Source organism: Diorhabda carinulata, chromosome 10 (genome assembly GCF_026250575.1).
Source record: "Diorhabda carinulata isolate Delta chromosome 10, icDioCari1.1, whole genome shotgun sequence".
NCBI classification, from domain to species: Eukaryota; Metazoa; Arthropoda; class Insecta; order Coleoptera; family Chrysomelidae; genus Diorhabda; species Diorhabda carinulata.
The window spans coordinates 1,323,179-1,445,074 of record NC_079469.1 but is presented as its reverse complement, the minus strand read 5'-3'; the positions used below and the strand labels follow the sequence as shown (position 1 = coordinate 1,445,074).

Genomic DNA, 121,896 nt, shown 5'->3' with positions numbered 1-121,896 from the left:
ACTGAAATTATTTAACAAAATTTAGCAATATTGAAAGTTAGCTGGTATATGGGATATTAAAGTTCAGTTATTTTCTTAGTCATCATTGGAGTTTTTTTATTTTTTGTAATTGTGTTTAATGAAAATGTTTTTTTCTATGATGATAATAAATGAACTTATTGAAATTTCTCTTGTTTTATTTTACCTAACCTAACCTAAAGGTAAAAATGCGCTACAGTCTCTTGCGCCGAGCACGATTGCGAAGAATTTTTTACTTGTTTTAAACTGTATGATGGTAAATGAAATTATTTAAGAAAAATAATGTTTAGAAGGTGCACGATCTGAAGACTAGGGCAGTTATTTGTATTATGCTTTTTGAATACCAAAGTTTGTTTAGCTGCTTTCACATCCTTAACTTTTGCCGGTATATTTTTAAAAATTTTGCATTTGAAGTTCTCCAAATAAAAAAAGCCCAAAAGATTGAGATATGGAAATTTCTGTGGTAATTTCCATTTACGTATCTATTTAACCGAGTAACGAAATACTCACGAATGGGTTTTGCAAAATGGAAAGGCACAACTTTATTTTGAAATCAAAAGTATTTACTCTGGACACAAATTAGTAAATTGCGACGCCATCTGTGTAAAGAAGCTCATACTGAGCTTATTTTAATATTTATTTCTGCTATTCCGTATGTCACCCCTATTTTTTTTTCTCAATTATTTACAAAACTGAAAGGAAGATGGCGTCTGTTATTTTCACACTAATTTATTTTTTCATTAAAATCAAAGTTGTGTTAAAATGAAGAAACATACCTTTATCAAATAATGTGTCAACCATCACGCAAATATAAATAGAAACATCTAAAAATTGAATTACATACTTTTCGAACAGTGGACGATGGTCGAATGCCCACATTGCCATCTGTTATTGAATAGTTGAATTTCGTCAATTTTGAGTTTAATTTCAGTAGAAAACATTGTTTGTTAAGTGCTTAGTTCTCTTTAAATCCAATCGAAAATTTTATTGATATACAGGGTGTGTCAATTTTGCTAAAGACTGAGTATTAAGGAGTTATTTTAATACGTATTAAAAACTTTTATTAGATGTTTTTGAGATCATACTTTGAAATTATCTCGAACGAACGAAATATAATGTTTTTAAAAATAAGATTTTCAAGTCTTTTGAGAGGTGTGTACAAATTTATATAAGAATCATAAGTAAATAAAATAGCCCTCTGTAACTTATTGTACGTTAAAGAAAAAGAATTTACCTAACTCACTTTTTAATAAGATGCAATATCCTCGTAGTCGATTAAATTGTAATTATTTGTTACTTTATACACAAAGTGAGCCCAAAATCAAAATTCTCATTATATTTCTTGTTTCAAATGTATCACACTGTAATTTATCTACATGTAAATTTTTTTTAGTATTCCCTATACGTTAAGTTTATAAGTATGTAAATTTGTAATTTTGTAAGTTTGGTTTGTAAAAGATCTACACAACAATTTGTATAGTTCAAGATAATTTCAAAATATGATCTTTAAAGACATCTTCTATTCTTTGGTACACTCTGTGTAACTCTTTTAAGATCTATATTATGCTAAATGACAAAAAAATAACTAGATATAAAAATACATTTAATTCATTTAATATCATGAGATATCAGAATCCTTTAAGAATGGTTCAATCATTATTCAAAGATCGTCTATTTGGTTTTCTTGATTTTTTGGAAACGTCCTGTAGTTAAACCACTCAATAATTCAATAATAAAAGTATTCTTATTATGATCATGTAATGCTATTTTTCAATAGACCTTAGTAATAGTCTTGTACATTTTTTTAAAAATTACAAATTCCAGAGTTTGCAAAAGTTATTTTTATTATACCAGTGGGTGCTATTGGTGTTGGTATTTAGTTAAAAGTATCCATTATTTAAGATGGACTTCCTTTTTCTTATTTGAGGAATTGCAGCTTTATTATACTTTTATTGTTGCTGAAATGTAAAATTATCTATTTTCAAGGAACATCACATTCAATGGAAACTTTTATGATCCTTTTACATTCATCTTTATTTAAGAACGATGACCGCCCTATACTTTGATACTTTTAGGATCGTTGGGAAATTTAAAATTAATAGTATTAACATTACATTGTCTTTTTCTATTTTCTAATATTATCGATAAACATTCAAATATAGCACAAGATGATAAAACATTTTTGCTTTGTCATATTTATATTTGAAAATACCCAAAATCAAGCACTTGATGCAGTTTTTCACATCATTTTTATTTCTTTTTATTCTACAAAAAATTTTTATAGTGTAGGTAGTGTTTAGTATTCAATATTTATAATGGTTTATAATGGAGTCTGGTGTGTTTATTTTAGAAATATTTCTGTTATATTATATCCTTGGGTTCATATTGGCTATATTTGAAAAACAACATGTGGGGTGCAATTGTAAAACCCTTTTTTTCTGCTTGTGAAATAGTTTGTTTACTTTATATCAATGATTGATTGCTGATATTTTCGAAAAAAGATTGTGCAGACTCTTCTTAGATACCTTTGGTTATTTACTTTACATTTTGAACTTATTTTTGGTATTCATGAGATAACATTCAACAGAATCCTTTCTGAATGTTTATTTAATTTGGAGGTAAGGACCACCCTAAACTATGAGAAATTTTTTCATTTTTATAACAAAGAGATTCTGAGTTTGAGTAACGGTTTTCGTGAAAATCCAATTTTCTCGACTTTTCTCCTCTTAATTATTTTTATTTTGGAGAAACTGATAGCTTTTCTGGGATCCTCATATCAAAATACCCCCCGTGCAAAATTTGAGCGAAATCGGAGACAAAAGATTTTTTTTGTCATTTTTATAACAAATTGAAAATTTGAAGAAATGGCATACTTCGAAAGTATAGAAAGAAACACGTGGTATCACTTAATTTCTCATGGAGATTCCGAAAATCACATCAGATTTTGAGTTTGAGAAATGGTTTTCGTGAAAATTCAATTTTCGGGTTTGATTTCTACTGATAGTGTTTTTTTAGCGCCTGTCCTATCTGCAACCAGTTATACGACTCGCTTTTAATTCTCAATTCCCAATCACCACGTTTCACATTTTGCATTTGGAGATCTAATTGTACGGCATCTGCATCTTTGAAATTGACATGGCCAAATTCTTTTCCTAAACCGGTACGAGAGTCTCTGACAATTCTAATAGATTTTATCAAACCACAAGGTTCAAATAAGTTCCATAACTGGTCTTCTTCAGCTCCTTAGAACTCAAAGGAATAATAAATATAATTAATACTTATTGAATGTTCAAAAATATGTATGACATTAAGAAAACTTATTCAAAATTCAAATTTCCAATAAATATTGCCTTGCACTCATCATTTTTTGTAGTAGAACCACACCAAGGAACACACAAATGGTGTTCTTTGAAAACATTACCATTTTGTTGAACTGCATTTTCAGCATCTTCTTGTTTACAAATCTATAAAAATGACGATAAAAAATGCCAATACTAATGAGAAAATATTAAAGCAATCAATAATAAAATTTAATATGAATAACCATTAGTTACCTATGTGATTTGGAAATTAAATATCACCTTAAAAAAAGATAGATACATACTCTTTATATCAGGATGAAATTCTTTTTTGATGGCAGCCACTTTTTTGGGTATTTTTGGATCAGCAACGGGTATACCTCTAAACCTTTATGTTTCAATTGGTCCATATTTATATTTTTAAAACAATTAAAATCTATAGAAACACTTCACTATCAACTATACTATTTACAACACTGTTTGTTAATAATTTATCTTTCTTTGCCTTCTTTATTTTCAGACTACGTTCTAAACTATCTTTTCCATTTACTTGTTCTTCTTCACTGATAACCGATCCATTTAAATGGCTGCTAGCTGATAATTTTGTTTTCTTTACCTTATTTTTTTTGGATTTGGTTCTGTAGTATCCTTATCCTTATTTAATTGTTCTCTTTCACCGTCTACTGTGCTGTCATCCATCATTTGATACTTCATTTTTTATTTTTCATTTTATTAGAAATTATTGATGAAATATTATCTACATTCTCTCCTTGTTGATTATCACTCATACCATTTTTTTCTTTGCGTTTTTTAATCTTCTTTTGTTTTCAAAATAGATTCCGAGCTACTCTCTTCATTATCGTGTTCATTTATATTATGTTAACTAGTTGATAAGCATATTTTTCTTCAGATTAGTGTCTCCACCCTCGTTTACTTGTTGTTTGATATCCAACTTTTTACCCTTACCTTGTTTCTTTTCGTTTAGTTTGACTGAAATTCTCTTGACTTCAATTTTATCACCAGTTATTGAAGCAGCTATACTTCCTACAGTATAATCCATCACAAAATAATTATTTTGAGTTTACATGAGAGAAAATATAAACAGAGAGAGGTTAAGTTTTTGAACTATGAAATTCTTCTTTTTTCTTCAATATTACTTCTTCTTCTTCTTTGTGGTGATGGGCTCAATTAGGGCAAGCCAAAGGTAGTTTTTGTGTAAGTGTCTTTAATCGAAGACAAATTAGGAGTAATAACCCCACATGGAAGAAAGACAGGGCGAGCCTTCCGGCTCGCCCATTATGGAAAATAAACCAATAACTACAAACAATCAAATTAGAAGAAAACCATTAAATCTCTTTTATAATATCCAATGATTCTGACCCGTTCAAGGTACTGATTAAACACAAAGACAAAAACATAGGCAATCTTCACCCAGTGGAACTGGACAGATTCCTGCATAAACAAGAAATTGAAGGAATTCAACAGATTGAAAAAAAAGGAAGAACAGGGTTGCAATAACTTTCAGAACTCCAACTTATGCAAATGGCTTCCATAGCAACGAAGAAATCAAAAAGCAAGGATATGGAATGTTCATACCAGCCTCTTTATTGACATGTAAAGGAGTAGTGAAAGGAATCGGTGCTAATCTATTTGAAGAAGAAATTGTAAGAAGAGCAAATGAAGAATCAGACAATATATATAAAGCTGTATAAGCTCGAAGAATAAATCGTAGAGTAGTGGACAAGGTATCCTAGTCAATAACATATGTACCAACAGGTTCCTATATTTTTACATTCCATTGAAAAAATTTCCCTTGATATGTTAATTTATATTCAAATAAGTTAGAAGTAAGAACATACATAAGACCAGTTGTACTATGTTTAAAATGCTACAGTTTCAATCACACGTCAAAACAATGCAAAGGAAAAGCTAGATGCTACAAATGTGGAAATGAGAGCCATGAAGCAGAACGGTGTGAAATTAAAAATAAATCTTGTTTGTATTGTAGGAAAGAACACAACAGGATGTTCTTAATGATAGCTCAGGACAAGAGTTATCCTTCCAGGACAAAATAAAAGCGTAACTGACCTCACATTTTGCACAAAAGAGCTGGGACTTAGCTGTTCTTGGACAACATTATCCACAGACAGGATAAATAGTGATCATTTTCCGATAATAATAGAATTTACAAACAATAATTATTTACCTGAGGTGAACAACTACCTTACACCTATAAAGCAATTATTTAACTTAACAGGAACTTAACTCGTTAACAGGAAATATAATAAACCAGACAACTGATGAAAATTATGGAAATATAATTAAAATCATCAAAGAAGCCTCCTCGGCAGTTTGTGTACCAAAGAAGAAAGGAAAGAGCTACAAAAAGATGCAGTCTACTATATGGTGGGATGAAGAATGCACCAAGCTGGTTAAAGAAAGAAAATCAGCTATACAAAAATATTTAGATAATAGTACAAAAAAATTATATAAACATGAATTTACAGGTGGCCCGAGTAAAAAAAGCCCTTAAATCCAAAAAAAAAGAATAGCATTATTCCATTTTGTAACACTATCAACAGAGAAAATGACATAAAATATATTTGGAATACTGTTAGGAAATTTAATAATAAAAAACAATCCATCACATCAAATAAATTTTGTTAAGGACAACCTCGACAACTTTGTCAACCACATAACAGACCCGGAAATACCTAATGAACATCAATATTATCATATTGATAACGAAGATAAAAAGTTAACTTTAGAAGAACTAAATGTGGTAATCAATAGAAAAACTAAGGATACTGCTCCAGGTGTATAAGGCATTATTTATTCTCAAATAAAGAAATTAGCAATTTCATGTAAAATCAGTCTTTTAAATATACTCAATCACATCTATCAAAATAGCAATATCTCGGATGATTGGAAAACGCAAATAATTTGTACTATAGTAAAACTATACTATAGTATAAACTATAGTATAGTAGTATAGTATTTGAAAATCTAATTAAAAATAGTCTAGAATATAAATTGGAAAATGAATCACTAATTAATCAAAATCAAAGTGGATTTAGGAAGGGAAGAAGTATCTACGACAATTTGATTATGTTAGAAACTAAAATAATTCTATCCTTTAAGAAAAACAAAAAATTGCTAGCTGGGTTTCTTGATATTAAATCAGTCTATGATAATGTGAGAATACATATCTTATTAGATACATTGGAAAAGCTGAAAATTTCACAAAAAACTATTGATATAATAAGCAAGCTCTATTCTAGTAGAATTATCCAAATTAAAGATACTTATAGTGGAAGACTATCAAGACCAGGGGAAGTATTAAAGGATTACCTCAGGGGTCGGCTTTAAGTCCATTAATTTACATAAACATCTACACAAATGATATGTTTGATTTGAAGACAGAGGGAGTAAAATTATTGGCATTTGCTGATGACTTAGTCTTAATAGCAGAATGTACCAACATCCATCAAACAATCAGTAATATGAATGAATATTTATATAACATAGGAAGATAGCTAGAACAGCATTTTCTACAGCTCTCGGTTCACAAATCAAAGGCTGTCTTATTTCAAAAAAAGGAAATCACCGATAGAAATTAATGGAGAGGTTATCGAATTTGTTACATCATTCAAATACTTAGGAGTTATATTAGATGAAAAAATGAAATTTATAAAACACATAGTCAAAATTGACGCGAAAGCACAAAAAGGGGTAGACGTCATGAGATCAATCTCTACAGCTTGGTGGGGAGCAGATCCTAAAACGCTACTTATGATTTACAAAGCTATATTAAGATCGCACCTAGATTTTGTTTCCATTTTATTTAATAATAATGTCTCACAACAAAACGTAAACAAACTTAGCAAAATTCAGTTTAAAGCTTTGAGAGTGGTGATGGGTGCCATTTCCTCAACTCCAACAAGTTCACTTCTAGCAGAGTCTAGTGAACTCCCTCTCAATTGGTGACGGGTGTGGCTGGCACAAAAATATATAATCAAACAACTATCCATTAAAAAAAACTTAACAACTTACTAATACCAAGATCAAAAGTTTGTTTCCAAATGTACCAATTTTCCAATAAAGAAAGGTCTCGATAGAGCATTATCATAAAACAATCATATTAAAAAACCCAATTAATCCCATGTTTTTCACATTCTTACGAATCCCAATTAATGGATGTCAAAACACACAATCTTAATCTCTCAAAATTTTCTTATAATAACCAAATATTTCTAGCAAACATCCTACACGAAAAATGGCCTGACTACCAGACAATATATACATATGGCTCTAAAAATGAAGAGAACAAAACTGGGTTTGGTCTGTACATGATAAACAAAGACAAATCAACTACATTCAAAGCATTAGCTGGAGTATCGAACTACGCCAGTATATGCACGGCTGAAACCCTAGCAATTGCTGTAGCGATCAAAAGAAGTATTGAACGAAAAATACCTAAGGTTTTAATTCTAACGGACTCGAGTAGTGCAATTCAAAAAATAAAAAGATTTGGACTAGATAGCAATACAGACTACTCACAGTTAATGACAAGACAACATCTATGGGAAGCCAAACAAATGGAAATAGAAATTAAATTGGCTTGGATACCTAGCCACAGATACTAGATACACGGGAATGAGGAGGCGGATAAAATTAGGAAGCAGAGCCTCAATGAAGATTATATCAATTCTAACGAAACTGATTATAAAGATTTATTACCTGTCATAAAAAAGAAATAAGGGACCTGCGAAATGAGGGATGGATAGAAACATGCATAATAAAAGGAAAACATCTGTATAAACTGATGGGCAAAATAAATCAAAAACTGTGGTTTTGTCAAGTGAATTTGGATATGGCCAGAATCACTATGATGGGTAGAATGAGAATGGGTCATTGTGGCACTATATAGCATCTTTATAGAATTGGAGTGGTCGACTCGCCTCCGTGCATGTGCGGGGAAGTAGGGAGCTTGAAACATAAGTTATTAGAATGCAGCAGCATTAGAAGTGACATTAGAAATAGATTTTATTTTAATATGCTTAATTGTTTGTTTAGTGGCAGCTCTGTTTTAAGCTTGAAATGCATGCTTATAATTCAACTGCTGAAAAAAATAATATTCTCAACTCAGATAGTTAAATCAAATTGCATGAACCATAACTTAGCCTGGGTGGATAGTCTAAGGATTGAGCCCATCAACACAAAGAAGAAGAAGACGTAATATTGAAGAAAAAAGAAGATTTTCGGAATCTTCATGAGAAAATGCATGATACCACGTGTTTTTTCGATACTTACGAAGTATGCCATTTTTTTAAATTTCCAAAGGTTAAAAATTAAATAAGACCCTACGAATTCTTATTAAAAACAAAATAATGATCTAATCCGATCTTGGGAAGAGCAACTTTTTATTTCGCCATCAGACGCAAAAAATTGAAAATTCACAAGGCTTACCCCCTAAAATATATGGTTTACCAAAACTCTACAAACCTGACATTCCCCTTCGACCGATTGTTTCAAGTATTCAAACTCCTCTCACCTCATTATCTAAATATTTTGAAAAAAATTTTATATCAAAACAAATACTATATCAAAAACACATGGGATTTCAAAGAAAAATTAAAAATATATAATTTCTTAACGAATATGTATTTATTTCGTTAGATATGGTTTCTTTATATACAAATATTCCTATTACCATTGTGAAAAATATATTAATGAAAAAATGGGACAAAATTAAAGAATATACAGAAATACCTCAAAATGAATTTATAAAAGCTATAGAACTCACACTGACAACAACATATTTCAAATATGAAAATGCAATATACAAACAAATTGATGGTTGTGCTATGGGAGCTTCCATTTCAAGTGTTATGGCACTATTGGTAATGGAAGATCTTGAGGAAACGGTTCTAAGCAAACTTGATATAAATTCCATTCTTTTTCCGATATGTAGATGATTGTATTAGTGCAGTACCAAAGAATCAAATTGAAAACGTAAGTAAAAAATTCAATTCTTATCATGAAAAACTTCAATTCACAATCGAGGTTGAACAAAATAATAGAATCAATTTTCTTGATGTCACATTATATAAAATTAACAATAACATAAGAACAAAAAAGATCAGTGATAATAAGCTTGGCTGATAGATCCATCCAACTGTAAGATCCTGAATTTAGATGCTTAGCTATTCAAAAAGCAAAAACTTCATTGAAAGAAAATAATTAACCGGAAAAAATGATGAATAACATATTCAAGAAATCAATTTAAAAACAAAACTGAAACGAAACATCAAAATATAAAACATTTTTCGTTACCATATGTACAAGGACATTGCCAACAACTATCAAATTATTCTAATAAATATGATATCAGTATAAGTCATAAAAGACATAATACATTATCCAAATATTTCACTAAATTAAAATCTAAAACACCAAAAAACAAAAGAAGTAATATTATATATCAAGTGCCTTGTACTAATTGTGATGCTGTCTAGAGCAGACATCTCAGTATTCAGAAAATAGACTAAAAGGTCATCAATATGATAAAAAAATACTGCGTTAATGAACTATGGAATATCAAAAAAACAAATATTCAATTATAAAGATTCAAAAATTCTTGAAACAGAATCTAATACACGAAAAAGAGAATTTTTAGAAATGGTTGACATTCATAAGAACGAAAAATCTATAAATGATAAAAAAGATCTAAATAATTTAAGTAAAATTTATAGCTCTATTTTGTAAATTCTAATAAATTTAATTGATTACCGCTATATATTTGAGATGGGGAAACCAAAGAAAAAATTAATTTTTCTTATTGGAACAAAGTTCTAAGTTGATTTTATCCTTATTTTGATATTTATGATGAAGGTAATCTATAGATCAATATAAATATTATACATATTATATATATATACATATATATATATATATATATATATATATATATATATATATATATATAATTTCAAAATTATTGGACGGGTATATATTTTATTTCTCCTTTTCAAAAATAGTTGAGATCTACAAGAAGTTTCTACTATTGGTATCCATAATTCCTCTTTTTGATTTTGATGGAAACACGTGAAATATCCATGCCAGCACGTAAATAATTCTATACTGGGTTAAATCCAAGATTATTGCAATATTTTGAGCTGCAACTCTAAAACTATTGGAATTGTACATGAAATTTGTCTTAAAGTATCCATACGGGGATAAAATTTTATGGTATAATCTACTATAAGATCTCTCAAGGAAATTTTGATGAAATTTATTGTAATGTGTATCGGTACTATATTGCGATGAAATTTAAAATTTGTCGCACATGTTCTTATTTTGAAGTCCAATTTTTTTTGGCACCTATTTTCTATTAGATTGCATACATTATACGAAATACTAACACCAATAAATATGTCAAACAAATTGTTAAAACATACACACTTAGCTTATTGACGTCTGTATTCAATAAAATTTCAGCAAAATTTCAAATAAAAAGTGAATTTCACCACTTTGAAGAAAAAAAAAATAGCAATGTACAGAATAAAAGCAAATGATAAAATGCGTTGAAGACTATTCGATGGCTAAAAATGTCAAAATTAAAAAAAAGAGAGGCTGTTGGGAGGAATCAAATCAAATTCTTTTCATTAGAACTCAATAAATGTTAGTTCTCGCTCTTTCCAACATAATAAACAACTAAACAACTACAAATTCACGTATGGTAGCATGCGTCTTTACTATTAATAGAAAATAATGAAATGTAGGTATAAAATTTGTGATTACTGTTATTGAGATTAAGAGTTTTACTTACAAATTGATAATATTAATTAAGATACCGCCATCGGGTCTTTTAAAGTCAACGGTGCTCACAGATTCATCAAATGGTGAAACATCAATCAACACAGAACCAGGTGTGGTGAATTTCGAAAAATATCCAATCGCATAGTACATTGGTTACTTGTAAAACTCTCCGAATGTCGCATTAACTATGATAGGTGCATCTACGAAATTGTTTTGAATGTGCGATCCACCTTGTTCGTTCAATGCCAAATTTCTTTCGATCCCACATAGAACCCAATGTCTGAGAACCTATCAAATCACAGAAAATATATCAGTGATACGTATGTGGAGGATAATCAGACATATTGTTTTAAGAGAGTAGGAAAAAAAGAGACGTCAACAAACCTCCAGTATAGCAACGGCGTATTCTTCTCCTCATCTCCATGATCCCAATAGAGCTGCCGGTTCCCATGGCAATACCCCTAAGAATTAATAGGAATATACATTACTACTAGTGGATAACACTGATAAATAAAATTCGGCTTCATAGCTGTGAAAAAACAATGTCATGTAACAAATAATTAATTTATTTCAATTATTTATAACTACGGTCATTATTTTAGCGAATGATATCAAGTTACAAATTATCGGAAAATAAAAAAATGCAAATCAACAATTAAGCACAAGACGCAAAATGAAGCCAGCACAATCAAAAACTATTTCAATAAAATTTCATTAGGTTGGATGATGAACAAATTTTATATACGAAGTGGATAAAATAGAGAAAGAGAGAAAGAACGTCATCAACAAGGTAAATAACCTACTAGGTCAAATTATGAAAATAAATGAACGACTGCTACAGAATTTGCATTTCTTGAAAAAATACTCTCTAAGGAGAGTAATTCCCAGAATTATTTGTATAATTGTTCAAAGATACAGTGTGAAACCGCTCTAAAAATAGAAATATGTGTAAAATAAATACTTCGTTGATACAACGATAATAAAATCAAGGGCTAAGCTACAACTCCCTGACGCTTTTTAATCCGTTGAGATAAGGCTGCGTCTAATAAAGACGAGGATATTTCAGGTAAACGAAAAAGTAGTTCGAGTACATGATGCTCGTGACGGATTCATTATAGAAAATAACTTTATAAATATAAAATTTGTGGAAACCGTAATTTGTAAATTCCATATAACATCAAATGCACACTTCCAATTGATTAAAATTCTACCCCCATTATTGCCACCATCTTTTGTCAAAATAAAATAATGAATGCGTTCCCCGTTCTTCATTCTACCAACAGATAACGTAGTGTGGGTTAGGTTTATAATTAAAATTCCGAGCTGTATAATCTTCCGTCACGTTTTGTCTAATTTTCTTGACAACCACTATTACGAGTTGGCACATGGTAACAGAAGTTAACATTTTATGACTAGTATTAAAATCACGAGTATATGCACGCCCAAATTAAGTTGTCTTAACCCTAACAAACTTGGACACTATTTCCTCGTGGTTAAAAACTTGGAAAATTGAAGTGAATCAAAATAAATCTGTTCATATTACCTACACCCAACGAAGAGGGATCTGTTCAACTGTAGTGTTAAGCGGGCATCTTCTGCAGCAAAATACCTTGGAATTCATCTGGACAGACGAATAATCTGGAAAACACTCATACTAATCAAGGAAATCACCTGGGCCAAAAACTAAGTAAACTGTATAATTACAAATCGAAGACCCCAACTTATAATCAGAAACAAGCTGCTACTACACAAAATCGCACTTAAAATCACCATAGCTATGGTATTCAACTATGTGGCACTAATTCAACTCAACTGTAACAATTCTAACGAAATTTCAGTTAAAAGTACCCAGCATAGCGTTACTACTTGTGACCCAAATGAAGTCAATTAAAGAAGAAATATTTCACTTTTCCCTAAAGTATGCGCACCCCAACACAATCGCTCTATTGAACCTCTATTGAGATCTCCTACTCAGGGAAGGCTGAGAAAGCATGTTCCGTGTGATCTGCCTGACAGATCTTAGTGTCGTAGTGTACGTGTTGTGTATTTATCCGTCAACAAAACGGAAAGAAACTTGTTACTAAGTAATATCACTATATGTTAATTTATATATTGTTATTATGACGGTTGCTACTTAAGTTTTGAAATAGACAAATAAAAACAAATATTTATAATTAGATATGGCTTTATTGTTTTTCAAAATATTCTCCATTAAGATCAGTACATTTTTACATGCGTTTTAACCAATTGTCGAAGCATTTTTATTTTTTCTTGACGAGGTCTCCAAAACATGTGATTTGAACGTATCAACCGCATATTTAGGTGTAGAAAAACGTTGGAACACTTGTGGCAAACAAAAGCTGGTTTTCAGAATTTACTATTCTGCGTTGCTCTAATAGAACGATGGCGGCATGTCAAGTTATTCCGAAGAAACCATTTGCAAATTGGTTGGCAGTGCAAAAGGACCTATTAAATACCCACATATTACACCACACCAAATGTTAACCTTAAACTCGTGCTGAAAATGTGTTTCCCTCATAGCATGTGGATTTTCAGAATCCCACAAATGATTATTTCTATAATTAAATATTCCTCGTCTGGTAAATGTTGCCTCACCAGTAAAAAGAATTGTATCCAGAAAATCTGGGTTAACATTTTGTTTATCTTGAAAAAAAATTAGCAAATTGTAGACGCTTAGGTAAATCTTTAATAAATAATTAATAAATTCTGAACAGGAGAGTATTGATAATTTTTCCCTCTTCAGTATTCTAAAAATAGATGATTGGCTTATACCTGTTTGCAGACTTAATCGGCGAGTACTGATATATGGATTCTCCGTAACACAAATTAAAATTTCATCTTCTTAATCGGTAGTGATTTTTTTTGTAGCACCGTGCTCATTTTTTGAGCGTAAAGAGCCCGTTTCACCTAAACGGTTGTAAGGATTTCGGTACAGTTTGTAATTGGGTTGACTTCGATTTGGGTATAATTGTGAATATCTTCGAGCCGCAGCTGGACCACTATAATTTAACTGAGCAAACACACATTTCATATCGCGCATCTCATTATTAGAAAAATCGTTATGCCTAGGCATTATTTGATAAATAACTATTACACTTGTTAATTATTAAATTGTTTATAAAAGGGTATACTAATGTATTACTTATTCTTATTATTATCCAATTTTTGCTTTTACACAAACTGTTTAAAAGTGACACAAGCCTACTTAAAAAAAAAAAACGAAAAATTAAACACGGCTTAATTCACGATTGTGATTTTGATATTAATAGATCTTTACGAAAGCGGATCATAAAGTGTATAGTAAATGGTGGGCATTTTGAGCATTTGCTTTGAAGTTTTTTATTTTTGTTTACAAATTTTTTATTGTTACATATTTAAGGAATAATAAAATTTATTTATGAGAAAATTAAAATTTATTGAACTTTTTAGAAGCAAATAACTCATTAACCGATTGAGTTACACGAATCAAAGGATAGTAACTTTTTTTTGTAGAATTTAACGCTTTATAATATTTTTTTATTATTTTAGTTGTATGTTTAGTCCAAAAAAGTTTACTTTAATTTAATTAACACAAACAAGTGTAACTAGCGCCCTTTAACATTACTAATAATGTTAAATTAGAGTGCAAATTAAGATTCCTCATGCCAAAAAACGTAAAATTGCCAATTTTCAAAGAGAAGTTGCGAAAACATAAAAAATTATTGCGAAAATCAAAATTTAAATTTAAACTTTGAACACCCCGTATCTCGGAAACTAGCAATATTTGCATAAGGCATGTTGAGCAGAAACATCATATTTTGAGGTCTGGAATCTAGGTACAGTTCAGAGATTGGACATTCTTAATGAATCACCTTGTATATAACATTATGTGATACTCACCTGATCTGTAAAGTATGGTAAACATATGTTTTTGATCGTCGAGTGTTAGAATTTTTATATTCGAGTAATTTGAATTCCTTATCGCTGGTCCAAAATTGTTTGCTATCCATATAGACTGGAAAAACAATTAGTTTTATTAAAAAATGAAATAAAGGTCTACGTGTGGAGTTTTAAAATTGATAAACTCATAGATTGAAGAAAATAACTAAAATTGAGTTTTTATATAAAAATATGTATTTAAAATATTAATACATGGCATTAACATACGAAAATAATTTCGGACTGTCTTAACATTTAGTTTAAGGCCACTTTTTTCGAGAATTATTGGTTACGAATAACACCTTCGAGTTGACCTACAAGGCGTTTACCTTCAGTCTCTGAAGACGATAAATTTGTTATCGAAACGTGTGTTCAGATAGTGTAAACAGTGTGTTCAATATGAATAACAACAACGGTTCCAGAAATCCCAATTTAGATATACTAGTGGAAAAGGAGCTGAAACTATTGAAAATGTCGAAGAATTCAAAAGGTACTAATCAAATGAATGATTAGATGACATAAAAAGAGCTAGAAGATCATGGTGAAGGAAAATGATCGAGGAAAATAGCATAACAAGGGGCAAAAAACTATTAAAGCAAAATACATATGAAGAGGGGGTAGGCAAAGAAGATCCAAAAAGCAGACAAGAAGATACAGATGGTATAGAATAGATAATGAAAATTGTAATTTCTTTAATTTCTTATTTCTTAGACCTCTAAATGTTCTTGATTTTAGATTTCTTCTCTTTTAAAATTAGTTTTTTTCTGATAATTTTTACAAGAAAGACAAATTTTGATGCTTCGACTTTTCTTCAAGTCTTTATCAAAATATGATATTGTCACTGACAATTTGCTTATTTATATTCATCTATAGATTACCTTCATTATGAATACCAAAATAAAAATAAAATCAACTTAGAACTTTATTCTAATAAGAAAAATGAATTTTTCCTTTATCCCTACATCTCAAATATATAGCAGTAATCAATCAAATTATTTGTAGTTTCATTAGAATTTACAAAATAGAAATATACATTTTACTTAAATTATTTAGATCTTTTTTATCATTTATAGCTTTTTCGTTCTTATGAATGTGAACCATTTCTAAAAATTCCCTTTTTCGTGTATTAGATTCCGTTGAATTTTTGAATCTTTATAATTGAATTTATGCTTTTCTGATATTTCATGGTTCCTTAAGTTCTATTTCTTTATTTGTAATAAGATATATACATATAACAGTAAGGTATCATAACAAGAATAGTACAATAAATATAAGAACAAACATACAAATAAAAATAATAGTGATATAATAGAAAAGACAGAATTCAGTTAGTAGTACTCGGGATATAAAAAATATTAATTTGAAACTATTGTCTACTCTAGTAAATGGCTACTGTGGAAGTTTCAACCACATTGGACCATTGGTTTTTGGTTTCATCGCGTGTGGAAGCCGCCATTTGCACAGATGTCAGAAAAATGAAAAAAGAGCAGTGACGGTCGATAAATTGATTCTTGTTAATGAAAGGAAAATAGCGGAGTAAAATCAAAGAGGTTTTGGAAACTGAGTAAGGTTACCCTTGATAACAACGAGTTTCAATCTGATCGCACATTGGTTTTCCATTAAACATGTCTAGGTGCTCCAAAAACGTTTATCACGAACGATAAAGTAATAAAAATTTAGTATCTCGTATTGGTATACCGTCGTATTGAAGGTACGAGTGGTTTTGATAGTATATAAGTAAAGGAATCTCTGTTATTTTGTGACAGTCGACGAAAGAGTGGTTCCATTGGAACACACCAGAGAACATTTAACAGTCGAAATAGAGGATCTCACATGGCAAACGTGCTCCAAAGAAAGCAAAGATTGTTCTTCCAGAAAATTGATGTTTTGAGATTCACAAGGTGTGATCGATATCGACTGACTCCCTAGATAAGAGCCAAACGGTCACAGAGCTGTACTATGCCGAAATATCGAGCCGCCGATTCTACGACGAGTAGGAGAAAACTGACTCACTACTTCGTCCTTGTCACAGCCAAATTGATCGAGTTTGGCGACGAACTGCTACGTTATGTATACCAATAGAATGAGGAGCTCCTAGATACAACAGAACCCAAGAATACATATTTTTGAGACAGAATAAAGAAGTTGGAACATCAATTGATCAAGTGTATCGAAGTGAAAAAACTATATTTAAAAATAAATCCATAATTTATCACTTCGGATTTTAGATGGATCCAATATGTATAATCGTATTTGCGATAGTAACATATTTTGAGGTATTTTGAAAAATCAGAAAACATTTCAAAATTGCAATAAATCATATCAAAATAGCTTAGAAATTAGCAAAACCAATGGATCTTTAACGCCTCTGAATACGCCGGAACAAACAATTGGCTGCCAAAGATATTTATAATAATAGGAGACTCGCCAATTCTCGTAAGGTTTCTAAAGAAACATGATCCATTGTGAATGATCTAAGAAATAAGCTTTCTTCATCGATCACAATCTCCACTTCATCTAATAACCTCAATAATTACTACATAAATGTATAAAATTCAGAGCTTCGCAGTACAATTAATAACATCAAAATAAATACTCATCTGGAAGTAATCGACTTATATTAAAAACTAACGTTTCGTTTTAAAATGGTACTTTTCACAATTGCCTTAAGACGGCTATAATTATGCCTCTGCATAAGGGAAGCGATAAAAATCAAGCATCGAATTATTGCCCAATTGCACTCTTTCCCACGTTACCTAAGATAATAGAAAGATTGGTCAAAAAGAGGCTTTTATCATTTCTGTTTAATTATAAAATACTTACTACCCATCAATTTAGGTTTTTAAGTAATAAATGCACAAATGATGCTATATTCTCCCTCCTTAATAATGTGTACTCTATCCTAACAGCCATCACTCCACTGCAAAAACTTTTTCTGATTTTTCCAAAACTTTTGATTGTGTTAAGCATAATGTTTTAATCAACAAATTGCAGTACAACGGTTTCAGGGGAACACCTCTCGCATGGTTCAAGTCATACCTTACCAACAGAAGTCAGCTTGTAAGGGTTGATACAACGATGTCATCTTGAAAGCCAATAGAATGTGGAGTGCCCCAAGGCTCAGTACTAGGTCCTATTTTGTCTTTTTATAAACGACATCGCCTATCTAGACATCAGTGGTAAAATCTCACGGCAACTCATAGGACAATCACCCTAATCACCTTTAAATCACGGTGCGATTCTAAAACCAAAGTTTTATCATATAAAAATACATTGCAGCCTTTTTTGTTAAACAACACCACTATTGACGTCATTGAATCTGTAAAATTCTTAGGGCTCGTTGGGGACAATTCCTTGATATGGGAGTTACATATTGCCCCCTTATCTAAAAAATTAAGTTCTTCCTGTTTCGCGCTTTCCAAAGAACTGAATTTATTCAGAAAAGACATATTATATGTATATTAATAGAGACGAATGCGGAGATAAAATGGTTTTGACTCTGTGGAAAGAGGCATTGGAAAAGTGTTTGGGATAATTGTGTTAAACACACCGAAAAAACAATTGAAGATTGGTTTACTAGAAAAATATATTTGGTGAATATAGATATTGAACCAGTAATAATAAATACTGGTGAAGATAGTTCAGATTTTGAATCGGTTTCACTCTAAAACAGGACTTTCTGCTGCAATTTCATAGTTTTAATCAAATATTCTGCTATAGACGTTACACGAGTGTGAATATACTATCGTTCCTGATATAAACCAGTTATAAAGTGTAATTTGAATTTAGTTAAGAGGTCACCCAGTTGATAGACTAAATATTATGTTACCTTTGTGTACTACATAAATATGTACCTACTTATATGAAATCCTAGCTACCCTGCAAAAAATCAGCTCTCTAGTATGGGTTGTATCAACTTTGGATTTTGAAATTTATGCACCCCGTATATTAATATTTTTATTAAAAGAGTTTTACCAAATTGTTGATGTTAACCATATAAATGAAATACTATAGGCCTGTGCACTGGAATAGGAGAAGTTCAGGACGATTTTCAACGCCATCTTTGTTGCCGGTTTACATCTAAAAGCTTACTTTTTGGTGTTTTATTTTTAAATGTTTGTCAATTTGGATTCTAATTCTGAAAAGTTGCAATCATGCATCGAGAAACAACCAAGATTATTGAATGAACAAGTTCTATTCTTGTAAACGTGTATAAAATCTTTGCAAAGGTGTTTGATATTGTTTGTTTATTAGCTATTTGTATTTTTGTGCATTTAAAAGTTATTATTTGTTGCGAATTGTGCTGTCGTGTTTACTTACTCAATATGAGTAAACGAATAAAGGCCTGCTGTGTACCAGGATGCATGAATAAGCAAGCAATAAGGTGAGAGTAATATTTACTATTTTCAACATAAAAATATTTAAATTGAAATCAAGTTCATATCTATACGAGAATAACTCTTTTCTTCCTAACTTCATTAATTTGTATTTAGGAAATCATTTTGTTGAATGGTTAAATATGTTGAATGATTTTATCCTTATTTTACTTTTTTATAGACATTCCATTCCTAGGAATGAAGACGTTTGCAGAATTTGGTTGCAAAGAATAAATAACCCCAAGTTAATGCTTGCAGATACAGTATTATCATCACATAGAATATGTGATATTCATTTTGAACCAATTTGTAGAAACCCCAATGGCAGGTTTAAAAAACTTTCACTGCCAACTCTACATTTACCTGGTAAGTACTTATATTTACTGTGACAATAAACCTCATGAATCCTAGTGAAAAGTTATGCAGAGGAAAAGAATTGGTATTTCCTCCAATAGTCAATGTCCCAATTTATAAACCATTCAATAGAAGCTCAAAATATACAGGATTAGATCTTGTCACTCCTTATGTGACAGGTTTAGTAGCTAAGAAATTATGTAAAAGTCTCAAATGCCACTTGTGTAAAAATATAATATTGTCAAACGATTTAATTAAGGCAAATTCATTAATATATTCTAGGGAACATAAAAAAGATATTTTATGTGCACCTTCAGCAAAATTCTGTGATATTTTTAAAAGTTTTTCTGATAAAATCCCCAAAAGCTTGCCCAAGTTAAGCAATTCGTTACGCATAAAGAAACAAATATTTTGTTTGGAGGATTTGACAGACACTTCCTCAATATTTTGTTCAGATCATAAGGATTATGTAGATATGTTTTCAAATATCAGTTTTAACATATGCATATTTCATTACATAGGTATTATTAATAAAATTTTGAAAGGCAAAGATCAACAATATAAAGACTATGATGTTGTGATGAATGTGGCATATGTTAAATATAGGGAAAGCTGCATGTAAGACAACGGTAATCATTAATTAACCATGGTTATAAAATCAGTTTTTTATATACCATTGTATGTACCATGTATAAACAGAAACATTTTTTAAAAACGCCAACATCTCACCGTTGACAGTCCTAAGCCTGCTAAAGTGTAAAGGAAAATTTTTTATTTGTAGATATAATTCTAAAATGTCAAAAACAAAATAAAAATTATAATAATCATCCTGTGTTTCAATATTCCATCTACCTATATCTTATATAAACCATTTAATTGTGAAATTTAGATGGTCGGACCTGGTTCTCACATAAATTGTATATGAAACCAAAATATTTTACAAAATACTTCATTTAAACAGCATTTTAATTTCAGGTATTTATATTTTCTTGTGAACAACAATATTTGAATTTGAAATGTTAGCAAATTTTTCATATTTTCCATAATACTTTTGTTTCATTCACAATTTGATGCGACAACTAGCTTCGAGCATTCAAAATTACTCGAGTTATTTTTAAATTTCCCGCGAAATTAACATGGATATGAACCTTAGATCAAATCTTTGATTATAGAAAGCGTTTTTCTTGGTACGAAGCCAGTTCGAGAGATGTCGCTAGGATCAAACTTTGTCATCAAATTTTTATACAGAGTGGCAGATCTATCGAGTATATAATCTTAGAACTTATACGAACAAATCCTCGTACAGGTGCGTCTGTCTTAACAGTTGTGGAGATGTTGATGCTCTGTAGCCCACTACGCTTAGAGTTCAGTGATGTCATTTGTTCACTGAATTTTACTCAACCTATTATATTATACAAATCTTGACAGTAGACATCGTCCCTCGTGCCACTGTTTGTTATTAGTGCTCAGTGCTAGTTCTAATTGTGTGGTAGAAATAAGTTATGGCATTTTGGTGATTTTACATGATAATTATATTTTTACATATGTTCTGCATTCTAATAGAGTAACCCTATTGTATTTTAAAACCACTGTCTGAAAAGCCGGAATTACTCACTATAGAGAACTTCTACCTGAAACTTCTTTTAAGGCAGGTATACATTTTTTCTAACTAATTGTTAATACTTTGCTCACAATTAATACAGTTGAAGCTTTAAGTTTCAAGTATAATTTGTTTGTTGTTCTATAAAATAGAATTGTTTCAAACTTTTTGGTGCATCCCTATATCATAGTGCTCATTATCTTGATATGGTTGAATTAACATTAGATTTACATATACACAAATGACGACAACGTAACAATGTTTATACAAAGAAACAACACAAAAATTACAGAACATAACCTTATATAGAGGATTACCAAACCTTGATAATTGATGAAAGTTGGCTTCTGGATTACTGTTTTTCATCCTTTACCTAATTGAACTATAGTGAAAATTTAACTGTATTTTGTTTCCTTTGGTGTCGTTTGGGCAAATTGAATATTCAATTACTAATAGCATTTCATCAATTTTTAACCCCGTCCGTAGGCTAAGGTTCTTGTATATATTCATTTATTTTTAAATATTAACCTATTGGTGTAGGAATGTTTTGGCAAAGCTCAGCTCATACCAAAAATGTTTATTAAATTTACTTAAAATATTATTTACCAAAGCTGGACCTGGAAAAGGTAGCGATGGAATTAAATTAAATACTAATGAAGGTTCGTTGCCAGTAGTAATCCCCCAAAAATATATGCCATTTTCCTTATATGAATCCAAAAATTTTAAGTGATAATTTGTCCACGGTTGATACATTTCTTCTCTCAAATATCCGTAAGGTTCAATGAATTTCATCCATTTCGGACTGGTCCAAGCTGATCCTATTAACTTCAAGTTATTATTGGATAGTTCCAAGGATTTTTTGATCAATGGAATCTACAAAATTTATTGAATGAGCAGAATAGGAATTATTTGATTATACCTCATTTATCACTTAGAAATTTTTTCATCTTTGAACATGAATCAACAAGAAAGACGAGTGTGTGCTGGTAGCTTACAGTTTTATAACTGAAAACCGATTTATATCTAATGCTGATTCTGTTAATTCAGCTAAGTGAAAGAGCTATAGATAGACAAAAATTTGAATGGAACATACGATGCCGAGTCGTCAAGACTTTTTGTATAAATTAACCAAACCAAAATTATACAACTCAGTCTGACTTAGTCTTAATTCATATTGTTAATCGTTAATTGAGTATAATTTCTTGTAAAAGTTGTATTTAATAAAAGTGTTTATGAAAAAGTGAGTTTTCATTAGACGATTCATATTTTAGAACTCGCGTTCGGTCTATCAGTCCGATATTGATCAGCCTACGCGCTTATACCTTCTCAACTTCTGATTATCAAAATGAAACTTAATCTGGGAAGGAATAGAAAACCAAGAGCACACACAGAAAAAATAAACATCGAATCCATGTGGGACACAACCATAAAAGAACTATATAAAAACCGTTTAAAAGGGAAAATCGATAAAAACCCGATAGAAGAGAATGATGATATTAACAACACTTGGAAGAGATTAAAAGAAAATATCATAGAAGCAGCAAGTGAATCGCTTGGAACTCGGACTATAAGACCACAAAAACAAGGAACGAACAAAACATTATGGTTCTCCAGCAAGGTCAAAGAACAGTGCAAAAAGAAAAAAAAAGCGTACTGAAACTACATGTCGTCACAAACGGCAGAAGCATATAAAGAATACAAGAGAATCCGTAACGATACAAAAACACTAGTGAGACAAATGAAAGACAACTACTGGGAAACCTTCTCCAAAAGAATGGAAAGCGACTTCTATGGGTTACAAAAACAAATCTGGCGATTAATAAGAAATCAGAGAACAGAAGCAAATGAACTCATCAGAACCAGACACGTAGAAAGAGATACTTAAGTAAAATATTTAGAAGAACTATATAAGGAAGAAGAGACCGAAACCGAGCCAAATACACCAGAGATAGTAATAAGTGATGAGACTAATATAAAAAAGGAAGATATAGAAACAGCACTCCAAAAACTAAAAAACAGAAAGAGCCCAGGTCCGGATAACATCGCCAACGAATTACTTAAATATGGAGGAGAGAAGCTAAACCAACAACTAACAACCCTAATAAAAAAATATTTGCCCTACACAGAATACCAGATGAGTGGAGAAATAGCATACGATTCCACTATTTAAAAAGGGAGATAAAAAAATGCCCGAGAACTATAGAGGAATAAATCTACTATGCACAACGCTGAAATTAACCACAAAGATAATAACAAATAAAATAAATGAATGTATCTCACTAGCAGATGAACAACAGGGTTTCAGATCGGGAAGATCCTGCACGGACGCAATATTTGTCATAAGACAAATAACGGAAAAATCGATCGAATATAATCGAACGGCCTTCATGTGGTTCATTGACTTGCAGAAGGCCTTCGATCGAATACAATTAAAAGACATAATACACCTTCTCTATGATAGACAGATACCATATAATGTCATTAAAATAATCGAAAATATATACTCAAAAAATACGATCCAAGCAAAAATAAATGATGACCTAACTGAACAGATACCTGCAAATAGGGGCATTAGGCAAGGGGACTCTCTCAGTCCGCTCCTATTTAACATAGTGATGGATGAAATCATAAAACAAGTACGCAAACTAAGAGGATACAAAATGGGAAATAAAGAAGTCAAAATCCTGTGCTATGCAGACGATGCGGTACTGTTGGCGGAGAACGAGGACGATCTGCAAAGGCTACTGTACCAATTTAACAAAACAGCAAAAAAGTTCAATATGATAATATCAGCGGCAAAGACAAAATCAATGGTTACCTCCAAGACACCGATCAGATGTAAGCTTGTGGTGGATAACAAAATAATAAACCAGGAAATGAAATTTAAATATTTGGGAATCGAAATATCTGGACACGGGGACGTGGAGACGGAAGTAAGAAACCAAGCTACAAGAGCCTCAAGAGCAGCAGCATACCTAAATGACACATTCGAACTGAAGCAAAAGCCCGCATATACAAGACCGCAATCAGACCTATATTATCGTATGGAGCAGAGACCCGACCTGAGACCTCTAAAACGAAACGGATATTGGAGACTACAGAAATGAAAATAGTTCGAAGAATAGCAGGAAGAACACTAATGGATAGAGAAAGGAGTGAAAACATAAGACGAACATACGGGATAGATAACATCAATGACTGGGTACTGGATAGAAAGATAAAATGGAATGAGCACATTGACCGCATGACGGAAGAACGAATTGTGAAAATATCAAGGGACAAATCACCAGCAGGACAAAGAAGCCTTGGAAGACCTAGGAAAAGATGGAGTCAACCTCCCAGGTGACTGAGCAGAGGCAATGACGTAAAGAAAAACAGGTGCCTATACACAGCAGGAAGAAGAAGAACTTCTGATTATGCATTTCTGTCTTTATTATTCATTTGAAATGAACGTGTTTTTGTGAAAAATTAATTACGGTCTCTGGAACCGGTGTGAGTATTCTCAGAACTTTGAATATGATCATATGAACAACAATTGAGAAAAATATATGTGAGTGATATTCCTACACTAATTATATAGTATTTAAGATAATGACAAGTATTAGATGATAAAATGCGAAAAAGAAGAAGATGGCCAGGAAACTAGAGGCAAGATATAGATACGGAACAAGACAAGGAGCTTAGATGCTTCACTGAAATAACATTGAAACTCAAGCACTTTTTGTTTTATTATATTATATGTGAAGACTTTAAAGTCATTGCAATTCTCTGTGGATTCCAGAGTGACTTCTCCGAACACAAGCTACAAAATGTCACCATATTTAGAAGAATTATCCAGCAAACGTTACGTATCAACCAGAAAGCAATATTGTCAAAAATCCGCCTTTGGTTCAATCCGACAAAGCTGTATTACCACTCTTACACATTAAATTGGAAGTATTCTTTATATTTAAAACAAATAAAGGGAAGGATGGAGGTATTTAGAGAGTTTTCCACTTAACTACAAACATGGAAATATTTTGTTGCAATTGTGAGAGGCTTTCGAGGTAATAAAAAATTAGGAAAATATGAGCTCCCACTACATGATTGTTAGATGTTTCTCCCGATAAGTGAATAATAAGTAAGGAGAAAGGTTCCATCAAAATGTGTGAACCAAAATACCAAAACGTTACTGGACAGAGCACCCCAAGGAAACCAATAAACTAATAAATTGATTATTATTGATATTATCCTGTCAATGTTCCTTTGAACGTTCATCATTTGACTAAAGACGAATAAATAAATAAGAGTACCTTGTGCAACATGATTTTTAGGATATGTATTTTGTATTAAATACATTAAATAATATAAGCAATTCACTTCGTATTCTAGACATATTGATATCTAGATATAGATATCAATACTTACTTCGATACACTGTTTCTCTAAAAATTGTTTATATAAAATAGGTATTTCCCCACTTATTCCAATAATAACCTTTAATTTCAGTTAATGATTACTCAGAGACCTTAAAAAACATTCAATAACAAACCTGAACCAGTTTTCCAAAGAAAACAAACTTAACCTCCCCACAAACACTCATATCAAAAATAGAAACACATGCAGCATCACAAGTACTTTTGCACTTTTCATTCAAGCTAAATACAACATTCGAATGACATACGTACAATACTTTGGTAATGAAATTTTATTTTTAAAAATTTATTTGATACCAAAATTACAATTATTGAATGGTTACAAGCGAATTAACTATAAACATTACCAAGTTGTTTACAATAATTCATATTTATAATAAAATAAATGCTGATGAAGTGTTTACGATATTTAATACAATTGCGTTTTATAAAAATGTCCTTCTAGAATTTTCTTCATGTAATTCCTCCTCCATCCCTAAGAATGAAAAATGACGGAGGTATTTTTCAGGTCTTGTTGTCTTCTTTCTTCTAATTCGATGGTTTCTGTCTTCTTTTATTAAAATTTTTGTTTTCTTACAAATTTACTTTTTTATTTACGAATTAACCATAATGTTATTAAAATTACACAAATTATTATTATTATAGTAAATAGTCCAATCGATACATGGCTTTGCGGATTATAAATTTCATGAATTGGTTTTATATTTCTAGCAATTTTATTTATTTCGTATAATTTGTCAAAATCTCTATTGGCTAAATTTAGAGATTTATAAATTTGATTATTTAAAAATTTGAAGTTTAATTTTCGTAATATTATCAATTTTCCTTTTTTGATTTGTATATTAGTTGAGAAAATTTCACTTTCTATTTGAATACTGCAGTTCTTTTAAATTTTTACAATTGATGGATAACTTATTTTAAAATAACGGTCCGAAACACATTTAGAAATCACTTCAGTTTCTTAATTTGGAATTACTAAAAGTTCGTTATTTGTTACTTGTTCCAATATAGTTTCTTGAAGATTAATTTCACTAACAACACAATTTTCACCAGAGTGTCCATTTAACAGTTCAATAGTACAATTGTCTTTTAACTCAAATGTTTCTTTACAATAATATTTTTCTTCTAATGCTGGACATTCTTCTTTAATAAAATTGACTTCTTTTTGATTTTTGGCCAAGTAAGGTTGAGGAGGGATAAATATCGTATGATTTTGGATTACAGGATATAAATGGAAAAATTCATAGGTTTTAGGTTTAAGGATTGGAACATGGGCAGCAAAAATTATTTTAGATTTAGAAAAGGTTACTTGCGAACCAAGAAAGAGATAATACGTTAAAATATTGTTAAATTTTGGGATTTGTTCTTCATTATAAATAGTACTTAAGTATTTCATCATTTGTAAAATTTCTTGACTAAATATTACTGAACTATGAATCGTATTTAATTTAGAAAATGTTATTGGGTTTTCAATATTGTCAATCAATGTAATCAAACTTTGACAATCCAGATTAATCTGTGAAATTGTACTGTGAAATGTTATAAAATTATTCAAAGTTATGATTTTATTTTCTATCGAAATGTGAAATTTCTCTAAATTATCAGAAAGTTTTTGTTGATTAGTCCATAGAGTCATAATCGATTTATTATAATGATCAATTAATTTTTTATGTATCGATATTTGTAAATTTACTTCATGAATTATTTGTTTTTGATTTTGTTGTAAAACATTTATAGCATTATCGTATCTTTCTTCGTCATCTGAATCTAGGGTTCCAAAAAGCCAGTAGCGTTCGCTTGAGATAAATTATTTTTTAAACTATAATAATATTGTTTCAAATTATTAATTTGTTTATGAATAAATTCTAAATCTATATAATATATAAAAGTGTGTTTAGTATATATAAGATTACTAGTTCCTAAATTAATGGGTAATAACAAGTTATTTACTTCCGTAATTTCTATGTCTTCTGTCTTAGTCGTCTTAGTAGTAATATTAATACTGTTGTCAGCTTCATTATTCTGTAACAATTTTTTCTGTTTTAATTTTTGGTTTTCTAATTATGTTTTTATGATAAGTTCCTTTATTTGTTTCTAATAATATACCAGAGTCTTTTACGATTTCTGCCTTTTTAAATTTAGGTAATTTTTTATCTCGGAATTTTGTTTTTATATAGGCTATGTCTTGATTTTCATAAGAAGATGGATAATTTCTATTTTCATTTCTCTTATTTATCATTTTTTCTTTAATATTAGCATTCCTGTCTTTAATTTTTTCATATAGTAATTTTGATGTTTCTTTGTGATTTTGTATATAATTGGATATTATTAAATGATCGTCTAAATCAAATGGATCGGGGTTATTTATATGACCTTTAATAATTTCAAATGGTGTAAATTGCGTTACAGAGTGAATTGAATTATTATATGCCAATATTGAATGTTTTATTAATTGATTAGGTGTTAAATCTTTGTTATTTTCTTTTATACATCTGAAATGTTCAATAAGACTAGAGTGAAAACGTTCTACAGGTGAATTGGAGTTACTATTCTTTGATGTTGTATAATGTAATTCAATTTTATGTAGTTTGCAAAAATCTTGTAGGTCGTTGTTGTTGAACTCCGAACCACAATCAGCTGTAATTTTATAAGGTAAACCGTGATGAGTAACATAATTTAATATATTATTAACAACTGAGGTTCCATTCACACTTGACATTGAATACGCTTGACCGTAACGAGAGATAGATAGATACATTTTCTCGTTATTGTTGAATATGAAAGATTTACTATCTTAATAAAATTGATATATTAAATCAAATTTTATTGAAGGGTTTATATTATATTTATTCATTTAACACAATTCACAATTATTAATAAAGTTTTCTACGTCTTCTGAACTCATAGGTTTGTTTTGATTAATTTACTTATATCTATTTCTTGCCAATTATATTTTTGCCGATTATATTTTTCTTTTTCATTTTTGATTTCTGTACTTCATATTGACTAGTTTCTAAAAGTATCTTAATTATTCTATGTAATTCACTTATTCTAATTTTTATTCATTCTAAATCTTATCTATTCCTATGACATAATAATAAAGAAAGAAAGGTCTTAGTATAAAAATCCATTTTATAATTTCTTGAATTGCGTACCATTTTAATGAATGATAATATCTACGTTTCAAAAATAGTTCTTCAATTAAACTTTCATTTAGTATAGCATTTAATATTCTATTGAAATATTTTGAACTTATTTCATTATTATTTCTATCAAATTCTTTATTAATTGTTTCATAATTAATCTCAACTTCGTCATTTTCATTATTTATTTCTCTTTTATCAATGATATTACTTTGATTTTGTTCATCCAACATATTTGTATTTAATTCAGGTTTTATAACATAATATTCTTTTTCTAATATATCATTTTCTTCCATTGTCTCATCATTATTTATTCCATTTATTTCTCTATTTAATTCTATTACATTTTCTTTTACTTCAACTTCAATATCATTTTCATTCATTTTTATTTTATCTAATCTTGTATAGTTTAATTCCACCTTATCAAATAATTCTACTTCTAATTCTAATTTTGTATCATTATTCGTTTCTCCTACCATTATAATATTTTCTTCTGAATTCTTTCCTGTTACATTCAATTTATCTTTTTCTTCTTCATCAAATAATTTACTGAGATCTAGTTCTACTTGTTCATTTATTTCTTTACAATCATTTAATTCCGATTCTTTCATTTTTATGAATTTTTGAATTTTTGGTGATGAGTTATTAGATGTAAAATTTATTTCAATTATTTTTTCATTGGGGTCTGATTCGTTAGATTCTATGAAATTTTCAAAGTATGCTAATGGATCATTAGGAGTAAAATTTATTTCTTCTATTTTTGATTCTTTTTTTCCGAGGCTCTTTTCGAAAATTTACGATTCGATCATTATTTTCGTCTGACTCAAATAAATTCTGGAAATCAATTATTTCTTCTTCTTCTTCGTTATCGTTATTGTTACAATTATTATTATATAACTCTTCTGATGTAAAATTTGGTCGTTCATTTCTCGATTGGAAATATCTAGTATTATTTGCATTATTATTATTATTATAATTGTTATTAATGTTTACACGTCTCCTAGGTTTATCGGAAAAATTTCTCGATGTCGTAGACATCGGTTCTGGTCTTGGTAAACGGTTTACAGGTATTTGCTTTTGCCGGAAAACATTTTTCCTGGTGCCAAAAACTTGTGCATTTGTCGGATAGTTTTGCCTTCTTTGTGGCATGGGATTTACATTTATAGGTTGACTAGGAAAGTTGTAATTATTATTATTACTATTATATCTTTCATTATTATAATTATTGTTGTTATTATATCTTTGATTATTGTTAAAATGGTTTCTGTTATAATTATTATTATATTGTTGATAGTAGGGATTGTTATTATTATATTGATTATTTCTATTTTTCATTCAATTAGTTTTAAAATTATTATTATTATTATTATTGCTATTGTTGTATCTAACTCTAGGCTCATAAAATTGGCCGTAAAGTTTTTCAAAATTCTCAAATTCGTCGACATAAGCCATAGCGTCTTCTAATGAGCTAGGCTTTTTCAAGTACATATTATTGCGTATGGTACCTGAACATCCTGCTATAAAGTTGTTCAAGGCTGTTTTTTCGCAATGATTGATTTGACATCTCTTGTCAATTTCCCTTAAATTTAAATTGTTACTAATTCTTTGTATCGTTTGACTTTTTAGTAATTGTAATCTATTTCCAAATGCTATTAGACTCTCATTTTTATATGGTCGTGCTCTTATTAGTTCCTGCAGTATACTTCTAGAATTTTCTTCATGTAACTTACTATTTGTTTTTGTAGACCAAATTAATCACGCAGAAGCCTAGAGCTTTTGTAATATATAAAAAAATGCATGAAATTTTATTGGAAAGGTGACAAAAAATCTTCAACATTCTTTAGTCGTTCATCAACTTCCAAATTTTTGAAACAATAAGAATAGTTAAGTGATACATGATTGGAATATCTTATATATTTAAGTAATTTATTTGTTGGATATGAGTAATAATACAAAAAAATAAAAATTTCACCTATCAGACTCCTATTTTCAATGGGTATTCGTACATTTGCGAATATAATGAGATCAGGAAAGTAATTTTGTTTCTGTGCATGTCGAAATTTGATTTGTCAACTCATTTTAACGATATGGTGCCTTTTTACTTCAAACTAATTGAATATTAGAATATTTTGTTTCTAGAGGATTAGCTTATTTAACAAATGAATTGAAAATATGTTTAATGATGAATTCAAATTGAACTGCTATGTTGTCTAGATAATTACTAATTACTAATACAAATTTTTCACATTTTGATGAAAGTCTTGAAAGTTGTGTTTCTGGGCAGGTCAATTTTTCGTTAGAGTAACGTGTGAAGAAATTTTTAACAGCTTCAAACAATTTGTTTTAACCTTGAAGTCCAAATCTTCTTGTGATAATTTGAACTGAGTCAATTCTATATCTTCGCAAGATGAGTTGGCATAAGTATACAACCGTGTTGAAAAATCTGAACCTCCTATCGGAACTCTAGCCATGGTGTATTCAATACCGTCATGACCTTGAAACATATCAACTAATTATAATCTGGCCGGTCGGTAGTGAGAGCAATAAAAACGCGTGATCGGCTCATGGGATGCTAGTGGTACCTTTTATAACGATTCGTATTGGCTGAAGCAATGTCTAAGAAAGTCAAGTTCACACAGCTGCACTTTACATTAATTTATTATTATTATATTCTAAAAATTTTATATTAATAATTATTTTAAGCTTTTGTTTTATTATGTTATTTATTTACTTTGATAAAAATTAAAAATTAAACTACATTTCTAACATGCGCTTTTACAGTAAGAATTATGTGACTGTATAATAGCGCATGTTAAACATGTACTTTAATTTTTATTATTCTTTAATATGTGGTATTATAGTTATGTTATACATTGACTATCCTCTATTTTAAAATAAATTTTATTGTTAAAAGTGGCTGTGATATTCATGGAACTAAATTTAAACTGTCTATTTACGTTATTTAATCTAAACGCGTCATTGCTTTAATACTTTTAGAATTTTGACAAAATGCATCTGAGGATACAAAGCATAATAAATATTTATTATTTATAGAAAACTGGAGCGATTTTCCTCATTGCAACTAAGTTATTGTTTTTATTGTAGTTGCAATCTTTTGGTTAGTGTGGGTAAAAAAATATTCCAAGACTATAATGTTTACATATTGGATAAAAGTGGCACTGTTTTTAAATTCCACCAATAAAACGCTAAGACGACAAGAGTCACAATGACAATGTAATGTGATAAATGTAAAATAATAATTATATATATTTATAGATACTTTTAAAAAAATCAAGGCAACATGTGAAATATGTAGGTATAACATTTAGTAGTTAACTAAGTGAACGAAGATTTTAATGTATGAATGCTATGCAATTGATAAATAAAAGTATTATTTATATGATATGATATTAAAATAAAGTATTTAAAATTCAAATAAAAATGTTAGTTTGAAAAAAGCATTTAAAATTCAATTCAAATTTGCCACTAAATACCTTTTAGTGTTGTGTATGGTGTGATTCAGGCTTACAATTTCTCTCTCACGCACTATGCACGTGATTACTCTCTGTAATGAGCGGTCATACTATAGAGGTAATTAATTTGTTTTGTTTGTTTTTCTTTTAATGCTGATTAATTGTATGAAATATTGAACTTCAATAACTTTTCATGGATATGTATTATCTATTCTCATTTTGTCTGTGAACCTTAACACTAACTCCAATATGTTAGGAAAGACTTGAGGTTCGACGACAGTAAAAACCATTTGCATGAAATCTTACGCAATAAGTTTTCGATGGCCTAACCTAAAGCTACTGATAAATCAACATATGAATAAAATAAACTTTTAACGGAGTTTTTCATCATAATTTGAATTAGTACACTCATAAGACTTCCAAAAATCTTAGATTCTTATAATTATTATATAAACTTTTTGAATATTCGAAGGTTGCTATTCAAGTTCTGAGATAGATAAATGAAAAAAAAATTTTTATAATTGGATGACTTCATTGTTTCTCAAAATATTTTCCATTAAGATCAATACACTTTTGCATGCGTTTGAACCAATTGTAGAAGCATTTTTTCTATTACGATTGAGATACCTCCAAAACTTGTGATTTGAACACATCACCGCTTCCTCATGTGTAGAAAATGTCAAAACTTATTTTTGATGTGCGGAAATAAGAAGAAATCATTAGTTGTCAAATAAGAAATGTAAGGCGGATGACTCATCAATTCAATGTTTTGGCTGTTAAAAACGTTTTTGTTTGAACCAATAGGTGATTGATTCTTTTTTCTGCAATTGATTTATCTGATTTTTTCGAACACTTCTAACAAAAAAATGCCGATGTACCTTTCAAAATTGATTACGTTATTCTAATGGAATTGTTGTTTAGTTTCGGGTGTATATGCATAGATACATGATTTGTCGTCTGTTTTTTGAAGCATTGCGATTTAATTTTTTTAGCATTTTCTGCACCAATCGACGAGAGCTATTTTTAAGCGAATGTCAAATGACGGGACATCCAACGCTAACAAATATTTTTTACAGTCAAATGTTCATGCAATATTGAAGGCATGCGAGTAATGCCCAAGTATACGTCAATCTCACATGACTATCTTGCAATATCCAATATCGATGTTTCAAACCGATTTGGAACGACCTTCACGAAATTCATTCTGTGGCGAATTTTGACCTCGATTGAATTTGAAAAACCAGCGAAACACAGTGGCTCGAGATGCTTCATCACCACAAGTGATTTCATTGGTTTAATTCACGTTAAAAGTTACAGATAATCGTCGCTCGAAAATGTTCGCGATTTAATTCCATTTTTGACCAAGACGAATGTTTCAAGTATATGTAAAGAGATCAAATAGCTCTCGTATGACAACACCATTAAAAAATGTCAACCTTTATGATGGCAATGTCAGATTTCACGTATTGACATCATTGGTGCTATATTACAAAACTTGAGTAACAACCCTCGTACATTTCATACACAGAATATTAAGAAAAGTTACTTTATTAACAATGGCGTAAATTTGCTAAATACATGAAAAATTATTTGCCATGAAATTTCCATTATTTTATTGTATAGATTACATTATTTTTATAAATTTTTCAATTATTGTTATATATTCTGGATTTTAAGAGGTCATGTAGACGCCAATTCTAATAACACGTGAAAATTGACCATTACTTTAGGGAGTCAAGACTTTTTCTTAAGAAAATTTTTTTGGTGATTGATTTACTATTTTCCTGTTATAAACAGAAATCTGAGGCTTTATTTTTTTTGTAGTTTTTTGTTTATAACAATTTCACTTTTAACGCGAACAAATAATGACATCACTTTCTTAGAATTATATACTAAGTCGAATCATTTTTCAAAATTGGCTATATAATAAATCTTCTATCCCCAGTTAGAACATCCTTATTTTTTGTTTGTACCTGTGTTGGGATCTGCAAAATCTAAATAAAAGAATAGAGACAACTCCGTCTCAGGTACAGGTAAGAGCAATGAACCTTTTACAGATTGTCTTTTCTAGAAGAAAAGAATACCCAATTTCAATATTTTCCATACTATTCTTGACAATGACCTAGAGAATATGTATGTCAAAGGTACAGAAAATTCTCTCTAAAGTAATGTTGCAACAAGATTAAGAGAAATCTATAGCGTTATTTATATCTAATAAGATCCAATAGTGCTCGATAATCGATCTCTCTCTAACCCGTAAGCTTTTCATATTTTTATCTTACTTTCACTAGCACGGAGACATTTTTCGTTCTGGTATTGCGAAATAATTATTGTTTATATATTTGATATCTTTCGCTCCTTATGAAATGACAAAAATTTTTTTATAAATATTTATAGCGTTCTGTCACCAATTAGGAGAGATGTAAATGTTATGAAAAAAATTCCATGAAGTCAAAATAATATCAAAAGTAACTTTCATGAAAATTTTAAGTGTTAATTCATGCCCTCCTTAAAATGTTAGGGTAATCTACCCTGGCCACAGAGGGCCGCCTTTTCATTTTCAGTAGAAATAGAAGATTTATTGTGGAAAGTTTCATGACTTCTGATATGACAACCTAAAATTGGATACTGATTCTTCCTCTACAAGTTGGTAATAGCCAGTGGCATTAAATGAGCTAAAAAGTTCTCGCCTTTTGTTAAAATGGGTGCACAGACACATCTCTGGTTCAAATTTTGATAATTTCTAAGATCGTACTTATGTAAAATTTGAGAATTTATAATGAATTTATATTAACTTACTCTAATAAGTTTTGTTGAACTTCATCTTTCAAACTTCTTATATTTACCCCTGTTGCATTAGCTTCGCTTTTACTGAATCGTAGTCCTGCTAAATTCGAAGTATAATGACGCAATTTGGAGGGTCCGTTTTTTCTACGGGGCCGATAAAATCGCAGTTTTCGCCACACACACCCACCGTATCTCCATTTCCGAAGTCCCTGCTTTGAAATTCTTCGGCTGAAATCGTCAAACAAACATGAATTGAAAGTTATTTTTGTTTAAAAAATAACCATAAATTATTCATGGAGTATATTGAGAGTCCATATCGAGAGAAACAATTCTATTACTTCTTAAAAGTATGTTGAATCTATAAAATAATTTTCAATTACCTGCAAGTAACAGAATTTTATTCCCACAAATAGTTCTCATTCATATCAGGGGCTTTTCCAATGTTGTTGTAAATAGTAGAACTAAAACTAGAATTCCGATTGTATATTATACATCAATCATTAAGGTACATAATCATTTTTTACACACAGTGAGTGTAACCTACATTATTCCACAGATACGTTGATGTGAAAATATTATAAATGGAATAATGCGATACTAATTTATCATTAGAAGTTAAACAAATTTAATACGCGATTTAAATTTATCAAAACAAGATTCGTTAAATAGAAAACCCAATGAAAACAGCATTATTAGCACTTACAGTCACAATTAGAGCAGATTGAACAAGAGTGTATGCAACTTTACAACTTTTTAGTGCAAATAATATCGCGAAAATAATTTTAGACGTTGGTACAAATCTTTAGATTGGTGTTATTTTATTTATAGCTACAAACGAAATTTAAAACGCATTTTATTTACATATTCTCATTCAAAAAAATCATATAAGAGTATAAAAATTAGTTCTAGGAAAAAAATTAATTACTCGGAGCATCAATGATCGGTTTGTGTAGATTTGACGATGACCAACTCATTACTTGATAAAGAGTGAATTTTCAAAATACCCGTGCGAGAAATACTAGAGTAGAGCAACCTCATTGAGCACAATATGTACGCAATTCCTCAACTGTCCATAAATTCAACGTAACTAAGGGGCCTTAAAGTAGAGAAGAAATTATAAGTCTATCATTACGTACCAAGCTAGGTATGATAAAACAATTTGTCATAGCATTAGACAAGCAGAGAAATTGTTTTAGATATATTTGTAAAGAAATAGTTTTGTGTTTCTAATCCAAAATACGTTGGGTAACTACAAATGCTGTTGGTGAGACTGAGTCAAGAGCTTTTTATAAAGGTGACTGGGTAGGGTATAGCAGGCGTTTTCTATATATTCGATTAAGATTCGGGTATATATTTTATAATTATGAAATATGAGGAACTACTGTGTCTAAGTAATAAATGAGCGGCTTGCTGCGAAATTTGAGGCGTTTTTCCCAAAGCATCAAGCGGAAACTACGTGGTTGACCTGGTACGCTTTGGGTGTTGGTATGGTTCAAAACTATGCCTTGAGATTTTTGGATATCGACCGAACCCTTTATCATCTGCAACAATTTGAGAATTGCCTGAGAGCAAAGGTCAGGGACGGAACCAATGAGTATGGTATCGCTAGCATATAATTGGATCGTCTCCAGACAGTTCCTTCATTTTAAAAACACATGCCAATTGTTATCATGCATAATTAGGTTGAAAAACTATATTATAAAAAATAATACTTTATTCATGATTCGATTTCAAGTGCAGCATTTTAATGAATTTTAACTAGCTTCTTAAATAAAAAATATGACCCTCTATGACTGCAGATCTTGTAAAACTCTTTGGCATTTTTGAAAATATGAATACACAATTTGTTAATTTGGGGAAAGTTTTTTTTGTTATTGATATTAAACACATAAATGAGTTAAATTAAAAATAAGTTATTTCATAAATTGAATATCTCAACTTTGAAATGTGTCAATCAACAACAATTGTTGTTCAAAAATAAACTTTATTTGAAATGCACTAAATATCAATCTTGGTATAATTGTTCTTAAAAAAGTAAATTCTGAACATATAGGTACAGGAATGCGAAGGAAAATTGGTCATATAGGAAGTATCACCTTCCAATAATTCGATGAAAAAGTGCAAGTTTAACTTTATCACAATGTACGTTAGAATCCATGAAAATGCCAATAGTTTGATTGTAAGAAATTTTTCCATTGCCTGCATTTTCTTGATTGATATTAGGTACTTTAAAATTGGTAACAACATATTCTCATTAACCGCCAAGCATGGGTCAATAAAGATCTTCAGTGAGCTCCAAATGCATTTCTCAGGTATAAAGGTAGTTCGAAGCTGAATACACCAATAACTGAAAGGAAGGCCAAAGAATGAGATGGTGTCTCACTGGAAAAACACTCCAGGCCTAATACTCTACAAATGATTCTTAACCATATCAGCTAATAAGTTTGAGTACTTGTGGTCGGTCTTCTAACAGGTAGAGGATAGCAGATTTTGCGAACAATCTATGGGAACAGCAGGGCATTTACTCTTGCAAATTCTATTCTTTTATCGTAGTTTCTAGGTCTTTATTCATTCTTCTTCAAAACTTGTAACCCTATAATAACTAAAGAGCACCTATTCTGCAAATGTCCTGCCCATTTCATCAAAAGACTAAGGTACCTCGACGCAGTAGAGCTAACATCTTAGGAAGTGGTACACAAAGACCTCAGACAAAAAGTCTCCTTTGGTAGTTTACGTATTTTTTGAGAAGAACAATGAGATGTACAGTCTTGAACAAAATATCTTCTAGATATCGATGCAACTGAAGAGCCGAAACAGCTCCCCAAACAATCTAAAATCCCTAACACCATCTTCTGAAGAATTATAAATTCTTGCATATATTTTCAGTTAAATTTTGAAGTTTGATTCAAAATTTCTATTCCACATCAAAATTAAGCATTTCAAAAAGTAGATTAAAGAATTTCATCTATACAAACTAATAGAGTAAGTTTGATAAAGTGGGATAAAAACAAGGATTCAAGGGAGCTGTTGGAGGTTGCATTTACATGAATCATTCAATTTCCTTAGTAAGTTTTAAGAAATAATTGGCTACTTACATCTTTTCTAAAGCACAGTAAATCCTTTCTGTTATTGATAAACTAGCTTTTTCACCAACTTCATAGGTAGAAAGTGCGATGAAAGGTGAATGAATTTTATAGCAGCATTACTTATCCTTAAGTTTTTTTCATGGTCACGAAATTTTGAAATTTATTTATAGTGATAATGTAGTATCTTGGAAGATAGTTTACAAATGCATAAGAAAACAGCAATATTTTTAATAATAGTCAACGAAAATCTATTTCTTGGTACACCTCGTATAAGAACATTTTCGATTTGCAAGGCAAATAAATCTGGGACATATTTAATTACATTATAATATAAAAAATAATGATTACGATCTAACAAGGATACCTCGACCTTTTTCTAATTGGTATTTGTCGTTATAATAAAATTGCTACCACTTAAAGTTACTATAGTAAATATTCATAATTGATCAGAGGATATTTACATGTATTTACTTTTAAAAAAATATATTTCTGATTATGCGTATTTTTGTATTATCGGTGATTAACTCGCAAATTAGTAGACGGATTTCCTTACGGTTTGAACCAATAGAAAGATTGAATCAAAAGGAAGATTATACTGCACACGATTTAAATTATTCGAAAGATTGAACTAAAAGGAAGATTTTGATATATCATATGTTGAGGTTGTGTGAGATATTCAGAGATTCAACACGTATACAAAATCGAAGATATATCGGTAAATAAGAAAGAAACTAATGGACGGATGCTCACAAGATTTAAACCAATTAAAAGATTGAATCAGGAGTAAGATTTTCATATATCATGTGTTGAGGTTAGGTGGGATATCTCGAGATTCAACACATATTCAATATGAAATATATATGCTACTTCCGCCATTGTGTATATCGGTGATTAACTCGCAAACTAGTGGACGGATTTAAACCAATCGAAAGATTGAATTAGAAGGAAGATTTTGATTCATCATATATTGAGGTTAGGTGGAATATTTCAAGATTCAATATATATTTACCATCAAATATAAATGCTGTTTCTCCCATTTTTTATATCGTTGATCAACTCGAAAACTAGTAGACAGATTTTCACACGATTTGAAGCAATCGAAAGATCGATTCTAGAGGTAAATTTGGTTTTTTATATGTTGAGGTTAGGTAGAATATTTCGAGATACAACACGTATATGAAATAAAAGATATATTGATGATTAACTCGAAAACTAGTAGAAGGATTTTCACACTATTTGAACCAATCGAAAGATTGAATTAAAAAAAAAAAGATTTTGATTTATCATATGTTGAGGTTAGGTGGAATATTTCGAAATTCAACACGTATATAGAATCAAAGGAATATTGATGATTAACTCGAAAACTAGTGGACGGATTATCACACGACTTGAACCAATCGAAAGATTGAATCAAATGGAAGATTTTACCTTATCATATGTTGATGTTAGGTGGAAGATTTCTTGATTCAACTCGTATATAAAATCATATATCGATGATTTATTCGAGAACTAATTTCCACACGGTTTGGTTCAATCGGAAGATCATATCGGAAGGAGGATTTTGATATATATGTTGAGGTTAGGTGGAATATTTCGAGATTCACCACGTATATGAAATCAAAGACTTATTGATGATTAACTCGAAAACTAATAGAAGGATTTCCACACGATTTGGAACAATCCAAAGATTGAGTCAAAAGGAAGATTTTGATTCTTCATACGTTAAGGTTAGGTGGAATATTTCGAGATTCACCCCGTTTATAAAATTGAAGATATATTGATGATTAACTCGGAAACTAGTGGACGGATTTTCACGCGATTTGAACCAATCCAAAGATTAAGTCAATAGGAAGATTTTGATTCTTCATATGATGAGGTTAGGTGGAATATTTCGAGATTCAACACATATTTAATATAAAAGATATATGCTACTTCTGTCATTTTGTATATCGGTGATTAACTCCCAATTTTGTAGACGGATTCCCACACGTCTTAGACCAATCGAAAGATTGAATCAAAAGGAAGATTTTGATATATCACATGTTGAGTTTATATGTTACTTCTGCCAATTTGTATATCGGTGATTAACTCGCAAACTAGTAGACGGATTTCCACACGGTTTGAACCAATCGCAATATTGAATCAAAAGGAAGATTTTGATACATCATATGTTGAGTTTAGATGGAATATTTCGTGATTCAACACAAATTTAATATTAAAGATATTTGCCACTTCTGCTATTTTGTATATCTGTGATTAACTCGCCAACTATTATACGGATTTCCACACGGTTTTAACCAATCGAAATATTGAATCAAAAGGAAGATTTTGATATAGCATATGTTGAGTTCAGGTGAAATAATCCGTGATTCAACACAAATACAATATGAAAGATATATGCTACTGAAATCAAAGACTTATTGATGATTAACTCGCCAACTAGTATATGGATTTCCACACGGTTGTGGTGGTGTGTGGTGATTATGATATATAATATGTTGAGTTTACGTGAAATATTTTGATAAGTACTGTAACTGCTAAAGTTACGTAGAGACTTCATCGAGTAAACATCTGTGACAGTGTAGTGAAAGCGGACCCTGATAAAAGTTTCTATTTCAGGATGTGTCATTCAGGTATATCCTTTATTTTATATGTTTCGAGATTTTTCTTCGCATGAAGAGAGTTTGTTAACAAAGCAAATTTAATTGTACGGAGAATTCCGTTATTCAAAGTGGCCGTACTCTTATTACGTCTCAATATTTAACTGGTTAATTACAGGTAATTTTAGGTAAATAAAAAAAAGAGAAAGATCAAGATCAAGAGTTACAGGCATGGAGCCTGAAAACTCCAAAAGTAGGGAAAAACACTACGGTAGAGGGACGTCGAAGGATAGAATAACGAAGCTTCTTGAAGCCACAATAAGAAGACTTAAAGAAGATAACCAAAAAAAGGATGAGGAAAACAAGCTCCTGAGGAGAACAGTTGAAACACAAACAGCTAGAATAAAGAACATGATGGAAACAATATACGTCAAAGTAACAACACTCATCGAACAAATCGAATAAACATGGAAGAAACTAATAGCGAAGACTGTCAAATGGAAGACGAGAAATTCACGCAAGTGAAAAATAGAAGGAAACGAAAAAAAACGGAAAGTAAAACCACAGACGAAAACAAAAATGACAGTAATGAAAGTGAAAATGAAATACAAGAAGAATTAAAAAAATAAAGAGAAGCGAGGAAAAACAGAAAAAACCAGAGAGGAGGCCACCTCCAATCATAGTGAAATGTCTGATGTGGACCGTTATCAGGAAACAACTGATACAAAGAAATATCAACGCCAAGTGCAAAATGGGCACTTATATAGGAAATATTACCACGCATACAGTGGAAGATTTCAATAAAATGAAGATGCTCCTGAGCGAGCACAAGGAAACGAGTGGTATACTTACGCACTCAAAGAAGATAAAGAACGAAAGCTAGTGATAAAAGGACTAGCAGTAAACACCCCCGCATCGGAAGTAGAAATCGAGCTAAGCGAAAACCGACTGAAGCCCAAAAAAGTATGGCAACTCACCAGCTATACACAGAAAAAAGACAATACAAGAAAATTGCTACCTATATACATGGTAGTTATCGAGCCTGCAGAAGAGCAGTCCAACAAGAAATTGAAATATCTCTGTCACACGAAGATAAGTGTGGTAGAACAGAAGAAACACGACGGACCTGTACAATGCTACAGGTGCCAAGGTTTCCATCAAGGACAGAGCTCGTGCAAAATGGACGTGCACAGTGTAAGATGCGCAGGAGCGCACAGGGCTGCGGACTGCACCTTGAGCAAAACAGAATAGTCTAAATGCAGGAACTGCGAAGATGACCACCCAGGCAACTACAAGGGGTGTCCCAAAAATCCAAAAAAAGAGGAATTAAAATAACCAACACAGAAAACAACGACCCAAGGAGTCAGCTACGCCCAAACGGTCAAGAAAACGCCAGCTCCAGCGGCACAAGGAACGCCCGAGCTACTGAGTATGATGCAGACACTCATAGCGACACTAATAGCACAACAATCAAAATAAAATGTCAAACAACCTTCCTAGTCAAATAAAGATCGGCTCGTGGAACACAGGAGGACTACGAACAAACCAAAACACTATGGGAGTGATCTTGGAGAAAGAAGATTATGATGTCTTCGCACTACAAGAAACGAGATTGCCAGGTAACACACACAGATTCACCTGGCCAGGCTACAACGTCTATAGAGACGATATAACGGACGCTCTGGAGGTACAGCGATCTTAGTGAAAAAAGAGCTGTACCAACACCGAATAAACTCACAGGACGGACTACTTAGCATGGAGGCGACAATAGTAGTCATTAAAACAGCATAGGGCGATATTAGAATAATATCAGCATACGTACGGCCTGATACCACTATACACGAGGAAGACGTGTTAGCAGTACTCCCAGATGGAAAAAAGGCATTATCATAGGAGATCTGAATGCCAAGTCCCCTGCGTGGTACATCACAAGAAGAAACAGACAAGGAAGAAACTTGGAGAAGATTATAGAAGATCACCCATCCTATAAAGTGATAGGACCAGTAAGATCGACACACTACCCACCAAACGGAGGAAGGCCTGAGATTATAGACATCGCTGTGTTGAGAGACATGACGATGCCTGTAGATATCGGGACCATAGACGGCGGCGACGCTTACTCACCAATCGCCGTCACCATTGGTAGCGGCAACAGACAAACAGGAAGAACCCTAAGAAAAACCAACTGGGACAAATTCAGAAGGCTAACAGGACAGATTTTAGGACCAATCACGGAAATAAGAAACAAGGAGATGCTAGAAGAACAGGTATGTTTCTTTGAAGAAGCACTATCAGAAGCGATAGAACGAAGTACTACAATGACCGTAGCAGACAAATACGGCAGATTCAAAAATATAAGTGACGATCTGAGAAATCTGATTAGGGAAAAAAATAGCTAGAAGAGCCCAAAGGACACAAAACCCAGAAGATAAAAAGAAAGTCAGGGAAATAAAACAGGAAATTCAAGAAAAATTACAGGAACACAGGAGCGACGAATGGAAGAGAAGGATAAACGAATTAGACCCGCAAAAACCCGGATTATGGAACATATCTAAAGTCCTAAGAGAAGAAAGAAAACCAATGCCGCCAATATACGGAAGCAACGGGATGGCGTATACAGATAAAGAGAAGGCAGAAGAGCTGAAAAACACAATGGAACTCCAGTTTACACTGAACGAACATCCCGACGAAGACATGGATTCCTCAGACATGATAAAAGAAAACATCAACGAATACCTAGAAGACTAGGAGGACCAAGAAACCATAGGATTCGCAAAACCGATGGAAGTAAAGGTATTACTCAGGTTCGCATCAGCAAGAAAGGCTCCGGGAATAGACGAAATCTCGAACAGAGCGCTGAAAAATATGCCGAAAGAAGGTATGGCATACCTATCGAACATAATAAGTGGCATGCTAAAGGCAAAACACTTCCCATCGAGATGGAAACAAGCAGACATTATCATGCTGAGAAAATCCGGTAGAGATCCCACTTTCGCCCAAAACTATAGACCGATAATTTTGCTACCTGCCGTGAGTAAAATAGCAGAGAGAGTGATACTGAGGATTCTGAACGAACATACAAGGACCTTAAACACAATACCAGAGGAACAATTCGGCTTCAGGAAAAACCACAGCACCGAACAACAAATCTTGAGACTAGTAGAATATACTAATCAAGGTTTCAACCAGAAAGAATCCATAGGGGTAATCTTCCTAGACGTAAGCAAAGCCTTCGACCGAGTATGTCATGAGGGCTTGCTTTACAAGATGAAAGAGGCAGGATACACAAAACAAAATTAATCGGTAGAAAAAGCAAGTTAAAGACGGAAACAAAACTCAGATTTATAAGGAGTATAATAATACCGATTATAACGTACGCCTCGGTTGCTTGGGGACACACGTGCAAAACAAACAGGAAGAAACTACAGGCTCAACAAAACATAACGCTAAGACAAGCATTAAATGTTCACTGGACAACAAGTATCGAAGAAATATACGGCGAAACGGAAACTGAAAAAGTATTGGACTTTATGGACCAAAGGGCAGTAAAGATATTCGAGGAGCTGGCAACGCATCCCAACGAAGAATTGAGGAAACTAATAAGCTACACCAAAGAAGACTATAAGAAACACAAGAGACCCGGAAGACAATTGGATAAATAGGTAAAGTAGGTTAAGTAGGTTAGTATATATAAAAAAAACCCAAATACAACACAAAAACATACAAAATAAAGAAAAATAAATTCTATCCACGATCCTAGGTTTTCAGGTTTTCAGAGTCAACCCACAAGAGGACACCCCCCGACACGGTAACTCCGCATTTCATAAGCAAGTGTAGAGTTATACATCGGGGACAGCTATAGAGAAGGCGAGAGACCACTCAGATTGGAACTTTTCTTGCCGAATAAGGTTGGAAGAGGTTGTTTACCCGAGGCAGCGAAACACACACACACACACACACACATTAAGACGTCCAGAACAAGAAGCCAAGAGTGTATAGCCAACAGGCTAATCTCTTAACAAAAAGATAGACATCCCAGAATCTCCCATAGAACTCAGGGGAGAGGAAGGAGTCTACGCGCGAAACTGCAAAGCGAAAGAGGATGAGGACCTGTCAAAATGACAGGGGGTGGTGGAATGTCCTTCTTCGCACCCACTCGTGGATTTATCCGGGGGTGGATGCTTAGAGGAACGGGCTTTCTCACACTTGTACTTATATAGATGTAGTTGAAGAATAACTTACTTTATCTATTGGTACCTATGTAATATATTTGCTAATTCTGAACTCTACTCTCCGACCGAAAAAAGTGTTTATAACACAGTTAATACTGTCTGGTTTTTATTTTGTAGATAAAAGGACAGATTCATTATCGAATTGGATCATTACTACCTTTCGAAGATACACAGAATAAATTTTTACAAATATATTTCATGGGCAACATGGAAGAACAACTTGATCGACGCCTAGAGATCAATGCAGGAATGAAGCGAGCAATTCTTCAAAACTTGCAGTGTCTGCTTCATGAACATCATGCGTTGGTCAGGTTGTTTAAGAGTGCTTTAGAGCGCATGCCAAGTGATGACTATAAAGTTGTCATCAAAGCAGATAAACGACCATCTGGAACACACGAAAGGACATTTAATGCTCCAACAGTAGACGAAGTTGCCATCCTGATTGTTGGTTAACAATTGGAAAAACGCGATATTGTGCTTACACGTCGCGATAATGGTCAACTGCAACAAATATCTGAAACTCATCGATCATATGACACATTGCAATACCCGCTGATGTTTTGGCAAGGAGAAGATGGATATTATTTTAATATTAAAATGAAAAATCCATTGAATGGTGAGTATCAGTATCATAATTTATTTCATTTATTTGTGAAAGACACTGATTTAAAATAATGCTTATTAAAAAAATGGTTAATGTCTGTATTGTTTGCCTTTAAAATTTGCCTTTGAAATGGTTAATTATCAAATTTTTAATTTCAGGTGAAGAAACTACAAAGAAAGTTAGCTCAATTACGCATATCGTTTGATGATTCGTCAAAATGCTGACAACTATTTGCTGCGGTTTCGTCGATTGTTTCAGCAGTATTGCGTTGACATGTATGTAAAAATAGAAATGGAACGTTTAACATTCATTAGGTTGAACCAAGCCAAACTGCGTTCTGAGGAGTACAACCAATTACGTGATGCAGTTAGTACTGAAGGACATGCAGCTAATATTGGTCGATTAACTATTCTGCCGGCGACATAAATTGGTAGTCCACGTCATATGCATGAATATGCACAAGATGCAATGACATATGTTTGTCATTACGGTCGGCCCGATCTCTTTATTACTTTTACCTCTAATCCAAAATGGATAGAAATTACTCAATTGCTGCTTCCCGGACAAACATCAAGTCATAGACACGACATCACAGCACGTATATTCAGGCAAAAAATTCGGTCCCTGGTGAACTTTATTGTTAAACAACGCGTCTTTGGAGATACTCGATGCTGGATGTATTCAATCGAATGGCAAAAGCGAGGCCTGCCGCACGCACACATTCTTATTTGGTTAGTGGAAAGAATTCAGCCTGACCAAATAGATGATATCATATGTGCCGAGATTCCTGATTATGAAGTCGATCCAGACCTACATGATGTTGTTACTACTAATATGATTCATGGACCGTGTGGTGCCATCAATCCCCAATCACCTTGCATGATCGATGGAAAGTGCTCTAAACGATATCCACGGAAATTAACGGCGGAGACTGTCATGGTTGTGCGTGGGCCAACGTCATTTGAGTCACTACGATCTGTTAATGGTGTAATATTCCCAACATATCGTGCTGCATGTGAAGAATTGAAGTTATTAGAAAACGATAGTCATTGGGATACGACAATAGCTGAAGCCATTATCTCTGCATCTCCAAGTCAGATACGCACATTATTCGCTATCATAATTTCGACATGTTTTTCATCAAACCCATGTAACCTGTGGCACAAATACAAGGATAATATGTCAGAAGATATTTTACATCAAATTCGTGTCAGTTCCAGAAATCACGATATTGAGATGAATGAGGAGATACATAATCGTGCTTTACTCTTGATCGAAGATATGTGTTACCTCATGTGCGGTAATTTATTAATCAGGTTAGGAATGCCAGCACCATATCGTGAAATGAATGACGCATTTAATCGAGAATTGGAACGGGAACGTGAATATGATCACCAGGAATTAGATTTAGTAGTTCAAACGAATGTACCCCTGTTGAATTACCAACAAAAGGAAGTTTATGATACTTTAATGAAGGCAATCGATGATGAAAATGGTGGTTTATTATTCCTAGATGCCCCTGGTGGAACTGGCAAGACATTCCTCATGTCATTAGTTTTAGCAACTGTTCGGGCGAGATCTAACATAGCGGTTGCAGTTACTTCTTCTGGAATAGCAGCCACATTGTTAGAAGGATGCCGTACGGCTCATTCAGCATTCAAATTACCGTTAAATCTTCAAACTAGTGAAGAACCAACGTGTAATATTGCAAAACACTCAGCAATGGGCAAAGTTTTAGCGGTATCGAAAATCATCAACTGGGACGAATGCACAATGGCGCATAAACGTGCATTAGAAGCACTTAACCGAACATTAAAAGATTTACGCAATGACTCGAGATGTTTTGGAGGAGCAATGATTTTACTGTCTGGCGATTTCCGCCAAATACTGCCAGTAGTTCCAAGATCTACGGCTGCCGACTAGCATATATCTATTATATTAAATACTAGCTGACCCGGCGAACTTTGTTCCGCCTTAATGGCAATAAATAAGCAGTTTTTTTTAATTGGAAAAAATACAAAAAAAATTAAATACCTACATTAATCATTCATAATTATTTCTGTATTTTAGTACATAGGTTGCTCTTCATTTAAGTACCTTGTGATACACGACATTTTTTGTTTTATTATCAGGCGCAAAAACAAACAACGCAGATGGTCTTCCCACCCCTGAACATGCCACGTATAATTGACCATGGGAAAAACATGAATGTTCTAGATTTAAACCACAAACTTTTAAGGATTGGCGTTGTGATTTGTTGATGGTCATGGCAAATGCAAGACAAATCGGAAATTGAAGTCTTTTAAATTCAAACGGCATATCGGTTGGGATCATCGGTATCCTCGGAATGAGAACTTTCTCACCTTTGAATTTTCCTATCATTATCGTAGCGTAAATTACATTGTTCATCAATTTTCTAACCACCAAACGCGTACCGTTGCACAGTTTTGGTTGGTTTATGTTTCGAAGCATGATTACTACGGAGCAGGGCCGTAGTCAGAACCAAAATTTTAGCAGGGCTATTAGATTTTTTCCCAGGGCCCATATTTTCACATTGAAATATACTGATATTTTAATTTTAAAGGACGATTTACGGACGAAACATACACCGCCATTAAATATGTTTTTTCCCTAAGAAATAAAACCAAATTGAGTGTTAAACATGTTCTATTAAATAAGAATAAATTTATAAATTTAAAAAGTTCTTTAGAACCAACATGAAAAAAATATTTTATTCTTTGACTTACATGTGAACAAATATGCTTTGATAAAAAACAAAAATAACAGAACACTTTTAAAACTCATAACATTTAACACTTATTGTTAGAATATCTACATAGAAAATCATAAAAACAACACAAATACAAATAAAATAAATTTTCAGACAGATAATTAAAATGATTAAAACTAAAAAAGTTGCAATTTTCTTTGTTTACGATTGTTAAATTTTATTAAAAATGACTCCATGTCGAGGGACTCTGTTCTTCTTCTTCTGGAATAGCAGCCACATTGTTAGAAGGATGCCGTACGGCTCATTCAGCATTCAAATTACCGTTAAATCTTCAAACTAGTGAAGAACCAACGTGTAATATTGCAAAACACTCAGCAATGGGCAAAGTTTTAGCGGTATCGAAAATCATCAACTGGGACGAATGCACAATGGCGCATAAACGTGCATTAGAAGCACTTAACCGAACATTAAAAGATTTACGCAATGACTCGAGATGTTTTGGAGGAGCAATGATTTTACTGTCTGGCGATTTCCGCCAAATACTGCCAGTAATTCCAAGATCTACGGCTGCCGACGAAATAAACGCTTGCCTCAAATCGTCAAATCTATGGCGCTATGTGAAGAAACTGCAACTGACAACAAACATGAGAATTACATTGCTTAATGATACATCTACTGTAAGATTTCTCGGAGCAATTGCTGACTATCGGTAATGGTCAAGTACCTGTCGATGAATCGAGCGGATTAATATTATTTCCAAATAATTTCTGTAATTTTGTCTCATCAAAAGACGAACTTATCAACAATGTATTTCTAGAAATTATTTTTAACATCCAAACATAATGAATGGTTGAGTGAGCGAGCAATTTTAGCGGCTAAGAATAAAGATGTAGATGACCTAAACTACATAATTCAAAATAAGATCATTGGAATAATGCATTCATTCAAATCTATTGACTGCGTCACAAATGAAGATGAAGCCACCAACTATCCAATTGAATTGTTAAACTCTTTGGACGTGCCTGGCTTACCACCGCACAATTTACGCCTGAAGGTTGGCTCCGTAGCAGGGCCGTAGCTAGAGGGGGGCTGGCCAGGGCAGAGCCCTGGTAAAAAAAATTTGAGCCCTGGTAAAAAAATACTATAAGCACGCGTCAAAAATTTCGGCAAGTCATTTGACTTCACAAGTATTATTTTCTATATGTATATATTTTTTTTATACGGGTAGAGTCCCGTCCTGTGCCATGCCGACCACCATACCACCGCGTGCCGCGTAGGTTAAGACGCGGCGGGCGCGGCGGCGTAAAGATTTACACATTGGATTGGAAAATTAGTCTGGAGCAAACCTGCTTGGCACTCGGTAGTCGGGAAAGTTACGAAAGACGAGAGCCACCTGTTGAATTTCCGCGCCGGCGCGATAATCCGTTTATAATTATTTTCATGTAGCTGTCATATTTATTTCTTTATCAAGGGAAATTTTTTGCGGCTGCTTTAGTGAGTATTTTTAGTATTGTTTTTGACTTTCTGAGCGAGTGTCGTGAGTTAGTTGAATAAAAATGGACATAAGACAATTTTTTAATAAAAAACGTGCTATTGACTCTGTACCTGATACATCGGGCAGTAATTCCAAAAGTCAGAAAAATGCTGATGGGTCAACCAATTTATCCAGTTTAACCAGCAGTTCAGCTCCAGATCTGGCACCAAAAGGTGAGGATATAAAACAAATAATACTAGCTAATTATCCCAAACAAGAAAATAACCGGTCTTTTCAAGTTAACTGGTATAAGAGATTTTTGTGGCTAGAATATTCCCAAGAGCTAAATGCTGCATTTTGTTATGCATGTCGTCAGTTCCAACCAAATGGAAGCAAAGGACACACGGTGTATACCTATTCCGGATTTAGTAACTGGAAAAATGCAACAGATCTTAAAAATGGATTTCCAGCGCATGAAAAAACGGCAGTTCACATTAAAGCTATGCAAATGTGGAACGAGAAAAAAATCAGAGACTTAACTGGCACTGCTGTGTCTACGCTTATCAATAGTGATATTTTGCAAAAATACAGATATTATGTTAAGTCGATTGCTGAGATAATTCAGTTTTTAACAGTAAATGAACTAGCTCTTCGGGGCAATTATGACATTGAGCATGAACAAGAGCGGGGATTATTCTTAAATTTATTTAATTATACAATTAAAAAGGACGAAAAATTGGCCGAATGTCTTCCACATATTCCTCAAAATGCTAAGTATACATCTCCTGATATTCAAAAAGAGATAATAGCTATTTTAGCTGAAATGGTACGTGAACAAGTTGTTGGTGATCTAAAAACTGCAGATGTACCATGGTTTACATTACTTGAAGATGGCACAAGAGATAAAAACAACAGAGAAAATGTATCAATTGGAGTAAGATATGTCAAAAATGGTAAAGTGTTTGAATCTTTACTAGGTATTTACACTACAGAAAAGTTAGATGCCAAAACTTTCACAAATATGACACTTAATATTCTTAATGATAATGGAATAGATACAAAACACCTTCTTAGCCAATGTTATGACGGTGCTAGTGTTATGAGCGGCCATAAGGGGGGAGTACACTGAAATATTAAGATCATTGGATGAATTTAAAAATGATCGGTCATTTATCTGTTGGTCTGTGTATTTATCAGTCAAATCTGTTGGGATTAAATCAGTTATGTTGGAATACGACTTTAGATTCACCCTTGTTTTTATGAAGAAGTTACTTGGGCTCTTAGAACCTGCCGATTCAGCTTTACAAGCTCGTACAATTAGTCTAAAGGAAGCCAATGAAATTATTAAGTCAGTAAAAAATAAAATTCGAGATCTAAGAACAAATGAGACTTATCAAAGTTTAGCCAATGAAGCTTCACAACTTTTAAAGGATACGGAAGCAATACCAACTGAAAAGAGAGTACCAAAGTTAAGCGTAACTATGAAGGAATATCTGGTAATGGAAAAACTGCCGTCTGAAATGTCTAATAAACCAAATGCCAGTAAAAGTTGCACTGAAGCCGAATTTTTTGAGTCCTTGGACCTTGTATTATCCCTATTAAACGAGAGGTTCTCTGACAATGATGAACTAATTAATGCAATAAGTAGCATTGAGCTTTTTGATCTGGAGAAAATCAAATATCTGGAAAAGTTGGGTAAGTGTCATTTTGTTTTGTAGCAATTCTTAAGTTATAGTGTTATACATTTTTTTAGGGATTTCACTACCAACTCTGGAGGAGTTGGCAGTAGTCAAGGATTACATGCACAATAAACCAAAGTCAGATATTTTTGCTGAATTATATAAACAAAGGGAAGTATTTAAAAATACATACGCCCTGTTTGCGACAGTATATACCCTTGGGTGTAGTACTGCAGTAAATGAATCTTCGTTTTCAACATTAACTGCAATTAACAGACCACAGAGATATTCTATGAGTCAGCCTCTTATGGCCGATTTAATTTACTTGACTTTTGAAAGTCGAAGAACAGAGTCCCTCGACATGGAGTCATTTTTAATAAAATTTAACAATCGTAAACAAAGAAAATTGCAACTTTTTTAGTTTTAATCATTTTAATTATCTGTCTGAAAATTTATTTTATTTGTATTTGTGTTGTTTTTATGATTTTCTATGTAGATATTCTAACAATAAGTGTTAAATGTTATGAGTTTTAAAAGTGTTCTGTTATTTTTGTTTTTTATCAAAGCATATTTGTTCACATGTAAGTCAAAGAATAAAATATTTTTTTCATGTTGGTTCTAAAGAACTTTTTAAATTTATAAATTTATTCTTATTTAATAGAACATGTTTAACACTCAATTTGGTTTTATTTCTTAGGGAAAAAACATATTTAATGGCGGTGTATGTTTCGTCCGTAAATCGTCCTTTAAAATTAAAATATCAGTATATTTCAATGTGAAAATATGGGCCCTGGGAAAAAATCTAATAGCCCTGCTAAAATTTTGGTTCTGACTACGGCCCTGCTCCGTAGTAATCATGCTTCGAAACATAAACCAACCAAAACTGTGCAACGGTACGCGTTTGGTGGTTAGAAAATTGATGAACAATGTAATTTACGCTACGATAATGATAGGAAAATTCAAAGGTGAGAAAGTTCTCATTCCGAGGATACCGATGATCCCAACCGATATGCCGTTTGAATTTAAAAGACTTCAATTTCCGATTTGTCTTGCATTTGCCATGACCATCAACAAATCACAACGCCAATCCTTAAAAGTTTGTGGTTTAAATCTAGAACATTCATGTTTTTCCCATGGTCAATTATACGTGGCATGTTCAGGGGTGGGAAGACCATCTGCGTTGTTTGTTTTTGCGCCTGATAATAAAACAAAAAATGTCGTGTATCACAAGGTACTTAAATGAAGAGCAACCTATGTACTAAAATACAGAAATAATTATGAATGATTAATGTAGGTATTTAATTTTTTTTGTATTTTTTCCAATTAAAAAAAACTGCTTATTTATTGCCATTAAGGCGGAACAAAGTTCGCCGGGTCAGCTAGTATTTAATATAATAGATATATGCTAGTCGGCAGCCGTAGATCTTGGAACTACTGGCAGTATTTGGCGGAAATCGCCAGACAGTAAAATCATTGCTCCTCCAAAACATCTCGAGTCATTGCGTAAATCTTTTAATGTTCGGTTAAGTGCTTCTAATGCACGTTTATGCGCCATTGTGCATTCGTCCCAGTTGATGATTTTCGATACCGCTAAAACTTTGCCCATTGCTGAGTGTTTTGCAATATTACACGTTGGTTCTTCACTAGTTTGAAGATTTAACGGTAATTTGAATGCTGAATGAGCCGTACGGCATCCTTCTAACAATGTGGCTGCTATTCCAGAAGAAGTAACTGCAACCGCTATGTTAGATCTCGCCCGAACAGTTGCTAAAACTAATGACATGAGGAATGTCTTGCCAGTTCCACCAGGGGCATCTAGGAATAATAAACCACCATTTTCATCATCGATTGCCTTCATTAAAGTATCATAAACTTCCTTTTGTTGGTAATTCAACAGGGGTACATTCGTTTGAACTACTAAATCTAATTCCTGGTGATCATATTCACGTTCCCGTTCCAATTCTCGATTAAATGCGTCATTCATTTCACGATATGGTGCTGGCATTCCTAACCTGATTAATAAATTACCGCACATGAGGTAACACATATCTTCGATCAAGAGTAAAGCACGATTATGTATCTCCTCATTCATCTCAATATCGTGATTTCTGGAACTGACACGAATTTGATGTAAAATATCTTCTGACATATTATCCTTGTATTTGTGCCACAGGTTACATGGGTTATTTAATATAATAGATATATGCTACTTCTGCCATCTTGTATATCAGTGATTAACTCGAAAACTAATGTACGGATTTTCACACTATTTGAATCAATCGAAAGATTGAATTGAAAGGAAGATTTTGATATATCATATGTTGAGGTTGGGAGGAATATTCCGAGATTCAACACGTATATGAAATTAAAGATATATCGGCGAATAACTCGGAAACTCATGGTGGACGGAATTTCACACGATTTAAAGCAATTGAAATATTGAATCAAAAGGAAGATTTTGATATTGCATATGTTGAGGTTGGGTAGAATGTCTTGAGATTCAACACATTTAAAATGAGAGATATATGCTACTTTTGCCATTTTGTATATCGGTGATTAACTCGGAAACTAATGGACGGATTTTCACACTATTTGAACCAATCGAAAGATTGAATTGGATGGAAAATTTTGATATTTCATATGTTGAGGTTGGGTGGAATATTTCGAGATTCAACACCTATACAATATCAAATATACATCGGGAATAACTCGTAAACTGATGGACAGATTTTCACACGATTCAAACCAGTCGAAAGATTGAATCAAATGGAAGATTTTGATATATCTATCATAAGTAGTGAGACCAAGCGGGTTCAAGAATGGGGAAGAAGAAAAGTTGACGTCACGTGACGTCACACGACGTGACGCAACTCTTATCATGCGTGACGTCACGAAAGACGTGTCATCATCCGACGTCACGACCCACGTCATACGAAACAATGTATAGAATATTTTTTTTTAATAAAAATGTCGAGCCGGGGAATCGAACCTCCGATCTTCATGGTCGAATTCAGCGCCTTAACAAACTACGCTATTTCGCCTCGACAAGTATTTTGTTTAGAAGTATGTATTTAATCACCTCTCAAAGATGCCATTGTACGGGTTCAAAAATGCCCAGTGCCAAAAGCGACTCTCGCCATTGTACGGGCTCTAAAATGCACAGTGCCAAAAAGACATGTGGCACGTCGTCCAGTATCTTTGGAGAAAATCCGAGTATTTTACCCAAACTATCAGAGTATTCAAAGTCGATGGCGTACTGTCGACTATAAATTTCACAATGAAGAGTGTTGTTGGGCTTCAAAGATATATCGGCCATATTGGTCATCGATTTGAATTGATCGATGAGATAAGCTTCAATATCTGAGATTTCGTAGCATCCCGATGGGAAGTTAATGATGGACACTTTCTTACGATCATTCTTATTGTAGAAATAAAATTTCTCACCATCGATATTCGGTATAGAATGATACGAGTGAAACCCCAACACACCAATAAAGTATTCTTTTTAGGGTTTCAATATTATCGGTGTGGGAGGTGTGAAGGAGAACTCATTTGATGTAGACGTTAAGTTCAACAGCTGAGTCATACTGTTGTTTATGAGTGACGTATATAAATTTAAATAATACAATTCAGGAGAAAACTTTTATTTGTTCAAAAAATAATTACATGTATGACAGTTGCGTTGTGAGCTCACCGGACCATCTACATGAGTACGTTGATCTGGTCTATTGTAATGCACGAAGCAAGCAAATTTGCAAGTTGAAATCTGATCAATATTCTTGTGGTAATTTGTGCCAGTTGTCCAATAGCTCCCAAGGTCTAACTCCTTCTACCAAATACTTTAGAGGAATAGTTTTCAATTCAGCACTTGTAAAAGAAGACAATTGTCTATCATCAACTAACCACGCCACCAATGCTTCAGACATTATAGAGGAATTGCAAACACAAATGTCCACAATTAATCTGATTGTAAGTTCTTTCGGAGGCTTCAGATTACCAAATGAATCGAAATATTCAACGCTGTCATTTATCTTTCTATATGCTATTCAATGAGTGCCTGGATTTTAAGACACATCCAAATTTAAAATCGCCGATTCACATCGTCGCGGTCCACTTTTTGGCAGAGAATCGCGCATGTACATACCTCGGTAATATTTTATTTTCAATAATTTGGCAAACTTGATTAACTCATACTCAAACAATGCTCTATTGGGTAGCTTCAATGGTAGCTCTTTTTTTTCAAGAATAATCCATATCCACCATTAGCGTTCTTCCGCAAATACAGTCCTTTACCTATAGACCCCATAGCTTTATTGTGTCGATGGCATTTGGGCATTTTTTGGATCGATCACAGTCTTCGCAATTCCCGCAGCACCACCCGATAACGCTCCTAAAGCTGAGAGTCCAACAAAAAGAGGGATTAGAGGTAAAAATCCTCCAGATTTGGCTACAGGTATTATTCTTTATGGATGTGTGTGTGTGTGTGTGTGTGTGTGTGTGTGTGTGTGTGTGTGTGTGTGTGTGTGTGTGGATTTAAGAAAATTTTGAATAGAGGTCGAGCTAGCGATTGTTTTTTGGGACTTCCGAAAAATCCTACTGCTGCATGCCGATATATCCATGGATACATTTACTTTTTCACTCAAGACACCTCCTACTACGACAAATTCAGCGAATATTTTGGCATACCTTGCCCCAACACCAGTCTGAAGGAGCAACTAAAAGCACTTCTTACTCGTGTACTTTCTATTTATGAATAATAAGTGTATGGAGAATAAAACAATCAAAAATATTTAGCGTTCGTTTTATTTATTAAATGTCATCAAAAAATTTATAGTCAGAAGTAGTATAACAGTATTTCATAAGGACCTAAAAAAAAAATTCACAAAGTGTTGAAATAGTTTTCTTATCATATTACCAAAAATTCCATTTGCATGCTGTTAAAATAATGAACTTCTTATTATACATAGTTAGTTCGAAGTAACAAAAACATTAGTAAATATAAAAAGTGTTAAAAATAGAATTTCTTATCGTATTATCTTACATAAAGTACACATTGAATTTCTTTTTTCAAAAATATATAGTAAGTTTGAAATATAGCAAAATGTTTCACAATTATTTCGAAAAAATTTAATATTAATCGTCACTATAATCATCATTATCAGCGACAAATCTGTGGTTTTCAAATGTATATGAAGATTTCTATCACATTGTTCATGAGTTTTTTTTTAAATAAACAATAAATTGAAGTGAAGGAACAAAAACCATTATCTGAAACAAACTAATTACTATAATGACTTCACGGCAATGTATCAAATGATGAAGGAAGTAGTTGATGTTTATCATCATTGTAACTTAAACCAACTTTTTGTTCTATGGAATAAATATTGTGAGCGTAAGATCGAATGGACTGTTGCGTTATGATTTTATTAGTTTTTTTCCTTAAATACTTCTCATAATCCTCAAAGGTTATCTTGTTCTTTATTATTGCAACTTTAATTCCTTTTGATTTTTTGATTACTCTTTTTTGTTCCTCATTCGCAGTACTATATAATTTATATGCGTACATTTTGGATCTTAATCCAACAAAATGACTTAAAATTTTTCCGTTTGCTTCATCTTTCATTAGGCCAGGAATTTTTTTACTGACTAATGAAACGCCATAGGGATTATTTGGAGCATAATCGGAGGTGTCAAATTTTGAAATATCTTTTTTTATAATATCTTCATAGACATTTTTATTGGTAATTTCATAAATTTTTCGCTCCATATCTTCCTTCATATCTATTTACGACCGATACCACTCGACGTCTAATATCTTCAAGAGTTTTACCATAAATTGCACTGTTGGCAAGTTTCAATTGATTTCGTTTAAAGTTGTTGGTAGCTGCTGCTCTCAAACTAGTATTTAAATCAATGTATGGCTTCAGCCATTTTGATTGTTTAAATTGAAGAACTTTATAAATTTTCTTCAAAACCAACCCATGTTCTAGTGCTTGCTTAAAATTTCTATAGTGTAATGTATATTCTTTCCTTTCAAATAAAGTTGTCATTAATTTTAGGATACTCCAAGTTCACTAGCAAAATGAATCCTTCCTCAGCATCGTCAGCTATTTCAGCTATTTCCATTACATTAAAGTTATCAAAATTTTCAAGCCATTTGAAATGTCCGTACGGTAGGGGTTCCGTCATAGCCCAACCATATAGGTTATTAACATCTAAATATAGGAGGCTTTTTGAAGGTTTTGAAGGATTATAATTAGGTAAATATTCATTATTTGCTTTAGAATAACGATTACAACACATCGAAATTCCTCCTCGTATTGCTTTCTCTATGAAAAGGATCATATCCACATCCTTTAAAATTTGGGGCTTACATTTCGTATACTTTAACATACAATCCCAAGTATAACTGGGCATAGTATAGTACCAATGTGGATCTATACCGTAAATTACAAAGGCAGTCTGTCTAAAATTTTCCATCACCGTAGCAAGAAGTATATTGTCAGTTTTCATATACAGATAAATATATTTACCTAATGATTTAATATTGAACATATTCCATACGGTTGGTGCATGTTACTACTTCTCCTTACTGATTCCTCCATCATTTAATCTGTTGTACAAACATTCGATCGGTGGTAAATTTGTTTCATACAATTTGTCCACATTGTCAATATAATCATATGGAAATACTCCTTTTCTAGTTAGCAATTCAAAGTGTTCTTTATCCAAGTGATGAAATTCCTTTGTGAATTCATCTTTAAGCAACAAGGAAACCAACTCATAAAGGCTAGTACTCATGAATCTGTACGAATCTATGAATCTGAATTTAATTTTACTATTGCTCTCAAACAACGCAAAAGAAATATATTTTTATTTATTAATTGGAAGAACATTGACACTTTTCGGCATATCTCTCTAATCATCAGATGTTCATCATAATTGGTTAAATTATGAAATAACACTGGACAAATATAAAGTTTTTTAAAATTCAAATTACAAGCTCTATGACTAAGTCCTATGATTTCTCCGCTGAAATGATCATGATCTGAAACAATGGAATCTGTAGAGCAAAATGGTTTCTCACATATGTGACAATGAGTTGCTTCCTCTTTAACATTATTCGTTCGTATGTGTTTATCATCTTTTATTTTTGATTATATAAATTTTACAATTGTAATCAATTCATTGGCAAACCATTCCATACAATTTATTCCACGATAACTTTTATAATAAGAAAGTTTATCACCGAAAGTACATTTTACATAGTAACCTGCACTGTAAGCTATATGTTTCTGATACTTAAGTTTTTCTTGTTATATGATAACATTTTTCTAACATCGATTCAAAATCGCAATAAATTACGAATGGACATTTTTGTTGTGAAATAATTGAGACACCTATCAAAAATGAATAGTTTTTTTTTTTACTTTTAGAACTTTGACTGGAAACAAGTCTAGATAAATGTTTTATTCATACATAGTAATATTTAATTTCTTCTTCTTTTTCTTCTACCTCATGAGTTTTTGGATAATATTTATTTTGTATAATAAGCAAATTAACATGACGTTCTACTTTATTATTAGTTAATCTTATTGGACAAACAATATAAGATGTGCTACTTCTTCCTTCTAATTCTAAATCATATAAGTTAATTGAAATATCGTTCATTTTCTCAAATTGTGTGATAACATTAATTTTCATAGGAACATCTAAATTACCTACATTTAAAACAGTACTGTAATATGGATATGAATATGTGAACTGTTTATTGTTTTTGGCTGGAAATAAAGCACTCATTACACTCCAAAAGAAACATGCTTGATCATTATTATTAACATTAATACAAGCATGTTTCTTTTCGATTTCTCCGGGTTATATTCAAAATATAATCCACTACATGTTCTTCAAAACAATCAAACAAATCGGTGCTCAAATCAATAATAAAGTTTGGAGTATTGAAATATTTTCTATCGACAATTTCTTTATCATCATTTGATATTTTTATAAAATCTGCACAAAAAGGAGTTTTCACTTTAAGCATCGGCATTGAAAGTAAAATTTTTTTATTTTGTTTTTGAATAAACGAAATGAATCATTCAAGAAATCTGAATTATAATTTTCGGTTTTCGAACGTTTCGGAACGTCGGATGACGTCACCTTTTCACCATACATCTCATCAATTCTCATATATTTAAGTGAGTTTGCATCTAACTTTGTCAGATATCGTCGATTCACAACCATTGATACTAGTTAAGGTCGATTGTCACTTTGTGTTGATTGAAAATTTTCAAACTCTATCATCCTTATTTGAAGTCGAATCTCATCAATTCTGATATATTTGAGTGAGTTTGCATCTAACTTGGTAAGATATCGTCGATTTACAACCATTGATGCCAGTTTAGGTCGATTGTCACTCTGTTTTGATTGAAAATTTTCGAAATCTATTTCTTCCATTTCAAGTCCAAACACCTCAATTCTTATAGATTTGAGTGAATTTGCATCTATCTTGGTCAGATATCGTCGATTTACAACTATTGATGCCTGTTTAGGTGGATTGTCACTTGTTGTTGATTGAAAATTTTCAAAGTCTATCTTCCTAATTAGAAGTAGAATCTCATCAATTCTCATATATTTGAGTGAATTTGCATCTAACTTGGTCAGATATCGTCGATTTACAACCATTGATGCCAGTTTAGGTCGATTGTCACTCTGTTTTGATTAAAAATTTTCGAAATCTATTTCTGCCGTTGTTTTAAGTCCAAACACATCAATTCTTTTATATTTGAGTGAATTTACATCTAACTTGGTCAGATATCGTCGATTTACAACCACTGATGCCTGTTTAGGTCGATTGTCACTTTGTGTTGATTGGAAATTTTCAAAGTCTATCTTCCTAATTTGAAGACGAATCTCATCAATGCTCATATATTCGAGTGAGTTTGTATCTAACTCGGTTAGATATCGTCGATTTACAACCATTGATACCAGTTAAGGTCCATTGTCACTTTGTGTTGATTGAAAATTTTCAAAGTCTATCTTCCTAATTTGAAGACGAATCTCATCAATGCTCATATATTCGAGTGAGTTTGCATCTAACTTGGTTAGATATCGTCGATTTACACCTATTGATACCAGTTAAGGTCCATTGTCACTTTGTGTTGATTGAAAATTTTCAAAGTCTATCTTCCTAATTTGAAGTCGAATCTCATCAATTCTTATATATTTGAGTGAATTTGCATCTAACTTGGTCAGATATCGTCGATTTACAACCATTGATGCCAGTTTAGGTCGATTGTCACTCTGTTTTGATTAAAAATTTTCAAAGTCTATCTTCCTAATTTGAAGTCGAATATCATCAATTCTTATATATTTGAGTGAGTTCGCAACTAACTTTGTCAGCAATCGTCGATTTACTTCCATTGAAGCCAATTGAGGTTGATTGTCACTTTGTGTTGATTCAAAATTTTCAAAGTCTATCTTCCTAATTTGAAGTCGAATATCATCAATTCTTATATATTTGAGTGAGTTCGCAACTAACTTTGTCAGCAATCGTCGATTTACTTCCATTGAAGCCAATTGAGGTCGATTGTCACTTTGTGTTGATTCAAAATTTTCAAAGTCTATCTTCCTATTTTTAAGTTGAATCTCATCAATTCTCATATATTTGAGTGAGTTTGCATCTAACATCGTTAGATATCGTCGATTTACAACCATTGATGCCAGTTTAGGACGATTGTTACTCTGTTTTGATTAACAATTTTCAAAGTCTATCTTCCTAATTTGAAGTCGAATATCATCAATTCTTATATATTTGAGTGAGTTCGCAACTAACTTTGTCAGCAATCGTCGATTTACTTTCATTGAAGCCCATTGAGGACGATTGTCATTTTGTGTTGATTTAAAATTTTCAAAGTCTATCTTCCTAATTTGAAGTCGAATCTCATGAATTCTCATATATTTGAGTGAGTTTGCAACTAACTTTGTCAGCAATCGTGGATTTTCTTTCATTGAAGCCCATTGAGGACGATTGTCACTTTGTGTTGATTGAATATTTTCAGAGTATATCTTCTTAATTTGAAGTCGAATCTCATAAATTCTCATATATTTGAGTGAATGTGCAACTAACTTTGTAAGCAATCGTCGATTTACTCCCATTGAAGCCAATTGAGGTTGATTGCCACTTTGTGTTGATTTAAAATGTTCTAAGTCTATCTTCCTAATTTGAAGACGAATCTCATCAATTCTTATAAATTTGAGTAAGTTTGCAACTAAATTTGTCAGCAATCGTCGATTTTCTTTCATTGAAGCCCATTGAGGACGATTGTCACTTTGTGTTGATTGAATATTTTCAGAGTATATCTTCCCAATTTGAAGTCGAATCCCATAGATTCTTATATATTTGTGTGAGTTAGCAACTAACTTTGTCAGAAATCGTCGATTTACTTCCATTCACGCCCATTGAGGTCGATTGTCACTTTGTGTTGATTGAACATTTTCAAAGTCTATCTTCCTAATTTGAAGAGGAATCTCATCAATTCTCAAATATTTGAGTGAGTTTGCAACTAACTTTGTCAGCGATCGTCGATTTACTTCCATTGAAGCCAATTGAGGTCGAATGTCACTTTGAGTTGATTTAAAATTTTCAAAGTCTATCTTCCTAATTTGAAATCGACTCTCATCAATTCTCATATATTCGAGTGAGTTTGCATCTAACTTGGTCGAATATCGTCGATTTACATCCATTGAAGCCGATTGAGGTCGATTGTCACATTGTGTTGATTTAAAATTTTCAAAGTCTATCTTCCTAATTTGAAGTCGAATCTCATAAATTCTCATATATTTGAGTGAGTTTCCAACTAACTTTGTCAGAAATCGTCGATTTACTTCCATTGTAGCCCATTGAGATCGATTGTCACTTTGTGTTGATTAAAAATTTTCAAAGTCTATCTTCCTAATTTGAAGTCGAATCTCATCAATTCTCATATATTTGAGTGAGTTTGCATCTAACTTGGTTAGATATCGTCGATTTACAACCATTGATGCCAGTTTAGGACGATTGTTACTCTGTTTTGATTAAAAATTTTCAAAGTCTATCTTCCTAATTTGAAGTCGAATATCATCAATTCTTATATATTTGAGTGAGTTCGCAACTAACTTTGTCAGCAATCGTCGATTTACTTCCATTGAAGCCAATTGAGGTCGATTGTCACTTTGTGTTGATTCAAAATTTTCAAAGTCTATCTTCCTAATTTGAAGTCGAATATCATCAATTCTTATATATTTGAGTGAGTTCGCAACTAACTTTGTCAGCAATCGTCGATTTACTTCCATTGAAGCCAATTGAGGTCGATTGTCACTTTGTGTTGATTCAAAATTTTCAAAGTCTATCTTCCTATTTTTAAGTTGAATCTCATCAATTCTCATATATTTGAGTGAGTTTGCATCTAACATCGTTAGATATCGTCGATTTACAACCATTGATGCCAGTTTAGGACGATTGTTACTCTGTTTTGATTAACAATTTTCAAAGTCTATCTTCCTAATTTGAAGTCGAATATCATCAATTCTTATATATTTGAGTGAGTTCGCAACTAACTTTGTCAGCAATCGTCGATTTACTTTCATTGAAGCCCATTGAGGACGATTGTCATTGTGTGTTGATTTAAAATTTTCAAAGTCTATCTTCCTAATTTGAAGTCGAATCTCATGAATTCTCATATATTTGAGTGAGTTTGCAACTAACTTTGTCAGCAATCGTGGATTTTCTTTCATTGAAGCCCATTGAGGACGATTGTCACTTTGTGTTGATTGAATATTTTCAGAGTATATCTTCTTAATTTGAAGTCGAATCTCATAAATTCTCATATATTTGAGTGAATGTGCAACTAACTTTGTAAGCAATCGTCGATTTACTCCCATTGAAGCCAATTGAGGTTGATTGCCACTTTGTGTTGATTTAAAATGTTCAAAGTCTATCTTCCTAATTTGAAGACGAATCTCATCAATTCTTATATATTTGAGTAAGTTTGCAACTAAATTTGTCAGCAATCGTCGATTTACTTTCATTGAAGCCCATTGAGGACGATTGTCACTTTGTGTTGATTGAATATTTTCAGAGTATATCTTCCCAATTTGAAGTCGAATCCCATAGATTCTTATATATTTGTGTGAGTTAGCAACTAACTTTGTCAGAAATCGTCGATTTACTTCCATTGACGCCCATTGAGGTCGATTGTCACTTTGTGTTGATTAAAAATTTTCAAAGTCTATCTTCCTAATTTGAAGTCGAATCTCATCAATTCTCATATATTTGAGTGAGTTTGCATCTAACTTGGTTAGATATCGTCGATTTACAACCATTGATGCCAGTTTAGGACGATTGTTACTCTGTTTTGATTAAAAATTTTCAAAGTCTATCTTCCTAATTTGAAGTCGAATATCATCAATTCTTATATATTTGAGTGAGTTCGCAACTAACTTTGTCAGCAATCGTCGATTTACTTCCATTGAAGCCAATTGAGGTCGATTGTCACTTTGTGTTGATTCAAAATTTTCAAAGTCTATCTTCCTAATTTGAAGTCGAATATCATCAATTCTTATATATTTGAGTGAGTTCGCAACTAACTTTGTCAGCAATCGTCGATTTACTTCCATTGAAGCCAATTGAGGTCGATTGTCACTTTGTGTTGATTCAAAATTTTCAAAGTCTATCTTCCTATTTTTAAGTTGAATCTCATCAATTCTCATATATTTGAGTGAGTTTGCATCTAACATCGTTAGATATCGTCGATTTACAACCATTGATGCCAGTTTAGGACGATTGTTACTCTGTTTTGATTAACAATTTTCAAAGTCTATCTTCCTAATTTGAAGTCGAATATCATCAATTCTTATATATTTGAGTGAGTTCGCAACTAACTTTGTCAGCAATCGTCGATTTACTTTCATTGAAGCCCATTGAGGACGATTGTCATTTTGTGTTGATTTAAAATTTTCAAAGTCTATCTTCCTAATTTGAAGTCGAATCTCATGAATTCTCATATATTTGAGTGTGTTGGCAACTAACTTTTTCAGCAATCGTCGATTTCCTTCCATTGAGCCCATTGAGGTCGATTGTCACTTTGTGTTGATTTAAAATTTTCAAAGTCTATCTTCCTAATTTGAAATCGACTCTCATCAATTCTCATATATTCGAGTGAGTTTGCATCTAACTTGGTCGAATATCGTCGATTTACATCCATTGAAGCCGATTGAGATCGATTGTCACTTTGTGTTGATTAAAAATTTTCAAAGTCTATCTTCCTAATTTGAAGTCGAATTTCATCAATTCTTATATATTTGAGTGTTTTGGCAACTAACTTTTTCAGCAATCGTCGATTTCCTTCCATTGAGCCCATTGAGGTCGATTGTCACTTTGTGTTGATTTAAAATTTTCAAAGTCTATCTTCCTAATTTGAAATCGACTCTCATCAATTCTCATATATTCGAGTGAGTTTGCATCTAACTTGGTCGAATATCGTCGATTTACTTCCATTGTAGCCCATTGAGATCGATTGTCACTTTGTGTTGATTAAAAATTTTCAAAGTCTATCTTCCTAATTTGAAGAGGAATCTCTTCAATTCTTATATATTTGAGTGTGTTTGCAACTAACTTTTCCAGCAATCGTCGATTTCCTTCCATTGAGCCCATTGAGGTCGATTGTCACTTTGTGTTGATTTAAAATTTTCAAAGTCTATCTTCCTAATTTGAAGTCGAATATCATCAATTCTTATATATTTGAGTGAGTTCGCAACTAACTTTGTCAGCAATCGTCGATTTACTTTCATTGAAGCCCATTGAGGACGATTGTCATTTTGTGTTGATTTAAAATTTTCAAAGTCTATCTTCCTAATTTGAAGTCGAATCTCATAAATTCTCATATATTTGAGTGAGTTTGCAACTAACTTTGTCAGCAATCGTGGATTTTCTTTCATTGAAGCCCATTGAGGACGATTGTCACTTTGTGTTGATTGAATATTTTCAAAGTCTATCTTCCTAATTTGAAGTCGAATCTCATAAATTCTCTTATATTTTTGAGTGAGTTTGCAACTAACTTTGTCAGCAATCGTCGATTTACTTCCATTGTAGCCCATTGAGGTCGATTGTCACTTTGTGTTTATTGGATATTTTCAAAGTCTATCTTCCTAATTTGAAGTCGAATCTCATAAATTCTCTTATATTTTTGAGTGAGTTTGCAACTAACTTTGTCAGCAATCGTCGATTTACTTCCATTGTAGCCCATTGAGGTCGATTGTCACTTTGTGTTGATTGAATATTTTCAAAGTCTATCTTCCTAATTTGAAGTCGAATCTCATAGATTCTTATATATTTGAGTCAGTTTGCAACTAACTTTGTCAGAAATCGTCGATTGACTTACATTGTAGCCCATTGAGGTCGATTGTCACTTTGTGTTGATTGAAAATTTTCAAAGTGTATCTTCCTAATTTGAAGTCGAATCTCATCAATTCTCATATATTTGAGTAAGTTTGCATCTAACTTGGTTAGATATCGTCGATTTACAACCATTGATGCCAGTTTAGGACGATTGTTACTCTGTATTGATCAAAAATTTTCAAAGTCTATCTTCCTAATTTGAAGTCGAATATCATCAATTCTTATATATTTGAGTGAGTTCGCAATCTAACTTTGTCAGCAATCGTCGATTTACTTTCATTGAAGCCAATTGAGGTCGATTGTCACTCTGTGTTGATTCAAAATTTTCAAAGTCTATCTTCCTAATTTGAAGTCGAATATCATCAATTCTTATATATTTGAGTGAGTTCGCAACTAACTTTGTCAGCAATCGTCGATTTACTTTCATTGAAGCCCATTGAGGACGATTGTCATTTTGTGTTGATTTAAAATTTTCAAAGTCTATCTTCCTAATTTGAAGTCGAATCTCATAAATTCTCATATATTTGAGTGAGTTTGCAACTAACTTTGTCAGCAATCGTGGATTTTCTTTCATTGAAGCCCATTGAGGACGATTGTCACTTTGTGTTGATTGAATATTTTCAAAGTCTATCTTCCTAATTTGAAGTCGAATCTCATAAATTCTCTTATATTTTTGAGTGAGTTTGCAACTAACTTTGTCAGCAATCGTCGATTTACTTCCATTGTAGCCCATTGAGGTCGATTGTCACTTTGTGTTTATTGGATATTTTCAAAGTCTATCTTCCTAATTTGAAGTCGAATCTCATAAATTCTCTTATATTTTTGAGTGAGTTTGCAACTAACTTTGTCAGCAATCGTCGATTTACTTCCATTGTAGCCCATTGAGGTCGATTGTCACTTTGTGTTGATTGAATATTTTCAAAGTCTATCTTCCTAATTTGAAGTTGAATCTCATAGATTCTTATATATTTGTGTTAGTTCGCAACTAAGTTTGTCAGAAATCGTCGATTTACTTCCATTGTAGCCCATTGAGGTCGATTGTCACTTTGTGTTGATTGAATATTTTCAAAGTCTATCTTCCTAATTTGAAGTCGAATCTCATAAATTCTCATATATTTGAGTGAGTTTGCAACTAACTTTATCAGCAATCGTCGATTTACTTCCATTGATGCCAATTGAGGTCGATTGTCACTTTGAGTTGATTTAAAATTGTTAAAGTCTATCTTCCTAATTTGAAGTCGAATCTCATAGATTCTTATATATTCGTGTGAGTTTGCAACTAACTTTGTCAGAAATCGTCGATTTACTTCCATTGTAGCCCATTGAGGTCGATTGTCACTTTGTGTTGATTGAATATTTTCAAAGTATATCATCCTAATTTGAAGTCGAATCTCATAAATTCTCATATATTTGAGTGAGTTTGCAACTAACTTTGTCAGCAATCGTCGATTTACTCCCATTGAAGCCAATTGAGGTCGATTGCCACTTTGTGTTGATTTAAAATGTTCAATGTCAATCTTCCTAATTTGAAGACGAATCTCATCAATTCTTATATATTTGAGTAAGTTCACAACTAACTTTGTCAGCAATCGTCGATTTACTTCCATTGAAGCCAATTGAGGTCGATTGTCACTTTGTGTTGATTGAAAATTTCCAAAGTCTATCTTCCTATTTTTAAGTTGAATCTCATCAATTCTCATATATTTGAGTGAGTTTGCATCTAACTTCGTTAGATATCGTCGATTTACATCCATTGAAGCAGATTTTCAATCAAAACAGAGTAACAATCGTCCTAAACTGGCATCAATGGTTGTAAATCGACGATATCTAACGAAGTTAGATGCAAACTCACTCAAATATATGAGAATTGATGAGATTCAACTTAAAAATAGGAAGATAGACTTTGGAAATTTTCAATCAACACAAAGTGACAATCGACCTCAATTGGCTTCAATGGAAGTAAATCGACGATTGCTGACAAAGTTAGTTGCGAACTCTCTCGAATATATAAGAATTGATGATATTCGACTTCAAATTAGGAAGATGGACTTTGAAAATATTCAATCAACACAAAGTGACAATCGACCTCAATGGGCTACAATGGAGGTAAATCGACGATTTCTGACGAAGTTAGTTGCAAACTCACACAAATATATAAGAATCTATGAGATTCGACTTCAAATTAGGAAGATAGACTTTGAAAATTTTAAATCAACTCAAAGTGACAATCGACCTCAATTGGCTTCAATGGAAGTAAATCGACGATTGCTGATAAAGTTAGTTGCAAACTCACTCTAATATATAAGAATCTATGAGATTCGACTTCAAATTAGGAAGATAGACTTTGAAAATTTTAAATCAACTCAAAGTAACAATCGACCTCAATTGGCTTCAATGGAAGTAAATCGACGATTGCTGACAAAGTTAGTTGCAAATTCACTCAAATATATGAGAATTTATGAGATTCGACTTCAAATTAAGAAGATATTCTCTGAAAATATTCAATCAACACAAAGTGACAATCGTCCTCAATGGGCTTCAATGAAAGAAAATCCACGATTTCTGACAAAGTTAGTTGCAAACTTACTCAAATATATAAGAATTGATGAGATTCGTCTTCAAATTAGGAGGATAGACTTTGAAAATTTTGAATCAACACAAAGTGACAATCGACCTCAATTGGCTTCAATAGAAGTAAATCGACGATTGCTGACAAAGTTAGTTGCAAACTCACTCAAATATATGAGAATTTATGAGATTCGACTTCAAATTAGGAAGATAGACTTTGAAAATTTTAAATCAACACAAAATGAAAATTGTCCACAATGGGCTTCAATGAAAGTAAATCGACAATTGCTGACAAAGTTAATTGCAAACTCACTCAAATATATGAGAATTTATGAGATTCGACTTCAAATTAGGAAGATAGACTTTGAAAATATTCAATCAACACAAAGTGACAATCGACCTCAATGGGCTTCAATGAAAGTAAATCGACGATTGCTGACGAAGTTAGTTGCAAACTCACTCAAATATATGAGAATTGATGAGATTCGACTCCAAATTAGGAAGATAGACTTTGAAAATATTCAATCAACACAAAGTGACAATCGACCTCAATGGGCTTCAATGAAAGTAAATCGACGATTGCTGACAAAGTTAGTTGCAAACTCACTCAAATATATGAGAATTGATGAGATTCGACTCCAAATTAGGAAGATAGAATTTGAAAATTATGAATCAACACAAAGTGACAATCGACCTCAATGGGCTACAATGGAAGTAAATCCACAATTGCTGATAAAGTTAGTTGCAAACTCACTCTAATATATAAGAATCTATGAGATTCGACTTCAAATTAGGTAGATAGACTTTGAAAATTTTAAATCAACTCAAAGTAACAATCGACCTCAATTGGCTTCAATGGAAGTAAATCGACGATTGCTGACAAAGTTAGTTGCAAATTCACTCAAATATATGAGAATTTATGATATTCGACTTCAAATTAAGAAGATATTCTCTGAAAATATTCAATCAACACAAAGTGACAATCGTCCTCAATGGGCTTCAATGAAAGAAAATCCACGATTTCTGACAAAGTTAGTTGCAAACTTACTCAAATATATAAGAATTGATGAGATTCGACTTCAAATTAGGAAGATAGACTTTGAAAATTTTAAATCAACTCAAAGTGACAATCGACCTCAATTGGCTTCAATGCAAGTAAATCGACGATTGCTGACAAAGTTATTTGCAAACTCACTCAAATATATGAGAATTGATGAGATTCGACTCCAAATTAGGAAGATAGACTTTGAAAATTATGAATCAACACAAAGTGACAATCGACCTCAATGGGCTACAATGAAAGTAAATCCACGATTGCTGATAAAGTTATTTGCAAACTCACTCAAATATATGAGAATTTATGAGATTCGACTTCAAATTAGGAAGAAAGACTTTGAAAATATTCAATCAACACAAAGTGGCAATCGACCTCAATGGGCTACAATGAAAGAAAATCCACGATAGCTGACAAAGTTAGTTGCAAACTTACTCAAATATATAAGAATTGATGAGATTCGTCTTCAAATTAGGAAGATAGACTTTGAAAATTTTAAATCAACACAAAGTGGCAATCGACCTCAATTGGCTTCAATGGGAGTAAATCGACGATTGCTGACAAGGTTAGTTGCAAACTCACTCAAATATATGAGAATTTATGAGATTCGACTTCAAATTAGGAAGATAGACTTTGAAAATTTTAAATCAACTCAAAGTGACAATCGACCTCAATGGGCTACAATGGAAGTAAATCGACGATTTCTGACAAAGTTAGTTGCAAACTCACACAAATATATAAGAATCTATGAGATTCGACTTCAAATTAGGAAGATAGACTTTGAAAATTTTAAATCAACTCAAAGTGACAATCGACCTCAATTGGCTTCAATGGAAGTAAATCGACGATTGCTGATAAAGTTAGTTGCAAACTCACTCTAATATATAAGAATCTATGAGATTCGACTTCAAATTAGGTAGATAGACTTTGAAAATTTTAAATCAACTCAAAGTAACAATCGACCTCAATTGGCTTCAATGGAAGTAAATCGACGATTGCTGACAAAGTTAGTTGCAAATTCACTCAAATATATGAGAATTTATGAGATTCGACTTCAAATTAAGGAGATATTCCTTGAAAATATTCAATCAACACAAAGTGACAATCGTCCTCAATGGGCTTCAATGAAAGAAAATCCACGATTGCTGACAAAGTTAGTTGCAAACTTACTCAAATATATAAGAATTGATGAGATTCGTCTTCAAATTAGGAAGATAGACTTTGAAAATTTTGAATCAACACAAAGTGACAATCGACCTCAATTGGCTTCAATGGAAGTAAATCGACGATTTCTGACAAAGTTAGTTGCAAACTCACTCAAATATATGAGCATTTATGAGATTCGACTTCAAATTAGGAAGATAGACTTTGGAAATTTTAAATCAACACAAAATGACAATTGTCCACAATGGGCTTCAATGAAAGTAAATCGACAATTGCTGACAAAGTTAATTGCAAACTCACTCAAATATATGAGAATTTATGAGATTCGACTTCAAATTAGGAAGATAGACTTTGAAAATATTCAATCAACACAAAGTGACAATCGACCTCAATGGGCTTCAATGAAAGTAAATCGACGATTGCTGACAAAGTTAGTTGCAAACTCACTCAAATATATGAGAATTGATGAGATTCGACTCCAAATTAGGAAGATAGAATTTGAAAATTATGAATCAACACAAAGTGACAATCGACCTCAATGGGCTACAATGGAAGTAAATCCACAATTGCTGATAAAGTTAGTTGCAAACTCACTCTAATATATAAGAATCTATGAGATTCGACTTCAAATTAGGTAGATAGACTTTGAAAATTTTAAATCAACTCAAAGTAACAATCGACCTCAATTGGCTTCAATGGAAGTAAATCGACGATTGCTGACAAAGTTAGTTGCAAATTCACTCAAATATATGAGAATTTATGATATTCGACTTCAAATTAAGAAGATATTCTCTGAAAATATTCAATCAACACAAAGTGACAATCGTCCTCAATGGGCTTCAATGAAAGAAAATCCACGATTTCTGACAAAGTTAGTTGCAAACTTACTCAAATATATAAGAATTGATGAGATTCGACTTCAAATTAGGAAGATAGACTTTGAAAATTTTAAATCAACTCAAAGTGACAATCGACCTCAATTGGCTTCAATGCAAGTAAATCGACGATTGCTGACAAAGTTATTTGCAAACTCACTCAAATATATGAGAATTGATAAGATTCGACTCCAAATTAGGAAGATAGACTTTGAAAATTATGAATCAACACAAAGTGACAATCGACCTCAATGGGCTACAATGAAAGTAAATCCACGATTGCTGATAAAGTTATTTGCAAACTCACTCAAATATATGAGAATTTATGAGATTCGACTTCAAATTAGGAATATATACTCTGAAAATATTCAATCAACACAAAGTGACAATCGTCCTCAATGGGCTTCAATGAAAGAAAATCCACGATAGCTGACAAAGTTAGTTGCAAACTTACTCAAATATATAAGAATTGATGAGATTCGTCTTCAAATTAGGAAGATAGACTTTGAAAATTTTAAATCAACACAAAGTGGCAATCGACCTCAATTGGCTTCAATGGGAGTAAATCGACGATTGCTGACAAGGTTAGTTGCAAACTCACTCAAATATATGAGAATTTATGAGATTCGACTTCAAATTAGGAAGATAGACTTTGAAAATTTTAAATCAACTCAAAGTGACAATCGACCTCAATGGGCTACAATGGAAGTAAATCGACGATTTCTGACAAAGTTAGTTGCAAACTCACACAAATATATAAGAATCTATGAGATTCGACTTCAAATTAGGAAGATAGACTTTGAAAATTTTAAATCAACTCAAAGTGACAATCGACCTCAATTGGCTTCAATGGAAGTAAATCCACAATTGCTGATAAAGTTAGTTGCAAACTCACTCAAATATTTGAGAATTTATGAGATTTGACCTCAAATCAGGAAGATAGACTTTGAAAATATTCAATCAACACAAAGTGACAATCGACCTCACTTGGCTTCAATGGAAGTAAATCGACGATTGCTGATAAAGTTAGTTGCAAACTCACTCAAATATATGAGAATTTATGAGATTCGACTTCAAATTAGGAAGATAGACTTTGAAAATATCCAATCAACACAAAGTGACAATCGTCCTCAATGGGCTTCAATGAAAGAAAATCCACGATTGCTGACAAAGTTAGTTGCAAACTCACTCAAATATATGAGAATTTATGAGATTCGACTTCAAATTAGGAAGATAGACTTTGAAAATTTTAAATCAACACAAAGTGACAATCGACCTCAATGGGCTACAATGAAAGTAAATCCACGATTGCTGATAAAGTTAGTTGCGAACTAACACAAATATATAAGAATCTATAAGATTCAACTTCAAATTTGGAAGATAGACTTTGAAAATATTCAATCAACACAAAGTGACAATCGACCTCAATTGGCTTCAATGGGAGTAAATCGACGATTGCTGACAAAGTTAGTTGCAAACTCACTCAAATATATGAGAATTTATGAGATTCGACTTCAAATTAAGAAGATAGACTTTGAAAATTTTAAATCAACACAAAGTGACAATCGACCTCAATGGGCTACAATGAAAGTAAATCCACGATTGCTGATAAAGTTATTTGCAAACTCACTCAAATATATGAGAATTGATGAGATTCGACTTCAAATTAGGAAGAAAGACTTTGAAAATATTCAATCAACACAAAGTGACAATCGACCTCAATGGGCTACAATGGAAGTAAATCGACGATTTCTGACAAAGTTAGTTGCGAACTAACACAAATATATAAGAATCTATGAGATTCAACTTCAAATTTGGAAGATAGACTTTGAAAATATTCAATCAACACAAGGTGACAATCGTCCTCAATGGGCTTCAATGAAAGAAAATCCACGATAGCTGACAAAGTTAGTTGCAAACTTACTCAAATATATAAGAATTGATGAGATTCGTCTTCAAATTAGGAAGATAGACTTTGAACATTTTAAATCAACACAAAGTGGCAATCGACCTCAATTGGCTTCAATGGGAGTAAATCGACGATTGCTGACAAAGTTAGTTGCAAACTCACTCAAATATATGAGAATTTATGAGATTTGACTTCAAATTAGGAAGATAGACTTTGAAAATATTCAATCAACACAAAGTGACAATCGACCTCACTTGGCTTCATTGGAAGTAAATCGACGATTGCTGATAAAGTTAGTTGCAAACTCACTCAAATATATGAGAATTTATGAGATTCGACTTCAAATTAGGAAGATAGACTTTGAAAATATCCAATCAACACAAAGTGACAATCGACCTCAATGGGCTACAATGGAAGTAAAACGACGATTGCTGACAAAGTTAGTTGCAAACTCACTCAAATGTATGAGAATTTATGAGATTCGACTTCAAATTAGGAATATATACTCTGAAAATATTCAATCAACACAAAGTGACAATCGTCCTCAATGGGCTTCAATGAAAGAAAATCCACGATAGCTGACAAAGTTAGTTGCAAACTTACTCAAATATATAAGAATTGATGAGATTCGTCGTCAAATTAGGAACATAGACTTTGAACATTTTAAATCAACACAAAGTGACAATCGACCTCAATGGGCTACAATGGAAGTAAATCCACATTTGCTGATAACGTTAGTTGCAAACTCACTCAAATATTTGAGAATTTATGAGATTTGACTTCAAATTAGGAAGATAGACTTTGAAAATATTCAATCAACACAAAGTGACAATCGACCTCACTTGGCTTCAATGGAAGTAAATCGACGATTGCTGATAAAGTTAGTTGCAAACTCACTCAAATATATGAGAATATATGAGATTCGACTTCAAATTAGGAAGATAGACTTTGAAAATATCCAATCAACACAAAGTGACAATCGTCCTCAATGGGCTTCAATGAAAGAAAATCCACGATTGCTGACAAAGTTAGTTGCAAACTCACTCAAATATATGAGAATTTATGAGATTCGACTTCAAATTAGGAAGATAGACTTTGAAAATTTTAAATCAACACAAAGTGACAATCGACCTCAATGGGCTACAATGAAAGTAAATCCACGATTGCTGATAAAGTTATTTGCAAACTCACTCAAATATATGAGAATTTATGAGATTCGACTTCAAATTAGGAAGAAAGACTTTGAAAATATTCAATCAACACAAAGTGACAATCGACCTCAATGGGCTACAATGGAAGTAAATCGACGATTTCTGACAAAGTTAGTTGCAAACTTACTCAAATATATGAGAATTTATGAGATTCGACTTCAAATTAGGAAGATAGACTTTGAAAATTTTAAATCAACACAAAGTGGCAATCGACCTCAATTGGCTTCAATGGGAGTAAATCGACGATTGCTGACAAAGTTAGTTGCAAACTCACTCAAATATATGAGAATTTATGAGATTCGACTTCAAATTAGGAAGATAGACTTTGAAAATTTTAAATCAACACAAAGTGACAATCGACCTCAATGGGCTACAATGAAAGTAAATCCACGATTGCTGATAAAGTTATTTGCAAACTCACTCAAATATATGAGAATTTATGAGATTCGACTTCAAATTAGGAAGAAAGACTTTGAAAATATTCAATCAACACAAAGTGACAATCGACCTCAATGGGCTACAATGGAAGTAAATCGACGATTTCTGACAAAGTTAGTTGCGAACTAACACAAATATATAAGAATCTATGAGATTCAACTTCAAATTAGGAAGATAGACTTTGAAAATATCCAATCAACACAAAGTGACAATCGACCTCAATGGGCTACAATGGAAGTAAAACGACGATTGCTGACAAAGTTAGTTGCAAACTCACTCAAATGTATGAGAATTTATGAGATTCGACTTCAAATTAGGAATATATACTCTGAAAATATTCAATCAACACAAAGTGACAATCGTCCTCAATGGGCTTCAATGAAAGAAAATCCACGATAGCTGACAAAGTTAGTTGCAAACTTACTCAAATATATAAGAATTGATGAGATTCGTCGTCAAATTAGGAACATAGACTTTGAACATTTTAAATCAACACAAAGTGACAATCGACCTCAATGGGCTACAATGGAAGTAAATCCACATTTGCTGATAACGTTAGTTGCAAACTCACTCAAATATTTGAGAATTTATGAGATTTGACTTCAAATTAGGAAGATAGACTTTGAAAATATTCAATCAACACAAAGTGACAATCGACCTCACTTGGCTTCAATGGAAGTAAATCGACGATTGCTGATAAAGTTAGTTGCAAACTCACTCAAATATATGAGAATTTATGAGATTCGACTTCAAATTAGGAAGATAGACTTTGAAAATATCCAATCAACACAAAGTGACAATCGTCCTCAATGGGCTTCAATGAAAGAAAATCCACGATTGCTGACAAAGTTAGTTGCAAACTCACACAAATATATAAGAATCTATGAGATTCGACTTCAAATTAGGAAGATAGACTTTGAAAATTTTAAATCAACTCAAAGTAACAATCGACCTCAATTGGCTTCAATGGAAGTAAATCGACGATTGCTGACAAAGTTAGTTGCAAATTCACTCAAATATATGAGAATTTATGAGATTCGACTTCAAATTAAGAAGATATTCTCTGAAAATATTTAATCAACACAAAGTGACAATCGTCCTCAATGGGCTTCAATGAAAGAAAATCCACGATTGCTGACAAAGTTAGTTGCAAACTTACTCAAATATATAAGAATTGATGAAATTCGTCTTCAAATTAGGAAGATAGACTTTGAAAATTTTGAATCAACACAAAGTGACAATCGACCTCAATTGGCTTCAATGGAAGTAAATCGACGATTGCTGACAAAGTTAGTTGCAAACTCACTCAAATATATGAGAATTTATGAGATTCGACTTCAATTTAGGAAGATAGACTTTGAAAATTTTAAATCAACACAAAATGACAATTGTCCACAATGGGCTTCAATGAAAGTAAATCGACAATTGCTGACAAAGTTAATTGCAAACTCACTCAAATATATGAGAATTTATGAGATTCGACTTCAAATTAGGAAGATAGACTTTGAAAATTTTAAATCAACACAAAATGACAATTGTCCACAATGGGCTTCAATGAAAGTAAATCGACAATTGCTGACAAAGTTAATTGCAAACTCACTCTAATATATAAGAATCTATGAGATTCGACTTCAAATTAGGTAGATAGACTTCGAAAATTTTAAATCAACTCAAAGTAACAATCGACCTCAATTGGCTTCAATGGAAGTAAATCGACGATTGCTGACAAAGTTAGTTGCAAATTCACTCAAATATATGAGAATTTATGAGATTCGACTTCAAATTAAGAAGATATTCTCTGAAAATATTCAATCAACACAAAGTGACAATCGTCCTCAATGGGCTTCAATGAAAGAAAATCCACGATTGCTGACAAAGTTAGTTGCAAACTTACTCAAATATATAAGAATTGATGAGATTCGTCTTCAAATTAGGAAGATAGACTTTGAAAATTTTGAATCAACACAAAGTGACAATTGACCTCAATTGGCTTCAATGGAAGTAAATCGACGATTGCTGACAAAGTTAGTTGCAAACTCACTCAAATATATGAGAATTTATGAGATTCGACTTCAAATTAGGAAGATAGACTTTGAAAATTTTAAATCAACACAAAATGACAATTGTCCACAATGGGCTTCAATGAAAGTAAATGGACAATTGCTGACAAAGTTAATTGCAAACTCACTCAAATATATGAGAATTTATGAGATTCGACTTCAAATTAGGAAGATAGACTTTGAAAATATTCAATCAACACAAAGTGACAATCGACCTCAATGGGCTTCAATGAAAGTAAATCGACGATTGCTGACAAAGTTAGTTGCAAACTCACTCAAATATATGAGAATTGATGAGATTCGACTCCAAATTAGGAAGATAGACTTTGAAAATTATGAATCAACACAAAGTGACAATCGACCTCAATGGGCTACAATGGAAGTAAATCCACAATTGCTGATAAAGTTAGTTGCAAACTCACTCAAATATTTGAGAATTTATGAGATTTGACTTCAAATTAGGAAGATAGACTTTGAAAATATTCAAACAACACAAAGTGACAATCGACCTCACTTGGCTTCAATGGAAGTAAATCGACGATTGCTGATAAAGTTAGTTGCAAACTCACTCAAATATATGAGAATTTATGAGATTCGACTTCAAATTAGGAAGATAGACTTTGAAAATATCCAATCAACACAAAGTAACAATCGTCCTCAATGGGCTTCAATGAAAGAAAATCCACGATTGCTGACAAAGTTAGTTGCAAACTCACTCAAATATATGAGGATTTATGAGATTCGACTTCAAATTAGGAAGATAGACTTTGAAAATTTTAAATCAACTCAAAGTAACAATCGACCTCAATTGGCTTCAATGGAAGTAAATCGACGATTGCTGACAAAGTTAGTTGCAAATTCACTCAAATATATGAGAATTTATGAGATTCGACTTCAAATTAAGAAGATATTCTCTGAAAATATTTAATCAACACAAAGTAACAATCGACCTCAATTGGCTTCAATGGAAGTAAATCGACGATTGCTGACAAAGTTAGTTGCAAATTCACTCAAATATATGAGAATTTATGAGATTCGACTTCAAATTAGGAAGATAGACTTTGAAAATATTCAATCAACACAAAGTGACAATCGACCTCAATGGGCTTCAATGAAAATAAATCGACGATTGCTGACAAAGTTAGTTGCAAACTCACTCAAATATATGAGAATTGATGAGATTCGACTCCAAATTAGGAAGATAGACTTTGAAAATTATGAATCAACACAAAGTGACAATCGACCTCAATGGGCTACAATGGAAGTAAATCCACAATTGCTGATAAAGTTAGTTGCAAACTCACTCAAATATTTGAGAATTTATGAGATTTGACTTCAAATTAGGAAGATAGACTTTGAAAATATTCAAACAACACAAAGTGACAATCGACCTCACTTGGCTTCAATGGAAGTAAATCGACGATTGCTGATAAAGTTAGTTGCAAACTCACTCAAATATATGAGAATTTATGAGATTCGACTTCAAATTAGGAAGATAGACTTTGAAAATATCCAATCAACACAAAGTAACAATCGTCCTCAATGGGCTTCAATGAAAGAAAATCCACGATTGCTGACAAAGTTAGTTGCAAACTCACTCAAATATATGAGGATTTATGAGATTCGACTTCAAATTAGGAAGATAGACTTTGAAAATTTTAAATCAACTCAAAGTAACAATCGACCTCAATTGGCTTCAATGGAAGTAAATCGACGATTGCTGACAAAGTTAGTTGCAAATTCACTCAAATATATGAGAATTTATGAGATTCGACTTCAAATTAAGAAGATATTCTCTGAAAATATTTAATCAACACAAAGTGACAATCGTCCTCAATGGGCTTCAATGAAAGAAAATCCACGATTGCTGACAAAGTTAGTTGCAAACTTACTCAAATATATAAGAATTGATGAAATTCGTCTTCAAATTAGGAAGATAGACTTTGAAAATTTTGAATCAACACAAAGTGACAATCGACCTCAATTGGCTTCAATGGAAGTAAATCGACGATTGCTGACAAAGTTAGTTGCAAACTCACTCAAATATATGAGAATTTATGAGATTCGACTTCAATTTAGGAAGATAGACTTTGAAAATTTTAAATCAACACAAAATGACAATTGTCCACAATGGGCTTCAATGAAAGTAAATCGACAATTGCTGACAAAGTTAATTGCAAACTCACTCAAATATATGAGAATTTATGAGATTCGACTTCAAATTAGGAAGATAGACTTTGAAAATTTTAAATCAACACAAAATGACAATTGTCCACAATGGGCTTCAATGAAAGTAAATCGACAATTGCTGACAAAGTTAATTGCAAACTCACTCTAATATATAAGAATCTATGAGATTCGACTTCAAATTAGGTAGATAGACTTCGAAAATTTTAAATCAACACAAAGTGACAATCAACCTCAATGGGCTACAATGGAAGTAAATCGACGATTTCTGACGAAGTTAGTTGCAAACTCACACAAATATATAAGAATCTATGGGATTCGACTTCAAATTAGGAAGATAGACTTTGAAAATTTTAAATCAACTCAAAGTGACAATCGACCTCAATTGGCTTCAATGCAAGTAAATCGACGATTGCTGACAAAGTTAGTTGCAAACTCACTCAAATATATGAGAATTGATGAGATTCGAATCCAAATTAGGAAGATAGACTTTGAAAATTATGAATCAACAAGAAATGACAATCGACCTCAATGGGCTACAATGGAAGTAAATCGACGATTTCTGACAAAGTTAGTTGCAAACTCACACAAATATATAAGAATCTATGAGATTCGAATTCAAATTAGGAAGATAGACTTTGAAAATTATGAATCAACACGAAGTGACAATCGACCTCAATGGGCTTCAATTAAAGCAAATCGACGATTGCTGACAAAGTTAGTTGCAAACTCACTCAAATATATGAGAATTGATGAGATTCGACTCCAAATTAGGAAGATAGACTTTGAAAATTATGAATCAACACAAAGTGGCAATCGACCTCAAAGGGCTACAATGGAAGTAAATCCACAATTGCTGATAAAGTTAGTTGCAAACACACTCAAATATATAAGAATTGATGAGATTCGTTTGCAAATAACTTTATCAGCAATCGTGGATTTACTTCCATTGTAGCCCTTTGAGGTCGATTGTCACTTTGTGTTGATTCATAATTTTCAAATTCTATCTTCCTAATTTGGAGTCGAATCTCATCAATTCTCATATGTTTGAGTGAGTTTGCAACTAACTTTGTCAGCAATCGTCGATTTGTTTCATTGAAGCCCATTGAAGACGATTGTCACTTTGTGTTGATTGAATATTTTCAAAGTCTATGTTCCTAATTTGAAGTCGAATCTCATAAATTCTCATATATTTGAGTGAGTTTGCAACTAACTTTATCAGCAATCGTCGATTTACTTCCATTGAAGCCCATTGAGGTCGATTGTCATTTCTTGTTGATTCATAATTTTCAAAGTCTATCTTCCTAATTTGGAGTCGAATCTCATCAATTCTCATATATTTGAGTGAGTTTGCAACTAACTTTGTCAGCAATCGTCGATTTACTTGCATTGAAGCCAATTGAGGTCGATTGTCACTTTGAGTTGATTTAAAATTTTCAAAGTCTATCTTCCTAATTTGAAGTCGAATCACATAGATTCTTATATATTTGTGTGAGTTTGCAACTAACTTTGTCAGAAATCGTCGATTTACTTCCATTGTAGCCCATTGAGGTCGATTGTCACTTTGTGTTGATTGAATATTTTCAAAGTCTATCTTCCTAATTTGAAGTCGAATCTCATAAATTCTCATATATTTGAGTGAGTTTGCAACTAACTTTGTCAGCAATCGTCGATTTACTCCTATTGAAGCCAATTGAGGTCGATTGCCACTTTGTGTTGATTTAAAATGTTCAAAGTCTATCTTCCTAATTTGAAGACGAATCTCATCAATTCTTATATATTTGAGTGTGTTTGCAACTAACTTTATCAGCAATTGTGGATTTACTTCCATTGTAGCCCTTTGAGGTCGATTGTCACTTTGTGTTGATTCATAATTTTCAAAGTCTATATTCCTAATTTGGAGTCGAATCTCATCAATTCTCATATATTTGAGTGAGTTTGCAACTAACTTTGTCAGCAATCGTCGATTTGCTTTCATTGAAGCCCATTGAGGTCGATTGTCACTTTGTGTTGATTGAATATTTTCAAAGCCTACCTTCCTAATTTGAAGACGAATCTCATCAATTCTTATATATTTGAGTGTGTTTGCAACTAACTTTATCAGCAATTGTGGATTCACTTCCATTGTAGCCCTTTGAGGTCGATTGTCACTTTGTGTTGATTCATAATTTTCAAAGTCTATATTCCTAATTTGGAGTCGAATCTCATCAATTCTCATATATTTGAGTGAGTTTGCAATTAACTTTGTCATTAATCGTCGATTTACTTTCATTGAAGCCCATTGAGGTCGATTGTCACTTTGAGTTGATTTAAAATTTTCAAAGTCTATCTTCCTAATTTGAAGTCGAATCTCATAAATTCTCATATATTTGAGTGAGTTTGCAACTAACTTTGTCAGCAATCGTCGATTTACTTCCATTGAAGCCAATTGAGGTCGATTGTAACATTGTGTTGATTCAAAATTTTCAAAGTCTATCTTCCTAATTTGAAGACGAATCTCATCAATTCTTATATATTTGAGTAGGTTTGCAACTAACTTTATCAGCAACCGTCGATTTACTTCCATTGAAGCCCATTGAAGACGATTGTCACTTTGTGTTGATTGAATATTTTCAAAGTCTATGTTCCTAATTTGAAGTCGAATCTCATAAATTCTCATATATTTGAGTGAGTTTGCAAATAACTTTATCAGCAATCGTGGATTTACTTCCATTGTAGCCCATTGAGGTTGATTGTCACTTTGTGTTGATTCATAATTTTCAAAGTCTATCTTCCTAATTTGAATTCGAATCTCATAGATTCTTATATATTTGTGTGAGTTTGCAACTAACTTTGTCAGAAATCGTCGATTTACTTCCATTGTAGCCCATTGAGGTCGATTGTCATTTCTTGTTGATTCATAATTTTCAAAGTCTATCTTCCTAATTTGGAGTCGAATCTCATCAATTCTCATATATTTGAGTGAGTTTGCAACTAACTTTGTCAGCAATCGTGGATTTTCTTTCATTGAAGCCCATTGAGGACGATTGTCACTTTGTGTTGATTGGATATTTTCAAAGTCTATCTTCCTAATTTGAAGTCGAATCTCATAAATTCTCATATATTTGAGTGAGTTTGCAACTAACTTTGTCAGCAATCGTCGATTTACTTCCATTGAAGCCAATTGAGGTCGATTGTCACTTTGTGTTGATTCAAAATTTTCAAAGTCTATCTTCCTAATTTGAAGACGAATCTCATCAATTCTTATATATTTGAGTAAGTTTGCAACTAACTTTGTCAGCAATCGTGGATTTTCTTTCATTGAAGCCCATTGAGGACGATTGTCACTTTGTGTTGATTGGATATTTTCAAAGTCTATCTTCCTAATTTGAAGTCGAATCTCATAAATTCTCATATATTTGAGTGAGTTTGCAACTAACTTTGTCAGCAATCGTCGATTTACTTCCATTGTAGCCCTTTGAGGTCGATTGTCACTTTGTGTTGATTCATAATTTTCAAAGTCTATATTCCTAATTTGGAGTCGAATCTCATCAATTCTCATATATTTGAGTGAGTTTGCAATTAACTTTGTCATTAATCGTCGATTTACTTTCATTGAAGCCCATTGAGGTCGATTGTCACTTTGAGTTGATTTAAAATTTTCAAAGTCTATCTTCCTAATTTGAAGTCGAATCTCATAAATTCTCATATATTTGAGTGAGTTTGCAACTAACTTTGTCAGCAATCGTCGATTTACTTCCATTGAAGCCAATTGAGGTCGATTGTAACATTGTGTTGATTCAAAATTTTCAAAGTCTATCTTCCTAATTTGAAGACGAATCTCATCAATTCTTATATATTTGAGTAGGTTTGCAACTAACTTTATCAGCAACCGTCGATTTACTTCCATTGAAGCCCATTGAAGACGATTGTCACTTTGTGTTGATTGAATATTTTCAAAGTCTATGTTCCTAATTTGAAGTCGAATCTCATAAATTCTCATATATTTGAGTGAGTTTGCAAATAACTTTATCAGCAATCGTGGATTTACTTCCATTGTAGCCCATTGAGGTTGATTGTCACTTTGTGTTGATTCATAATTTTCAAAGTCTATCTTCCTAATTTGAATTCGAATCTCATAGATTCTTATATATTTGTGTGAGTTTGCAACTAACTTTGTCAGAAATCGTCGATTTACTTCCATTGTAGCCCATTGAGGTCGATTGTCATTTCTTGTTGATTCATAATTTTCAAAGTCTATCTTCCTAATTTGGAGTCGAATCTCATCAATTCTCATATATTTGAGTGAGTTTGCAACTAACTTTGTCAGCAATCGTGGATTTTCTTTCATTGAAGCCCATTGAGGACGATTGTCACTTTGTGTTGATTGGATATTTTCAAAGTCTATCTTCCTAATTTGAAGTCGAATCTCATAAATTCTCATATATTTGAGTGAGTTTGCAAATAACTTTGTCAGCAATCGTCGATTTACTTCCATTGAAGCCAATTGAGGTCGATTGTTACTTTGAGTTGATTTAAAATTTTCAAAGTCTATCTACCTAATTTGAAGTCGAATCTCATAGATTCTTATATATTAGAGTGAGTTTGCAACTAACTTTATCAGCAATCGTCGATTTACTTCCATTGAAGCCAAGAGAGGTCGATTGTCACTTTGTGTTGATTGAATATTTTCAAAGTCTATCTTCCTAATTTGAAGTCAAATCTCATAAACTCTCAAATATTTGAGTGAGTTTGCAACTATTTTTATCAGCAATTGTGGATTTACTTCCATTGTAGCCCATTGAGGTCGATTGTCACTTTGTGTTGATTTAAAATTTTCAAAGTCTATCTTCCTAATTTGAAGTCGAATCTCATAAATTCTCATATATTTGAGTGAGTTTGCAACTAACTTTGTCAGCAATCGTCGATTTACTCCCATTGAAGCCAATTGAGGTCGATTGCCACTTTGTGTTGATTTAAAATGTTCAAAGTCTATCTTCCTAATTTGAAGACGAATCTCATCAATTCTTATATATTTGAGTAAGTTTGCAACTAACTTTGTCAGCTATCGTGGATTTTCTTTCATTGAAGCCCATTGAGGACGATTGTCACTTTGTGTTGATTGAATATTTTCAGAGTATATCTTCCTAATTTGAAGTCGAATCTCATAAATTCTCATACATTTGAGTGAGTTTGCAACTAACTTTGTCAGCAATCGTCGATTTACTTCCATTGTAGCCATTTGAGGTCGATTGTCACTTTGTGTTGATTGAATATTTTCAAAGTCTATCTTCCAAATTTGAAGTTGAATCTCATAGATTCTTATATATTTGTGTTAGTTCGCAACTAACTTTGTCAGAAATCGTCGATTTACTTCCATTGTAGCCCATTGAGGTCGATTGTCACTTTGTGTTGATTGAATATTTTCAAAGTCTATCTTCCTAATTTGAAGTCGAATCTCATAAATTCTCATATATTTGAGTGAGTTTGCAAATAACTTTATCAGCAATCGTGGATTTACTTCCATTGTAGCCCATTGAGGTCGATTGTCATTTCTTGTTGATTCATAATTTTCAAAGTCTATCTTCCTAATTTGGAGTCGAATCTCATCAATTCTCATATATTTGAGTGAGTTTGCAACTAACTTTGTCAGCAATCGTCGATTTACTTCCATTGAAGCCAATTGAGGTCGATTGTCACTTTGTGTTGATTCAAAATTTTCAAAGTCTATCTTCCTAATTTGAAGACGAATCTCATCAATTCTTATATATTTGAGTAAGTTTGCAACTAACTTTGTCAGCAATCGTGGATTTTCTTTCATTGAAGCCAATTGAGGTCGATTGTCACTTTGTGTTGATTCAAAATTTTCAAAGTCTATCTTCCTAATTTGAAGACGAATCTCATCAATTCTTATATATTTGAGTAAGTTTGCAACTAACTTTGTCAGCAATCGTCGATTTGCTTTCATTGAAGCCCATTGAGGTCGATTGTCACTTTGTGTTGATTGAATATTTTCAAAGCCTACCTTCCTAATTTGAAGACGAATCTCATCAATTCTTATATATTTGAGTGTGTTTGCAACTAACTTTATCAGCAATTGTGGATTTACTTCCATTGTAGCCCTTTGAGGTCGATTGTCACTTTGTGTTGATTCATAATTTTCAAAGTCTATATTCCTAATTTGGAGTCGAATCTCATCAATTCTCATATATTTGAGTGAGTTTGCAATTAACTTTGTCATTAATCGTCGATTTACTTTCATTGAAGCCCATTGAGGTCGATTGTCACTTTGAGTTGATTTAAAATTTTCAAAGTCTATCTTCCTAATTTGAAGTCGAATCTCATAAATTCTCATATATTTGAGTGAGTTTGCAACTAACTTTGTCAGCAATCGTCGATTTACTTCCATTGAAGCCAATTGAGGTCGATTGTAACATTGTGTTGATTCAAAATTTTCAAAGTCTATCTTCCTAATTTGAAGACGAATCTCATCAATTCTTATATATTTGAGTAGGTTTGCAACTAACTTTATCAGCAACCGTCGATTTACTTCCATTGAAGCCCATTGAAGACGATTGTCACTTTGTGTTGATTGAATATTTTCAAAGTCTATGTTCCTAATTTGAAGTCGAATCTCATAAATTCTCATATATTTGAGTGAGTTTGCAAATAACTTTATCAGCAATCGTGGATTTACTTCCATTGTAGCCCATTGAGGTTGATTGTCACTTTGTGTTGATTCATAATTTTCAAAGTCTATCTTCCTAATTTGAATTCGAATCTCATAGATTCTTATATATTTGTGTGAGTTTGCAACTAACTTTGTCAGAAATCGTCGATTTACTTCCATTGTAGCCCATTGAGGTCGATTGTCATTTCTTGTTGATTCATAATTTTCAAAGTCTATCTTCCTAATTTGGAGTCGAATCTCATCAATTCTCATATATTTGAGTGAGTTTGCAACTAACTTTGTCAGCAATCGTGGATTTTCTTTCATTGAAGCCCATTGAGGACGATTGTCACTTTGTGTTGATTGGATATTTTCAAAGTCTATCTTCCTAATTTGAAGTCGAATCTCATAAATTCTCATATATTTGAGTGAGTTTGCAACTAACTTTGTCAGCAATCGTCGATTTACTTCCATTGAAGCCAATTGAGGTCGATTGTCACTTTGTGTTGATTCAAAATTTTCAAAGTCTATCTTCCTAATTTGAAGTCGAATCTCATAAATTCTCATATATTTGAGTGAGTTTGCAAATAACTTTGTCAGCAATCGTCGATTTACTTCCATTGAAGCCAATTGAGGTCGATTGTTACTTTGAGTTGATTTAAAATTTTCAAAGTCTATCTACCTAATTTGAAGTCGAATCTCATAGATTCTTATATATTAGAGTGAGTTTGCAACTAACTTTATCAGCAATCGTCGATTTACTTCCATTGAAGCCAAGAGAGGTCGATTGTCACTTTGTGTTGATTGAATATTTTCAAAGTCTATCTTCCTAATTTGAAGTCAAATCTCATAAACTCTCAAATATTTGAGTGAGTTTGCAACTATTTTTATCAGCAATTGTGGATTTACTTCCATTGTAGCCCATTGAGGTCGATTGTCACTTTGTGTTGATTTAAAATTTTCAAAGTCTATCTTCCTAATTTGAAGACGAATCTCATCAATTCTTATATATTTGAGTAAGTTTGCAACTAACTTTGTCAGCAATCGTGGATTCTCTTTCATTGAAGCCCATTGAGGACGATTGTCACTTTGTGTTGATTGGATATTTTCAAAGTCTATCTTCCTAATTTGAAGTCGAATCTCATAAATTCTCATATATTTGAGTGAGTTTGCAACTAACTTTGTCAGCTATTGTGGATTTTCTTTCATTGAAGCCCATTGAGGACGATTGTCACTTTGTGTTGATTGAATATTTTCAGAGTATATCTTCCTAATTTGAAGTCGAATCTCATAAATTCTCATACATTTGAGTGAGTTTGCAACTAACTTTGTCAGCAATCGTCGATTTACTTCCATTGTAGCCATTTGAGGTCGATTGTCACTTTGTGTTGATTGAATATTTTCAAAGTCTATCTTCCAAATTTGAAGTTGAATCTCATAGATTCTTATATATTTGTGTTAGTTCGCAACTAACTTTGTCAGAAATCGTCGATTTACTTCCATTGTAGCCCATTGAGGTCGATTGTCACTTTGTGTTGATTGAATATTTTCAAAGTCTATCTTCCTAATTTGAAGTCGAATCTCATAAATTCTCATATATTTGAGTGAGTTTGCAAATAACTTTATCAGCAATCGTGGATTTACTTCCATTGTAGCCCATTGAGGTCGATTGTCATTTCTTGTTGATTCATAATTTTCAAAGTCTATCTTCCTAATTTGGAGTCGAATCTCATCAATTCTCATATATTTGAGTGAGTTTGCAACTAACTTTGTCAGCAATCGTCGATTTACTTCCATTGAAGCCAATTGAGGTCGATTGTCACTTTGTGTTGATTCAAAATTTTCAAAGTCTATCTTCCTAATTTGAAGACGAATCTCATCAATTCTTATATATTTGAGTAAGTTTGCAACTAACTTTGTCAGCAATCGTGGATTTTCTTTCATTGAAGCCAATTGAGGTCGATTGTCACTTTGTGTTGATTCAAAATTTTCAAAGTCTATCTTCCTAATTTGAAGACGAATCTCATCAATTCTTATATATTTGAGTAAGTTTGCAACTAACTTTGTCAGCAATCGTCGATTTGCTTTCATTGAAGCCCATTGAGGTCGATTGTCACTTTGTGTTGATTGAATATTTTCAAAGCCTACCTTCCTAATTTGAAGACGAATCTCATCAATTCTTATATATTTGAGTGTGTTTGCAACTAACTTTATCAGCAATTGTGGATTTACTTCCATTGTAGCCCTTTGAGGTCGATTGTCACTTTGTGTTGATTCATAATTTTCAAAGTCTATATTCCTAATTTGGAGTCGAATCTCATCAATTCTCATATATTTGAGTGAGTTTGCAATTAACTTTGTCATTAATTTTCGATTTACTTTCATTGAAGCCCATTGAGGTCGATTGTCACTTTGATTTAAAATTTTCAAAGTCTATCTTCCTAATTTGAAGTCGAATCTCATAAATTCTCATATATTTGAGTGAGTTTGCAACTAACTTTGTCAGCAATCGTCGATTTACTTCCATTGAAGCCAATTGAGGTCGATTGTAACATTGTGTTGATTCAAAATTTTCAAAGTCTATCTTCCTAATTTGAAGACGAATCTCATCAATTCTTATATATTTGAGTAGGTTTGCAACTAACTTTATCAGCAACCGTCGATTTACTTCCATTGAAGCCCATTGAAGACGATTGTCACTTTGTGTTGATTGAATATTTTCAAAGTCTATGTTCCTAATTTGAAGTCGAATCTCATAAATTCTCATATATTTGAGTGAGTTTGCAAATAACTTTATCAGCAATCGTGGATTTACTTCCATTGTAGCCCATTGAGGTTGATTGTCACTTTGTGTTGATTCATAATTTTCAAAGTCTATCTTCCTAATTTGAATTCGAATCTCATAGATTCTTATATATTTGTGTGAGTTTGCAACTAACTTTGTCAGAAATCGTCGATTTACTTCCATTGTAGCCCATTGAGGTCGATTGTCATTTCTTGTTGATTCATAATTTTCAAAGTCTATCTTCCTAATTTGGAGTCGAATCTCATCAATTCTCATATATTTGAGTGAGTTTGCAACTAACTTTGTCAGCAATCGTGGATTTTCTTTCATTGAAGCCCATTGAGGACGATTGTCACTTTGTGTTGATTGGATATTTTCAAAGTCTATCTTCCTAATTTGAAGTCGAATCTCATAAATTCTCATATATTTGAGTGAGTTTGCAACTAACTTTGTCAGCAATCGTCGATTTACTTCCATTGAAGCCAATTGAGGTCGATTGTCACTTTGTGTTGATTCAAAATTTTCAAAGTCTATCTTCCTAATTTGAAGTCGAATCTCATAAATTCTCATATATTTGAGTGAGTTTGCAAATAACTTTGTCAGCAATCGTCGATTTACTTCCATTGAAGCCAATTGAGGTCGATTGTTACTTTGAGTTGATTTAAAATTTTCAAAGTCTATCTACCTAATTTGAAGTCGAATCTCATAGATTCTTATATATTAGAGTGAGTTTGCAACTAACTTTATCAGCAATCGTCGATTTACTTCCATTGAAGCCAAGAGAGGTCGATTGTCACTTTGTGTTGATTGAATATTTTCAAAGTCTATCTTCCTAATTTGAAGTCAAATCTCATAAACTCTCAAATATTTGAGTGAATTTGCAACTATTTTTATCAGCAATTGTGGATTTACTTCCATTGTAGCCCATTGAGGTCGATTGTCACTTTGTGTTGATTTAAAATTTTCAAAGTCTATCTTCCTAATTTGAAGTCGAATCTCATAAATTCTCATATATTTGAGTGAGTTTGCAACTAACTTTGTCAGCAATCGTCGATTTACTCCCATTGAAGCCAATTGAGGTCGATTGCCACTTTGTGTTGATTTAAAATGTTCAAAGTCTATCTTCCTAATTTGAAGACGAATCTCATCAATTCTTATATATTTGAGTAAGTTTGCAACTAACTTTGTCAGCTATCGTGGATTTTCTTTCATTGAAGCCCATTGAGGACGATTGTCACTTTGTGTTGATTGAATATTTTCAGAGTATATCTTCCTAATTTGAAGTCGAATCTCATAAATTCTCATACATTTGAGTGAGTTTGCAACTAACTTTGTCAGCAATCGTCGATTTACTTCCATTGTAGCCATTTGAGGTCGATTGTCACTTTGTGTTGATTGAATATTTTCAAAGTCTATCTTCCAAATTTGAAGTTGAATCTCATAGATTCTTATATATTTGTGTTAGTTCGCAACTAACTTTGTCAGAAATCGTCGATTTACTTCCATTGTAGCCCATTGAGGTCGATTGTCACTTTGTGTTGATTGAATATTTTCAAAGTCTATCTTCCTAATTTGAAGTCGAATCTCATAAATTCTCATATATTTGAGTGAGTTTGCAAATAACTTTATCAGCAATCGTGGATTTACTTTCATTGTAGCCTATTGAGGTCGATTGTCACTTTGTGTTGATTCATAATTTTCAAAGTCTATCTTCCTAATTTGGAGTCGAATCTCATCAATTCTCATATATTTGAGTGAGTTTGCAAATAACTTTGTCAGCAATCGTCGATTTACTTGCATTGAAGACAATTGAGGTCGATTGTCACTTTGAGTTGATTTAAAATTTTCAAAGTCTATCTTCCTAATTTGAAGTCGAATCTCATCAATTCTCATATATTTGAGTGAGTTTGCAACTAACTTTATCAGCAATCGTCGATTTACTTTCATTGTAGCCCATTAAGGTCGATTGTCACTTTGTGTTGATTGAATATTTTCAAAGTCTATCTTCCAAATTTGAAGTTGAATCTCATAGATTCTTATATATTTGTGTTAGTTCGCAACTAACTTTGTCAGAAATCGTCGATTTACTTCCATTGTAGCCCATTGAGGTCGATTGTCACTTTGTGTTGATTGAATATTTTCAAAGTCTATCTTCCTAATTTGAAGTCGAATTTCATAAATTCTCATATATTTGAGTGAGTTTGCAAATAACTTTATCAGCAATCGTGGATTTACTTTCATTGTAGCCTATTGAGGTCGATTGTCACTTTGTGTTGATTCATAATTTTCAAAGTCTATCTTCCTAATTTGGAGTCGAATCTCATCAATTCTCATATATTTGAGTGAGTTTGCAAATAACTTTGTCAGCAATCGTCGATTTACTTGCATTGAAGACAATTGAGGTCGATTGTCACTTTGAGTTGATTTAAAATTTTCAAAGTCTATCTTCCTAATTTGGAGTCGAATCTCATCAATTCTCATATATTTGAGTGTGTTTGCAACTAACTTTATCAGCAATCGTCGATTTACTTGCATTGAAGCCAATTGAGGTCGATTGTCACTTTGAGTTGATTTAAAATTTTCAAAGTCTATCTTCCTAATTTGAAGTCGAATCACATAGATTCTTATATATTTGTGTGAGTTTGCAACTAACTTTGTCAGAAATCGTCGATTTACTTCCATTGTAGCCCATTGAGGTCGATTGTCACTTTGTGTTGATTGAATATTTTCAAAGTCTATCTTCCTAATTTGAAGTCGAATCTCATAAATTCTCATATATTTGAGTGAGTTTGCAACTAACTTTGTCAGCAATCGTCGATTTACTCCTATTGAAGCCAATTGAGGTCGATTGCCACTTTGTGTTGATTTAAAATGTTCAAAGTCTATCTTCCTAATTTGAAGACGAATCTCATAAATTCTCATATATTTGAGTGAGTTTGCAAATAACTTTATCAGCAATCGTGGATTTACTTTCATTGTAGCCTATTGAGGTCGATTGTCACTTTGTGTTGATTCATAATTTTCAAAGTCTATCTTCCTAATTTGGAGTCGAATCTCATCAATTCTCATATATTTGAGTGAGTTTGCAACTAACTTTATCAGCAATCGTCGATTTACTTGCATTGAAGCCAATTGAGGTCGATTGTCACTTTGAGTTGATTTAAAATTTTCAAAGTCTATCTTCCTAATTTGAAGTCGAATCACATAGATTCTTATATATTTGTGTGAGTTTGCAACTAACTTTGTCAGAAATCGTCGATTTACTTCCATTGTAGCCCATTGAGGTCGATTGTCACTTTGTGTTGATTGAATATTTTCAAAGTCTATCTTCCTAATTTGAAGTCGAATCTCATAAATTCTCATATATTTGAGTGAGTTTGCAACTAACTTTGTCAGCAATCGTCGATTTACTCCTATTGAAGCCAATTGAGGTCGATTGCCACTTTGTGTTGATTTAAAATGTTCAAAGTCTATCTTCCTAATTTGAAGACGAATCTCATAAATTCTCATATATTTGAGTGAGTTTGCAAATAACTTTATCAGCAATCGTGGATTTACTTTCATTGTAGCCTATTGAGGTCGATTGTCACTTTGTGTTGATTCATAATTTTCAAAGTCTATCTTCCTAATTTGGAGTCGAATCTCATCAATTCTCATATATTTGAGTGAGTTTGCAACTAACTTTGTCAGCAATCGTCGATTTACTCCCATTGAAGCCAATTGAGGTCGATTGCCACTTTGTGTTGATTTAAAATGTTCAAAGTCTATCTTCCTAATTTGAAGATGAATCTCATCAATTCTTATATATTTGAGTGTGTTTGCAACTAACTTTATCAGCAATCGTCGATTTACTTCCATTGAAGCCAATTGAGGTCGATTGTCACTTTGTGTTGATTGAATATTTTCAAAGTCTATGTTCCTAATTTGAAGTCGAATCTCATAAATTCTCATATATTTGAGTGAGTTTGCAAATAACTTTATCAGCAATTGTGGATTTACTTCCATTGTAGCCCATTGAGGTCGATTGTCACTTTGTGTTGATTCATAATTTTCAAAGTCTATCTTCCTAATTTGAATTCGAATCTCATAGATTCTTATATATTTGTGTGAGTTTGCAACCAACTTTGTCAGAAATCGTCGATTTACTTCCATTGTAGCCCATTGAGGTCGATTGTCACTTTGTGTTGATTGAATATTTTCAAAGTCTATCTTCCTAATTTGAAGTCGAATCTCATAAATTCTCATATATTTGAGTGAGTTTGCAACTAACTTTGTCAGCAATCGTAGATTTACTTTCATTGAAGCCCATTGAGGTCGATTGTCACTTTGAGTTGATTTAAAATTTTCAAAGTCTATATTCCTAATTTGAAGACGAATCTCATCAATTCTTATATATTTGAGTGAGTTTGCAACTAACTTTATCAGCAATCGTCGATTTACTTCCATTGAAGCAAATTGAGGTCGATTGCCACTTTGTGTTGATTTAAAATGTTCAAAGTCTATCTTCCTAATTTGAAGACGAATCTCATCAATTCTTATATATTTGAGTAAGTTTGCATCTAACTTTATCAGCAATTGTGGATTTACTTCCATTGTAGCCCATTGAGGTCGATTGTCACTTTGTGTTGATTCATAATTTTCAAAGTCTATCTTCCTAATTTGGAGTCAAATCTCATAAATTCTCATATATTTGAGTGAGTTTGCAACTAACTTTGTCAGCAATCGTCGATTTGCTTTCATTGAAGCCCATTGAGGTCGATTGTCACTTTGTGTTGATTGAATATTTTCAAAGTCTATCTTCCTAATTTGAAGACGAATCTCATCAATTCTTATATATTTGAGTGTGTTTGCAATTAACTTTGTCAGCAATCGTCGATTTACTTTCATTGAAGCCCATTGAGGTCGATTGTCACTTTGAGTTGATTTAAAATTTTCAAAGTCTATATTCCTAATTTGAAGACGAATCTCATCAATTCTTATATATTTGAGTAAGTTTGCAACTAACTTTATCAGCAATCGTCGATTTACTTCCATTGTAGCCCATTGAGGTCGATTGTCACTTTGTGTTGATTCATAATTTTCAAAGTCTATCTTCCTAATTTGAATTCGAATCTCATAGATTCTTATATATTTGTGTGAGTTTGCAACCAACTTTGTCAGAAATCGTCGATTTACTTCCATTGTAGCCCATTGAGGTCGATTGTCACTTTGTGTTGATTGAATATTTTCAAAGTCTATCTTCCTAATTTGAAGTCGAATCTCATAAATTCTCATATATTTGAGTGAGTTTGCAACTAACTTTGTCAGCAATCGTAGATTTACTTTCATTGAAGCCCATTGAGGTCGATTGTCACTTTGAGTTGATTTAAAATTTTCAAAGTCTATATTCCTAATTTGAAGACGAATCTCATCAATTCTCATATATTTGAGTGAGTTTGCAACTAACTTTGTCAGCAATCGTAGATTTACTTTCATTGAAGCCAATTGAGGTCGATTGCCACTTTGTGTTGATTTAAAATGTTCAAAGTCTATCTTCCTAATTTGAAGACGAATCTCATCAATTCTTATATATTTGAGTAAGTTTGCAACTAACTTTATCAGCAATTGTGGATTTACTCCCATTGTAGCCCATTGAGGTCGATTGTCACTTTGTGTTGATTTAAAATTTTCAAAGTCTATATTCCTAATTTGGAGTCAAATCTCATAAATTCTCATATATTTGAGTGAGTTTGCAACTAACTTTGTCAGCAATCGTCGATTTGCTTTCATTGAAGCCCATTGAGGTCGATTGTCACTTTGTGTTGATTGAATATTTTCAAAGTCTATCTTCCTAATTTGAAGACGAATCTCATCAATTCTTATATATTTGAGTGTGTTTGCAATTAACTTTGTCAGCAATCGTCGATTTACTTTCATTGAAGCCCATTGAGGTCGATTGTCACTTTGAGTTGATCTAAAATTTTCAAAGTCTATATTCCTAATTTGAAGACGAATCTCATCAATTCTTATATATTTGAGTAAGTTTGCAACTAACTTTATCAGCAATCGTCGATTTACTTCCATTGAAGCCCATTGAAGACGATTGTCACTTTGTGTTGATTGAATATTTTCAAAGTCTATGTTCCTAATTTGAAGTCGAATCTCATAAATTCTCATATATTTGAGTGAGTTTGCAAATAACTTTATCAGCAATCGTCGATTTACTTCCATTGAAGCCAAGTGAGGTCGATTGTCACTTTGTGTTTATTCATAATTTTCAAAGTCTATCTTCCTAATTTGAATTCGAATCTCATAGATTCTTATATATTTGTGTGAGTTTGCAACTAACTTTGTCAGAAATCATCGATTTACTTCCATTGTAGCCCATTGAGGTCGATTGTCATGTCTTGTTGATTCATAATTTTCAAAGTCTATCTTCCTAATTTGGAGTCGAATCTCATCAATTCTCATATATTTGAGTGAGTTTGCAACTGACTTTGTCAGCAATCGTCGATTTACTTGCATTGAAGCCAATTGAGGTCGATTGTTACTTTGAGTTGATTTAAAATTTTCAAAGTCTATCTTCCTAATTTGAAGTCGAATCCCATAGATTCTTATATATTTGTGTGAGTTTGCTACTAACTTTGTCAGAAATCGTCGATTTACTTCCATTGTAGCCCATTGAGGTCGATTGTGACTTTGTGTTGATTGAATATTTTCAAAGTCTATCTTCCTAATTTGGAGTCGAATCTCATAAATTCTCATATATTTGAGTGAGTTTGCAACTAACTTTGTCAGCAATCGTAGATTTACTCCCATTGAAGCCAATTGAGGTCGATTGCCACTTTGTGTTGATTTAAAATGTTCAAAGTCTATCTTCCTAATTTGAAGACGAATCTCATCAATTCTTATATATTTGAGTGTGATTGCAACTAACTTTATCAGCAATTGTGGATTTACTTCCATTGTAGCCGTATGAGGTCGATTGTCACTTTGTGTTGATTCATAATTTTCAAAGTCTATCTTTCTAATTTGGAGTCGAATCTCATCAATTCTCATATATTTGAGTGAGTTTGCAACTAACTTTGTCAGCAATCGTCGATTTGCTTTCATTGAAGCCCATTGAGGTCGATTGTCACTTTGTGTTGATTTAAAATTTTCAAAGTCTATATTCCTAATTTGAAGACGAATCTCATCAATTCCTATATATTTGAGTAAGTTTGCAACTAACTTTATCAGCAATCGTCGATTTACTTCCATTGAAGCCCATTGAAGACGATTGTCACTTTGTGTTGATTGAATATTTTCAAAGTCTATGTTCCTAATTTGAAGTCGAATCTCATAAATTCTCATATATTTGAGTGAGTTTGCAAATAACTTCATCAGCAATCGTCGATTTACTTCCATTGAAGCCAAGTGAGGTCGATTGTCACTTTGTGTTGATTGAATATTTTCAAAGTCTATCTTCCTAATTTGAAGTCAAATCTCATAAATTCTCAAATATATGAGTGAGTTTGCAACTAACTTTATCAGCAATTGTGGATTTACTTCCATTGTAGCCCATTGAGGTCGATTGTCACTTTGTGTTGATTTAAAATTTTCAAAGTCTATCTTCCTAATTTGATGTCGATTCTCATAAATTCTCATATATTTGAGTGAGTTTGCAACTAACTTTGTCAGCAATCGTCGATTTACTTCCATTGAAGCCAATTGAGGTCGATTGTCACTTTGTGTTGATTCAAAATTTTCAAAGTCTATCTTCCTAATTTGAAGACGAATCTCATCAATTCTTATATATTTGAGTAAGTTTGCAACTAACTTTGTCAGCAATCGTCGATTTACTTCCATTGAAGCCAATTGAGGTCGATTGTTACTTTGAGTTGATTTAAAATTTTCAAAGTCTATCTAGCTAATTTGAAGTCGAATCTCATAGATTCTTATATATTTGTGTGAGTTTGCAACAAACTTTGTCAGAAATCGTCGATTTACTTCCATTGTAGCCCATTGAGGTCGATTGTCACTTTGTGTTGATTTAAAATTTTCAAAGTCTATCTTCCTAATTTGATGTCGAATCTCATAAATTCTCATATATTTGAGTGAGTTTGCAACTAACTTTGTCAGCAATCGTCGATTTACTTCCATTGAAGCCAATTGAGGTCGATTGTTACTTTGAGTTGATTTAAAATTTTCAAAGTCTATCTACCTAATTTGAAGTCGAATCTCATAGATTCTTATATATTAGAGTGAGTTTGCAACTAACTTTATCAGCAATCGTCGATTTACTTCCATTGAAGCCAATTGAGGTCGATCGTCACTTTGAGTTGATTTAAAATTTTCAAAGTCTATCTTCCTAATTTGAAGTCGAATCTCATAGATTCTTATATATTTGTGTGAGTTTGCAACTAACTTTGTCAGAAATCGTCGATTTACTTCCATTGTAGCCCATTGAGGTCGATTGTCACTTTGAGTTGATTTAAAATTTTCAAAGTCTATCTTCCTAATTTGAAGTCGAATCTCATAAATTCTCATATATTTGAGTGAGTTTGCATCTAACTTTGTCAGCAATCGTCGATTTACTCCCATTGAAGCCAATTGAGGTCGATTGCCACTTTGTGTTGATTTAAAATGTTCAAAGTCTATCTTCCTAATTTGAAGACGAATCTCATCAATTCTTATATATTTGAGTGTGTTTGCAACTAACTTTATCAGCAATTGTGGATTTACTTCCATTGTAGCCCATTGAGGTCGATTGTCACTTTGTGTTGATTCATAATTTTCAAAGTCTATCTTCCTAATTTGGAGTCAAATCTCATAAATTCTCATATATTTGAGTGAGTTTGCAACTAACTTTGTCAGCAATCGTCGATTTGCTTTCATTGAAGCCCATTGAGGTCGATTGTCACTTTGTGTTGATTGAATATTTTCAAAGTCTATCTTCCTAATTTGAAGACGAATCTCATCAATTCTTTTATATTTGAGTGTGTTTGCAATTAACTTTGTCAGCAATCGTCGATTTACTTTCATTGAAGCCCATTGAGGTCGATTGTCACTTTGAGTTGATTTAAAATTTTCAAAGTCTATATTCCTAATTTGAAGACGAATCTCATCAATTCTTATATATTTGAGTAAGTTTGCAACTAACTTTATCAGCAATCGTCGATTTACTTCCATTGAAGCCCATTGAAGACGATTGTCACTTTGTGTTGATTGAATATTTTCAAAGTCTATGTTCCTAATTTGAAGTCGAATCTCATAAATTCTCATATATTTGAGTGAGTTTGCAAATAACTTTATCAGCAATTGTGGATTTACTTCCATTGTAGCCCATTGAGGTCGATTGTCACTTTGTGTTGATTCATAATTTTCAAAGTCTATCTTCCTAATTTGAATTCGAATCTCATAGATTCTTATATATTTGTGTGAGTTTGCAACCAACTTTGTCAGAAATCGTCGATTTACTTCCATTGTAGCCCATTGAGGTCGATTGTCACTTTGTGTTGATTGAATATTTTCAAAGTCTATCTTCCTAATTTGAAGTCGAATCTCATAAATTCTCATATATTTGAGTGAGTTTGCAACTAACTTTGTCAGCAATCGTAGATTTACTTTCATTGAAGCCCATTGAGGTCGATTGTCACTTTGAGTTGATTTAAAATTTTCAAAGTCTATATTCCTAATTTGAAGACGAATCTCATCAATTCTTATATATTTGAGTGAGTTTGCAACTAACTTTATCAGCAATCGTCGATTTACTTCCATTGAAGCAAATTGAGGTCGATTGCCACTTTGTGTTGATTTAAAATGTTCAAAGTCTATCTTCCTAATTTGAAGACGAATCTCATCAATTCTTATATATTTGAGTAAGTTTGCATCTAACTTTATCAGCAATTGTGGATTTACTTCCATTGTAGCCCATTGAGGTCGATTGTCACTTTGTGTTGATTCATAATTTTCAAAGTCTATCTTCCTAATTTGGAGTCAAATCTCATAAATTCTCATATATTTGAGTGAGTTTGCAACTAACTTTGTCAGCAATCGTCGATTTGCTTTCATTGAAGCCCATTGAGGTCGATTGTCACTTTGTGTTGATTGAATATTTTCAAAGTCTATCTTCCTAATTTGAAGACGAATCTCATCAATTCTTATATATTTGAGTGTGTTTGCAATTAACTTTGTCAGCAATCGTCGATTTACTTTCATTGAAGCCCATTGAGGTCGATTGTCACTTTGAGTTGATTTAAAATTTTCAAAGTCTATATTCCTAATTTGAAGACGAATCTCATCAATTCTTATATATTTGAGTAAGTTTGCAACTAACTTTATCAGCAATCGTCGATTTACTTCCATTGTAGCCCATTGAGGTCGATTGTCACTTTGTGTTGATTCATAATTTTCAAAGTCTATCTTCCTAATTTGAATTCGAATCTCATAGATTCTTATATATTTGTGTGAGTTTGCAACCAACTTTGTCAGAAATCGTCGATTTACTTCCATTGTAGCCCATTGAGGTCGATTGTCACTTTGTGTTGATTGAATATTTTCAAAGTCTATCTTCCTAATTTGAAGTCGAATCTCATAAATTCTCATATATTTGAGTGAGTTTGCAACTAACTTTGTCAGCAATCGTAGATTTACTTTCATTGAAGCCCATTGAGGTCGATTGTCACTTTGAGTTGATTTAAAATTTTCAAAGTCTATATTCCTAATTTGAAGACGAATCTCATCAATTCTCATATATTTGAGTGAGTTTGCAACTAACTTTGTCAGCAATCGTAGATTTACTTTCATTGAAGCCAATTGAGGTCGATTGCCACTTTGTGTTGATTTAAAATGTTCAAAGTCTATCTTCCTAATTTGAAGACGAATCTCATCAATTCTTATATATTTGAGTAAGTTTGCAACTAACTTTATCAGCAATTGTGGATTTACTCCCATTGTAGCCCATTGAGGTCGATTGTCACTTTGTGTTGATTTAAAATTTTCAAAGTCTATATTCCTAATTTGGAGTCAAATCTCATAAATTCTCATATATTTGAGTGAGTTTGCAACTAACTTTGTCAGCAATCGTCGATTTGCTTTCATTGAAGCCCATTGAGGTCGATTGTCACTTTGTGTTGATTGAATATTTTCAAAGTCTATCTTCCTAATTTGAAGACGAATCTCATCAATTCTTATATATTTGAGTGTGTTTGCAATTAACTTTGTCAGCAATCGTCGATTTACTTTCATTGAAGCCCATTGAGGTCGATTGTCACTTTGAGTTGATCTAAAATTTTCAAAGTCTATATTCCTAATTTGAAGACGAATCTCATCAATTCTTATATATTTGAGTAAGTTTGCAACTAACTTTATCAGCAATCGTCGATTTACTTCCATTGAAGCCCATTGAAGACGATTGTCACTTTGTGTTGATTGAATATTTTCAAAGTCTATGTTCCTAATTTGAAGTCGAATCTCATAAATTCTCATATATTTGAGTGAGTTTGCAAATAACTTTATCAGCAATCGTCGATTTACTTCCATTGAAGCCAAGTGAGGTCGATTGTCACTTTGTGTTTATTCATAATTTTCAAAGTCTATCTTCCTAATTTGAATTCGAATCTCATAGATTCTTATATATTTGTGTGAGTTTGCAACTAACTTTGTCAGAAATCATCGATTTACTTCCATTGTAGCCCATTGAGGTCGATTGTCATGTCTTGTTGATTCATAATTTTCAAAGTCTATCTTCCTAATTTGGAGTCGAATCTCATCAATTCTCATATATTTGAGTGAGTTTGCAACTGACTTTGTCAGCAATCGTCGATTTACTTGCATTGAAGCCAATTGAGGTCGATTGTCACTTTGAGTTGATTTAAAATTTTCAAAGTCTATCTTCCTAATTTGAAGTCGAATCCCATAGATTCTTATATATTTGTGTGAGTTTGCTACTAACTTTGTCAGAAATCGTCGATTTACTTCCATTGTAGCCCATTGAGGTCGATTGTGACTTTGTGTTGATTGAATATTTTCAAAGTCTATCTTCCTAATTTGGAGTCGAATCTCATAAATTCTCATATATTTGAGTGAGTTTGCAACTAACTTTGTCAGCAATCGTAGATTTACTCCCATTGAAGCCAATTGAGGTCGATTGCCACTTTGTGTTGATTTAAAATGTTCAAAGTCTATCTTCCTAATTTGAAGACGAATCTCATCAATTCTTATATATTTGAGTGTGATTGCAACTAACTTTATCAGCAATTGTGGATTTACTTCCATTGTAGCCGTTTGAGGTCGATTGTCACTTTGTGTTGATTCATAATTTTCAAAGTCTATCTTTCTAATTTGGAGTCGAATCTCATCAATTCTCATATATTTGAGTGAGTTTGCAACTAACTTTGTCAGCAATCGTCGATTTGCTTTCATTGAAGCCCATTGAGGTCGATTGTCACTTTGTGTTGATTTAAAATTTTCAAAGTCTATATTCCTAATTTGAAGACGAATCTCATCAATTCTTATATATTTGAGTAAGTTTGCAACTAACTTTATCAGCAATCGTCGATTTACTTCCATTGAAGCCCATTGAAGACGATTGTCACTTTGTGTTGATTGAATATTTTCAAAGTCTATGTTCCTAATTTGAAGTCGAATCTCATAAATTCTCATATATTTGAGTGAGTTTGCAAATAACTTCATCAGCAATCGTCGATTTACTTCCATTGAAGCCAAGTGAGGTCGATTGTCACTTTGTGTTGATTGAATATTTTCAAAGTCTATCTTCCTAATTTGAAGTCAAATCTCATAAATTCTCAAATATATGAGTGAGTTTGCAACTAACTTTATCAGCAATTGTGGATTTACTTCCATTGTAGCCCATTGAGGTCGATTGTCACTTTGTGTTGATTTAAAATTTTCAAAGTCTATCTTCCTAATTTGATGTCGATTCTCATAAATTCTCATATATTTGAGTGAGTTTGCAACTAACTGTCAGCAATCGTCGATTTACTTCCATTGAAGCCAATTGAGGTCGATTGTCACTTTGTGTTGATTCAAAATTTTCAAAGTCTATCTTCCTAATTTGAAGACGAATCTCATCAATTCTTATATATTTGAGTAAGTTTGCAACTAACTTTGTCAGCAATCGTCGATTTACTTCCATTGAAGCCAATTGAGGTCGATTGTTACTTTGAGTTGATTTAAAATTTTCAAAGTCTATCTAGCTAATTTGAAGTCGAATCTCATAGATTCTTATATATTTGTGTGAGTTTGCAACAAACTTTGTCAGAAATCGTCGATTTACTTCCATTGTAGCCCATTGAGGTCGATTGTCACTTTGTGTTGATTTAAAATTTTCAAAGTCTATCTTCCTAATTTGATGTCGAATCTCATAAATTCTCATATATTTGAGTGAGTTTGCAACTAACTTTGTCAGCAATCGTCGATTTACTTCCATTGAAGCCAATTGAGGTCGATTGTTACTTTGAGTTGATTTAAAATTTTCAAAGTCTATCTACCTAATTTGAAGTCGAATCTCATAGATTCTTATATATTAGAGTGAGTTTGCAACTAACTTTATCAGCAATCGTCGATTTACTTCCATTGAAGCCAATTGAGGTCGATCGTCACTTTGAGTTGATTTAAAATTTTCAAAGTCTATCTTCCTAATTTGAAGTCGAATCTCATAGATTCTTATATATTTGTGTGAGTTTGCAACTAACTTTGTCAGAAATCGTCGATTTACTTCCATTGTAGCCCATTGAGGTCGATTGTCACTTTGAGTTGATTTAAAATTTTCAAAGTCTATCTTCCTAATTTGAAGTCGAATCTCATAAATTCTCATATATTTGAGTGAGTTTGCATCTAACTTTGTCAGCAATCGTCGATTTACTCCCATTGAAGCCAATTGAGGTCGATTGCCACTTTGTGTTGATTTAAAATGTTCAAAGTCTATCTTCCTAATTTGAAGACGAATTTCATCAATTCTTATATATTTGAGTGTGTTTGCAACTAACTTTATCAGCAATTGTGGATTTACTTCCATTGTAGCCCATTGAGGTCGATTGTCACTTTGTGTTGATTCATAATTTTCAAAGTCTATCTTCCTAATTTGGAGTCAAATCTCATAAATTCTCATATATTTGAGTGAGTTTGCAACTAACTTTGTCAGCAATCGTCGATTTGCTTTCATTGAAGCCCATTGAGGTCGATTGTCACTTTGTGTTGATTGAATATTTTCAAAGTCTATCTTCCTAATTTGAAGACGAATCTCATCAATTCTTTTATATTTGAGTGTGTTTGCAATTAACTTTGTCAGCAATCGTCGATTTACTTTCATTGAAGCCCATTGAGGTCGATTGTCACTTTGAGTTGATTTAAAATTTTCAAAGTCTATATTCCTAATTTGAAGACGAATCTCATCAATTCTTATATATTTGAGTAAGTTTGCAACTAACTTTATCAGCAATCGTCGATTTACTTCCATTGAAGCCCATTGAAGACGATTGTCACTTTGTGTTGATTGAATATTTTCAAAGTCTATGTTCCTAATTTGAAGTCGAATCTCATAAATTCTCATATATTTGAGTGAGTTTGCAAATAACTTTATCAGCAATCGTCGATTTACTTCCATTGAAGCCAAGTGAGGTCGATTGTCACTTTGTGTTGATTCATAATTTTCAAAGTCTATCTTCCTAATTTGAATTCGAATCTCATAGATTCTTATATATTTGTGTGAGTTTGCAACTAACTTTGTCAGAAATCGTCGATTTACTTCCATTGTAGCCCATTGAGGTCGATTGTCATTTCTTGTTGATTCATAATTTTCAAAGTCTATCTTCCTAATTTGGAGTCGAATCTCATAAATTCTCATATATTTGAGTGAGTTTGCAACTAACTTTGTCAGCAATCGTAGATTTACTCCCATTGGAGCCAATTGAGGTCGATTGCCACTTTGTGTTGATTTAAAATGTTCAAAGTCTATCTTCCTAATTTGAAGACGAATCTCATCAATTCTTATATATTTGAGTGTGTTTGCAACTAACTTTATCAGCAATTGTGGATTTACTTCCATTGTAGCCCTTTGAGGTCGATTGTCACTTTGTGTTGATTCATAATTTTCAAAGTCTATCTTCCTAATTTGGAGTCGAATCTCATCAATTCTCATATATTTGAGTGAGTTTGCAACTAACTTTGTCAGCAATCGTCGATTTGCTTTCATTGGAGCCCATTGAGGTCGATTGTCACTGTGTTGATTGAATATTTTCAAAGTCTACCTTCCTAATTTGAAGTCGAATCTCATAAATTCTCATATATTTGAGTGAGTTTGCAATTAACTTAGTCAGCAATCGTCGATTTACTTCCATTGAAGCCCATTGAAGACGATTGTCACTTTGTGTTGATTGAATATTTTCAAAGTCTATGTTCCTAATTTGAAGTCGAATCTCATAAATTCTCATATATTTGAGTGAGTTTGCAAATAACTTTATCAGCAATCGTCGATTTACTTCCATTGAAGCCAAGTGAGGTCGATTGTCACTTTGTGTTGATTGAATATTTTCAAAGTCTATCTTCCTAATTTGAAGTCAAATCTCATAAATTCTCAAATATATGAGTGAGTTTGCAACTAACTTTATCAGCAATTGTGGATTTACTTCCATTGTAGCCCATTGAGGTCGATTGTCACTTTGTGTTTATTCATAATTTTCAAAGTCTATCTTCCTAATTTGGAGTCGAATCTCATAAATTCTCATATATTTGAGTGAGTTTGCAACTAACTTTGTCAGCAATCGTAGATTTACTCCCATTGAAGCCAATTGAGGTCGATTGCCACTTTGTGTTGATTTAAAATGTTCAAAGTCTATCTTCCTTATTTGAAGACGAATCTCATCAATTCTTATATATTTGAGTGTGATTGCAACTAACTTTATCAGCAATTGTGGATTTACTTCCATTGTAGCCGTTTGAGGTCGATTGTCACTTTGTGTTGATTCATAATTTTCAAAGTCTCTCTTTCTAATTTGGAGTCGAATCTCATCAATTCTCATATATTTGAGTGAGTTTGCAACTAACTTTGTCAGCAATCGTCGATTTGCTTTCATTGAAGCCCATTGAGGTCGATTGTCACTTTGTGTTGATTGAATATTTTCAAAGTCTACCTTCCTAATTTGAAGTCGAATCTCATAAATTCTCATATATTTGAATGAGTTTGCAATTAACTTTGTCAGCAATCGTCGATTTACTTTCATTGAAGCCCATTGAGGTCGATTGTCACTTTGAGTTGATTTAAAATTTTCAAAGTCTATATTCCTAATTTGAAGACGAATCTCATCAATTCTTATATATTTGAGTAAGTTTGCAACTAACTTTATCAGCAATCGTCGATTTACTTCCATTGAAGCCCATTGAAGACGATTGTCACTTTGTGTTGATTGAATATTTTCAAAGTCTATGTTCCTAATTTGAAGTCGAATCTCATAAATTCTCGTATATTTGAGTGAGTTTGCAAATAACTTCATCAGCAATCGTCGATTTACTTCCATTGAAGCCAAGTGAGGTCGATTGTCACTTTGTGTTGATTGAATATTTTCAAAGTCTATCTTCCTAATTTGAAGTCAAATCTCATAAATTCTCAAATATATGAGTAAGTTTGCAACTAACTTTATCAGCAATTGTGGATTTACTTCCATTGTAGCCCATTGAGGTCGATTGTCACTTTGTGTTGATTTAAAATTTTCAAAGTCTATCTTCCTAATTTGATGTCGAATCTCATAAATTCTCATATATTTGAGTGAGTTTGCAACTAACTTTGTCAGCAATCGTCGATTTACTTCCATTGAAGCCAATTGAGGTCGATTGTCACTTTGTGTTGATTCAAAATTTTCAAAGTCTATCTTCCTAATTTGAAGACGAATCTCATCAATTCTTATATATTTGAGTAAGTTTGCAACAAACTTTGTCAGCAATCGTCGATTTACTTCCATTGAAGCCAATTGAGGTCGATTGTTACTTTGAGTTGATTTAAAATTTTCAAAGTCTATCTACCTAATTTGAAGTCGAATCTCATAGATTCTTATATATTTGTGTGAGTTTGCAACAAACTTTGTCAGAAATCGTCGATTTACTTCCATTGTAGCCCATTGAGGTCGATTGTCACTTTGTGTTGATTTAAAATTTTCAAAGTCTATCTTCCTAATTTGATGTCGAATCTCATAAATTCTCATATATTTGAGTGAGTTTGCAAATAACTTTGTCAGCAATCGTCGATTTACTTCCATTGAAGCCAATTGAGGTCGATTGTTACTTTGAGTTGATTTAAAATTTTCAAAGTCTATCTACCTAATTTGAAGTCGAATCTCATAGATTCTTATATATTAGAGTGAGTTTGCAACTAACTTTATCAGCAATCGTCGATTTACTTCCATTGAAGCCAATTGAGGTCGATCGTCACTTTGAGTTGATTTAAAATTTTCAAAGTCTATCTTCCTAATTTGAAGTCGAATCTCATAGATTCTTATATATTTGTGTGAGTTTGCAACTAACTTTGTCAGAAATCGTCGATTTACTTCCATTGTAGCCCATTGAGGTCGATTGTCACTTTGAGTTGATTTAAAATTTTCAAAGTCTATCTTCCTAATTTGAAGTCGAATCTCATAAATTCTCATATATTTGAGTGAGTTTGCATCTAACTTTGTCAGCAATCGTCGATTTACTCCCATTGAAGCCAATTGAGGTCGATTGCCACTTTGTGTTGATTTAAAATGTTCAAAGTCTATCTTCCTAATTTGAAGACGAATCTCATCAATTCTTATATATTTGAGTGTGTTTGCAACTAACTTTATCAGCAATTGTGGATTTACTTCCATTGTAGCCCATTGAGGTCGATTGTCACTTTGTGTTGATTCATAATTTTCAAAGTCTATCTTCCTAATTTGGAGTCAAATCTCATAAATTCTCATATATTTGAGTGAGTTCGCAACTAACTTTGTCAGCAATCGTCGATTTGCTTTCATTGAAGCCCATTGAGGTCGATTGTCACTTTGTGTTGATTGAATATTTTCAAAGTCTATCTTCCTAATTTGAAGACGAATCTCATCAATTCTTATATATTTGAGTGTGTTTGCAATTAACTTTGTCAGCAATCGTCGATTTACTTTCATTGAAGCCCATTGAGGTCGATTGTCACTTTGTGTTGATTGAATATTTTCAAAGTCTATGTTCCTAATTTGAAGTCGAATCTCATAAATTCTCATATATTTGAGTGAGTTTGCAAATAACTTTATCAGCAATCGTCGATTTACTTCCATTGAAGCCAAGTGAGGTCGATTGTCACTTTGTGTTGATCCATAATTTTCAAAGTCTATCTTCCTAATTTGAATTCGAATCTCATAGATTCTTATATATTTGTGTGAGTTTGCAACTAACTTTGTCAGAAATCGTCGATTTACTTCCATTGTAGCCCATTGAGGTCGATTGTCATTTCTTGTTGATTCATAATTTTCAAAGTCTATCTTCCTAATTTGGAGTCGAATCTCATAAATTCTCATATATTTGAGTGAGTTTGCAACTAACTTTGTCAGCAATCGTAGATTTACTCCCATTGAAGCCAATTGAGGTCGATTGCCACTTTGTGTTGATTTAAAATGTTCAAAGTCTATCTTCCTAATTTGAAGACGAATCTCATCAATTCTTATATATTTGAGTGTGTTTGAAACTAACTTTATCAGCAATCGTCGATTTACTTCCATTGAAGCCCATTGAAGACGATTGTCACTTTGTGTTGATTGAATATTTTCAAAGTCTATGTTCCTAATTTGAAGTCGAATCTCATAAATTCTCATATATTTGAGTGAGTTTGCAAATAACTTTATCAGCAATCGTCGATTTACTTCCATTGAAGCCAAGTGAGGTCGATTGTCACTTTGTGTTGATTCATAATTTTCAAAGTCTATCTTCCTAATTTGAATTCGAATCTCATAGATTCTTATATATTTGTGTGAGTTTGCAACTAACTTTGTCAGAAATCGTCGATTTACTTCCATTGTAGCCCATTGAGGTCGATTGTCATTTCTTGTTGATTCATAATTTTCAAAGTCTATCTTCCTAATTTGGAGTCGAATCTCATAAATTCTCATATATTTGAGTGAGTTTGCAACTAACTTTGTCAGCAATCGTAGATTTACTCCCATTGAAGCCAATTGAGGTCGATTGCCACTTTGTGTTGATTTAAAATGTTCAAAGTCTATCTTCCTAATTTGAAGACGAATCTCATCAATTCTTATATATTTGAGTGTGTTTGAAACTAACTTTATCAGCAATTGTGGATTTACTTCCATTGTAGCCCTTTGAGGTCGATTGTCACTTTGTGTTGATTCATAATTTTCAAAGTCTATCTTCCTAATTTGGAGTCGAATCTCATCAATTCTCATATATTTGAGTGAGTTTGCAACTAACTTTGTCAGCAATCGTCGATTTGCTTTCATTGAAGCCCATTGAGGTCGATTGTCACTTTGTGTTGATTGAATATTTTCAAAGTCTACCTTCCTAATTTGAAGTCGAATCTCATAAATTCTCATATATTTGAGTGAGTTTGCAATTAACTTTGTCAGCAATCGTCGATTTACTTCCATTGAAGCCCATTGAAGACGATTGTCACTTTGTGTTGATTGAATATTTTCAAAGTCTATGTTCCTAATTTGAAGTCGAATCTCATAAATTCTCATATATTTGAGTGAGTTTGCAAATAACTTTATCAGCAATCGTCGATTTACTTCCATTGAAGCCAAGTGAGGTCGATTGTCACTTTGTGTTGATTGAATATTTTCAAAGTCTATCTTCCTAATTTGAAGTCAAATCTCATAAACTCTCAAATATATGAGTGAGTTTGCAACTAACTTTATCAGCAATTGTGGATTTACTTCCATTGTAGCCCATTGAGGTCGATTGTCACTTTGTGTTGATTTAAAATTTTCAAAGTCTATCTTCCTAATTTGAAGTCGAATCTCATAAATTCTCATATATTTGAGTGAGTTTGCAACTAACATTGTCAGCAATCGTCGATTTACTTCCATTGAAGCCAATTGAGGTCGATTGTCACTTTGTGTTGATTCAAAATTTTCAAAGTCTATCTTCCTAATTTGAAGACGAATCTCATCAATTCTTATATATTTGAGTAAGTTTGCAACTAACTTTGTCAGCAATCGTCGATTTACTTCCATTGAAGCCAATTGAGGTCGATTGTCACTTTGTGTTGATTCAAAATTTTCAAATTCTATCTTCCTAATTTGAAGTCGAATCTCATAAATTCTCATATATTTGAGTGAGTTTGCAACTAACTTTATCAGCAATCGTCGATTTACTTCCATTGAAGCCAATTGAGGTCGATCGTCACTTTGAGTTGATTTAAAATTTCCAAAGTCTATCTTCCTAATTTGAAGTCGAATCTCATAGATTCTTATATATTTGTGTGAGTTTGCAACTAACTTTGTCAGAAATCGTCGATTTACTTCCATTGTAGCCCATTGAGGTCGATTGTCACTTTGAGTTGATTTAAAATTTTCAAAGTCTATCTTCCTAATTTGAAGTCGAATCTCATAAATTCTCATATATTTGAGTGAGTTTGCATCTAACTTTGTCAGCAATCGTCGATTTACTCCCATTGAAGCCAATTGAGGTCGATTGCCACTTTGTGTTGATTTAAAATGTTCAAAGTCTATCTTCCTAATTTGAAGACGAATCTCATCAATTCTTATATATTTGAGTAAGTTTGCAACTAACTTTGTCAGCTATCGTGGATTTTCTTTCATTGAAGCCCATTGAGGACGATTGTCACTTTGTGTTGATTGAATATTTTCAGAGTATATCTTCCTAATTTGAAGTCGAATCTCATAAATTCTCATACATTTGAGTGAGTTTGCAACTAACTTTGTCAGCAATCGTCGATTTACTTCCATTGTAGCCCATTGAGGTCGATTGCCACTTTGTGTTGATTTAAAATGTTCAAAGTCTATCTTCCAAGTTTGAAGTTGAATCTCATAGATTCTTATATATTTGTGTTAGTTCGCAACTAACTTTGTCAGAAATCGTCGATTTACTTCCATTGTAGCCCATTGAGGTCGATTGTCACTTTGTGTTGATTGAATATTTTCAAAGTCTATCTTCCTAATTTGAAGTCGAATCTCATAAATTCTCATATATTTGAGTGAGTTTGCAAATAACTTTATCAGCAATCGTGGATTTACTTTCATTGCAGCCTATTGAGGTCGATTGTCACTTTGTGTTGATTCATAATTTTCAAAGTCTATCTTCCTAATTTGGAGTCGAATCTCATCAATTCTCATATATTTGAGTGAGTTTGCAAATAACTTTATCAGCAATCGTCGATTTACTTGCATTGAAGCCAATTGAGGTCGATTGTCACTTTGAGTTGATTTAAAATTTTCAAAGTCTATCTTCCTAATTTGAAGTCAAATCTCATAGATTCTTATATATTTGAGTGAGTTTGCAACTAACATTGTCAGCAATCGTCGATTTACTTCCATTGAAGCCAATTGAGGTCGATTGTCACTTTGTGTTGATTCAAAATTTTCAAAGTCTATCTTCCTAATTTGAAGACGAATCTCATCAATTCTTATATATTTGAGTAAGTTTGCAACTAACTTTGTCAGCAATCGTCGATTTACTTCCATTGAAGCCAATTGAGGTCGATTGTCACTTTGTGTTGATTCAAAATTTTCAAATTCTATCTTCCTAATTTGAAGTCGAATCTCATAAATTCTCATATATTTGAGTGAGTTTGCAACTAACTTTATCAGCAATCGTCGATTCACTTCCATTGAAGCCAATTGAGGTCGATCGTCACTTTGAGTTGATTTAAAATTTCCAAAGTCTATCTTCCTAATTTGAAGTCGAATCTCATAGATTCTTATATATTTGTGTGAGTTTGCAACTAACTTTGTCAGAAATCGTCGATTTACTTCCATTGTAGCCCATTGAGGTCGATTGTCACTTTGAGTTGATTTAAAATTTTCAAAGTCTATCTTCCTAATTTGAAGTCGAATCTCATAAATTCTCATATATTTGAGTGAGTTTGCATCTAACTTTGTCAGCAATCGTTGATTTACTCCCATTGAAGCCAATTGAGGTCGATTGCCACTTTGTGTTGATTTAAAATGTTCAAAGTCTATCTTCCTAATTTGAAGACGAATCTCATCAATTCTTATATATTTGAGTAAGTTTGCAACTAACTTTGTCAGCTATCGTGGATTTTCTTTCATTGAAGCCCATTGAGGACGATTGTCACTTTGTGTTGATTGAATATTTTCAGAGTATATCTTCCTAATTTGAAGTCGAATCTCATAAATTCTCATACATTTGAGTGAGTTTGCAACTAACTTTGTCAGCAATCGTCGATTTACTTCCATTGTAGCCCATTGAGGTCGATTGCCACTTTGTGTTGATTTAAAATGTTCAAAGTCTATCTTCCAAATTTGAAGTTGAATCTCATAGATTCTTATATATTTGTGTTAGTTCGCAACTAACTTTGTCAGAAATCGTCGATTTACTTCCATTGTAGCCCATTGAGGTCGATTGTCACTTTGTGTTGATTGAATATTTTCAAAGTCTATCTTCCTAATTTGAAGTCGAATCTCATAAATTCTCATATATTTGAGTGAGTTTGCAAATAACTTTATCAGCAATCGTGGATTTACTTTCATTGCAGCCTATTGAGGTCGATTGTCACTTTGTGTTGATTCATAATTTTCAAAGTCTATCTTCCTAATTTGGAGTCGAATCTCATCAATTCTCATATATTTGAGTGAGTTTGCAAATAACTTTATCAGCAATCGTCGATTTACTTGCATTGAAGCCAATTGAGGTCGATTGTCACTTTGAGTTGATTTAAAATTTTCAAAGTCTATCTTCCTAATTTGAAGTCAAATCTCATAGATTCTTATATATTTGAGTGAGTTTGCAACTAACATTGTCAGCAATCGTCGATTTACTTCCATTGAAGCCAATTGAGGTCGATTGTCACTTTGTGTTGATTCAAAATTTTTAAAGTCTATCTTCCTAATTTGAAGACGAATCTCATCAATTCTTATATATTTGAGTAAGTTTGCAACTAACTTTGTCAGCAATCGTCGATTTACTTCCATTGAAGCCAATTGAGGTCGATTGTCACTTTGTGTTGATTCAAAATTTTCAAATTCTATCTTCCTAATTTGAAGTCGAATCTCATAAATTCTCATATATTTGAGTGAGTTTGCAACTAACTTTATCAGCAATCGTCGATTTACTTCCATTGAAGCCAATTGAGGTCGATCGTCACTTTGAGTTGATTTAAAATTTCCAAAGTCTATCTTCCCAATTTGAAGTCGAATCTCATAGATTCTTATATATTTGTGTGAGTTTGCAACTAACTTTGTCAGAAATCGTCGATTTACTTCCATTGTAGCCCATTGAGGTCGATTGTCACTTTGAGTTGATTTAAAATTTTCAAAGTCTATCTTCCTAATTTGAAGTCGAATCTCATAAATTCTCATATATTTGAGTGAGTTTGCATCTAACTTTGTCAGCAATCGTTGATTTACTCCCATTGAAGCCAATTGAGGTCGATTGCCACTTTGTGTTGATTTAAAATGTTCAAAGTCTATCTTCCTAATTTGAAGACGAATCTCATCAATTCTTATATATTTGAGTAAGTTTGCAACTAACTTTGTCAGCTATCGTGGATTTTCTTTCATTGAAGCCCATTGAGGACGATTGTCACTTTGTGTTGATTGAATATTTTCAGAGTATATCTTCCTAATTTGAAGTCGAATCTCATAAATTCTCATACATTTGAGTGAGTTTGCAACTAACTTTGTCAGCAATCGTCGATTTACTTCCATTGTAGCCCATTGAGGTCGATTGCCACTTTGTGTTGATTTAAAATGTTCAAAGTCTATCTTCCAAATTTGAAGTTGAATCTCATAGATTCTTATATATTTGTGTTAGTTCGCAACTAACTTTGTCAGAAATCGTCGATTTACTTCCATTGTAGCCCATTGAGGTCGATTGTCACTTTGTGTTGATTGAATATTTTCAAAGTCTATCTTCCTAATTTGAAGTCGAATCTCATAAATTCTCATATATTTGAGTGAGTTTGCAAATAACTTTATCAGCAATCGTGGATTTACTTTCATTGCAGCCTATTGAGGTCGATTGTCACTTTGTGTTGATTCATAATTTTCAAAGTCTATCTTCCTAATTTGGAGTCGAATCTCATCAATTCTCATATATTTGAGTGAGTTTGCAAATAACTTTGTCAGCAATCGTCGATTTACTTGCATTGAAGCCAATTGAGGTCGATTGTCACTTTGAGTTGATTTAAAATTTTCAAAGTCTATCTTCCTAATTTGAAGTCAAATCTCATAGATTCTTATATATTTGAGTGAGTTTGCAACTAACTTTGTCAGCAATCGTCGATTTACTTCCATTGTAGCCCATTGAGGTCGATTGTCACTTTGTGTTGATTGAATATTTTCAAAGTCTATCTTCCTAATTTGAAGTCGAATCTCATAAATTCTCATATATTTGAGTGAGTTTGCAACTAACTTTGTCGCAATCGTCGATTTACTCCCATTGAAGCCAATTGAGGTCGATTGCCACTTTGTGTTGATTTAAAATGTTCAAAGTCTATCTTCCTAATTTGAAGACGAATATTATCAATTCTTATATATTTGAGTGTGTTTGCAACTAACTTTCTCAGCAATTGTGGATTTACTTCCATTGTAGCCCTTTGAGGTCGATTGTCACTTTGTGTTGATTCATAATTTTCAAAGTCTATCTTCCTAATTTGGAGTCGAATCTCATCAATTCTCATATATTTGAGTGAGTTTGCAAATAACTTTATCAGCAATCGTGGATTTACTTTCATTGTAGCCTATTGAGGTCGATTGTCACTTTGTGTTGATTCATAATTTTCAAAGTCTATCTTCCTAATTTGGAGTCGAATCTCATCAATTCTCATATATTTGAGTGAGTTTGCAAATAACTTTGTCAGCAATCGTCGATTTACTTGCATTGAAGCCAATTGAGGTCGATTGTCACTTTGAGTTGATTTAAAATTTTCAAAGTCTATCTTCCTAATTTGAAGTCGAATCTCATAGATTCTTATATATTTGAGTGAGTTTGCAACTAATTTTGTCAGCAATCGTCGATTTACTTCCATTGTAGCCCATTGAGGTCGATTGTCACTTTGTGTTGATTGAATATTTTCAAAGTCTATCTTCCTAATTTGAAGTCGAATCTCATAAATTCTCATATATTTGAGTGAGTTTGCAACTAACTTTGTCGCAATCGTCGATTTACTCCCATTGAAGCCCATTGAGGACGATTGTCACTTTGTGTTGATTGAATATTTTCAGAGTATATCTTCCTAATTTGAAGTCGAATCTTATAAATTCTCATACATTTGAGTGAGTTTGCAACTAACTTTGTCAGCAATCGTCGATTTACTTCCATTGTAGCCCATTGAGGTCGATTGTCACTTTGTGTTGATTGAATATTTTCAAAGTCTATCTTCCAAATTTGAAGTTGAATCTCATAGATTCTTATATATATGTGTTAGTTCGCAACTAACTTTGTCAGCAATCGTCGATTTACTTCCATTTTAGCCCATTGAGGTCGATTGTCACTTTGTGTTGATTGAATATTTTCAAAGTCTATCTTCCAAATTTGAAGTTGAATCTCATAGATTCTTATATATTTGAGTGAGTTTGCAACTAATTTTGTCAGCAATCGTCGATTTACTTCCATTGTAGCCCATTGAGGTCGATTGTCACTTTGTGTTGATTGAATATTTTCAAAGTCTATCTTCCTAATTTGAAGTCGAATCTCAGAAATTCTCATATATTTGAGTGAGTTTGCAACTAACTTTGTCGCAATCGTCGATTTACTCCCATTGAAGCCCATTGAGGACGATTGTCACTTTGTGTTGATTGAATATTTTCAGAGTATATCTTCCTAATTTGAAGTCGAATCTTATAAATTCTCATACATTTGAGTGAGTTTGCAACTAACTTTGTCAGCAATCGTCGATTTACTTCCATTGTAGCCCATTGAGGTCGATTGTCACTTTGTGTTGATTGAATATTTTCAAAGTCTATCTTCCAAATTTGAAGTTGAATCTCATAGATTCTTATATATATGTGTTAGTTCGCAACTAACTTTGTCAGCAATCGTCGATTTACTTCCATTTTAGCCCATTGAGGTCGATTGTCACTTTGTGTTGATTGAATATTTTCAAAGTCTATCTTCCAAATTTGAAGTTGAATCTCATAGATTCTTATATATTTGTGTTAGTTCGCAAATAACTTTGTCAGCAATCGTCGATTTACTTGCATTGAAGCCAATTGAGGTCGATTGTCACTTTGAGTTGATTTAAAATTTTCAAAGTCTATCTTCCTAATTTGAAGTCGAATCTCATAGATTCTTATATATTTAAGTGAATTTGCAACTAACTTTGTCAGCAATCGTCGATTTACTTCCATTGTAGCCCATTGAGGTTGATTGTCACTTTGTGTTGATTGAATATTTTCAAAGTCTATCTTCCTAATTTGAAGTCGAATCTCATAAATTCTCATATATTTGAGTGAGTTTGCAACTAACTTTGTCGCAATCGTCGATTTACTCCCATTGAAGCCAATTGAGGTCGATTGCCACTTTGTGTTGATTTAAAATGTTCAAAGTCTATCTTCCTAATTTGAAGACGAATATCATCAATTCTTATATATTTGAGTGTGTTTGCAACTAACTTTCTCAGCAATTGTGGATTTACTTCCATTGAAGCCCTTTGAGGTCGATTGTCACTTTGTGTTGATTCATAATTTTCAAAGTCTATCTTCCTAATTTGGAGTCGAATCTCATCAATTCTCATATATTTGAGTGAGTTTGCAACTAACTTTGTCAGCAATCGTCGATTTGCTTTCATTGAAGCCCATTGAGGTCGATTGTCACTTTGTGTTGATTTAAAATGTTCAAAGTCTATCTTCCTAATTTGAAGTCGAATCTCATAGATTCTTATATATTAGAGTGAGTTTGCAACTAACTTTATCAGCAATCGTCGATTCACTTCCATTGAAGCCAATTGAGGTCGATTGTCACTTTGAGTTGATTTAAAATTTTCAAAGTCTATCTTCCTAATTTGAAGTCGAATCTCATAAATTCTCATATATTTGAGTGAGTTTGCAACTAAATTTGTCAGCAATCGTCGATTTACTTCCATTGAAGCCAATTGAGGTCGATTGTCACTTTGAGTTGATTTAAAATTTTCAAAGTCTATCTTCCTAATTTGAAGACGAATCTCATCAATTCTTATATATTTGAGTAAGTTCACAACTAACTTTGTCAGCAATCGTGGATTTTCTTTCATTGAAGCCAATTGAGGTCGATTGCCACTTTGTGTTGATTTAAAATGTTCAAAGTCTATCTTCCTAATTTGAAGACGAATATCATCAATTCTTATATATTTGAGTGTGTTTGCAACTAACTTTCTCAGCAATTGTGGATTTACTTCCATTGTAGCCCTTTGAGGTCGATTGTCACTTTGTGTTGATTCATAATTTTCAAAGTCTATCTTCCTAATTTGGAGTCGAATCTCATCAATTCTCATATATTTGAGTGAGTTTGCAACTAACTTTGTCAGCAATCGTCGATTTACTTCCATTGAAGCCAATTGAGGTCGATTGTTACTTTGAGTTGATTTAAAATTTTCAAAGTCTATCTACCTAATTTGAAGTCGAATCTCATAGATTCTTATATATTAGAGTGAGTTTGCAACTAACTTTATCAGCAATCGTCGATTTACTTCCATTGAAGCCAATTGAGGTCGATCGTCACTTTGAGTTGATTTAAAATTTTCAAAGTCTATCTTCCTAATTTGAAGTCGAATCTCATAGATTCTTATATATTTGTGTGAGTTTGCAACTAACTTTGTCAGAAATCGTCGATTTACTTCCATTGTAGCCCATTGAGGTCGATTGTCACTTTGAGTTGATTTAAAATTTTCAAAGTCTATCTTCCTAATTTGAAGTCGAATCTCATAAATTCTCATATATTTGAGTGAGTTTGCATCTAACTTTGTCAGCAATCGTCGATTTACTCCCATTGAAGCCAATTGAGGTCGGTTGCCACTTTGTGTTGATTTAAAATGTTCAAAGTCTCTCTTCCTAATTTGAAGACTAATCTCATCAATTCTTATATATTTGAGTAAGTTTGCAACTAACTTTGTCAGCTATCGTGGATTTTCTTTCATTGAAGCCCATTGAGGACGATTGTCACTTTGTGTTGATTGGATATTTTCAGAGTATATCTTCCTAATTTGAAGTCGAATCTCATAAATTCTCATACATTTGAGTGAGTTTGCAACTAACTTTGTCAGCAATCGTCGATTTACTTCCATTGTAGCCCATTGAAGTCGATTGTCACTTTGTGTTGATTGAATATTTTCAAAGTCTATCTTCCAAATTTGAAGTTGAATCTCATAGATTCTTATATATTTGTGTTAGTTCGCAACTAACTTTGTCAGAAATCGTCGATTTACATCCATTGTAGCCCATTGAGGTCGATTGTCACTTTGTGTTGATTTGATTGAATATTTTCAAAGTCTATCTTCCTAATTTGAAGTCGAATCTCATAAATTCTCATATATTTGAGTGAGTTTGCAAATAACTTTATCAGCAATCGTGGATTTACTTTCATTGTAGCCTATTGAGGTCGATTGTCACTTTGTGTTGATTGAATATTTTCAAAGTCTATCTTCCTAATTTGGAGTCGAATCTCATCAATTCTCATATATTTGAGTGAGTTTGCAAATAACTTTGTCAGCAATCGTCGATTTACTTGCATTGAAGCCAATTGAGGTCGATTGTCACTTTGAGTTGATTTGAAATTTTCAAAGTCTATCTTCCTAATTTGAAGTCGAATCTCATAGATTCTTATATATTTGAGTGAGTTTGCAACTAACTTTGTCAGCAATCGTCGATTTACTTCCATTGTAGCCCATTGAGGTCGATTGTCACTTTGTGTTGATTGAATATTTTCAAAGTCTATCTTCCTAATTTGAAGTCGAATCTCATAAATTCTCATATATTTTAGTGTGTTTGCAACTAACTTTCTCAGCAATTGTGGATTTACTTCCATTGTAGCCCTTTGAGGTCGATTGTCACTTTGTGTTGATTCATAATTTTCAAAGTCTATCTTCCTAATTTGGAGTCGAATCTCATCAATTCTCATATATTTGAGTGAGTTTGCAACTAACTTTGTCGCAATCGTCGATTTACTCCCATTGAAGCCCATTGAGGACGATTGTCACTTTGTGTTGATTGAATATTTTCAGAGTATATCTTCCTAATTTGAAGTCGAATCTCATAAATTCTCATACATTTGAGTGAGTTTGCAACTAACTTTGTCAGCAATCGTCGATTTACTTCCATTGTAGCCCATTGAGGTCGATTGTCACTTTGTGTTGATTGAATATTTTCAAAGTCTATCTTCCAAATTTGAAGTTGAATCTCATAGATTCTTATATATTTGTGTTAGTTCGCAACTAACTTTGTCAGAAATCGTCGATTTACTTCCATTGTAGCCCATTGAGGTCGATTGTCACTTTGTGTTGATTGAATATTTTCAAAGTCTATCTTCCTAATTTGAAGTCGAATCTCATAAATTCTCATATATTTGAGTGAGTTTGCAACTAACTTTATCAGCAATCGTCGATTTACTTCCATTGAAGCCCATTGAGGTCGATTGTCACTTTGTGTTGATTGAATATTTTCAAAGTCTATCTTCCTAATTTGAGGTCGAATCTCATAAATTCTCATATATTTGAGTGAGTTTGCAACTAACTTTGTCAGCAATCGTCGATTTACTTCCATTGTAGCCCATTGAGGTCGATTGTCACTTTGTGTTGATTGAATATTTTCAAAGTCTATCTTCCTAATTTGAAGTCGAATCTCATAGATTCTTATATATTTGTGTTAGTTCGCAACTAACTTTATCAGCAATCGTCGATTTACTTCCATTGTAGCCCATTGAGGTCGATTGTCACTTTGTGTTGATTGAATATTTTCAAAGTCTATCTTCCTAATTTGAACTCGAATCTCATAAATTCTCATATATTTGAGTGAGTTTGCAACTAACTTTATCAGCAATCGTAGATTTACTTCCATTGAAGCCAATTGAGGTCGATTGTCACTTTGTGTTGATTGAATAGTTTCAAAGTCTATCTTCCTAATTTGAAGTCGAATCTCATAAATTATCATATATTTGAGTGAGTTTGCAAATAACTTTATCAGCAATCGTGGATTTACTTCCATTGTAGCCCATTGAGGTCGATTGTCATTTCGTGTTGATTGAAAATTTTCAAAGTCTATCTTCCTAATTTGAAGTCATATCTCATAAATTCTCATATATTTGAGTGAGTTTGCAACTAACTTTATCAGCAATTGTGGATTTACTTCCATTGTAGCCCATTGAGGTCGATTGTCACTTTGTGTTGATTCATAATTTTCAAAGTCTATCTTCCTAATTTGGAGTCGAATCTCATCAATTCTCATATATTTGAGTGAGTTTGCAAATAACTTTTTCAGCAATCGTCGATTTACTTGCATTGAAGCCAATTGAGGTCGATTGTCACTTTGAGTTGATTTAAAATTTTCAAAGTCTATCTTCCTAATTTGAAGTCGAATCTCATAGATTCTTATATATTTGAGTGAGTTTGCAACTAACTTTGTCAGCAATCGTCGATTTACTTCCATTGTAGCCCATTGAGGTCGATTGTCACTTTGTGTTGATTGAATATTTTCAAAGTCTATCTTCCTAATTTGAAGTCGAATCTCATAAATTCTCATATATTTGAGTGAGTTTGCAACTAACTTTGTCGCAATCGTCGATTTACTCCCATTGAAGCCCATTGAGGACGATTGTCACTTTGTGTTGATTGAATATTTTCAGAGTATATCTTCCTAATTTGAAGTCGAATCTTATAAATTCTCATACATTTGAGTGAGTTTGCAACTAACTTTGTCAGCAATCGTCGATTTACTTCCATTGTAGCCCATTGAGGTCGATTGTCACTTTGTGTTGATTGAATATTTTCAAAGTCTATCTTCCAAATTTGAAGTTGAATCTCATAGACTCTTATATATTTGTGTTAGTTCGCAACTAACTTTGTCAGAAATCGTCGATTTACTTCCATTGTAGCCCATTGAGGTCGATTGTCACTTTGTGTTGATTGAATATTTTCAAAGTCTATCTTCCTAATTTGAAGTCGAATCTCATAAATTCTCATATATTTGAGTGAGTTTGAAAATAACTTTATCAGCAATCGTGGATTTACTTTCATTGTAACCTATTGAGGTCGATTGTCACTTTGTGTTGATTCATAATTTACAAAGTCTATCTTCCTAATTTGGAGTCGAATCTCATCAATTCTCATATATTTGAGTGAGTTTGCAAATAACTTTGTCAGCAATCGTCGATTTACTTGCATTGAAGCCAATTGAGGTCGATTGTCACTTTGAGTTGATTTAAAATTTTCAAAGTCTATCTTCCTAATTTGAAGTCGAATCTCATAGATTCTTATATATTTAAGTGAATTTGCAACTAACTTTGTCAGCAATCGTCGATTTACTTCCATTGTAGCCCATTGAGGTTGATTGTCACTTTGTGTTGATTGAATATTTTCAAAGTCTATCTTCCTAATTTGAAGTCGAATCTCATAAATTCTCATATATTTGAGTGAGTTTGCAACTAACTTTGTCGCAATCGTCGATTTACTCCCATTGAAGCCAATTGAGGTCGATTGCCACTTTGTGTTGATTTAAAATGTTCAAAGTCTATCTTCCTAATTTGAAGACGAATATCATCAATTCTTATATATTTGAGTGTGTTTGCAACTAACTTTCTCAGCAATTGTGGATTTACTTCCATTGAAGCCCTTTGAGGTCGATTGTCACTTTGTGTTGATTCATAATTTTCAAAGTCTATCTCCCTAATTTGGAGTCGAATCTCATCAATTCTCATATATTTGAGTGAGTTTGCAACTAACTTTGTCAGCAATCGTCGATTTGCTTTCATTGAAGCCCATTGAGGTCGATTGTCACTTTGTGTTGATTTAAAATGTTCAAAGTCTATCTTCCTAATTTGAAGTCGAATCTCATAGATTCTTATATATTAGAGTGAGTTTGCAACTAACTTTATCAGCAATCGTCGATTCACTTCCATTGAAGCCAATTGAGGTCGATTGTCACTTTGAGTTGATTTAAAATTTTCAAAGTCTATCTTCCTAATTTGAAGTCGAATCTCATAAATTCTCATATATTTGAGTGAGTTTGCAACTAAATTTGTCAGCAATCGTCGATTTACTTCCATTGAAGCCAATTGAGGTCGATTGTCACTTTGAGTTGATTTAAAATTTTCAAAGTCTATCTTCCTAATTTGAAGACGAATCTCATCAATTCTTATATATTTGAGTAAGTTCACAACTAACTTTGTCAGCAATCGTGGATTTTCTTTCATTGAAGCCAATTGAGGTCGATTGCCACTTTGTGTTGATTTAAAATGTTCAAAGTCTATCTTCCTAATTTGAAGACGAATATCATCAATTCTTATATATTTGAGTGTGTTTGCAACTAACTTTCTCAGCAATTGTGGATTTACTTCCATTGTAGCCCATTGAGGTCGATTGTCACTTTGTGTTGATTGAATATTTTCAAAGTCTATCTTCCAAATTTGAAGTTGAATCTCATAGACTCTTATATATTTGTGTTAGTTCGCAACTAACTTTGTCAGAAATCGTCGATTTACTTCCATTGTAGCCCATTGAGGTCGATTGTCACTTTGTGTTGATTGAATATTTTCAAAGTCTATCTTCCTAATTTGAAGTCGAATCTCATAAATTCTCATATATTTGAGTGAGTTTGAAAATAA

The 121,896-nt window shown here is 32.5% G+C and overlaps 4 protein-coding genes across 4 annotated transcripts; 2 read left to right on the top strand and 2 right to left on the bottom strand.

Moving 5' to 3' along the window:
- Positions 1-3,012: 3,012 nt before the first annotated feature.
- LOC130898888 (uncharacterized) lies at positions 3,013-4,031 on the bottom strand. Its single transcript, XM_057808480.1, is given in 4 exon segments — positions 3,013-3,267; positions 3,336-3,482; positions 3,600-3,735; positions 3,934-4,031. Coding segments are annotated over 4 exon segments (636 nt in total).
- A 7,113-nt stretch (positions 4,032-11,144) lies between these two features.
- LOC130898887 (lysosomal acid glucosylceramidase-like) lies at positions 11,145-31,469 on the bottom strand. The gene is given in 9 exon segments (XM_057808479.1): positions 11,145-11,426; positions 11,523-11,548; positions 12,693-12,776; positions 15,039-15,153; positions 22,014-22,280; positions 27,773-27,844; positions 29,385-29,569; positions 30,471-30,657; positions 31,314-31,469. Coding segments are annotated over 9 exon segments (1,374 nt in total).
- A 17,386-nt stretch (positions 31,470-48,855) lies between these two features.
- Positions 48,856-49,556, top strand: LOC130898886 (uncharacterized). Its single transcript, XM_057808478.1, has 2 exons — positions 48,856-49,155; positions 49,296-49,556. The coding sequence occupies exons 1-2, from the start codon at positions 48,856-48,858 to the stop codon at positions 49,554-49,556; spliced, it is 561 nt and encodes a 186-aa protein (XP_057664461.1).
- Positions 49,557-51,061: 1,505 nt separating this feature from the next.
- Positions 51,062-52,136, top strand: LOC130898879 (uncharacterized). Its single transcript, XM_057808460.1, has 3 exons — positions 51,062-51,647; positions 51,706-51,866; positions 52,128-52,136. Exons 1-3 carry the CDS (start codon positions 51,176-51,178, stop codon positions 52,134-52,136), a joined length of 642 nt encoding a protein of 213 aa, XP_057664443.1. The 5' UTR covers positions 51,062-51,175.
- The last annotated feature ends 69,760 nt before the right edge of the window (positions 52,137-121,896 follow it).

Bases quoted from the DNA above. Each gene is read 5' to 3' on its own strand.
- LOC130898886 (XM_057808478.1), top strand. From the start codon at position 48,856: ATGGGCAAAGTTTTAGCGGTATCGAAAATCATCAACTGGGACGAATGC. The intron at 49,156-49,295 runs GTAAGATTTCTC...ATGTATTTCTAG, and splicing joins TGCTTAATGATACATCTACT to AAATTATTTTTAACATCCAA.
- LOC130898879 (XM_057808460.1), top strand. From the start codon at position 51,176: ATGTTGGAATACGACTTTAGATTCACCCTTGTTTTTATGAAGAAGTTA. The intron at 51,648-51,705 runs GTAAGTGTCATT...ACATTTTTTTAG, and splicing joins CAAATATCTGGAAAAGTTGG to GGATTTCACTACCAACTCTG.